General features: G+C 37.8%; 2 protein-coding genes across 2 annotated transcripts in view; both read right to left on the reverse strand.

The window, feature by feature from the left end:
* The window catches only part of LOC134530652 (spondin-2-like), a 58,899-nt gene extending 44,755 nt beyond the window's left edge, over positions 1-14,144 (reverse strand). Inside the window, exons 1-2 of the mRNA XM_063365685.1 lie at positions 14,003-14,144; positions 5,428-5,619 (exon numbers count right to left, since the gene is read on the reverse strand). Of these exons, the coding sequence (XP_063221755.1) occupies positions 5,428-5,619; positions 14,003-14,129 (319 nt within the window). The 5' untranslated portion in view covers positions 14,130-14,144. The remainder of the gene's footprint in view (positions 1-5,427; positions 5,620-14,002) is intronic.
* Positions 14,145-56,559: 42,415 nt separating this feature from the next.
* On the reverse strand, positions 56,560-113,260 carry LOC134530658 (insulin-degrading enzyme). The gene is given in 22 exon segments (XM_063365692.1): positions 56,560-57,132; positions 57,575-57,721; positions 60,831-61,040; positions 61,586-61,720; positions 64,251-64,408; positions 66,181-66,292; positions 66,386-66,477; positions 70,694-70,814; positions 72,872-72,982; positions 73,912-74,056; positions 75,188-75,297; positions 75,479-75,574; positions 75,658-75,760; positions 80,465-80,568; positions 94,910-95,047; positions 99,451-99,651; positions 103,663-103,865; positions 105,064-105,186; positions 108,283-108,452; positions 110,334-110,541; positions 111,154-111,320; positions 113,048-113,260. Coding segments are annotated over 22 exon segments (3,036 nt in total). The 5' UTR covers positions 113,122-113,260; the 3' UTR covers positions 56,560-57,024.
* Positions 113,261-121,896: the final 8,636 nt, after the last annotated feature.

Consider the following 121,896-nt stretch of genomic DNA (forward strand, 5'->3'; position numbering starts at 1 on the left):
TATTAAAATAAAAATGATTCAATTTTATTCATAAAAGTATGCAATCATTTCATCAATGTTTTGTTATGACGTTGTCACGTTAAACTAACGTCTGTAAACCGACTTTACAGACAACCCATTTTTATTTATAAAATAAGTTTTTTACCCGGCGTTTTAATCATTAGAATTGTTATGATTTTAAAAGGCTGAATAAAATTAAATACATTTTTTTGAAATAAATTTTAACTATACCATGCAGTAGCCACCAGCATTGCCTGTAACCCCAAATGTTTCAATTATTTATTACAGTTGGTTCTCCTTAACCCTACACAATAAAGTTAACAATTCCACTTTGCCAGCTAATTATGCAAAAAGTATATATATATATATAATTTAGTTGAAGTTTGGCCACTCAATAAGTCTACAAGTATATCCGTGTTAAATGTAAAAATAAAATGAGCTGCAAGGAGCCGCCGGAGACACCTGCTGCACCCTCGCGGCAGGCTACGGAACTTCCCGCAGTTCGTGGGGAGAGAGATGCCTTAATTTTCTCTCCTGCTTTTACACCACAACAATTTCCTTCTCTGTTTTTAAAATTTTTGCTTTGTTAATTTCATGGAAAGATTCAAGTTAATAGTGATTGGCTGGTTCAAATAATTTTCCCCTACGAAATCATTAGCGTATATTATTTAATTAATTTTTGGGAATGACTAAAACTGTAACAACACTTTAAATAATATATAGGCCTACAGTATGTTATGGTCTTCAAAGGAATACAAATTTTTATATATTTAACAAATATCATACCTAGGAAATGGGGATGAATAATATGTAAAATAAAATAAAAAATAAAATTTTCATTTTAATCGTTAAAAATATTGTCATGGCATAAAAATAGTCATTACACTGTTTCGATAATTCGTTATTTATACCATACTCAACTTGGTTTCTACAGATCAGCGAATCAAAATGTTCAAAACCTCTGGTTTTTTCAGAGTTACCAAGATTATGTTTCGTGCTATGTTTTTTCTGATATGTTAAAAAGAGTTTAATGATGTCCTTTAATATACTGACTCCGACTTTGATGACGCGAATTTCCTGACGATAGTTTCTTGTAGAGTGTAATTATTTCGAACGGTGTGACAAATTTGCCTTAGAAAATTTTCGGAGAAGGTTGGGTCATAGTGAAACTCACAGAACTTTATGCACACAAAATTAAAATTAAAATTTAAATCCCATTGTAAGTGTTACTGTCCTCAGAAAGTTATAGCACTTCGACGGTCGTACTCCATAACACAAGACGAGCGGCTGATGCCCCATGATCGCCCTGTCGAGGAAAATTATTGTTTGTAACCCGCCCTTAACGACGAACTCCGCCTGTTGCTGTCGTTTGCTCCGGTTGCTACTGGGTGAACACGAGGATGGTTGCGTAATTTAGGTCAATAAAATACTTATAGTAATTTAAATCGCCGATCACGTAATTTGGCTAATTAGTTTCCTAGAAAGACTGATAAAATACCCTGGGGCTGCCTTATACGCTTCAGGCCCCACGCAATGAATCCAATATTAAACAGTGCCGTGACCCTTCGAAGGCCGGACACGTCTCCTCGCCTTCGAGGCGGTATCCAGACTCCCTTGTCTCTCGTGGAGGCCTTCTGTGCCCCCGGACCTCTCCCGGTCCGCCAATAAGAGCTCTTGGCCTGACCTAGGCCCCGCCCCCGCAGCCAAATTACGTGATAGTGGGCAGAGTTTTATTAGGATCTTATTGAATTTTTACATACTTTACACTGGTGCCCTTTAACATAATCTTAGCTGGTTAAATTTTACAATTTTCAATTTATTAAAGAAATAGTTTCAAAAGTTAACAGTGAGTTGGCCTTGGGTGCTGACTCCCTATTGGCCGGAACCGAAGAAAGAGACCGGGTCAGTCAACCCCGGCCGCCGGCCAACAGAAAACCCCGTGACAATGGAGTTCCTTTACGCCCCGCACTGCACGGCTCGAATTGTTACATTTAACATTTTTCATATAACTTAAAATATAGTGTGAATCAATTTATATCTTAAACAATAATAATAAAACATAAAATTAAATTAAGGAAACGGGCGCATTACATGTTGTTAGCCGTACCATTATCATGGTGACTGTGCCAGAACTAACCCTTACGTACCATGCCCCACGATAAGGTTGCCAATGTTACGCAATGAATCACTGTTTATATGGTGACTTTTCGTGAGAAAATTGTACTGTTTTGTTGTACGCTTTTATCGTGCCTGTCGAAATTCAGTATCTTACTTTACTGGCTTTGCCCGGCGAAATACGCTTGTATGACTCTTGAAAGTATCAATGAGAACGAAGCCGTAGTGTTACTGAGCGTCCGTAGTTCACCTGATAATAACTACGTCCGGTCAATGCTTCATAGAGCACCTATCATGACTCGAAATATTTTCAAGGTAATTCAAGTGTAGTACGCAAATAACTATACTCTACAAAATAATTAATACCACTTCTACACAGTAACAAGCTAGTCCATCTTTCAAGCAATTTAAAAATTACACCGGTTTGATAATTACCGAATAATTAAAAGGCTAAAATAAGTTTCATGATTCACGTTCGCGTGCATATGAAGTACTTTTACCAAATATTTACGTTGTCATTGCAATATGAGCTATATTTATCGTACAAACCGCTGATTTTGAGACGTCCTTAAGTTTCATTACACTCCGTAGTTACGTAACTGGACGTCTAAATCCTTAACACAGGGGTGCCCACAAGGGGGGCTAACGACGCAGACTGCGTCATTAAAATTTCAGGGGGGGGGGGGGGTTAAAAGACGAGAAAAATGTATATATTATTTACATAATTATAGCTTCTAATGTGAAAATACATTTCTGGTGCTTTGATAATTGAAAGGGATCTTGTAAATCAAATTGGCAACCCCGCACTTTCCTCAACAAAAGCAGTTTGGCATCTGTCGGTTCAGGATGGAAATATTACCTGATATGACCAAAATTATTATTAGAAAATCAGTTTTAATCAATGCAATATGTGATAAAATATAATACTAAAAAAGTATAATATTATAAAATAATTGAGTAAATCATTGAGAAAATGGCATAAAAAATTTCGGGGGGGGGGGGGGGGGGGAGTCATAGTGTTTGGGGGGGGGGGGGGCACCTCTGCTTAACATGTGGCAGTATAGTTGGGACGAGGGTCTGCTGTGGTTTCCCGCGCTGTTGCAACATCTCCGCCACTCCATCAGGAACCCGGGCCTGTCACAGTGCTGTAGCGCATCTCATCCTTGGCCATTGACTTTCTCTTTCCGATGCACGATTTCCGCCATTAACGCTGTCCTTGTTTCGGCGTGCTCTGTTGCCAGATGCACGCCACAGAGCGCAAAAGTTCCAGACACAACTTTGTAATGTTATGAAAATTTGTTTTATGTGTCGGAAAAAAGTGGTATTTTGTACGGTAAAATTTGGAATGAGAGGTGAGGAAATACATTTTACTGATGTATTTAATCAAGAGCGTCATCTGATAATTTCCATTTTTTTTTATTTCTAAGGAGATGTAAATAATAGACACCATCTTGGTTTCAACCGTGTGTCTTAACATTTTGTTTATATGATTTAATTTTAAGAAGTTTGGTTCTTTACAACATTGCGCATACTTTCATGGAATGCCTTTTTATTAATAGTGACTGACTGTTACAAATAGTTTATCTTAATAAATAATAATTGATGTTTAGATATTCATGACTTTTTCTGTCATATTGACTACAGTAATAATACTGTCAGTACATACTATTTTATGGTCTTAGAAAAATCAATGAATGGAATTATAAAAAAACTATTAAAACATTTTAGGACAAACGAAGGTATACGAAATATGACTTTTAATGTGAACAAGCAGGGTATTCTCAATCTGGTCACAGTGTCCGCCGTGTCCTGTGTACTGCAGTCTAAGAGTGGAACAGACGGTCGCTCACGACGAAGGAAGTGAGTGGACTGTGTCGAGCGACGACCAGAGGATGCGGTGCGGTCTGGTCACGTGACAGCGGACACGAGGAACCGGGCAGCCACTTCGCCGCACGTCCGCGCGCTCTCGAGCTACGACCAGCAGAGTTGCACATCACGAGAGCAGTAAATCAATGCATACCACGCAGGAACGCAGTGTCATCCTAGAGGCGAAAGAATCGAGATGTGCCCCCCCCCCCCCTTTTTTTTTCCATATTGACACGGTAGAAACAGCTTTATCATTGAGAAACGAAATTCCTTACACGCTTAAATGAATAATTCCAAGCGCCTTTTAAAATCTACTTCCTGCATCTTCCGCCACGCTCGGAAATACAGTTACCTGTATGCAAGCGTCGAACAAGGTGTATTTGGCAACATTGTACCTAGAAAAAAAATTGTCAGCGAGTCTTTCAGTACCTGCTAGTGACGAGTAAACATCTAAACTCGATAACGAGCGAATTCGCGTGTTCTCATGTTGTTCATGTTGAAAATAAAATTATAATACGAAACTCGGGGGGCACGACATTTAACGTAGTTTCATTTGGCACTCCACTACGTTTGGTATGTCATATAATGTTTACGAAAGTGACTATATTCGTGTTTATGTTGCTACACGTGGGTCCGCCATCTTTGTGACACATTTCGCGTTCATCGACTTTTGTTCCCTTTTCACGCAGTATTTCGACTTCCGAGTTCTGTAGAAAAAATAAGAGCGTTTTTGTATGAGTCTTAACAAGTTTTTGACGTGAAACGTTTAATAAATCGATGAACGCCGGCTGCACGCACGAAAAAGTGTCCCGTAACGCACATTTTCCCACTACGCTGTGTCCCGTTACGCTCATTCTACGCTTGCGCCGCATCTCTCTCTCTCTTCCACTCGATTGGAACAACCATCAATTTGACTTTTTCGAGACACATTAAACTTGAAACACTCCCATTCGTTTCCTACTTTTCCTATCACCGTCCTATCCTTAATAGAATAACACAGATTGGAAGAAGTTAAATAGCAAACATGTGTAAAAGTTATGGTTAAAATTATCTCTTTGTTAAATTAATAAACATATTTGCATTAATGAGTGCAAATAAAAGTAAATTTATCAATTAAATTGTAGATTTCATTTCACTCTTTTGTATTCATACAAAATAGTGATAATTCCATAGAAATTATTCAATTTTATTCATAAAAGTATGCAATCATTTCATTAATGTTTTGTTATGACGTTGTCACTTTAAACTATCGTCCGTAAACCGACTTTACAGACAACCAATTTTTTTGTTTAATGTTTTGATAGGATACTATGATTGTTTTCGTGGATTCATGTTCAAAGTCAGTAAACTTAGTACCCGTAAATTTGCGAAGATACCTTGATAACTGGAAACAGTGTGGCGTCATATAAGTGCTGAAACAAAGGGCCGGCTGTAGAGGGCACTCACCGACCAGCTTGGACCACTGCGCGGGCGGCCTGGTCTCCGGGTACTGCTTGGGGAACAGCTCGCGGGTCCAGTGCGTGTCCAGCACGAGGCGGTACGTGACCAGGCGGTCCGCCGTGCACTTGTCCGTGCCGGGCAGCAGTCCGCGTGCCGCGCCGCACGCCAGCAGCAGCAGCAGCAGCAGCCTCATGCTACCTGCGGACCCCAGCCGTCGCCTGCTCAGCTCAGCCCTAGCGTTCGCCGCGGCATCCTTTCCACGAGATGGCGCTGCAGCGCGTTCAACCGATCGCCATGTGTAAATTCATTTTTATAACAGATAATCATAGGCCATAGAAATACAAACAGCGTCATTTCTCTATGTCCACCACATTGTTATATAGCGCTATAAATCTTGCTTTAAATCGCGGACATCATGGGTTCAGCCCGGGCATAGCCGGGTACTTCAGATAATAGATTATATATTGTGTGGCCGGCAGGGCCACATTTTTACTTGTAATTTATTTTTGTTGCTGGTCTCTAGTTTTATATGGTTTTTTATTTCACGTATTTTTACGCCTTTTTTAATTAATGTTAATTTATCTGTAAATTTTTTTCAATTATATTTGTTTCTGTTAATTAGTTATACGCCGTTTGGTAGCTATCGATTATGAGTTTAAGAATATCGATTGTGTTTCACGTAAATACCACTTGGTGAGCGCCCGGCGGTTGGCTGATGACGTCAGACATTCGGCTTGCCGGGAAGAAAAAATCAGCTGGGCCGGCGGGGGAGTTCGTGCCGAGCGACCGTCGAGGACAGAGCCATGTGACGGCGCGGACTGGTATGCCGGACGGCAACGGGCGACGAAGAGTATTGGGTTGGAGGCTCCACGATGGGTGACAGGGCAAATGGATTGCCCTGTGGTACAGAAGAAATCAAGGTAAAGAGAGGCCGCGATTTTGATTTTTACCCTCGTGGTGCTGCACTGGTTTTTGGCAAACCTAGTGAACTGTGTATTTTCCCATACTAAATTTTATTTGGACGGAACTTTTATTAGCCTGTTTGGTGAAGAGGCCCATTTGTTTCACACGTTGTTCCAGTGTGGGATTTTTTAATAAGGTCGCCCGTTTGCCTGTATTTGTAATAAAAGTATAAGTTTGGAAGAAACGAACATTTTGCAATTTGCTTTTGAGACTTTGTCTTCGGAATTTGCATACTTAAAGTTGCATTTAGCTAATATATCAGCTTGTGCAGTATTATTAAATGTATGCGATCGGTATTGGACTACATGCGCAGCCTGATGTTGGTTGGTGCGGCCATTCTACGTTTTTATAAAATCATTGGCAAGTTAATAAAGAAGTAAGACTTTGTTTGAAGTATATGATAAATACTTCTGTGGTAACATAGTTATGTTACGTGAAGAGTTTTTGCTACATTTCCCTTAAAAATAAGATAATTTTTTTTTGATCATCGTTCACGCCTTTGTGAATTCGTACCAATGGCCCGGCGTGGCATTAGACTCTGGAGTTGGTGAGGAAGGTCAGGAAGCCAGCGCACGCCTAGGATATTAACTTTGTTTTTTTTGGCAAGTCTTTAGCAACGAACATCTGAAGAAAGACTACACCGTTGATTGAGAGTTTAAGAACTTTATTTAAATAATTTGTTTGTACTTCAGTATTATTTTTGTAGATTTTTTATATATTTGTATTGATTGTCTTGTTTGATTTTTGGTATTAGGGCAGTCAGTATATTTTGATATTTTATAGTGGCCACGCCTCACGCCCTTATATATTTTTATACTTGTTGTTATCAGTATTTATATTTTTACGATTTTTTAAAGGTTATTGTTAGTATCGCAAATGGGGATAAGATGCTGCCATTATTAACGTCAGCTTTTGTAACTAAGCTTGTATGGTTATGTATAGTAAAAATTATTTTTGCAAATTTCTATTTTTTAATAACATACGTCCAAAGTCTTGCCTCTTGTTTGTTTAATGGTTACTCTACTATTATATCCTTTGAATTTTTTTGGCCTGACCCCTGGGCTGTGGTGTGGGGAATTTATATTGTTTAGCTTTTTATGCCTGGTTTTAATATTTATTTTTTCCCTTCGCGCCCAGAGTGAGTCGGGGACGCAACCCCTCTTCCAATTAAGGAGGAAGAAGGGTTACAACCTGCGCCACTCTGCTAGGCAGAGACTTTGGACTTTTGCGATTTTGCTGACTTTTTTGATTTTTTTAATAATGGCAGTTTCTTGGATTTATAAACTTCCCAAAGAACAGGTTTACGCTAATTTGCAAGCTGCGGGAGCAGGATCAGCACCAGGAATTTTAGTGGTCTTTTAGATTTCCAGTGATGGTTTTGATTTTTTTCCTGTGAGGTTATTGTTTTTATAGTTCTTTGCTTTAGTTTGCAACCTTTAGTTATTGATTATTTTGAGAGAGAAGGTTTTGTCTAATACTTTTCGGACTTGACTTTGGAGCTTGTTTGTTTGTTTTGGCATACTTAGATCCCGTTTGTTCGGTTTGTGAGTTTAGTTTGTCTTTTCCGTTACTTGTTGGAAAATCCTTCTCTTGTTTTTTTTTTTTTTTTTTTTTTTTTGAGCGTTGAAATTTTGACTGAGGCTTTGGAGGCAAGTTTTCCTTGTTGCAGGTTTGTTTGTTTGAGTTTGGGCTGGTTTGTTGGATTAGAAGTTTTTGAGAATACTTTGTCACCAAGTCCAAGGTTTTTTTTTTGACGTTTTAGTTTTTTAAGGTTGCTGTTTAAATTTTTTTTTTTGTTCAAGGCGGAGGTTGTGGCCGGCAGGGCCACATTTTTACTTGTAATTTATTTTTGTTGCTGGTCTCTAGTTTTATATGGTTTTTTATTTCACGTATTTTTACGCCTTTTTTAATTAATGTTAATTTATCTGTAAATTTTTTTCAATTATATTTGTTTCTGTTAATTAGTTATACGCCGTTTGGTAGCTATCGATTATGAGTTTAAGAATATCGATTGTGTTTCACGTAAATACCACTTGGTGAGCGCCCGGCGGTTGGCTGATGACGTCAGACATTCGGCTTGCCGGGAAGAAAAAATCAGCTGGGCCGGCGGGGGAGTTCGTGCCGAGCGACCGTCGAGGACAGAGCCATGTGACGGCGCGGACTGGTATGCCGGACGGCAACGGGCGACGAAGAGTATTGGGTTGGAGGCTCCACGATGGGTGACAGGGCAAATGGATTGCCCTGTGGTACAGAAGAAATCAAGGTAAAGAGAGGCCGCGATTTTGATTTTTACCCTCGTGGTGCTGCACTGGTTTTTGGCAAACCTAGTGAACTGTGTATTTTCCCATACTAAATTTTATTTGGACGGAACTTTTATTAGCCTGTTTGGTGAAGAGGCCCATTTGTTTCACACGTTGTTCCAGTGTGGGATTTTTTAATAAGGTCGCCCGTTTGCCTGTATTTGTAATAAAAGTATAAGTTTGGAAGAAACGAACATTTTGCAATTTGCTTTTGAGACTTTGTCTTCGGAATTTGCATACTTAAAGTTGCATTTAGCTAATATATCAGCTTGTGCAGTATTATTAAATGTATGCGATCGGTATTGGACTACATGCGCAGCCTGATGTTGGTTGGTGCGGCCATTCTACGTTTTTATAAAATCATTGGCAAGTTAATAAAGAAGTAAGACTTTGTTTGAAGTATATGATAAATACTTCTGTGGTAACATAGTTATGTTACGTGAAGAGTTTTTGCTACATTTCCCTTAAAAATAAGATAATTTTTTTTTGATCATCGTTCACGCCTTTGTGAATTCGTACCAATGGCCCGGCGTGGCATTAGACTCTGGAGTTGGTGAGGAAGGTCAGGAAGCCAGCGCACGCCTAGGATATTAACTTTGTTTTTTTTGGCAAGTCTTTAGCAACGAACATCTGAAGAAAGACTACACCGTTGATTGAGAGTTTAAGAACTTTATTTAAATAATTTGTTTGTACTTCAGTATTATTTTTGTAGATTTTTTATATATTTGTATTGATTGTCTTGTTTGATTTTTGGTATTAGGGCAGTCAGTATATTTTGATATTTTATAGTGGCCACGCCTCACGCCCTTATATATTTTTATACTTGTTGTTATCAGTATTTATATTTTTACGATTTTTTAAAGGTTATTGTTAGTATCGCAAATGGGGATAAGATGCTGCCATTATTAACGTCAGCTTTTGTAACTAAGCTTGTATGGTTATGTATAGTAAAAATTATTTTTGCAAATTTCTATTTTTTAATAACATACGTCCAAAGTCTTGCCTCTTGTTTGTTTAATGGTTACTCTACTATTATATCCTTTGAATTTTTTTGGCCTGACCCCTGGGCTGTGGTGTGGGGAATTTATATTGTTTAGCTTTTTATGCCTGGTTTTAATATTTATTTTTTCCCTTCGCGCCCAGAGTGAGTCGGGGACGCAACCCCTCTTCCAATTAAGGAGGAAGAAGGGTTACAATTGTTATAAGGACTTCTGGAAAACAGTGTGCCGCGTATATAGAAGGTCTCAGATCCTTATGCTCAAATTCTGGAAATCAATTGAGAATTTCAAAGAAACAAAAAAAAATCCATGTAGTAAATTTTCTAAAAATCTTTCGTACAGAAGATTTTGCCCATTTTGTGTATTTCCAACTTTTAACTACCCTACTGTATAAAAACCGCTTTAATTTAAGAAATGTGGCTGGTTCCTCACACTCGTCGAGATTACATCAGCGGAATTGTACTGTAAATGTTTGTCGCAAACTGCTTCACTTGAATCAGAGGATTCAAAAAGGTTTACTGCAGTGGTTCAATTTCACCGATCTTACGCGTTAAGCACAGATTTATGGTGAAAACCAATGATTTACCAGTGAGTAAAAATGAGTTCAGCGATTAAGTTTTCGAGTGTATCGTATGCCATTGCTGACTAATTCCCCTGTTTCCCATAGGACCGTGATCTTGAGAGTCTTCGTGTGAAAGAATGAATGAAAGAGGGTTTACTGTCTTGTGGTCGCCGGGTTCATTACATACGATGATGGTCCATGAGATGAGACTCGAGCATTGACGGAATGAATGCCGCGTGAAAATGTGGCTGTGGAAATATAAACGTAAAACTATTGCAACAAAGTTAGGCCAATTGGTTCGTATATAAATGTGGTTGAAGAAAGTGCGAACAGGTTGCGAGCTTTACAATCCACGTCGAGAATGAAATTTTACATTATTAATTTTATGTATTATAATAGCCTTAAATTTATAAGAAAAACGAAGTTGAAAAATTTGGGGAATTAGAGGAAAAAACACCAGCTCACGACAACGTCCGCATTAGCACAGTGTGTAGAGTGCAAGGGGTGAAGATTGAACGGGATGAAGAGTGCACGCATGTTGTAGAGTGCACGGGTATATAGTGCGCACGCGGGCTGCGTGGTGGCAAAAATTCAGTGGCCCCAACATTTAGCGGCTTTGTCTACCGACAGACGTATAAAACTATTAGGAACATCCTGGAACAACCTTGTAGCACTTCGCAATTCACAAGACCGTGTGTCAAAGCTCAGTCAGATAGTCCGTGACTAGTGTGTTAAAATATGATGTTGTTGGACTTCAAATCCACAAACAACAGTGTTACCGAAAGCCTTGGTCTGATGGAGTTTACAATGTAAACAAATGCACGTTGTTAGATGATTGAAAGTTCTAACGACCATTCTCAATCCAGTGGTGAGCATATGCGCAGAAGACTAAAATTAATTTACCTCGTGTTTAGACACTATCCGATCTATGCTCACGTAGTGAATAACTTTTATAAAAATAATCGCGTTGGGAAAGGAAAGCATAGAATAAGGTATATCACAAGATATTACTATAAAATGAGTAAATATGGACAAGAATCAGATAAAAGGAACCTGATAAAGATTGCACATGACAATATAATACAACATGAATAACGCTTTAAAATAGGACGCATGCATAAAGCAAGCTGCATAAATTAAGACAAGTATATGTACGTAGATTACCAGCTATGGTATACACAAAACTCTTATTGCTTACACACAGCACAGGCCTCTAAAAAGTGTACTGCAATGCCAATAGGTTATCGAATGAATGGCCTAGAAAAAAGAGGATGGATCGGTGCAGATAACAGTCTTTTAAAAAAGGACATGGACGAAAGGTTACGGATTAATGTTGCGTAAAGAGGGGGGAAAATACAGATAAAAGGCACAAGAAAAGATGGGACGTGTCAATAAGTCTTTAGATTAATGAAACATAAAATATGGTTTTAATTTCTTAATTTAATTGCAAAACAGTTGCCAACTACAGGGGGGGCGGTGAATGACTACGAAGATGTGTTGGGCCACATCTCATTCATTCCCTAAATAATTCTCCACGCCAACACAATGTCGGAAGTCCCAACCCACTCTCTGTGTGTGTCTGAGTCACGACAGCAACTCCCGAGCTGACACATGGACAATGCGTGTAAAAAAATCTGGCGACCGGCAGGGGTCAAGTATGCAACCACCGACTGCACGTGTGAATGTCCAGTTGCCTACCAACGCAGGAGAAGAGAACAACAGGCACTTGTCTTTGTACTAAACTAAATGGAAATGCTAAGTTTGACGTAGCCAATGCATAGATCAATGATGTAGCTCGGGGTTACAGAATAATTTGACCAAATCCTTCAACATTTAGGTGGATTCACAACCTCCAACTACCGTACATACGTAGCTCCCATTTATGCCTTCATATCAGCACGAAAATAGATAGAATTTGATTCTATAAATTAAATATTGCGTAACATTTGGTACGTTAAAATAGGCTAAATATCGAAGTTTACCAAAAATGTTTAAATATATTAAATTTGAATATTATTCGAGTATTAACTATCAAAGAAACAAACTCCACAATTTAAAAACTTTCAAATATTTCTAAACAACCTATATTTATTAAAAACTTAAAACTGAATAGTCTTTTTAAAATAAATTTAAATTAGTCGACTACTCTTTCGGTTTTATTGTGTGAAAAGGGTGATAATGTAAAATAAGATGTAGGGCACTTTATTAATCAGTATAAGTGCATGCAAGATTTCCGTGCGCACGTAGGTACGTGACAGTGAAAGTGAGATACTATCCCCCGTACGCACGCGCGTTGCGTGTGAATTTAAATGGTAACACGGAATACCGGTGTTTTATCTTTCAGACGGGCGTACGCAGACTACGTGTGGCTTGTAAGTACAAATTTATAACGAGCTCTGAATCACTTGTTACACAGTCGGTGCTCATAGATTGAGTTATTCCGTAGTTCGGATGGGAAGCCCCTCGGAAGGGATAACGTGTACCAAAGATTTTTTTTTCTAATTTCATACGCCATTCAGTAGATGGAGAATTTTAAGGAAGTATTACAAAAAAAAACAATAAAAAAATATGCGCAGAGAAAAGACAACTGCACAGTAATGTAATAGGTAAACCGTACAAGCCACCTTCTAAACCACAGCTTATTACAGTTATGTGTGTTTTAGGAACAGTTGCATGATATCAACACCCCATCAGATAGCTATACCTATATTAACAGTATATATATGTGTGTGTGTAGGTGTGTGTGTGTAGGTGTGTGTGTGTAGGTGTGTGTGTGTAGGTGTGTGTGTGTAGGTGTGTGTGTGTAGGTGTGTGTGTGTAGGTGTGTGTGTATTGGTGTGTGTGTGTTGGTGTGTGTTTGTTTGTTTGGTTCCCTAGAACATTTTTTTTCCAGTGTAGTGGCAGAAACGTTGTAATCGCAGTTACTGTGAGCGAATCTACAGGTCTAATATTCGGCAGAATTTTATATACCACACGAACATCCCTGATAAAATTCCACGCAATCGTACCATATAAACAAAAGCAAACAATGAATTAAACGTGTTATCAGCACTGCGATACTAAGAACAGTATCTTATCAAAAAGTTATCTACTTTTCTCTCTATATTACACCCAGAGAATATCCTAATTTCTTTTAGTTCAGTCAACGTAAATTCATGATTTTTTTTAACATTTAATCGTCGGATGATATCCGTATGAAGATGTTGTGATAGGCATTACTTTACTTATTGTATGACAGAGATCTGGGGATGATTTACTTACTAACTGCACTGACAGGTGCTCGGAGCAAGCCGTGATCAGATGGTACTGATGCGCATGCACTATGCCAGGGATGGCGAACCTCTATTGGTGAACGTACCATGTTTCACGAAAAAAAAAAAAAAAAGTATCTATGACATGCCATCATAGAATCTTGACTTAGTGGTAATAATAATGAATAAAAATAAAACTAGATCCTATTAACTTTAAAAAAACTATTTGCAATTCGAAATTTTTTCCATTTTAAGTTTATTTAAATAAAAGAAAAGGTTAGTGTGATTTCTGCTGTTGAAAATTAGATGCTAAATATCTTGTATTAGGCTCGAACTTTGTTACTTTTAGCAATAAAGTACACACACAGATTCTTTAATTATCGGCGTGCACGAATTATTTTGTCGCGTGCCACCGCTGGTTCGCCATCCGTGCATTATCCTGATAAGGGGGGGGGATGCTACTGTGCTCTAGCGGAGAAGCGAGGAGCGAATGAGCGAATGACGTACCTGTACGCACAGATGCAGTGTTTATCCCGGGAGAAACAGTCACTCCAGCTTGTCGTCCCGGCACTTGACTGAGCCGCTGCGCCGCCGGGGACCGCCTCTTATTGGGCCGCACTCCGCCCGTCGCCATGGCGACACGCACGCCCGGAGGTGGAGGGGGGGAAGGGGGAGCGCAACTCCAGCATTGGAGATCCCACACCCGTCCCACCTCCAACAAATAACGGTTCGCACCAGTTTCGCTCGCTCAGTCGCTTAAATCCCCCTTTTCTCCGACTAATTACAACTTCCTTTCCTCATTCTCCCGGAACTAAATCTTGGTCGTTTTGCTACCGAAGACAAACTATAAAACCGCTCGAGAAAACTTAATCGGATAGACTTGTTTGGATTTTAAATTAATTAGTTTTCCCGTGTCCAAAATATGCATTGCGTTAACTCGATCGCATCTCAGAGATAACCCTACACGATCGCTGAGTAAGTTGGCGAAAGTAGAAGATAAGTACAAAGGTGTAAACATGTCAAAACTCTAAAACAGGTTAATTTTTTGACGAGACCTCAGGAATGTTTTAACATGTATATGATTCTGCGTCAGAATACAGGCGAACGGTCGGTTAAGTTTTGTAATAAATCATTTACGACTTAGAGCGAAATATTATCTGCTAGTTAGAGAATGCCTTGGCAGATTTATTATTATTTTTAATTGAAAGTGTGTAGTCTTAACAAATTTAACACATTTAGAGATTTCATTTTTTAAAATTAATGTCATTTCAAAATTATTACAAAACTACACAATCGGAAACTACTTGGCCATCCAATATGCCAGCGCAAAATCAGTCATGTGTTAGAACAAGTGAAGTTTTCGATTGTGGTCAAAGATGAAGTCCGCGTGTATTAGTCACGCAAACAGTTTGTCGTTAGTTGACATCTAGGGACAGCGCTAAGGGGAGATGTCCTCCGCTTACAGGGAATAACAACTCTAAACCCTATGATCTGAAAGCACAACATTTGCAACTTCTGGTGCTTAGGTCACGTCTAAAATAATAAACCCGGTTTGTCTTCGTGATGGCTATGCGCACGATATTTTGTCTGCCCGCCGTTGTTCCTGTGGACGAACATCATTCTTGCGACTGGCAGCACCTTCTTCAGCTGTGACGGAACCGCCCGAGTCTCGGCCGGCTGTAGCGCGGCTTCGTGTGACGTGACGTCACAGTGACGCGCGCGCCGCTCCGTGACTTCACGCGCCCGTTTTGTGGAGGGGGGAGCGAGTGATGACGTCATGCGAGCTGATCCGTCGCGCTTCTTCCGTAGATGCCCGGCCGACGGTATCCGTGTCTCCGTTCCTCGGCCTCGCGTGTGCTGTTTGTTCCTCGGTCTCGTGTGAGCTGTTTTTAGTTGTTTCAACTCCTTGTCACTACTTTAATTTTAGGTATTTATTTCCTAGTCATTACAATTATTTAAGGTTTTCATTTTCTTGTTTATATTCATGTTAAACTTACCACGATAGCGCTCTTTCATTTTGTTGTCAACCACTCTGAAAATTATTAATAACGCTCTTTCAAATGGTTTAATTCAATATGTTGTAGCTTAAGCATTTCTTAAATTAAAGCTGTTTTTATACAGTAGGGTAGTTAAAAGTTGGAATTACACAAAATGGGAAGTATCTTCTGTACGAAGGATTTTTAGAAAATTTACTAGATGGAATTTCTTTGTTTCTTTTAAATTCTCAATTGATTTTCAGAATTTGAGCATGAGGATCTGAGACCTTCTATATACGCGGCACACTGTTTTCCAGAAGTCCTTATATCAAAATACAATCTATTATCTGAAGTACCCGGCTATGCCCGGGCTGAACCCAGGATGTCCGCGAGTTAAAGCAAAATGTATAGCGCTATATAACAATGTGGTGGACATAGAGAAATGACATACAATTACTGTTTGTATGTCTATGGCCTATGATTTTCTGTTATAAAAAAGAATTTACAAATGGCGATCGGTTGAACGCTTTAGAAGTTCATACGCTGCAGCGCCATATAGTGGTGAGTAATAAAAAATGGATAGCATAAAAACCTTCTCCATGAAAAAAAAAACACTTCGATGTGCCAACTTTCATGGCGATCGGTCAAACGGTGTCTGAGTTTATCAGTCTCATTTATACCAACATCCATTTATACATATAATATTTATATATTATATGTACTACACGCCCAAGCCAACTGTGATCCCGAGGAGGGGAGTGACGGAAGCGCTAGTGTCGCAGTGAGAGAGGGGTGGGGAATGAGGAGAGGTTGGCAGTAGGGGAATACCGTTAGCTGTGGAAGCAAGGAGTACACACATGCGTTCATAAGTGTACGCAACGATGGCCATGAAGCGCAGTCGTGCAGTAAGAAATGTTGTGATAAGGTGAAGGTACAGTTGTATGAAACAGCGAAACACAGTGTCTACGAAGATGTCACAGTGTGTACCAAAGTGTGTCACAGCATCACATCGTACCGTTTGTGTTATATAAATTTCCTTACTTAGCACCATATTTAACATACATGTCGGTATACATATGCCTATAATCAAAGAAAATATTGTTTGTGTGATTAATTAATGAAAAAAATGCAAGAAACATTTCATCACAGTTTCGTGCATAGTGCACGTAACAAACGCCCACTCAGCCATTTAGTTCTTCAATTCCTGATATGTTACCATTGGAATATGTGCTGCTGTTGTCCGAAAAGTCCCATTCACTGTCTGAGCTGGACTCGCCAAAGTTAACAACAATTTTCTCAATTTCGTGCTCTATTAGACAGTCACCTGCCCAGTACTCTGCTTTTGTATGTTTTACATGTAAAATAGCATTTTGCCATTCTTCTTTGGTGACGCTATTGATTGCTTCTGTTGTGATGTTTTCAATGGTACGTGATGATTGAGCGACATTTTTTTCAGCAACACGTGATTTCACAATGTTCCATACATAATGGCATTAAGCTCACAGTGGTATGGTGGTAATCTTATTACTTCATGCCCATGTTATTCTAACATCTCATCTATGCAAAACCTGGGAGATGGACGTCGACCACGAACGAGCTGGAGGAGTTCACATTTTGTCATATCATTGTCATGCGGAATGTTGTTGTTCTGTAACCATTGGATGATATCTTGTTTTCTTGTACCGGCTGTTGGTGGCTTATTTAACTGGACGGAATGATAAGGGGCATTATCCATTACAACCAACGAATTAGCAGGCAGATTTGGAATAAGCTTGTCTTGCACCCATCTGGAAAAGTAACCGGCTATGTAACTGGCTATGTATAGTTTTTTGTTTTGTTGTACTGCCCGATGTCATTTGTCAATACACGTTATATTGACTTGATGTAAGCTTTTGGACATACGCCATTGCTTAGCACATGTATGTCTGTAGAAGAAAACTACAAAAAACACAAATGACAAAAAACACAAATTAAGCAAAAAATTGCTGTTGTCAGGATTTAACGCCACACAATACTCCACAACAGGAATATGGTCAACAAACAAAGAAAAACAAAGAAAAATGGACTAACAGAACGGAAAAAAACCCACAAATGATGACAGCACAAAAATACCCAACCCAAAAAATTCAGCACAACAGTTGAAACGAGACAGAAACACAGCAAAATGAAAAGACGAAACAAACACAATAGTTTTCCAAAAAATAATAAACAAAAGAGAAACGAAAAAAAACCACAAATGATGACAGCACAAAATATTGAACCCAAAACAATTCAGCACAACAGTCAAAATGAGACAAAAACACGACCAAACGAAAAGATGAAACAAACACAACAGTTTTCTAAACAGAAACTAGCAACGTTTCGGGAACTGCTATCTGCTCCCGTCCTCAGGCAGAGACGCACCTGTGCTTCCTTACCATGTGCGTCTCTGCCTGAGGACGGGAGCAGATAGCAGTTCCCGAAACGTTGCTAGTTTCTGTGTAGAAAACTGTTATGTTTGTTTCATCTTTTCGTTTGGTCGTGTTTTTGTCTCATTTTGACTGTTGTGCTGAATTGTTTTGGGTTCAATATTTTGTGCTGTCATCATTTGTGTTTTTTTTTTCGTTTCTCTTTTGTTTATTATTTTTTGGAAAACTATTGTGTTTGTTTCGTCTTTTCGTTTTGCTGTGTTTCTGTCTCGTTTCAACTGTTGTGCTGAATTTTTTGGGTTCGGTATTTTTGTGCTGTCATCATTTGTGGTTTTTTTTTCGTTCTGTTAGTCCATTTTTCTTTGTTTTTCTTAGTTTGCTGACCATATTCCTGTTGTGGAGTATTGTGTGGCGTTAAATCCTGACAACAGCAATTTTTTGCTTAATTTTTGTTTTTTGTCATTTGTGTTTTTTTGTAGTTTTCTTCTACAGACATAAATGTGCTAAGCAATGGCGTATGTCCAAAAGCTTACATCAAGTCATGCACTCCCATTGCACAAATCTTTCAAAAATAACACGTTATACCTATTACAGTCACGCACGCTTCGAAACCTTGCTCCGCTTTCAAAGGATCCGTGAAATACTTGAACAGCTATACGTATCCGCGCACTGTGTCGTGACTTATGGTGACAACTCTACTTGCCGTCCCACCCGCGACATGACGCGCTTCGACCATTGAGGCGGACTAGGGAAAGGGAGGGGACAGTGTGGCGGAAGGGATGACGGCGGAGGGAGGGGTCCGTCTGACCTTGGGTAGTTCACATTTTTCCCGGGACCTCCAAGTCACTGCACTACTTGCCAGCTGCAGCCTGCCACTGCTCGCCGCGACCACCACGTCGCTCCACTACTTGCCAGCTGCAGCCTGCCACTGCTCGCCGCGACCACCACGTCGCTGCACTACTTGCCAGCTGCAGCCTGCCACTGCTCGCCGCGACCACCACGTCACTGCACTACTTGCCAGCTGCAGCCTGCCACTGCTCGCCGCGACCACCACGTCGCTCCACTACTTGCCAGCTGCAGCCTGCCACTGCTCGCCGCGACCCAACGTCGCTCCACTACTTGCCAGCTGCAGCCTGCCACTGCTCGCCGCGACCACCACGTCGCTGCACTACTTGCCAGCTGCAGCCTGCCACTGCTCGCCGCGACCACCACGTCACTGCACTACTTGCCAGCTGCAGCCTGCCACTGCTCGCCGCGACCACCACGTCGCTCCACTACTTGCCAGCTGCAGCCTGCCACTGCTCGCCGCGACCCAACGTCGCTCCACTACTTGCCAGCTGCAGCCTGCCACTGCTCGCCGCGACCACCACGTCACTGCACTACTTGCCAGCTGCAGCCTGCCACTGCTCGCCGCGACCCAACGTCGCTCCACTACTTGCCAGCTGCAGCCTGCCACTGCTCGCCGCGACCACTACGTTACTGCACTACTTGCCAGCTGCAGCCTGCCACTGCTCGCCGCGACCACCACGTCGCTGCACTACTTGCCAGCTGCAGCCTGCCACTGCTCGCCGCGACCACCACGTCACTGCACTACTTGCCAGCTGCAGCCTGCCACTGCTCGCCGCGACCCAACGTCGCTCCACTACTTGCCAGCTGCAGCCTGCCACTGCTCGCCGCGACCACTACGTTACTGCACTACTTGCCAGCTGCAGCCTGCCACTGCTCGCCGCGACCACCACGTCACTGCACTACTTGCCAGCTGCAGCCTGCCACTGCTCGCCGCGACCCAACGTCGCTCCACTACTTGCCAGCTGCAGCCTGCCACTGCTCGCCGCGACCACCACGTCACTGCACTACTTGCCAGCTGCAGCCTGCCACTGCTCGCCGCGACCCAACGTCGCTCCACTACTTGCCAGCTGCAGCCTGCCACTGCTCGCCGCGACCACTACGTTACTGCACTACTTGCCAGCTGCAGCCTGCCACTGCTCGCCGCGACCACCACGTCGCTGCACTACTTGCCAGCTGCAGCCTGCCACTGCTCGCCGCGACCACCACGTCACTGCACTACTTGCCAGCTGCAGCCTGCCACTGCTCGCCGCGACCCAACGTCGCTCCACTACTTGCCAGCTGAAGCCTGCCACTGCTCGCCGCGACCACTACGTTACTGCACTACTTGCCAGCTGCAGCCTGCCACTGCTCGCCGCGACCACCACGTCGCTGCACTACTTGCCAGCTGCAGCCTGCCACTGCTCGCCGCGACCACTACGTTACTGCACTACTTGCCAGCTGCAGCCTGCCACTGCTCGCCGCGACCACCACGTCGCTCCACTACTTTCCAGCTGCAGCCTGTCACGCGAGCGGTCATCGTTATCATGACTTACGGAAATTTTTAATGCTTTTGAGTTAGCACTAACAAATATTTGGCTAACATAAGTGTCCGCGTAACACAAAATGCGTGGGAGATATCGTGATGATTTTGCTGGAACATTCCTTAAATAGTAAAAATGACAAGAAAATAATAATAAAAAAATAGTTTGTGTACCTGAGCCTTGATTTTTTTTGTAGCTTTTTCTTCATTACATTTTGAGGATTTTTCTGAAATTTAAACTCGATATCTCCCTTGAACTTGTTGTTTGCTACACATATATTTTAAAACTATCCACTTGCGATACGCAGAATCAATACTAATATTATAAATGCGAAAGTAACTCTGTCTGTCTGTCTGTCTGTCTGTCTGTATGTCTGTTTGTTTGTTACCTTTTCCCGGCTGAACGGCTGAACGGATCGTAATGAAATTTGGCAAGGAGATAGATTATATCCTGGGGATGGACATAGGCTATCTTTTGTCTAAAAAAATAATCTTTAAACGGGTTAAAAAAATATATCTTAATTTTATGTAATGTGTGTCATAGATATACAAACTGTTAGTGTCATTCCTCTATGCCTGCCGAGCAATAGCTTTCAAGCCATTACGTTACGTTTTTCTATTGTAAGGAACTAAGTAGAGAGTAAGAAAAAAATAAAGATCTTGACAGTTTGTAGTGTCGTTATATTTGTTTCAATTTTCAATACCGTTTTTGTATATTACAATTTAAATTGCAGAAAAAAATTATGTTTTAAACACATACATAGCGAGTGTGTGTCATTTCTCTATGTCCCGAGGTCTCGCCGCGTCAATTTTCTCCTTGGGGCGAACCCGTCCGCTTAGTTAAATAAACAGCTTTTATCGTTGAATGATTTCATGATTTACTTCATGAGAATCTGCTCTCATAAAAAAGTAAGTTTTATAGACATTTAATAGGTGTCTCTCTCTCTATCTATGAATCGTTACAAATTTATTTCCTTTATTTTTTTAGTTTGATTTGATACAATATGATTTCACTAAAAATCAATTTCTACCCCTTCCTATTTTCATTTCCACATTACGAAGTTTCACTTCTTCCGCGCGGAGGGACTCCACGCAATATTTTTGCATGCAATTAAAAACTATTTTTTAATGATGCCAAAGAATTATAACTTATGCGCGCACCTAAGTACACGCACCGGTAAATATGTAGTGTACGGATTAGCGCCAAAAAAAATCGTACAAATATAAAATAACTTTCATTATATGCTCTATTACGTCCTCTTTTCATTAACCGCCTGCGGAGATAAAAAATTCCAATTACTTTTGGAGATATCGCCGTTATTTTGCAATACAAGCCCTATGTAATCATTCAACAGACGCCATTTTATATTTTGCCGTGTGTGCGTGAATGCCTAAATAACAGAAATTTTCCATTAGGTAAAGTTAGTTACATTATAAATACTTCAAAATAAACGGAAATTAAAAATAATATCAATTAATTTTACTTGTATAGTTTTAAGTATTTATAATGTAACTGACCTGACCTAACAAAACGGGACAAAGGTAGATTAGGTCAGGTCAGCTACAGTATAAATACTTTGAAACTGAACGGACATTACAAATAATAAAAATTAATTTTAATGGTTGTTTAGTTTTAAAGTATTTATAATGTAGCTGACCTTACCTAACAAACCGGGAAAAAGGATGAACAGTAGGAACTCACGCAATGTTCTTTTTACGTGATGTAGTCGTTCAACTACGTCGCGAAAAAAAAAAAAAAAAAAATCATACTTGTAAACAAGCAACAATGGTGAACGCGGGAAGCCTACGATTCACTCATCCTTCTGGACATACCCAAATACTCACGTTGGCAAGCCTTCTTTCAACAGACGAGAGGCAGACGCCCGATCGTGTTTCTTCGGGTTTATTTTTGTTTATTGTAAATAAATATGCAACTCATGAAAACTAATGGTCAATTAGGTTATGTTAGCTACATTATAAATACTTTAAAACATCGTGGATGGTTGATTTGGTTTGGATAGCTACATTAAAACTACTGTGAAATCATGTAAACGGTTTCCTAGCGCTGGATAGCTACATATTAAAAAGTTATTTGCTAAGCAACCATAAAATGATTTTACAGTTTTTTTAATGTAGCTATACTTACCTAATATAACCAACCATCCACAATGTTTTAAAGTATTTTTAATTACTTCTTGCTAATTTTAAGAAAAGAAGGCTTGCCAACGTGAGTATTCGGGTATGTCCAGAAGGATGAGTGAATGGTAGGCTTCCCGCAAATCGCCGCATCAGTGCACAGCATGAAAATTAAAAAATTCCATATCTCCTAAAGTATTTGGAATTTCTGATCTCCGCCGGGTTTAATGAAAATAGGAAGTTAAAGAGCACAGAATAAAGGTATTTTTGGAATTTTAAATTTTTTTTTAACAAATATTGCCCAAATATTAAAATTAAAAAATTCGATATCTCCTAAAGTATTTGGAATTTCTTATCTCCGCAGGCGGTTATGAAAAGAGGACGTAAAAGAGCATATAATGAAAGTTATTTCAGATTTGTACGATTTTTTTTGGCGCTAATCCGTACACTACATATTTACCCACGCACCCATTTTTTAAATTTAATTTCAATATATATTTTTTCTCCCTACCTATACCTAGGGCACTCATAATTCTTTTAAATTTCACGTGTATGTTTTCAATGTCATTTCAGTTGTACATTTTTTTTTGTCAAATTGGTCATTATTTATACTTTGTTTAATTTTGGAAACATACGTATTTTTAGGTATAATGACAAATAAAAAAAAATTAGTTACACTAACATTCTTAGGTTTTTATTGTGTGGATAGTTTCAAGTTTCATATTATGTAGGTATATAAATTCTTAAGCTTATAAATTTCTTCGAAAATTATTCATAGTTTGGTAGGGCCTACTAATTTTCTATTTGTCAATATTGTTATTTTTTTTACAGTACCTACTTATTTGCAAGGAGTTTGGTTTAGTGTTTATAATTTATCTGCTGAGCGTCAAGAGTCTTAGGGCTACTGAGACCGAAGACCAGAATTATTTATCAATTATGTAATATATTGTTGAAAAATTTGAATTTTACTATTTCAGGTAGGTTGATTTTTTTTATATTAATTAGAATAGTTACGTGTAATTGCCATCTTCCTTTATTTCATATTAAACATTATGTTTGGTTGAGTGTGAGATAATTTTATTTATTAATGTTTTAATTTCATTTATTTTCTTTTATACACACACACACACACACACACACACATATATATATATATATATATATATATATATATATATATATATATATATATATATATATATATATATATATATATATATATTTCTTACCTACCTACATCTATTAAATTTCAGGTGGATGTTAACATTGTCATTCCAGTTGAATATTTTTTTTGACAAATTTGTTGTTATTTATACTTTTTGTTTCATTTAGGACTATGCCCCCCCCCCCCCCCCCCAGGTGGTTAAAGCCCCAAAATTTCGAAAGTTTAAAATTTTGTAAAAATCTTTATCTTTCGATTTTAAGCGTTTTCGAGCCATTCAGGGTCCTCGAAACCCCCGCCCCCCTCTGGGATAAAGTCCCAAAATTTCGATAATATTAGGAATTTTAAATATCTATTCTTTCGAGATGGAGTGTTCCGAAACATTCGAGATCCTGAACCTCCACCACTCCCTCCCCCCCTTTCTCAAAAGTGAAAGCCACAAAATTTCGAAAAATTGGAGGAAATTGTATTAAAATTAAGTCATTACGAACTAAAGTGTCCGGGGCATGGTGGAACTTTTACCCAAAGTCGACTTCGCACCCAATTTTGTGGGAGAGGGAGGGGGGAGTGCAAAACCCCAAAATTACGAAAAATTTCAAAAATTTCTTAAATTTAAGTATACTTTTTTACTATTTGGAGTGTTTCCGAGCCATTCGGGGTCCTCAAACTACCTTCCCCCCACAATGAGTCAAAGACACAATAATAAAAAAAATTCCCAAACTTTCGAAAACCTATTCTCTTTCGGTTTGGAGTGTTTACGAGCCATTCGGGGTCCTCAACATCCCCCCCCCCCCCCCCCTTCTCATGGGTCAAAGCCCCAAAATTTAGAAAATTTCAAAAATCATTCTCTTTCGATTTTTAGTGTTTCCCTGCCATTCAGGGTCCTCAAAATCACCCCTCCCCCTCTGGGGACAAAGCCCCAAAATCTCAAAAATTTCAGGAATTTCGAATATCATTTCTTTCGAGATGGAGTGTTCCAAACCATTCGAGGTCCTGAACCTCCACCCCCCCCTTTTTTTTTCTCAAAAGTGAAAGCCACAAAATTTCTAAAAATTGGAGGAAATTGTATTAAAATTAAGTCATTACTAACTAAAGTGTCCGGGGGATGGCAGAACGTTTACCGAAAGACGTGTTCTCCAACAAATTTGTGGTAAGGGGATTGGGGGAATGCAAAACCCCAAAATTTCGAAAAATTTCTTAAATTTAAGTATACTTTTTTACTATTTGGAGTGTTTCCGAGCCATTCGGGGTCATCAAACTACACTCCCCCCACAAGGAGTCAAAGACCCAATAATTAAAAAAATTCCCAAAATTTCCAAAAACCTATTCTTTTTCGATATGGAGTGTTTACGAGTTATTCGGGGTCCTCAACATCATAAACCCCCCCCCCCTCAGGGGTCAAAACCCCAAAATTTAAAAAAATTTCAAATATCATTCTTTCGACAAAGCCCCAAAATTTCGAAAATTTCAGGGATTTCAAATATCATTTCTTTCGAGATGGAGTGTTCCAAACCATTCGAGGTCCTGAACATCCACTTTCCGCAAAAGTGAAAGCCCCAAAATTTCGAAATATAAGAATATATATAATTGGATTTTGGTATGTATGACGTCGATAAACTCTTACACCGTTTGAACGATCGCCATGAAAGTTGGCACATCGAAGTGTTTTTATCATGAAGAAGGTTTTTATGCTATCCATTTTTTTGTAACTCGCCGCTAGATGGCGCTGTAGCGCATCAACTTCTAAACCTTTCAACCGATCGCCATGGGTAAACAGAAAATCATAGGTCACAGATACACAAACAGTAATTATGTGTCATTTCTTAATGTCCAACACACTGGACATATCGCTATCCATTTTTCTGTAACTCGCGGACAATATATCACCCGGTGTTCAGCCCGGGCAAAGCCGGGTACTGCAGCTAGTATATATATATAAATTCTTTCCATTTGAATGTGGGAATGATAGGATTGAAGGTGGGTGGATATATGCCCATCCGTCCCTCCCCCTGGGCAAGCCCCGGCACGAGGTCGGGCGCTCACAGAATGAGGCACGATGTGACATTTGGTCTGATAGTAGCTGCATTCCGTGTGTTTACATAAGAGCAGTGCAGGCAGGTTCAGACGCGACACGACGCCGCTAAACTATCGCGGTCGGACACGTGGCGACTCCAGCGAATGACTGTTCCAAACTGTTTGCTGCAGTGTTCTTTCTGCGCATGCGCGTTTTTAAAAATAAGTTGTTAACAAAGGGATGTGTTAGTGTGTTTATAGCTCCCTATTTAAATACTGTTTTCTATTGTTAATTCAATTTAAGTAAATATTCAATTGTATTTTGTTTTGACTGAATTTTCCTCAGAATTGAGTTCGATTAGTATGTTCAGTACAGGAAAAACCTATTCTATATAATCCATCTTTGATGGAGTATCAGAACAGCAATTTAATTTCAAGAGTGTGGGAAGAAATAAATTAACTAAAATACGGCGCTAAGCTGTCGCGAGGCATCGTGTGGCATTGCGCCGTGTCGCGTCGTGTCGCATCGCGTCTTGTCTGAGCCTTACACTAAGAGAACATCTGTTGAAAAAATTTGTGGCAGATGAACAAATGCAAGGGAGCTACAGAGTTAAAATACTATAAACAGCCTCTAATTAAAATTACGGACAAAAAAAAATCAACATTATGTGAGACCGAACCTTAAGAGAAACTTTTTATTTTATTTTTTTAACTTTATTTGTCTGGTGATGTAAAGAGTTAACACTTGGCATCACCAGGCAAGGGCATGGGAAGGTGGTTTGGGCTTATATTTATTGTGTTTTAAGTAGGGTTTTATGCCTTTTCGACTTCGACCGTTCCATAGCCAGACAAACTCCGCAACAATATGAAAGTACCGTAATGTTGTAGCTATAATAAATACTAATGGAAAAGTTGACCACATAATTGTTTATAAATATATTTTAAGCCTAAAAAATCTTATTTGTTTAAAAAATTTTAATACAAAATGTACCAATGGAATTTTACAACATCCTGAGTAGGAAATAGTGCTACCATTGAAGAGTAACCTCCAAAGTTAAGACTCCAGCTACGGCAATCACAGTTCGAGACGGTGACATTCAACGACATAAATCTACAGTTTTGCTTCTTCTTTTTTAAGTGTAAGTGTAATTGCAGGTTCAGCATCGACAATAAGTAGCAGGTAAATGCGCTCCAGGGTGGGTCCCAGGACAGGGCTACCCAGGCATCTGCCCGGGTCCCGCCACTACCGGGGCCACGCGCGGTGCTTCTCAGTTTTACACGTGTGTCTAGTGTTCCGTCAAAAATAAGGACAATGATGGGAAAAAAGGAAAATTAACATTTTATCATCTTAAAACTGAATGTGCTGGTCAGAACCTGCTTCAAATAACGATTTCGTATTATATGATAATGTATATAATGACGCGATTCTACCGGAAACGTCATCGTAAGTATTTATGAAACCAACCTGGGGATAATGTTATCAGGAAATAATATCGGAATATCCTGAAATAAATTAGAAAAACCATCGTCGAAATTTAAATCAAATGTTGGGTTGATATTGTTGCTCGAAAGGGTAATTTTTTTTTTCAAATCTTTCCAGAGGAGTGTCTCCATAAAGTCTAGGGCCGGCACTACTGCGATCCTTCGCTCCAAGCGAGCCCCCCCCCCCCCCCCCCTCCCCCCCCCCCTCACCGAGCGAGACGCGCACACGGCGCGCAGGACGATGCGACGCTGCGACGCTGCACCCCAGAGCCGGGGGTCGGGCGGGAAGCCTACATACAACTCACGTAGTTTCGGTTCCCTACCACGTTCGTGCAACTTCGGAAAATTGAAATTAAAAAAAAATCGAAGGGTTAGGTTAGGTTAGGTCTGTCACAACATGCTTGTTTTCATTGGAAACTTCTGATTTAGCGGCTGAAGTGGCGTTAATACCAAAACGCAAAACTTCGGAAATCTTCGGAAATTCTTGCAGGGAACCGAAACAACGTGAGTTGTAGGCTTCCCGGGTCGGGCAGCGCCGGTGCGCATCTTTCTCTTGTTTATATACTAACAGTTGCCAAACAAGTTTCACTTGCATCACTTGTACCGAGTTAGGCGCGCCTCTTTTAGGTAGGTTTCCAAGAAAGACTACCTATTGTAGCCGTTACCGTGGCGCGACTTCCGGAAAATTCTTAATATATATAAATCCAGTGTCCTGATGTTTGTTTCCAGTGAACTCTTCACCAAGTCAACCGATTTCGATGAAAATTGGCATTTATGTGTAATTTTTTTCAACTTGAGATATAGTATAGTTTTTATTTCGATTAATGGTCTTAATTATCAATTTTGATTGGTATTTAAGCCCGGGAAACAGTGGGTACTTCGTCTCCATGACAACGTTGCGTGCTCGAGAGTCGGGAAACCATCGGTGCTATTCGTTTTTTCTTCGGTACATTACAAAGCATTGTATAAAGTTTTTGTCAAAATTAATTAATTTTCATTTTATTTCATTTATTATAACTGTAAATAAGAGATTTGATCTCATTTTTCCCCCATTAATACAACCGTGCGAACCCGGGTCGGGCAGCTAGTATTTATATATTTTTTTCTTTTCATGGTACATGGACCCCAAAACCATCGTCAACTAAAATGTTTATGTTTATTTATTTATCTATATAGGCCTATATGTATATCACATTTTTATGGACACGAAAATCTTGCACAAATCACTTCCAAACTGATACATAAAATATTTTAATGCAAAATCTCAGTTGAGTTTGTTAGTGGGAAAAATTGGCCAAATGGGTAGAAATGGAGAAGGTTTTTTTGAAAAACAGAGAAATCGCTTAAACTCCCATAATATGACGAATATTGGATCCGTTTTAAAATATTATAACTCGTAGGAGTAATACATACCAAACACTTTTGTTTAAATATATTTTTTATACGACCAACCATAATTGCAAGGGGTGGAATAAACAAGGGTTGGAGGACAAAAAAAATTCAGAACTCCCTTACTAAACATACATTTGAATCCTTTCTATTGTTTGTAAATATTATACTTTTTATCTAAAACATTTGTCTGACACAATTTTTTAAAAGACGAACCATTGCTGCATGGAATTTAAAAAAAAAACAGAGGTAAAAAATTCATTTCTGTAAGAATACACTACTAAATCCATTTTTATTTTTGTAAAAAAATTAATATTTTATCTACAACTTTCGTGTGGAATAATTGTTATACAACCAAGGGGTGGAAAAAACAAGGGATGAACGACAAATAATTCATAACTCCCTTAATATGCATACTATGAAATTCGTTCGAATTGTTTGTAAACCGCATGCATATTATATAAATTTTTGTATGAAACAATTTTAATACGATCAACCATAACTGCAAGGGGTGGTAAAAATAATGGTTGTAGAACAAAAAAATTCATAACTTTCTAAGTAAGCACACACGAAATCCATTTAAAATGTTATATTATCTGAAACATTTATCTGAAAAATATTTTTGATATAACCAACCATTTCTGCTAATAGTGAAATAACCAGGGGTTAAAGGACAAAAAAAAATCCTAACTCCCTTATAGGTATTTTCTAGAACCTATACCAAATAATTGTGAATCTTCTAATAATTATCTAAAACTTGGTCTGAACAAGATGTTGAAAAATGTAGGGGTAGATTAAAAAAATCTTAATTTCCGTACCATGTACATTATTAAGTCTGTTTTTATTTATTGTAAAACCTTAAAATATAATCTACCATCTTCGTGTGAAATAATTATGTATACAACCATTACTGTAAGTGGTAGGAATAACAAGAGATGAAAGATAAAAACAAATCATAATATTTTATTAGGAATACTATGAAATCCGTTATAATTTATTGTAAAAATCCTAAACATTATCTAACATTTAGCTTAATTTTTTATTATTAAACAAACTATTACCGTAAAAACGGATTGAAATAAAAAAATCCTTACTATCATATTCGTTCGAATATATTTTTAAAAATCTTAATGTTATCTTAAACCTTGGTCCAAAACAAATTTTTATACGTCTATGTATTATAGCAAGAGATAAAAAATAGTTTTTGAAGGTCAAGAAAAAATGCATAACTACCTTAGAAGGCATACTATGAAATTTTTTCCTAAGCTATTCAATGCATGATGCTTTGGGTTAAAAACATTCGTAACATTTTCTCTGCACTGAATAAGAGAAAATGGTTTATCGATCATTTTGAAATATTGGACAACATAGGCGTACCCAGGAATTTTTTTCGGGGGGTGTTCTTCCAGATTTTTAAGAAAAACTGCAAAAACACCAAAAATTGATTATTTCTTGAGTAAATAAATAAAATAGTCTCAAATTTCATTTTTTAACATGGGATATTGTTATGTAATTTGTACGTATTTTTTCTTTCAATTAACTTAAGTAAGTTCACATTACAATATTAAAATACCTAAAAAAAAAACCAAAAAGATATATATATATATATATAAATTATTAGTTAACGAATTTACGTACGCACTTTACAAACTTATTCCGAATAAGTTGACGGCATGACAATAGAATAATTTCTGTATAATTAGATTGTAAGGGTGTTAGCAAACTAAGGCCGGAATTACAATAGCCCGTCCATCCGTCATCCGTCATCCGTCTGTCAATTACGTGACCTGCACCCAATAAGATGGACTGAAAAATGTCATCCACTCGTCCGTCTAAAGCTTGGTAACTTTATACTTTTGACGGGTGAACGGATGAAACTATAACCTCCTAATGTCTTCTAGGTGTTTGCATATAAAATATTATGTAAAAATGTATTAAATTTTGTTTAATTGTTAGCTGATTCCAAGTTTCAAGTACTTACTTTACATAATTTTTTAAGTAATATAATTACATATGATAATTTTTTCTCCCAAATTGTTAAGTTTTCTCAACAGTTGTCAGCATTGACATGGAGAAATATTATGACGGACGAGCGGAGTGTTCTAAATCGCCAGCCGACCTCCGTAGCGTAGTCGGATGCACACCGGCTTATGGTGGGAGAGGTTCTGGGTTCGAGTCCCGGGTAAGGCATGGGAGTAAAATTGAGACTTATTCACAATATACACTTGCGATAAAAGATGATGAAAAAGAGTAATGAAATTGACATTTCTGGCTAAACGGATACCGCTCAAGGCCAAAATCCAAGCAGTGAAGTGAAGTGAAGTTGTATATCGCTTGGCGGCTGACGGACGGATGCGACGGGCTGTTGTAATTCAGGCTTTACAATTCAAGTGTAGCAAAACAGAATTAAATCTTTATATATAAAAATCTCGTGTCACGTTGTTTGTCCGGGCTAATTTCCGAAACTACTGCATTGATTTTAATGAAATTTCGCACAAATATTTGTAACTTTGTCCAACTTTATACATAGGCTACATTTTATTTCGACAGCGTTTTCCGAAAATCAGCTCCCAAGGGTGGTTAAGCACTGGCAACAGTGGGTACTCCATCTCCATGACAACGGGATTTTGCATTGTTTATGCCTTCTGCGTCTTCACGACAACGGGTATCGCTTAGATCGATTTTTTTTTTCAATTCGAGGCATATTTCTGTATAGATTTAATTATTATTTTATGTAAAATCATTTAAATTTAAAAATATTTTTGTGCGAAATACCACTGACTGACGCATTACGATTGACTTGAAATCTTTCAACCGATTGAAACTTAGCATAGTTACTCATTTTGTGATGTATGTAGACGATCACTAAGATATGATTTTCCGAAGGGAGTTTTGGGAGTTTTGGGGGTGTAAAATATAAAAATTCCAGTTCATGGTAGAAAATGACCATGGCAACGGCTGTTGCTTTGTTGATGCTTCATTCGTCTCTATGGCAACAGCTAATTCACTGTTAGTGCAGTCCTCATCACCGTTGAAATTTTACGGGGACTTTAAATATCAAAAATTGCCCTTTTTTTCAATTTTATATCCTACAGACTTGAACTTGACAGTAATGTTCCTCATGTTATTCAGGATGACGTTTTCCGAAAATCAACTCCCAAGGGTGGTTAAGCCCGGGCAACAGTGAGACATCGGGATTTTGTATTGTTTATGCCTTCTGCGTCTCCATGGCAACGGGCATTGCTTTGATTTTTTTTTTTCATTCGAGTTGCGGCAGTGGCGTACCCACAAGGAGGGGCATGTATAATGAGCGGCGCAAGTGTTCTGCCTGTAGACTGCCGAAGCGAAGTACGGGTATATCAGTTGTACGTTGCGTGCTCGAGAATCGGGAAACCATCGGTGATACTCGTTTTCTCTCCGGTACATTACAAAGCACTGTAATAATTTTTTGTCAAAATTAATTGCATTTTATTTCATTTATTATTACTGTAAATGGGATATTTAGTCTCATTTTTCCCCGTTAGTATAGCCGTGCGAAGATGGGTCGGGCAGCTAGTATAATATATATATTAAATTATATTATTCTATTACAATATTCGCTAAAAACACCTACACATTGAGTTGAGGCCATTATGCTACTGACTCAAACACAACTTCACACCACATTGCATTCAACGAGGTCCCTTTCATCTGAGGCGAGAAATGTACATTTCAGCTTTTCAATGTTTATAACAGTCGTGTAAAATTACGTACCTTGCGATAATCAAACTTTTTTCTTCGTGTTATACGTACAGATGTACAGTATTTAAATGAAAGTACCTGACTTGACAAAACGACCAAAAAAGGTCCCATCCCCCCCCCCCCCCCACGTTTTAATAGTTTTATAGAGTTTTGTATGAAATTATGTCGCAATCACTACTGTTACTCAATGCCCAATTCCAAGAAGCAAATCTAAAACATAATCAAAGTAGAGTTGAACTGATTATTCCATAGACCAATCACCGCGATTTGAGAATTTAGACTGACCTATCATGAACCAACCACTGCAATTCAATTTTGTTTACGTTTACTTACCAATTGACCTGCTTGGTGACGTTATTTCTCTCGTTGCTCTATGTTTAGAAATTGAGCTCGATATTCATAATTTTCTTGCCTTATTTCGGGGGGGGGGGGGGTTGAACCCCCAAAACACCCCCCCTGGGTACGCCTATGTTGGACAACATATGGGATGTCATGTACATTAGGTTCTTAAATTGTTCCAGAAGTTTATAGAAGTCTCCAGAACATTTCAAGAAGAAATAGGTACATGGGGAGGGGGCCCGACCTAATAATTTCCCCCGGGCCCTTAGTTCTCAACGGCGAAGACCAATGCGAGATCACGGAAACACCGAGACACCATCTTGAGAACAACTGCTTCCTAGCGGAAGGAAGGTTGTGAACTATATCTGTGCACCTAGTGTCAAAGCGCACAGCAGACATTCTTCAAGTGGTGTTACATAATAAGTACAAGACTTCGCATATTTTACGTAAAGTTCCCTCAGGATTATTTTAACACGTTTGAAACCAACAGTTGAAACTAATACCTGTCCGTAAACTGGAAATGAAATAATTTTTCACATCATTGAACACACCCAGTTTTGTTTTGGCAGCAATTAAAAAAATGAAGCAGCCCTACACTCAACATTATTTAACATATATGTTTGAAACTTCTTTATTTTTTATGTAAGCACATACAAATAATATTAAGCGTGGTACTATCTACAACTTGCGTGTGAATCTAGGCGTGGCCGGGAGGATTCTGAAAATAATTTCGTTTTAAATGTTTATAAGTTTCAACTTGAGTGAAAAAAAAAAAACAACTATATTTCTGTTTAATACAATCGCCTGAAACCTATTGCAGATATGGTGATCGTTTTTTTCTCGCGAAAGTAAAAAAATCATTCTTTTAAGTATAAATTAAAAATACCTTAGAAAGATTATTAATTATGTTTTAATGGCTAAAACCCTCAACGTTGCACGTACTTGTAATCTAACTGGAATCAGGCCATGGTTTTCTTAGCTAGAGCACTTGGTTGGTTGACAAGAAGCCTGCAGGTAGGTTTGGCGCGAGACGCCGCCCTGTGTTGATAAGAGAGAGAGTGTGTGTGTGTAAACTAGGGCAAGGGCGGTGCGAAGAAGCGCCAGCCCGCCCCCTTGACCCCGCTGCGCGGGAGGGTGCAGGGGGAGGCAGGGGCGGCTCCCCTGGCGCCGCTCACAGAGACTACCCGAGTGATGTACGTGCGGCTCGCTCTAGGGACTGCCCCCTTTCCCCCCCGCCGAGCGCCTATCGAGCCCGGCGCAGTCCTCCCTCGGGCCGTGGTCGCTAGGGGCGGCCAAGCGGTGTTCCGGCGGGTTGGTCAGGCCATTTCCCTGTTAGCGCGCATGCTCTCGTGTAGGCCACATTCCAGCACCCGTCTGGCTCTGGGTATAAAAGTTTTCATGAACGAAGTCTTAGCCAAAAAACGCAATAGAATGTGTTCTAGTTTTCTGCCTTACCCACCAGCTGAAGTCGTGTAGCAATATAAACACCTATATAGTCCCCTCTGTAAACGTTATGGAACATAACAAACGTAATTGATTGCCAAATGAAACTTCATGATGGTAAAACTACCTTGGTATATATTTGGTTCACTAAACTAGTCATAGAAAGAAGTAATTGCAAGTTTTTAAAATACGTTATGAAACTGCAGTACAGTGTTAATAACCTCTTCACCTGGAAGCGCCAAAGTCTCGGTAAAGCAGTGGGCCGACCTCCGTAGCGTAGTCGGATGCACACTGGCTTACGGTGCGAGGGACTCTGGGTTCGATACCTGGGTAAGGCATGGGTGTCAATTTGTAATCGCTTAAGTTTGTCATAGATTTGTCAAAGTCAATAACACCGTCACGCTGAAATGTCGAACTCTATGAACTAATAAGTAAATAAAGAGGGGAGGGGGGGGGATTGTTGGCTGGTTGGCTGGTTGGTGATGAAAATCGCCAACCAAACATATTTTTAAAAACAAATTTATAAATTTCGTCACTGCAAAATACTTTTTTTAAAGAACAGATTACTGGTTTATACATATTGTGATTTAAGAAAATATGTATTGATACTATTTTTTATCTAATTGATATATTATTAAATATATAGCTCAGTCAATTCGTTTTGTTATTTAATACTAGGAAGGCCCATATCCTAAATGTTTACTTAAAATATAATTAAATTATATGTTCACAAATAATTTCAACAAAATATTAATTCTCTACTTAAAGCTCTATCAATTATTAGGAAACGAATTCCAATAAATTATTAATGAATAATCTAACACGTGTCATAGAAAGCAACACCTGTTAACCTAAATTAAAGTACGAGATTGTTTTCCGTCACTTTAGATTAACTTTATTATGCAAAATATGCGTGTTTCTACGTCTCACTGGGTTACAAAAAGTGTTAGTTAAATTTTTTTTAAGTAAGTAGTAAAATAAGTTAGTAATCAAGCAACATACATAAACTATTACCTTTTACTTCAGTAAACGTCGGAACTGTTCGGATTGTGGTTGTGTGAACTGTAGGCTGTCCCACTCGAGTGACCTCAGTCCCTGGCGTGACTGGTGACTTGCCTCGGCTGCGCCCCGAAAATTTCGAGACACTTTATTCAAATATGTTTATACTATATAATAATTAATTGCATATGATTTTTTTGTTCAGCAGTGTAGTTGTCACAAGTTATTTCCGAGTAAAAAGTCAGGCAATAATTTTAGATTGCTATACTTTTTTTTGTTCAAATTACACCATTGTCACTCTCTAGAAGTTCATTTTCTGCGTTCCCAAAAATGGACAATGCATATAATTTAACGTCTATAGCCAAATTCAAACACATATATTTTTCAATAAACACCTACCAATAGCAAAACAGAAAAAATGGCAAGTGAAACTTCACAATTCAGAAATGCACATGATTTATTAAATAAAATATTTGATAGTTCGTATTGAAAGTTTTAACTAAGGAAACGATAAAGTACACAGTGGCGTATTAAATGTCACCGCGTGCCGGCAATGTGCAGCTGGGAGACGGCGTCTCAAGGGGCGTGGCCACGAGGGACCCCGCTCCTGGTTGGTGCGCTTGTAGACACGATCTGACGAGTCATCGCATCGACCCGTAAACATGTTTCACTTCTGAAGCTAACAGCAATACATGGTTCTCAAGGACTTACCCAACAGAACACCCTGCCGTATCGGACAGTATTTTACGTGTTAAACTGATTTAGGCCTCTTTCAACCACCTTTTGCATTTTTATTAAAATAAAAAAACTCACATCGTGCACTGTGAAGAAGGGAATACCCCTGCATGAAAAAAAAATACGTTAAAGTTATGTTAGGTGTGTGGTTCTAAGTTTTGAACAATTTAAAAATTTAAAAAATTTAAAACTTATAAATGCTCGAGCGTATTTGCAAATTTTACAGTTATGGCGCAATGTTTCATTATCGTTAAGGTTGGAATTATAAACTACGCAAGAAACGAAAGAACGCAAGGAATACAACACGCAAAAAGTTAAATATGAGGTCTTATAATACCTGTTTATAAAGTATGCAAGATGAAATGACACAACGCAAGCATCAGCCAACTTTAAGCCCATTGCGTTTCGTTGCATTTCCGCTGTCAGTATTTCAAGTTAAGTGTTCCGAAATTTTTTGAAGCTGCGAAGATGCAGATGTGATGTGTATAGAAGGCTATGATTTTTTTTTAACACGCATTGAATATATTATATTTAATCTTCAACACAGCAAAGCAAATGACTCTTTTAAATACAATTTTGAATATTTTCCCAAGTTATCATGATGAATAATAATTATGAAAATCCTGATGAAGAAATTTGTTCTGCAGTTTTTCATTTCCTAGTTGTAGGTTTGATGATATCTTGTTACTTGCGTGTTTTATAAACTGCCATAGTTTTCTAGGGTTCGTTTTGTTTGAGTCCTTGCTCTTTTGCGTTTCTTGGGAATTTTTCAAACCCAGCCTAAATTCCACTTGCACGGTGAGGTAAGTAAAATCCATGGAAAAAACCTTTGCTTGTTTACAAATGTGCGAGCTGGGCTTCATTTTTGAAGTTACACTACTTTAGGCGCGTTATGAAAAAAAAAAATTACGAGAGTGAAGTTTTACGATGCGCGTGCACCATGCAACGAAATGTTCACATGATTGGGGGGGGGGGGGGGGGGGGGGGGGGAAGGCTGCACGCCGGGGGTGTAGGTAAATCGCGGGGTTCGCTTCCAGCTGCCGGGGTGCAGGGTGAGAGGGCGGCTGTGGGCGAGACGTCTGCGCGCCGATGTGGGTCAGTGTCACCCCGGCTGGGGGTCACGTGGTGCCCACGCAAGCCGCCCCGGCACTTCCCATTTCCGACCATAGAGTACTGTGCAGTAAGAGTGGGCGCTCAGCGATGCTTCACATTCACATCTTTGCTCTCGGTGGGAGTGATTCTTTAAGTCGCATGGAACGGAAACGTGTCACCACGGTGCTGCCATCTGTGGCGAATGGCGCGAACCGAAGTTCACAAAGCCAAATGGAAACATTATAGTATTAACTGTTTGATGAATTTTAACAAGATGAGCAGTATATTAATTAAATTCCTTGTCGAAAATCAGGTCCAAAGCTCGGGTATTGTAATTTTTTTTCCCTAGTATTTTTCGCTTTTATCGGAGCCATTTCATTATTAGTTTTAAAATTTCATCTGCAAATCGAATGATTCGATAGTCGTAGCTGCTGTGGCAATCAAGAAGTGTAGCTTAAAACACAATTTGCGTATATATTATCACGCTCGGCATTATTTTAAAGAATTCTACGTTAAATTTCGTGTCCGAGTTTTGTATCATGAGAATACATGATTTTGCGCTCGTTACACATCTCTGGCGAATACTGAAAGACTCAATCACACGTTTCATTTGTAGTCGCTATGCAAACATGAAGCCGTTTTTGTCATGATTTTTAAAATACGGTAAACGCATTGAGAGTCAATAATGAGGTGCGTAATAATATGTATAAATTCAGCCTTCTAAGTAGGTAAGCAAAAAATAATTAAAAAATTATATGAAAATTGTAGGGAGGGGGGGAACCAGCTATGTTTTCGTTTGTAATTTCAGTAGCGGTCCTGAATTAATTGATTATTTAGAGCATTGTAAACATTTTCTTAAACTACTTAATAATACGATGAAATATTGAATAATATAATACAAATGTTTTTTGGTCTTCTGTGAACACGCCGGTCTCTATCAACACGCCATGGTTTATCAGTTTTGCCATCATATATACAACGGTTTAAAAATATATATATTTCATATTAATAACTCACAACAATTTAAGAGATTCTTTAAAATAAAGGTACCAAAAATAAAATACTTACCTTCAAAATATAGGTAAGTAACATACGGTGGCTTGGAGATTTTGTATTAATTTTCCCCAAGGATCGATTTGCCACATAGCACATAGCACATAGCAACTGGAGAAACTGGTTCACAGTTGCCTATAGTGTCCGCCCGTTTCGACGAGTACATTCACGTAAGGCAACAGAACGAACATAGTTTGTGTGTTTTAATGAATCTTTTTATTCAAAAAGGTTACAAATTTGGTACAATGTAGTTTACACATAGTGCAATAGAAACTATAATACACGATACAGCATTCCAAACATTTTTGGTTTCTTCCACCGTTAATGAATTGTGTCTTTGTCCAAACCAGCATCTTATGTATGTTTTTCGAAGCTATAGATACATACATACGGTACACGGGGAAAATTAGCATAAAAATCTCATGATGATTGGAATGAAAATTTAAAAACAATGGCAGAGAACAACTTCAAGCGGCAGGAATATGTGAACAATTAGACCCCTTTCAGACGAGGCGACTAGTTGAATGGAGCGTTGTTAAGGAGTGTGGCGTTGTAGCAGATGAAAAGGAACCGCCCGAACCCCTTCCCTCGCAGCCAACTCGTCCGCTCTGGCTGGTGGCCAATAGGCTCATGTGCTGCTCACTAGCAGACAAGAGACTACTCTGCATTCGCCCTTCACTCCAGTCGCCTAGTTGAGTCCACGAGGTCGCAATGGAGGGCGTTCCACCTGTCGGTTTCAATGTGATGCAGTTTATAGTAGTCCCGCGATATGGGATATGAGGTGTGAGGAAGACAGCGATACAACCAGGAGCAGTGAAGCGACACGAAAATGCTCTGCCGATTATAACAGCATGGAGCCTCCCATCAAGATGCAATCGGTAAGAATGTAATCATTAAAAAAATATTAGAAATATTTAACTAAGCAATTTACCTCGATTCACAAATGATGGTTATTTTATTTACGAGGGAGGTTTCTGAGAAAAATAAGTTGATTCCACAAGTTTCCTGGTATGAAACCAGCCTAAAAGAGACTTCACACGGTAGTCAACTAGCTGTGTGTCAGCCACGCAACTTTTGGATCAACCAAACCACCTCGTCTGAAAGGGGTCATACTTACTACTTCAATCACGGACGAACTTCACTTATGAATAGCGAGATTTTTATTCTAGTCGCAGAGATTAAGTGCATTTAACTGATTTGCAAGGTTTAATTTCGCTTGGAATCTCATTATATACCTACAAGTTTACGCTGGGCCATCTCCATCTCAGTAGCTATACACTTTCAATTGTATTGATAAGCTGATGCTGATCAGTGAAATAGTGAAAGTTACTATTAGCAATCAGGACCGAGAGAAACCTCAGCTCCGATTTCGTATAAACGAGTGACATTAAATTGACATTGATTCTAACATAATTAGAGACCTGTAAAATTCGCGGATTTATTTCGCGATAGGATAGAGTTCAAATACTTTTGACATTGTTTTGCTTCAGTGATTGGGCCACAGTTTATCTGAAGGACTCTGGGCCAATGAAAAATCTTTAATAGAAGAATTAGCGAATCACGATCATTCCAGTCAACAGGCGTTACGAGTCGGTAACCAATCAGCAGATGTAATTTGCACGAGTGCATAGAGGATCATGGAGTCTATCCTTTAGAGATTTGAAATCGCGAATTTTTCCGGTCTCTACTTATAATAAATGGGCAAAAAGCTGAGCGGTTTTTGTGTTGGAACAAGTGTGCTCTAGCCAGTTCGGAGCACCAACACGAACGAATCCCGCCCTTGCGCTGATGGGCGTGAACTCGACCGGGCGAGTGGACGTCGAGGACTACAAGGAAGCGCAATCCAATCACTGAGCGAGCGCCGGTAGCGGCAGTTGACCCCATTTGACTGAGGGCCGTCGCATGCATGCAGCCCGACGACTGCAGGCGGTGCATGGACCAATAATAACGAACGCACGCACGCTGATTCTTATCTTCCACGCAAGAGCTCATCACTGGCTCGCGTTCCACCAGTTGCCATGTGCGGTTGTTTACAATAGGACTTAAATTTTAAAAATATATATATATATATATATATATATATATATAAAAATAAATATATGTGTGTGTGAGTCTTTCAGTACTCGTCAGAGATGTGTAACATCTTACCTCGATAAAGAGCGAATTCGTGTGTTCTCATGTTGCAATTACACTTATAATACGAAACTAGGACACAAAATTCCAAGTAAAATTCTTTTAAAATAATACCGAGTGTGATATATAAATACCTATATATACATACCTATATATATATATATGCAAACTACATTTCTTGACGTGAATCATACGTAGTTTCCGCACTCGCCGCTAAAATTCGATGCCGGAGCAGCTACGTCAACCATTGAATCATTTGATTAGCAGACCGGAATTAAAAAAAATATATATAGGTAATGAAACTGGTCCTATAAAAGCGAAAAAAAGGTTGAAAAAAATACTAAATCCCGGCTTTTGGCCTGATTTACGACAAGGAATTTTATTAAAATACTGCCCATATTGTTAATTCACTAAACAGTTAATACTATAACGATTCCCTTTAGCTTTGTGAGCTTTGGTTCGCGCCATTCGCCACGAATGGCAGTGCGGTGGTAACACATTTCCTTTCCATTCGACTTCCGTTCCATTCACGAAATTACTTCCACCAAGATGTTACACGTGTTACTCAACAAAAATACCCATGGATGCGTTGCCACCACCCTCGTTAGAAGTGAAACTTCACAGACTGGTTGTAGTTCTACGTCAGCTCATTAACGGCGCTGCAGGTAGCGCTGCTGTTGTACAGTACAATTACAGTTTCCGAGTATGTGCAGCAACCGGAAAAATAAGCGGGTTCGTTGACCTCTGTGGTAGACTCCACAGTCCTTTACGTACTAGGGAAAATGTCACCTGTTCATTGATTTGACTCGTGAGACGTCTCAAATAGATTATCAGTAATTTGGCTCTTTCTTAGTTTAGGGTTTCCCATTGGCTCACAGTTCCCCAGATCAAATGGCGAGCCAATCGCAGAAGCGGTACGAAGGTTGTTTTATGTTATGCTATCGCGAAATGAATCAGCGAATTTTTCCGGTCTCTAGTTATGTGTTTTTAATTTTTTATAAATTTTAAAATTAAAATTCTAGTACTGTTAAGGGACTTTAAAATAATGTGTTTAATGTGCACTCGACGTATCCACAGCCACTAGGCCTCGTCACACCCAATTACTAGAAGATAACCCAATTATTAGAAGATAACCACAACAAACATGTTGCCATGTAGCAATGAAGTTACACCATACTTTCCTAATCGTTAAATGTAAAGCTGTGTTTTGATGTAGTACGTATTTTAATGTGGGCACTTCCACGGGATACCAAACACTAACTACAATGAAACGCGGGCATTACAAGTAGCCTACTTGTAATGTCTCGATGAATCGTCGGCCATTGGCCATGACATACAATTTTGAGTTAATATTGTTGGAACAATAATATTTAAACAAATAAATAATAATGACTGTCTTTTGTACTACAATCCTGGCGGCGTATACATTAACTGAATTCGACAGTTGTGTGGGCAGACCGTAAACCAGTGTTGGCCGCGCGCCCAGGAAGTGAAGGTCTACGTCCGACGCGAGCGCGTGGGTGCTGGCGACTCCTCAGCCGGTGACCTTGGAGCCCGACGGCGGGCGTCGTGACCTTGGCCGGCATATGCTGCCCGCCACAACACCCCGCCGCGCCGGCGCAGTCTGCTACCCCCCCCCCCCCCCCCCCCCCCCCGCTTCACGGCACGGTCAGCTGCGAGACCGTGGCCCAATTAGGGCGATGACTTGGCGGGCTGTCTGCCGCGACGCACGTGCGTCGCGAGGCTCTGCAGTTCCACGGTGGACCGAACACCGACACTCAGTTACTGCCAGTGGCGTAGCCAGGATTTGTGTATGGGGGGGTGTTAAGAAGCATGCCCCCCCCCCCCTCCGTATTAAAGCGGAGGGTCCGGGGGTCCTCCCCCGGGAAAATTTGGATTTTAAGGTGTAAAATAGTGCTATTTTAGCAGTTTTCGGTTCTTGAATTTAAATATTGTAATGGTAAAAATTTTATTAATCATAATATGAAATTTGTTTGAGTGATGAATATGAAATTAATTAAAGATTTGGTGCTAAGGGGGGAAGGGCTTGAACCCCTAACCCCCCCCCCCTCCCTGGCTACGCCCCTGGTTACTGCTCCCGCTCAGGCAGGGCCGGCTCCACGTATCTGTCCTTGACTTGTTCAGGGAAACTGGAGAGAGGTCTCGACCACGGCCCGTAGTGAGAAACTATTTGCCTGGCGTGATTCCCGCAAACCACGGAAAACCAAAATCAGGGCTATGTTACAAATATGAACATTAATGGCAAAATGAAAATGAAAATTTTACCAGCGTGTAAATTAAAGTACTGGTCAATAAAAATTCAAATTAATGATTTAATATTAGAAAACATTCCAAATAGTTTATTGCCACGTAAACTTAAGCGATTCCACCGAAATTTCATCGTAAGCACTTAAAAAACCGATTCGAAGATAATTATTAATCAAGGAAGAATATTAATATTTCTGGTGGTAAACTAGCAGAACCATCGTCGAAAATTAAGTTCCTATTTGGCTAAGATTTTTGTTTGAAATAGTTATTTATTTATTTTTATTTATTTTTTCAAATTTTCATGAGGAGGGCATCTATAAAAGTAAATAGCCCAGAGCCTCACAAAGTCTAGGACCACCACTGCATTTAGATATGGTATGCTTTTAATGCTACGTTCTTTAACCGCGGGGACCACTGTCTATGGTAATGTAAACCAAATCACAATATAGTTATCGTATTAAAAATAATCAAACTATTATTTCATTTTAGATTGATATTTAGTGAATAAACACAAACATTTAAAAAAAATCCACAGTACAATATTACAATAAAAAAGGGAAATGATTTTTTAAAATAAGAATTTTAAATATTTAAATTCTCCAGTTTGAAGTTAAAGTTATTTTGAAATAGCTACTATGTTAATTTTAATCCAGACTCTTGTTATTTGTGAAATGCAGATTTATTTTTCTAGCCTTATAGAGATTATGCGTTATGTAGACATTATTATAAAAATAATTTGCTTATACTTAACTTTACGTTATATTTTAAGTTAATATAGTTTCATATTTATTTGTATTTTAAAAACATTTCTGGGGAAATGGAATTTTATTCTTCGCGGAACATTATAGTTAACCAATCGTTATGAAATATGCCATTGCACACAATGTTTACTACTGTACTGTTAGGCCCGTCAGATGAAAATTAGTTGGAAGTGGGGGAAGGGAAATCGGAGGACGCCTACGAACGTCTGAAAGCAGGCTAGAAATATTTTCCTGCACCCGTGGAGAACCGAAACCGTGCCCTTCTAGTCCCTTATGGCCAGTTGTACCATTCGAGTTCAGGCGTGATCGTTGTTCGCCCACATTATCTGTTGGACCACTGAGTTTTGAGCGCCGAGCGAAGATAATCGGGAACCTCGATGTGAACCGACTCTCGGGACGGTTCATAGCAATGATCTCGGATCGACACTGCGCCAGCAGACATTTTCACGGACTTAATGCACGTTCATTTAATCAGTAGAGACCGGAAAGATTCGTGTATTCATTCCTCGATAGCCCAACGTCCAAACAAAGATACCTTCGTACCGCTTCTGCTATTGGCCCCACATTTTATCTGGGGAACTGTGAGCCAATGGGAAACCCTAAACTAAGAAAGTGCCGAATTACTGACAACCTAGTTGAGACGTCTCACGAGTCAGCAGCCAATGAATAGGTGACATTTTCCTGAGTACGTGAAGGACTGTGGAATCTATCCTAGATGTTATCGATCCCGCGAATTATTCCGGTCTGCATATTAATCAGACGTAAATATTAGAGTATTATTTACAGAATTTCATATATATAATGCATGTATCGAAAAGTTACTTATTCTCATGTTATAACCTCTTCTCAAGCGAAATACCCATAGTTTATGTGTTTGAAATTTTTTTACAGTAGATTTCAAAGAAATACTACCTGTTGTAGCTTTTATCATGGTGCGACTTCCGGAAATTTTTTATATAGTTTTTCGTTTCATGGTCCATAGACCCCACAACTATCGTCAACTCAAAATTTATATATATGTATATCTCACAATTTTACGGACAATATAACTGCCGTAGTTTTTCACAAATCACTTCCAAACTGACAAATAAAATATAGTAGTGGAAAATCTCGGGCGAGTTCGTTAATGAGTAATGGGCAATATCCGACAAAAGGGGTAGAAATGGGGAAGGTTTTTTGAAAAACAGAAAAATCGCTGTAACTCCCATAATATGGAAAATATCACATCAGTTTGAACGTCTTATAACTGCTGTGACTGCGACGACTGTGCCGCGGTGCTGAACAAGCGACTGGTTGAGCGCCCGCAGAAGGGTGGCGCTCTAACGCTGGAGTCGCAATGCCACCACACCACAGGCCAGACACGCTCAGTAGCCAATGAAACACAAGGTCACCGTGATGTTACTCCGACCAAATACGCACCCCGACGGCCCGCAAGGAATAGATTCTATCTCTAACAACAACTACTGATTGCCCCTCAACTTTGAGCACTATCTCAAAACGCATTCAAGTACCTATAAGTTTTTGCATTTGGCAAATTACTAAAAATTCTAATGATGTTGTCTGTCATACAAGGAAAAATAAAAAAGGCAGAGAAGTAAGTGATGCCATATAAAGATACACGTCTTGTACCCACCTTCTTTGCTATGAAAAAAAAAATGTGTACAATTCAGTACACGTGATAGAAGTGAAACTTCTTTGGCAATTAAAACCTCGACTCGTAAGTATATCGTAAGGGGTAAATCGGCAGAGAAGAGAGAAAGAAAGAGAGAAAAAGAGCGAGAAAGGGAGAAAGATGAAAATTATCTAAATTAATGGTTGTAACCAAATTATTACTCACTTCAAAATAACTGCTTAGGATATCAATAATTATTTTTCAATCAATAATGATTTATTAACAATAAATATTACTCACCGTTCAACGCGAGTGCGTTGGAAGCAGATATAAAATTCAAGGCACTCACAGTTGACTGTATATGCTACCTATATCCATTTTCTGAAACAAGCGCATGCGCATACTCTCTTTCTTATTCTTTCGTTCATCTATCTCTCTCGGTTCTATTTTATTTGGGCGGGGGACGAATCGTAGCACAAAGAGGAGAACGAAAACACGAGTCCAACAACGTATATAGCAAAATGCTCCCTTTATATCTCATCGCACCCAAAGAAGTTTCAATTTAATAGTTAATTGGTGAAAAAGGAGGGGAGGGGGTGAGTTTCATCCGACTTTCAGCTTTCCGAGCGCATCCGACTCCCATTAGGTAGGCCTACTATAATGACGAACTAAGGGTACGCACACAAAGGAAGCAGGTTTCCCGCTAGCGGGCTGCCGGCGCCGATCGGCGCGGACCAGCTTCAGGAAATTCGTGCGATGTCAAATGCTGCCACGCACAATGAAAGCACATTGACGCGTGTCAGCGCGGGTACGCCTGCGTCGACCTGCTAACCGGAATGAGTGACTAGTTATTGTTCGCTGGTTGCCCGCGCAGGTTGTGTACACACAAGTGCTGGACGTGTTTAAAAAAGAATGGATAACGAAGAACTTATCAGCGCTGTTTTCCAGAGACGTCCAATTTGGGATAAGTGCGATAAATTGCATGCCAATCGAAATATTCTGCAGAGACATTGGAAAGAGATCAGCCAAGAAATGAATGTGGATGGTAAGTAAATGCAACTATGTTTTAAAATTTAAGTACGTATTCAAAATATAACCGCACGTGAATAACTGGTATTGACAAACTAATTGAAAGCCTTCCATAGATTGATTTTGTTTTGTCGACGAAATATCAGGACGGTAGCCATAATTTGTAGAATTTGTTAATAAAAACATTACTAGGAGATTTGTAAATAAAGGGCTCGATACTGCATTGTTGAATTTTGGCATTGTAAGTTTAAATTAATGAAGCTATTTTTACCAATTATTTAACCCTGATGTAGTGTTAATGAGTGATCACATAAAATAAATATAATATTTAATTTGCACAATCTAAGTATTATTAATTTTTACGTTACTGTACAGTGAGTACAGTAAATAGTCCAAATGTAACTTAATGTTTGTGTGATACATTGAAATTCAGAAATACAATTCTATCTTGTTTGTCCCCCATTTTAAGGGTTCAAAATACATACAACACAACAATTAATTTTAATTATCTTTAAACATTTTCATTACTGTTTATATGAACTCATATTTTTATCAACCTAAATGATGCGGATCATGTGAGCTATTAAAACGTTGGATAATTCAATAATATTATCCTCAGACATCTTGCAAATCTGTCTCTTTGTAATTAAATCTTATAGCACTTAACCCTTTTAAACAAATTATTAACTCAAAATTGCAGAACAAGCCAAAACTAGTTATATTCACTATTTGCAGACATATTACCAATTGTTTACATATGCCCCTAGATCATTAAGCATAGGGCTATATAGTACAAACTGAAAACAACATGTTATGAATTTCCGCTATTAAAGAATTAAGTAATACAAAAATATAACATTAGAAATAAACAGTATCACATGACTTGTTTGCAGCAACATGTTAAAACATGACACGATACAGTACTATCCCATTATTTGTACGCCTAAATGTACATGCACATGTCTGCACCATTGAATCTAGTAGTTGTACACCAACGGATTGTTTGCAAAATATGTTGTAAAACAATCTCTGATCGTTTTACCGGCATTTGTGGGTCTTCCGGCACCGTACCTTGGTTGATATCTTTCAGCAGTAGCTTGGATATCAACGAGGTGTCTTGTAGAGCCTTCTTTGTCGAGAATGGTATTATGCAAAATACATATGCACTTAATGACACTATCTGCAACAGTAACATCAGTTTCGATACATTTCGATAGTATTCTCCATTTTGAATATAGTATGCCAAAAGTGCATTCAACACATTTCCTGGCCCTACTTAACCTTTTGTTAAAGCATTACTGTTGAATTGTTAAATTGTTGCCGCCATATGGTTTTAATAGGAAAGGGAGAATAGGGTATGCCTTATCTCCAATTAATACAAACGGAGCTGTCATGTTTGTTCCGGGGAGACATGCAGGTTATGGAATGTCAGGTTGGTCGTTGCTCAGTAACTTATATAAGTCCGAAGCGTGAAATGTACCCCCATCACTTTGTTTGCCATACCCTCCTATGTCTATTGTTATCAATTTGTAATTTGCGTCCGCTACACCTTGGAGGACAACGGAAAAATACTTTTTGTAATTAAAAAACATTGAACCAGAATTCTTTGGACATAACACACGAACGTGTTTGCCATCGATTGCACTAAACTTGTTGGGAAAGTTCAAAATCTTGAAATAGTCCTCGGCAATAATTTCCAACATTTGCTTTGTTGGCACTGGCATGTGTTCTGGTTGTAGAACATCCCATATAACAGTAACAGTCTCTACAACGATTTTCCCGACGGTAGATGCTCCCATTCGGAATGAAAACGAAAAAGATTTGAAAGAGGCTCCAGTTGCCAAATACCTGAAACAAATAATGAAATGTAGCAGTTTGTAAATATATGTGTCAAACAAGTACTATTATAGGATTGTTATTTCTTTTGTTACAGAAAATACCGCCAGAAAAAAATGGAAATATCTCAGGGACCAGTTTGCAGTATAACTGGGAAAAATACCCCTTTCGTGATCAGGGGATGGTGCAGGTTCTGACCATGTGTCTAATTGGCCATATTTTCGGTCACTGCTCTTCCTGAAAGACATTGTTTCCGCAAGACAGAGCTCAGAAAATCTATGCAAGATTTCATCTACAGATCCTATGTAGAGGAATATGTCACCTAAATCACCAGTGGAATCAGACGAAACTTCTGTCCTTGCCTCTGACACAGCATCCATAAGCGAGCAAGGAGACAGTGTAGATATTGTCGAGCTCCCAAAAGAAGACAGCATAGAAACAGTTTACGATGACAGTAGTGCCACACATTCTGTAATGTCACCGACGACTTCATTTACACCAGCAGGAAAAAGGATGCACGGATCTACAGAAATATTTAACGAGTCTATATTGAACCTGGAAAAACAGAAACTGCAATACCTTCAAGCAAAAGCAGCAAGGCAACATGATTATGAAGATCTTCAATTTTTTAAGAGTTTACTCCCTCATGTGAGAAAAATACCGGATTTGCATAAATTATTGTTTAGAAGTAAGGTGCAAAAACTCGTAGAACAATTTGCATACCATCAGGACCTTTCCTCACCTCAGCACTAGCAGCTATCCTGCCACTGTTCACCTCCTGCTGGCCCAGAAACCACCCTGCATATTCTACTTTCGACTACCCCGGTGCTTTATCAATCACAAGACAAAATTACATATGATACTTTGCCAACAACTACTAACACAAACTTCAATAGATATTAACATTTTACTGTGCGACATTACTTTCATTGGTATGTAGGAAAAACTGTAGGTTACTAATGCTACAGGCATATGGTTACTGGTGCAATGTATGACAATATAGGCTTGTTGATAACATGGAATATATAAAAAAACATAAAAATAGCTACTGTATATTATACACGTATCAATTATGTTTTGTTGCAGTTTAGTTCAGCACAGAGGAAACATGTACAATACATACAACTTACCTTAATGTAATAACTAGTCTCTCTTCTGGAAGAATGGGCTGCGTGTGCCAATTACACCATGTCTTTGTCAACCGCTGCTCCACTTTATTTAACATGTACTCAAATGTCCCATGCGTCATTCTTATATACTGGAAAAATCTTTCGTTATGTGTCTTCAAATCCTTAAATAAAGTATGATATTCACCATGCCTGTATCTGCCCCTGTTTATTGGGTGCACATTGGTTTTGTTTCTTTTGACATTTAGTGTTAAACTATCCATAATAATAAATTCTTCATCGAATGACGAACTGGACGACATATTTCTCCCACGAAATCTGCTGCACGACTGGCTGGTTCACCTGCTTTTGCACGCGTCTTCTGTGTGCTGCACCGGCGCCGACTTTCCGCGCCGATCGGCGCCGGCAGCCCGCTAGCGGGAAACCTGCTTCCTTTGTGTGCGTACCCTAAAGTAGCAAGTGTGAGTGTCTGCACGAGTCAGTCACGATGGCGTGGAAGTGCGAGCGAGTGCGGCAGCCCCGACAAGGCACCGCCCGGGGGTGGAGGGGGACTGGCCGGGGGGTGGGTGGGGTGGGGGCGACCTCGGGCGGCGGCGCGCCGTCTGGCAGCGCCCCGTGCGGGCCGAGGTGACGACCCTCCGCGCGCGAGGCCGCGCTCTTCGCCCCCCGTCAGCTGTCCACGCCGAGGCCACCGCAGACTGCTGGCGGCGATGTGGAAGTGGAGCACCGACCGAGTGGACGGCAGGGGGAGATCCAAGCAGACACACGGCAACGTCCGCCACGTCTCCCGCCTGATGCAGACGGGAATCGAACCCGTATCGCCTTGGCCAAGACCTTCACACGAACCAGCGAGCAAAGTTGAAGACTTCTTTCTCTCTACTCGCTTGTCATATTCCATTTGGCTTGTTTTAAGTCTCGATGAACAGTTGAAGCGAGAAACTGTTCAAAAGTTAACAATAAAGTTATTAATTTTTGCTGTAATATTAAATTAAATTTTAACTGCCGTGAATACCTCTTCAGAGCGAGTTTTACTCCCGCCAGTGATCACATACCCACGTGCGCACGAATTTAGCAGACCAGTATTAAATACATACTAGGCCTATAGAATATGCCAGTAGCTAGTGAACTATACAAACGTAATTGAGGCATGATGAATAGAACTAGAAATTTCGTAGATTAATCTGATGCTAGGCTGAATGCCAAAGATTTGCATACACACAACTCATAAAGAATTTTTTTTTCTTTCCCATTGGCTGATATCGTTGTGAGAAACTTTTTTTTAAAAGCAATTTGGACCAAGATTTAAGATAATATTAAGATGGTTTTAAATATATTTGAACGAATTTTATACTCAGGTAATTTCGAATATTTTAAAAATTTCAACTCCTGTTTTTTTGGGTAATAGTTCTTTTCATCAAAAATTGTTTCAGCCAAAGGTTTTAAATAAATTTTAGGATTTTTACAATAAATTATAATGGAATTGACATAACTTACATTTTTGTCTTTCAATTCTTGATGTTTCAACCTCTTGCAGTAATGGTTTGTTAGATTAAAATTTACTTTAGACGAGAGTTTTAGACAATATTTGAAGTGTTCACGTACGTTTGACAAAGTACCAAAATTCAAGCACGCTAACCACAAAGTTTTTTAAAAAATTCTCAAGGCTAGAGGCAGAGACTGGACGAAGGCGGACGAGAGGCCCGCCTGCCGGCGCCTGCAAATGAACACTGACCTCGCGCGAGAGTTGCAAGCTTGCAGAATGCCGCGGCAGCCAGATGTTCGCTCAAAGCCCCGCTGGGCGTTGCTTCCTGGTCCTCTCGCTATCAGTAAAAACGTCGTTGAAACAACAACCCAGCATATGTAAAGTACTTGGAATTGCTTCAAAGTAAGGAAAACGGAACGAGGGTGTAAAACGAACCTAAGAATGTAACATTTGCGCCCCGAAATATTTTGTAGTGCATTAACCAGAGTCAAACCCAGGCCATATGCCACAAAAAAGAATAATAAAAAACAACAAATCTTCATACAGGCCAAGCATCACCGAAACAAGAGGTATTTTTCGACGATACTCGACGAACATTTTAAACAGGCCATGTCCAATGTCAGGTGTTTAGACCACGCATCTCCGAACCACAGAACCAACCATGTCCTGACTTCAGTCTTGAGTACTCACATTAAATTAAACTACACACATTCTACAAAAGAAACGGGCGTGCAATGGACATGTAATGCACACACTGAACATGCATGGGATACACTGGATACGCAATGGCCATGCAATGCACACACTGGACATGCAATGGACAGACTGGACATGCAATGGACACACTGGAAAGCAATGCACATTGGACACGCAATGCAGACACTGGACACGCACTGGACACACAGTGAACATGGAACTTGTTCTCCCAAGGTCATTATCCCCTAGGGAAAATACATGCTGGTAGCTTACTAGAAAAGTATTTAGTTCTTCTATTTCGTCATCTGTGAGGTTACTTGGGCATCGCCTTAATAACTGTACTAGATTTGGGTTCAGGGGCTGCTCGGTACATCTAATAGTTGAAGAAGACTCACACTGGCCTACCCATAGACCAGTTCTCAACTAGCTACTGGGTCTCCCTGTTTCAAAACCGTTGCTCGCGAATCGATGTTGGCCACTCTGACCGGTACAACTTCCCAAACCTTTGCAAAACTTCGAGCGACAAGGAACTTCTCTGATTCCAATGTAATATGTGGCTCAATAAGGTAACTCATGTTGCCCCTAGGGTCTCCAGTTATCCTAGCTGCTATTATCTGCTCGTGGTTTGCTGAAATTTAAACAGATTCACTAACTACCACTTGCATTTTACGAACTTCCAATTGGTCCGGGATAAACAAAGCTACCTCTTCCCTTCTGATATGCAGTACCTGGTCTTACGTATCAATAACAAATCCATATTATTTCATTATATCCACTCCTATAATTATCTCATTGGTTATATTAGCAACACGAAAGATCGGTGCTAATGTCCCAGTTACAATCCTTACCTCCAAATCAGCTGTCCATGCACAGGTGAAGAGTCTCCAGTGGATATTTTGAGTCTGTATGGGATGGGTGTTCTCTAGCTTTTCCCTACTTACAATGTTTATGCCGATGCCCCAGTGTCAACAATATATAATCACTGTTTTCCACTGATCCATTCACTAAGCAACAAACTATCATGGCCTCTACGAAGTACAAATACGAGAAAACCCCTACCATTTCTTATAGAGATGGCACGTACCCCCTCATACCAACTACTGCTCGTTTCCCTGTAGTTCTTCCCGCTTCTCTTCCTGCTGCGATGTCTCCCTGCGCATCGGGCAGTCCCACTGGATGTGTCCTAATTCCTTGCAGACAAGGAATTAGATGGGCGTCTTCCTGCTCTTCTGATCTGGGTATATAGGAAGTCATTCAGTAACTTCTTCAATGTCCTGATAAAACCTCCTTCATTAGTGGTGTTTCTGGCATTTGCTCCATTGTAGGGCTCCAGTCCAGTCCAGCTGTAGCTTCCTTGATCATTCGTCAGCATTCTTCAATTACAACTGCAACACGCTGTTCAGTGGTCTTCTCTAGCTGAGCTTGTGGCTTGGTTGCCACCATTTCTTCATGTTCGGATAAATTCTGCTTTAAACCCTGCACCTTGCCTTCGAGTTGAATACTGGATTCATCCATTTTCTTCATTTCTTCTTGAGCCGCCACTAGCTCACACCACATTTCTTTTTGAGCTTTCTTCATTTCGTTAATTTCACTCTTCACTGCATTGTTCATCTCCTCTCAGGGCCGGTGCAAGGTAAATTGGCGCCCTAGGCGAAAAACCTTAATGAAACCCTCCCTCCCCTCCCCCGCCGGACAACCCAAAATTTTTTTTCCTTGCCTCAAAATACATCACGTAACCCTAAAATTTTGTCAACAATCAAATGTAAGCAGGCTTATGTTTTTTTTTTTTTTACTTTTTTACTTATTACAAATCATAAACAGGTCACCGTGAACTTTAAATGATTACTTATATCAATATAAACATTCAAAACTGTTACAAAAATCCATTTACATCTAGTTTGAATAATCGTTAAACATATTATTCCAGCTGTTGTGTGTCGTACTGCGCCGCCCCCAGCTACTTGGCGCCCTAGGCGGTTGCCTAGTTCGCCTATATGGACGCGCCGGCCTTGTCTCCTCTTCACCAGTCTTCATTTAATTATTTATTTCCTCTTGGCTACTCTTCAGTCCCCCGAATTCATCCATCATTTTGGCCAAGAAAGCCATTATGTTTTAAGTTCATCGGTGGCCATTTTCCTTGTTCACATACACTATTGATCTGTCTATCACAACTGTTCTATTTCTACACTATAATTTACGAACTAACCTAAATTCCTACTCAAAACTAACTATAATTCTTAATTCCTAATACTAATTTCAGTCTGAAAAATCTAAATTCCATTTTTTTACAATTTATTATTTTTTAATTCACTATAAGTGAATCATAAATCCTTTAATTAGGGCTATCCCACTTATGTCACCAAATGTTAAAAGTGGCGAATACAGGTTTGTAAGGATAGCCCAATTAATTTTTATACCCTTTGATTTACTACTGATATTTATATTACTAATTAAATCACCACACTTTATGTATGTTCACAAATCACTCACACTTTAAAAGGCCTGCTCATTAATCATTAAATATCTGTCAAGACCTCAGTTCACACTTCTCTCTGGAGCTAGGCTCAACAGTGGTTCGCCCCTTACCACACACCAGTTCGCAGTCTAGCGTCACTCAGTCGCAATCACACGGTCCTGTCGCTCTGCATTAAACCGCATTCGTCCTCCTCGCCGAAGTTGCACTTCACTCAACTCGCACTTTCGGAACTCCAGTGGAGGCCTGCATCGCCGCTTTTATACCCATGGCAGTCATTTTGGAACCGACTGGAGTGGTTGTGAAATGTCACGTCACCCCTGGCCGACCTGAGCTGAAGCATCCAGAATAACGACGCTTATTCTAACCACTTCACGTGGAATTTCCAGACCGCCAGGGGATATATAACAGCACCGAGGAAGGAGAGAGCAAGTGCAGGGGGGATTGGGAGGGTTGAGGGTGACGAAGCCGGGTCGCTGTAATCTCCGAAGGAATGCACAAGTGACATCAGTGGTCGTGCGGGGCTACCAGGCACCTTGCACGTGTCACACCCTTGCCTCCCACGTTCGTAACAGTATATATACCATGTGGGGGTTTTGGGAAGCCTCAACAAGCAAAGCACGTAGGCATATTGCATATACACACACAACTTTACTGAAAGGTAGCGAAGGAATGCAGGGCTAACTACTGGAGATCATGACCAACAGGAAGCGACAAGTTGCCCACCTCCTCTGCTGCCACGCCAACGCTTATGGCACTGGGACAAACGCCCAACGGGGTCAGCGGATCATATAAGAAATGGGTGTTTGCTCGCAGCCTCCCAGCAGTAACTGTGCTGGTCTAGGTCACAGTGTGTTCGCTCAGGAAGTGGCGACTAGAGCGCTGACATGAGATGGCAGACCGCGGTGAGACACCTTCAAGGCACGAAACCATTCTGAGCTAACGTATTTGCTGCTGCGCTGGCTCATTACTTTACAGTCAGTGCTACCACAATATATTTGAAAGATTCTTTCAAGGTTGAGACACGGCGTGGATTTAAGGTAAGAGCACAATTCAAGCAACTGTCCCTTCCAAATTGATTATGAAGCATTTTCACATAATCAAATTATTTATTGAATTTGAGGACACAAGGCACTTCTATTACTGATGGAATGAATTAAAATTTAAAAGTTGTTACTGAAAGATATATCACACACTAGATTTCTATTATGTAGGCACATGTTATTTTCAATACACATTTTTTTTTCCTGAAATGAATTATTTTTATTTACTCTTATTCCTTGAGATGAACATTTCTTTAAATCATCTTATTGACCATTGAAATGTATTGGTTTTTATATTAATTTTAGGTTTCCATTTCCTTACAATAAACCAAACATGGTCCAAAAACTTCATAAAACTACCTACCTTATTTTCAAGACACACACAATCAGTACGTTTCGTTGTTTAAAAAATTATTTTCAAGAAAATATTTAAAATGTCAAGAGACTAAAATCTTTGATGGAATTTGAACATCCAATCCCTAAAAGAATAAAATTGTCAGTTACACTATCTCTTTTTAGTCCTTAATCGCTGTAGGAAAAATATTATGTATAGGCTTATTGTACATTTAAATATAGAAACTTTTTTTGATACTGAATGTTAATTTTTGATGCATATGTTTTCTGCTTTCTAGGAGATTTTATAAGTCAATGATCCTGGATTTATGGAAATTCTATATTGACACTGTTTTCCTTCCTTACAACACTATGTACTTGAGAATATTAATAATTTACTTCCCTGTGACAGGCCACTAGCAACCATAGCTTCTTTTTTGCTCATCATCTGAAATTAAAACTTTGCTAAATAACTTGCTTTATATATTGATGAGTTTGTCTGTAAATGCACGATGTCCTTGACTCTAGGTTGCATCCCATTCACAGAACTCATCACATCTAAGATGCATCTTGAACTCGAATACACTCCACATTCCAGTATATGATCAATAAAGGGGAAGGCATACAAGCATGTTTTGAATTGTGCTCAGTTCATGTACAATTATTTGGTATAAACTGAAGTTTGGAACAATGGCATTGAAAAAAGCAAAAAGAGTAATTAATAAACCATCTTTATTTTTCTCTATTTAAAACTTACATAGAACCCTGAGAAAATAAATTGAAAACTCACTGAGATTAAACAAAGGTGTTCTACAATACAAACCTTACCATTGTATAACTCATAAATAGGTATACAGAAGATGCACCGAAGCAAAGAAACCAATTAAAATCCACAATCATCAAAATTTTTTGGTGTATACTGTAGTCTATGTACCATCTATGCAGAAATATCTCAAGAGAAATTACTAAGGAATTTAATTTTATGAAAGATTAACTTTTCTTAGCAGCATATACAGAGACTGTACATAGGCTTGATATTTGCAAAAGATGTTTTGTTTCTAAGCACATATAAAAAAATATATGAGAAAATGGCATCCTTTAAGGATAAAGAAAATAAGAAATAGTATGCCCACTAAGCACAACGTAATAGTAGTTCCATATCAATAGCAAGAAATCCTTAGTAAAGAAATATTTTGATGGTAGCATTGGACTGTAAAAACTAGGCTTGAAAATAGAAGACACTGGCTTTGGAAAAATTAATATTTGGCAAAAGGAAGAACAAGGAAATAAATACTGAATGCCAATACAACAAAATTTTAAAATAAACAAAAATTTATTTTTTGGTTAAAACTTTAAATAATGTCCAAAACAATAATTCAATCAAACCGTAAAGATTTAAAACAAAGTACATATCGCACTGTCAAAGTAATAGAGCCATATCTCAAAAAATGTGAAATTAAATTAAGATCGCCAATGGAAACATGTGCCAATCTTACCAATGTAATAAGGCCATACTTGAATTTTGAAAAATAACGGTCAAAACACGATGTTGCGATGGACGCAAATCTGAAATTTAACCATGTTATTGCAATAATATAGCTTCTTGTGTTAAAAGTTTCTACTTTTGACATGTGGCCATATTACTTTGACAGTACAATATGTATTAACATACAACTGGCCGATTTATAAAGCAGTAACTGTAACAGCTATTTGTAAGAACATAAAATAACGTTCTCACATTAGTGTGGACTGCGGACTACGGCATGGTCTGCAGAGGTGACAATGTTATTCGGCAGTTAGGTGAAATAGAATAAAATAAGTCATCCCAGAAAACCCCCCACACAATCTGTAGAATTTGTCAAAATCAATTTGTAAGTACACCCACCCTAAATAAAAACTTATAGTATTACCAGTGGAGTTATAGTGAATGACTAATGACAGCCAACATTCTGCATGAACCAGACCATCACAATAATATCATTAGATTATAATATCAAAACACATTTATAGAGCACAAATAAAAATGATTAAGCAAATAAGTATTCTATTATGATGCTTTTACAAGGTAGGGGAGAGAAATTTCCTTGGTCAAAGCAGAAAACACGATAGATACAAACAAATAACTAAAAAAGAAGGTATTGTCAAAATTTTGATCAAAGTCTTAAAATACAACAAATTTTATCAGATTGTGTACAAATGACCGGATTTTAATTTTATTGCAGTTGATTCAGTACCTAAAAAGATTCACTTTATAAGCGTACAATATATACATACTCATCTATTGTAAACTGTATTCTTCCCTATGAAGTATCGAAGTTTGTTCAATGCAGTATGTACACTATCCACAGTCTCTACTGCAGACGAACTGAGCCAATCGGCACTTGGTGGGCCGGGCACCGCTACAGCTTCGACACAGCTCCCTTAGGCCTGATGTTGATGAAAGGCTGCACAAGTGGGAACATTGCTTGGCTGCTCTTGAAGTCCGTGATGTTCTCAATCCTTGTGGCCTGCATTTCACAAGATACATTTTTTATACAATATTTACCATGACCGTAAAATTATATACGTAAAACACAAGTAACACCGTTTAGTTTTGAAAATAAACAAACACAAAAAAAATTATACTTTTTTAGAGAGAATTTAATACTCTTACTCCTTAGAGAATGTATTTGTGCTGCTAGATTTTATTTTTAAAAAAAAAAAATGCAAAGAGATATTACTGTAAAGCCCAACATTTTTTATATGATTCTTATGACTATAAGATGGTTTGAACATAAGAAGACTTCAAACTTTCTCCTTATTGATGCCATTTTAAATACGACCCTATGAAATAGTAACACAACAGTTGTATTGTATACAATTTTTTATAAAAATGAATGTATCGTCAACACACAGCACACCACGTCTCAACCTTCCAGAAACTACTGACGAACAAACACAAGAGCTCACCTGAGAACTGGTCGCACAAGGAAGTATGCCATCGATCACTTCTCCCATTCCATCGGCGGTCTGCAAGGTGCCTGCTCCTCCCTCGGCCATCGACAGCACGTGGACTGCTATCTTGTGGCGGCGCGGGGCCCCATGGTATACGAGGTCCTTTGCACGTACATGAAGCACAAATTAGTGGTTTCACAAGCTACAGTGAATTCTCATTTGAACGTACCTGAAAGAAACAACAGTTTTAGTACAAACTTAAAAATTAAAGTACTTCTTTATACTGAACTGTTAGTGGAGGAGCAGTGGTCTAGTGCTCAGAACACTCGCCTTCCACCAAGGCAACCGGAGTTCGATTCCTGGCGGGGTCGAACTTGGGCTTTACAGAGGTGGAAAACGTGTCAGATGTTGCCGTGGCCCGTGGGTTTTCTCAGGGTATTCTCGTTTCCTTCACCCATTCATTCTGTCGCTGCTCCGTACCCCATCTCACCTGACATCATGCATTCTTCAGGCTGGCCGGAACGACAGGTTTGTCCCTCGGGTAGGGCAGCCGGCTCCTGTGAGTGTCAGGCCCCATTCCATCCAGGTAGGCTCTGCCTCAAGTGAGATACGCTATGTCAATTTAAATGTTTTCACATACTGAACTGTTACTAAAAAGAAATCTTATACGTATCTGAAAATATATACCTTAAAACAGGCCTGCCGTTTTTACGGATTTTATCCGTTTTCACGGATATTTGAAGCTTAAAACGGACTAACGGATAAACGGCGACATTCACGGATATTTACGCCGCTTCGCCGATATTTTCATATTTGAATTTCGTTCGTGTTAATATTTACATTCAACTACCTATTTGAAGTTGTCAAACCATACAAGCATCCAACAGTAAAGCAAACACTCACATTACGTGTAGCGCCATGGAACTTCCAATCGTTTAACCACAAACCAAAAACATTTACTCCAAAATAGCATTTCATGAAGTACTATATATATGTTTTCGGGGGATATGTTTTTTGTTTGTTGAGTTAAATGCTAAGAAGTGTCATGGCGTCAGTAAACATGGGTATTTTTTGCCATTACAATGTTTTAGTTGCGGCATTTGTTTACAAACTTCTTACGTGATTTAAGTAGTAGTTTTAGTCTTAGCTGATTGTGATGGAGAAAAAACAAAAGGCTCTGCCGGACAGGTCACTTTATAAACAGCGTTATTGTAAAGAATGGGAGCAAGAATTGAAATGGTTGAGGCGTGGCAAAACGGAATTTTCCACCGTTTGTTCGACTTGCAACTCGGAACTGAACGTGACAAAGGGCGGCTTGAAGACGCAACACGCAAGTTCATGCGAAAAACCAACGAGCTGCTGATCAGAGTTGTTCTTTGACGAGTTTTGTAACCATACCAAACAAAATAATTGATGCGGAACTGTTATGGGCGAACTTCGTTTGTGAAAACAATTTATCTGTGAAACTCAGTGATAATTTCACGAAACTTGTCCCGTAAATGTTTCCAGATAGTGAAATCGCAAGAAACTTTCCTTGTTCTCGCACTAAAACTAGCCAGATAATTATTCAATCTTTGGGTACATCAGCTGCAGATCATGTTACCTATGCAATGAAAACACAATTTTTCACACTGATGATTGATGAATCAACTGGTTACAGTCACTAGGCAGGTTGTAGTGTTAGCAAGGTTCTTTCCATTGAGATTGTTGAAACTCATCTGTACAAAGTCATGGCTTTGAGTGGTGCTGCAACTGGAGAAAATCTGCTGTGGAAAGAGTTTTTTCAGCAATCTCAAGATGGTTAAAACTGTTCAAAGATCGTCAATGGAATCACCAATGTTAAATGCGCTGTTGCATTGCAGAATGAGAACATCTGCAGGTCTGGCTTTCAAGCCCACTGACGAGATCCGGAAAAGAGCACAGAACATGAAAAAGTAGCTAGTTAATGAGTGAAAAACATTTGTTTTTTTTAAACTTGTAAATAACTTCAGTTGTATGGATGTATTTATAGTTTGTAAATAAGAAAAGCACCAAAGCCTATACTGAAGAGAAATTTTTTAATTACTTTTCATTTTATTGTGATACCAACTATTAGTTTTGTAATGTAAGTGGCAAATCTTAAAAATTTTTTACATTCATTTGATTTTTTTAAAATTATGTTTTGGAATGCAATGTATATTTAAAATTACTGCGAAAAATAAATTATGTCAATTACGGCTATAAATTTTACAGGATTTTTAAATGTTGTAAAGAGGATTTAGGAACCTAATTTGGTGGCAGACCTGGCATAAAGTGTCACATATGAAATTAATGGGAAAATATGTTTTCCACTGCTTTGTCAACTTGCATAGGCAATGCTTTTTCTTCCACACAGCAATGCAGGGGTGGAAAATATATTTAGTAAGCTCAACCTTATCAAGACAGCACACAGGTCATGTCTTGAATCGCCAATGCAAAATGCTTTGTTGCATATCTCTTCTAGGAAGAATATGGCAGAATTCCAGCCAACAGAAGAAATGAGGAATAGGGCAAAACATCTGAAAAAGTGGTATTTAAATACTGCCAGTGGTGAAGTGTAGGCTACGTGTGTGTATGTGTAAATACATGTATAAAGTGTTAAAAATTGAATTGTTTTGATTGAAGTATAGTTACATACATTATGAATTTATGATCAAGTAATTTTTATAAAAATTGCATATTTTTTTGTATTTTTTAATGTACAGGATTTTACAGGATATTTTATATTCAAAACAAAGATATTACAGGATATTTCACATTTCAATCAAGGATATTGTTTTCAAAGTGGTGGCAGCCCTGCCTTAAAATAAGAATTCCTTTAAAGTGAAATACTTTATCATACAGTTCCGCTTTGAAATCAAGGATGCCACCATATATCATGATAATAAATTTTCATCTAAACTTCAAAGATGTGAGTCTTGTTATTCAAATGTCGAGCTAATGTTTTTCTAATACAGCCTTTTCGATTCCCTGAGTTTTACGAGTTTTCCAGATGTTACCTGCAAGGGCGTCGCCAGCCGATGGCCTGGGGGGGGGGCAAGTTGTGGGAAAAGTATGTATTTTTTTGCATTTGGCTACACTTTTTTGAATCTCTAGGGTTCTAGGGGGGGGGGGGGGGTCCCCCCCCCCCCCCCCCCCGGCGATGCCCATGGTTACCTGTATGAAGAAATCCAGACTAAACTACTGTTTTTATAACCAAATTGTTCGTAAAACAACCATCTGCATTTGTGTAAGTTCCTATATTCCATCTCACCTTGTAGAAGCTCAAGATGTCTTCCTTGGTAAGGGTTCGCAAGTGGGCCACTTCAATGTTGGCTCGGTCGAAGTTGTACTGCTGGGTGGTGATCTCAGACCAGAATCTTGCTGAAAGGATGGACAGCTTCTTGGGCTTCTCTAGTCGCTGGGCCGCTAAAGCCTCACGGTTCCTCTCAAACTCCTCTTCGCTCATTTTGCTGATGCATTCCTATGGTTTCATCCAGACAGAGGGAAATATTTTAGTTACTATCATTCTTACTGTCGAACACAACCAGCATCCAAAACCTGGAAGCCTGCCACAGCACAAACAGTTTAGTGAACTGACTCTCAGTTCAAAATAAGTAAAATTTTACAATTAACAACATGGCTGTTAAGATATCCATGGTACCAGGATTATATTTATGGTTCTCGGTATTGGTTAAATTGCTGAGAACTGGCCGAACTGAGAATGACACATCATTATTTACTGCAAACAAACAAAGTAAAATAACCTTTCAGAGTTTCAACACTCTGCCTGATTACGACATTTTGTCGATGGAAAAAAAAAAATTTTAAATATATTTTAAGAAACTTGTCAAGTTAAATACCAGTTCCAGCTTGGTTTTAAGTGCCGAAATAATACTGGGATGGTGGCTGAAGTGTTGCAGCCAGTGTGTGTTTGTTTCAAAGATTGCATTTCTTTGGTACATCTCTGGATTTCTACTCATCATCCTCCAATTTCACCACACAACCCACAATGTGATAAACACGCACCTCCATGTGGTCAAGGAAAGCCTCGACTCGCTGGTCGACGTAGCTCGGGTGTCGGTCCGACTGCACGATGACTCGCAGACCCTGCACGCCGTTGGAGCGCCGTATGCCACAGAACACGATGTAGCCCAGCTGCTCCTGCACAGCACGTAACTTACGTTAGACACAAGATTTTTAACTAAAAGTAACTGGCCTAAAAATAAATATTTTTAGGCCAGTTACTTTTAAGTTACTTTTAGTTATTTTTAGGCTTTAATTTTAGGCCAGTTACATTTTTAAAATAGGAGATTCAATGTTGTTTTTAAATTTTTATGAAATCTGTCCATTAAAATAGATAGTACCTATATTGCTGAACAAATACAATATATAAATGTCCCACGTTACTAATTTCTTCAAAACAGCGTCGTTTTGACTGAAACATGTTGCACTTTTTACAATATAATGATTTGTAAATAAGCATGTCGAACTTTACGGAACAAATGAAACAAATCTGCAAGGTATTTCTGTGTTTAAAAAATGTTATAAGATCATAATGTAAAAATTAGCAACTAATAACAGTTGCAAGATTTAAAAAAAGTAAACTTTCTCCGAACTCATTTATTAAGTTGTGGTACAAACATAATGCTAAATAAATTACCTTTGTTGAATTTAATATTTAAAATACTAGGTATTTGTCATTAGAGTTAAGTTTTGATTGAAAATGCTGATAACTTTCATGATTTTAATTGCATTTCAGTGCTTTGTGGTGTGAGTATTAACTTGAGTTTCAGTGTTGTATGGTGTATTGACATGCTTTTCGGTGTTATTTTGGTTTTATCGCAATTCACCATATAATTGTGTCCCTACTTTTTGTCTATATGTGAAGCATTTGACACATCTTAGGGGTAGATTGCAAATACAATCATGAATGGTACATACTTCTAGAAACTAGAACCCATATACAAGCAATTTGAAAAACACACACAAACACACGCAGTCAGACCACCTGCAGTACTAGTTAATTTTTTTAATATTAATTAACACATATAGTAAATAATGAAATAAAAATTTTCTAAAGCCAAGATTATTGTGATTTTACTGTCCATTTTCATGTTTTTTTATGACTGAAATTCTTATTCTGGTTTAGGATTATTCAATCTCAATTAACAATTATATATATATAAATATTGATAACAGCAAACCAAATTAGAGATGCTGGTGCCAGTTAGCCAACAAAATGCACACCCTGAGGGTGACATTGCTGAAACAAAGAGCATGGATACTTATCAGTTATCAATTAAGTATTTCCAACTAATGGTTTCCAATTTATTGGCTGCTATAAAGTAAAACCTCTTACATGAGGGAGAAGCATCCATGTTGCTATACAATACTAAACAATAACAAAATGAAGAACACCATTAAATAAAATATTTTTTTTAAATAATTGTTTGAGAAGACGTTACAAAAAATTTCTAACTATAACTCCTTGATCATTGTTTTAATAGTATCATGGTTTTATTAGCTTCAATTATAACTATGTAATAAAATATTGTAAGTCGATTTTAACCTACTTCTAATTGTTGAATCGATTTTAAACTTTGCAAGTATATATAATTCGGATCACAATACAATTATTTCATGACTATGAGACCTGAAGAGACAGAAAAAGGTGGGGGGGGGGGGGGGGGGGTTTACAGGGGCCAAAAACCACTACATTCGAGCTATGAGTAAAAAACCACTACTTTCGTGCTCTGGAACCATGCTTTTTGTATATCCATGAGTCCGGGGCATGGTGGGAAATTTACACGACATCACCTGCCCCCCTCAGATGGGAAGGGGTGGTGGTGAAGGTCAAAGCCACAAAATTTTGACAATTACAAAAGAGATTCTCTTTTGATTTGGTGTGTTTCTGAGCCATTCAACGTTCTCAACCTTCCCCCCCCCCCCCCCCCCCCCCCTTCATAGTTGAGAGGTCATTTGCTCTCGATATTTTGACAGCTGGGACAATTTAGATAAGTATGTTAATTCTGACGTGCTTCCGGGGCCTTCGAGCACCAGCCAACCTCCTCGATGGGTGGGGATCACTTGCCCCCATAATTTTTAGGACTTTTAAAATTGATTTTGTGGTGCATTTCAAGGAATTTATAAAAAATTTAATTCAATACGAACTAAAAAGAAAAAAATAATCTACAAATTTAAGTAATGTTTTCAACTGCAATACCAAGAACAACTACTCTGTATAATATAATAAGCTTGAAATAAGAATGAAGTAACAAATTTTAATGAAAAATAAAAATGTTAGGTGCTTAATATCAGTTGTCAAAAATTTTCTACCACTAATGGCATTCTTTTCTTTAGGGCAGAGTCAGTATAAAAATGAAAGAAGAGATCACCTCACACCTTTATTTCACTAAAATTAATTGTTTTGATTATTACCTTAGTCTTATTTTAAGCTTATTAAAAAAAAATTAAGCTGTACAGAGTTGTTCATTCTATCACTTTTAAACAAATTACTTGAATTTAAAAATTATTTATACTTTTTTTTTTTTTTTTTTTTTTTAAGTTTTTAGTTCATACAACAAAAAAAGCATTTTTCTTAGTTTTATTTTATACTTCAGAAGGGCTGGCAGAGGGCACAAATGGGCAGTGAAACGGGGCAGTACAGATGAAACAGTCCACAGCACGGTACCTTGGTACGAAGAATGTTGAAGCACGGCTCCTTGATGAGCTGCACCAGTAGCTCCAGCAGCATGTTCGAGTGAGTCGACTGCAGGTTGCACTGGTAATATATCTCAGTGCAGGAGCTACGGTGCAATTGGTTCGGGATCTCGAACATGTAGTTACAACCTGAAGCCAGGAAAAGTACAGCCAATCACACCTGACATCTTAATCAGAGCTTCCACGCTCCCTTCCTAGTATTTACCTTCGCCACCTTTCTTTACTTATGCCAGCAGTTTCTAAAAGTTAAAAAAATATATGCGGCAAACAGCATTTCCTCCATGTCTGTGAAAAGAACACTCACAGGTGGTTAATCTCTCACTGTCTCACTTACCATTTTTCATTTTCTCACTTTCTAGTATACTCAACATTGTTCGGCCACTCTCATCTGCTCAATTTACGGTACTCAAACATTCTTTTGCTTTCTGCTATCTCCCCCATGTGCTAAATATTTATGGATATAGTATAGGTATAGTACATGATTCTACTTCTTTAAAAGCCACAAAAGGCTCTTTTGCAGCAAAAAGGTACCTTACATCGCTTGGAAACACAGCAGACAACATATCTTACAGGTTCATTGTGACAAAACTAAACACACACTTAGCTCTAGTACAAAGTTAAAAAATATAATGTGTTTGCCATCAACATAAAACTCATAAAACAAACATAAATATTACCTTAAATTTCCTTCACCACAATGCTTGACAAAACAGAAAAATGAAACTTGAAACACAAGTTCAATAAATTTAAAGCACATTGTGCCATCCAAAACCAGTGATTTTTGACATTTCATACAGCAAAATAAAAATTTTACAGGGTGTCTACACATAACTGGTGAAACAATTTCTTAGCTTTTCAAGACTATTAGTAAAATATATTTTTTTTTCACAAATAATTATATCACAGGGTCATTGTTTATATATACATAACATGCAAAATTAAATAGGTACAAAATGAAATAAATATACAATTTTCACATGACATATGTCGACAGTCTTGAAACTTTTTTTATATTTAGTGGGCATAAATTGAAGTGATGCATCAAAAAAACAAAATGAAGAATAGCAAAAGGTTGCTAGCTGACTTCCAGTACTGTTACTGTTTAATTCAGGACTTTTTCCTAACCAGTCCCTTCAGTTCTGTAACTTTTTTTTGTGACTTTCAATATCTGTGGAAGCCCTGACTTGAAAAGATTTGCTTCAAGTATTTTTTTTTTCCCTCCGGCCTTCTGTTAGAAAGCAAGTACACAGACCTGCCAACATTCAAATTAAAAAAATCATGAGGTCCTCGATAAAAATTTTCAGGCCCATAAATACAGGTTAGATATAAAAAACAACAAATGAGAATCTTTAAATTTAAGTGACATACCTATACATATGTTACATGGTCTCTGTTTCAAAATTTATTTCAACAAATTATAGGTTGCAGATTTAATTTAGTTGAACATAATTTAGCGCTGTCGTGTAGTGATCATGCAGGGCCACAACTAAAAAAGATTTAAAATAACATTCTGCTCGTGTAACACTATTATCACTGTTCACAGCAAAATTAATTTTTTTTTAATGGAAGCAATACACTTCACGTGTTAGTTGTGTTTTTTTGTAGCGACATGTTTCACAAAGTCTCCTTTTTCACTATGCGAGATTGAAAAATCAGCACGGCACACGCTACAAAACGCAAAATTGCTTCCTTTACGTGACTCGAGTGTTGATGGAAACTCGTTACTGTAAGCTTTCGTAAAACTTGTTTTGTAACTTTTAAAAACAAAATCTTGGGGCCCCGAAAAATCGTGAGGAAACACTATTTTGGCTTGAGGGCGTGAGATGGACCTTAAAATCGTGAGCCTCACACCAAAATCGTGAGAGTTGGCAGGTCTGATGTACAGAATGATGCTTGCTCACCATCCACCAGCTGGATCTCTCTGTTGCGCAGCAGCTGGCGGGGCAGTAATGGTCATAAGGGCACCGAGGACTTGAGCCGCTCCTCCACCAGGGACACAAGCCGCAAGGCCCCCTGCACAACACACCACACAGCACAGAGCACAGCGCTCGACGCCCGCACGACACCACACCCCAGGCCTCACACGGCTCTCGCACCGCCACCCACCTGCTTGCGCACGTTGCCGTGGATCAGGCACTCCACGTGCATCTTCGACAGGATCTGCGGGATGAACGCCTCCACCTTCTCCAACGTCAGTTCTGCAACCACGTAACTCTACACTGAAATCTCTCGAAACAGACATATTCCACCAGCCACGCCGGATCAGCTATTTCATATATTATTGCACAAAAATACACATAATTTAAAAGAGAATAAATACCAAAGGATATTTAATACTCAGTACAATGGCATTTAAAATAAGTCGCAACACGCTGCTCTAAGAAATATGACGTATTTGTACGTAACTTTTTTTAAAAAAAAACTGATATTACTGTCAAAATAGGAAATATGCCTGAGTGCACAAAAAAAAAAATCTGAAACCGAGCAGATGGATTACAGAACGTGATCAACTGAAGAATGCTGGATTAAAGGGCACTCACTGACTGTTTTTGTTTTAACACCTCGTCAACGAGGTCGTTAAGTGATGGACACACACAACACATGTCAAGGATAATAAAGAATTGGCCAGGGCCTATAGTAGAAAACCATCCCCGCATTCACCTGGAGCGATATACACATACTTATACATAAACATACATAAATATATATATATATATATATATATATAAAAACAGAATGGCCAGACTGGGATTTAGGACCTCCCAAAAGCTGTTGCATTATTTAACCACTGAGCCAACTCAATCCACAACACCAACCAGCCTGCAGTCACAAACACAAGCTATGTAGCTGCACACACACTAATGAAATCAACCTTGAATGTCGGTAGGTAAGCTTATTTTTCCAAAAGATCACTCAGCTGTACTTGAACATTATATATAATATTAATATATGATAATTTTTGTTCTCGTGTTCTTTAAAATACAGTATCTTTAAATTTTCTGTAGTACTGAAAAATTAAATGAACAACTCAAATTGTAATTAACTATCAAATCAATTAAATAATAATTATAACATTGTGTTATATTCACAAATGCACCCCTTGAAATTTTAATTTAGAGAATGACCAAAACTTGAGGAAAAGGTTCCGTTTCATAACTGGACCATCACCACAAAAAAGACAAATTCAAAAAACCAACCACTTCCAAAATCCGTTGGCCACCCAAAGATCTCCTGACTAGGGCTGCAACAAGGGGGGGGGGACGGGGGGGGGGGGGGGGGGGCAAGCGGGGCTTACGCCCCGGGTGCAAAGCTTTGGGGGGCGCCGAAATCGCTTGCATAGTAATTCCTACTACAACTGGTAACTGGTAAAAAGTTTTTTAACTTGCATGCCAGGAATGTCTAATCTGATTTACAATATAACGTCTCAACATATTTAATGAACAAGTCTAGTGATTATACAGACTACTTTATGGACATAGTGGGTTCATGCATGGAAGTTACAGTAGCACCGAAACTGTTACATGGTATTTACTCGCATATAGGTTAACTTGATTTGTTCTTGAACTCCTCTAGCACCGATCCCTCTTGGGTGAGAGCCAGGTATCGGGTGGAGAAGGTCCAAGCTGCTGGTCTTGCCCCACGTTGGGCGCCAGCTAGATGTTCCGTCTCCTCTTCTCTCGCACCGAGCCCTCTTGACAGAGAGCCAGCAGGGGTGGAGGAGGTCGAGCTGCTGGTCTAGCCCCACGTGGGGCGCCAGCTAAATTGATGTCGTCTCCTCTCTTCTTCTCGCACCGATGTCTCTCTTGGGTGAGAGCCAGGTATCGGGTGGAGGAGAAGGTCCAAGCGGCTGGTCTTGCGGCAGGATTCGCAGTTGGCTGGTGGAGGCGAATAGCTAGTGGGGTGAGGGATGGGGGCTAAACTATTCATTGAAAATAATGTCGGTATTTTACACGGAACTTTTATTGACCTGAATTGTCCAAACAGTTTAATTTGTCGCCTGCATCGGCTTTTACAACATACACAGAATTTATACACGGTACACCCTATCGTCCAGAAAGGGAGGGGGGGGAGAGACAAATTCCCTAGGCCGAGATAGGTCCTCGGATGGCCTAACTCGCGAAGGAGGGGTGCGAGCAGCAGAAAACGGATAGCCAGTCGTTCTGCTGCTCCCTCTATGATCGTCCTATGGCCAGTGGGCGGATTCCAGCCTCACTGGCCGTCGGGCCGATCAACTAACTTTCAGGTGGATGACCTCGCCTTTATATAGGGAGAAATACGCGGGAACGAAGAAAAGGAAGGGAGGGGCGAACTAACTCCTCTTTGGAAGGGATGAGATGCGCGCGCATGAATCTCGCCAAAATTTCCCTGCCCTGGTGGTGGAAGTATAAACTAGATATTAATAATTAAAATGAAAAGATAAATTTGACATAAATAATTATATGTACATACATATATATTCAATCCTATGTATTAAAAAGTATTTAAACTTGCTTTCACAACTTAATTAGTTAATTTTATACTTTTATAAAATATAAATATAGTTGGTAGATCGCCGGTCACAAGATGGCGTCACAATGTACATGTTTAGCTGTGGCAAGAGAAAAATATACATTTGTTTACACAACTCGTCCATATTTACTATTATATTCTGAAGTGCATTAATATGTGTGGTTATAGCGAAGTAAAAAAAATAAAGGATGAAGATGTTTGGTTGCTTTAATGAATTATTCTATTGTTCGTGGCTTTGTTTATAACCGTCGACGTCGCACAGATTCGTTGCCGCATATTACGTGAGTAGGCCTACTGCCGAAATACATTTTTCCCTGAATTACTTCTGAACTTATAAAAACTCGTTTTGGGTTTAATTATGACGTAAAGTAACGTGATATTTAATATAGGAAGGGCGGGCAGGCGTCAAGGTCGCGGCAATTTAACCAGATTTGATGGGAAAAAAATGAAGTGCGACCTATATGTGAAGAAAAATTTTTTTTAAATTTTTGAGGAATTTTTTTTGCAATATTTTGCTTTAAAATGCGAAAAAGAAGTTTATATAGGTATAGGCAAATTTATTTACAATGTACACATACAGCGAAACCCCTTATTTACGTTACCGTTATTTACGTTTTCCCGTTATTTGCACTTTATTCTTCAGGTCCCGTTTAGTTCCCATTTAGTCCAATACAATACTTTCACGCAAATTATGACTCAAAAATCGAATCCATCACGCTATTTACGTCACGTAACAACCATAAACAACCAGAAAATACAGTGGGTACTTTAAGAGTAGATAAGATTAGCTAGTAGGCCTAAAAACATCGTGAAAAACGTAACGTTTATAGTCGGCAATGAACATTTTAAATCGCAAAATATACATATTTTATAACATGAAAAGTTGCTTTTATTTCTAAACATGTAATAATTCCAGCCTAGGCGTGTAAAAGTCCGAGTAATTATAGCAGGAGACAATCTAAAATGCACGAGGGAAAAACGTAAACTCACGAATGTATGAAGGTGGCTGATTGTTAATTTCTGATACTGTATTTATGTCAAAACTTAGCCGAAATACTGGTACGAGACAAACTTCACAAGATAAAATGAGCGGAGCCTTGGTAACTGTTTTATACGTATTTTATAATTTCGGAAGTATTGTACAGTTGACGCATATTTTTTAAACAAACAATTTATTTCTGGGGATCGTAATTAATTAATTATTGGTATCAAGTCATCAAGATGGACGTAAACTTGAACATGTCACGGCAGCGAGAAAACTGGTGCGTATACCAATAAACTGGTATTAGAACTGGACAAAATTGGTACACGGGAGGTGGAGCTTATATTTTTTTCCGCTAAGCTCGCATCTATTGGCTGGCTGCTGATGCAAGGTCACGAGTCTGGGCGGAGCGTTGAGTGAGTTATACTGCGCATGCGCAGCTCAGTGAACAAAGAGAGCCAGCAGGCACGCCGTAACAGCAGACAGCAGCTGATCGAGTACAATGACCTTTCTCCGCGCACGGCGAACGGCGCAGTAATGAATTCCTGGTGCGACCTATATGGGGGGAATCTTAAATACCAAATTCAAGACCTCAAATTATGGGTGCGACCTATCTGCGATGGCGACTTATATGCGAGTAAATATGGTAGGTATGGAAAATGCTTAAATTGCACCATTTTTCCGTGGGAGGGCCCCCGGACCCCCCACTTTATTGGTGTGGTATGTGCAAAAAAAGAGGGGGGGGGGGCGCTGGAATCCATTCATGCCCCGGGTGCCAGAGACTCTAGTTGCGACCCTGCTCCTGACGGTCCACCAGGAAAATAATCTTTCTTATTTGCTGGTGGGAAAAGTTTCAGGAAATAGTTCTTATAATTGAAGACTCGTAAGCGCAGAGGCAGACAGGTTGGGTTGGTGGCACTCACCGCTGGTGGTGTGAAGCAGCTCGTCCTTGGTCCAGGCCTGCTCGGCCAGCAGCACGGCCAGGTAGTACACGGCGTGCTGGTACGGCTGCTCCGCCTCGAAGTTCTTCAGGCCACGGATATACTGGACACACACGGATGTGCTGGACACAACCAGGGGCCTAACCAGGGGGGGGGGGGTTAAAACCCCCCCTTTAGCACCAAATCTTTAATTAATTTCTTATTCATCACTCAAAACAAATTTCATATTAAAAATTAATAAAAATTTTACTATTACAATATTTAAATTTAAGAACCGAAAACTGCTAAAATAGCACTATTTTACACCATAAAATCCAAATTTTCCCGGGGCAGGACCCCCGGACCCCCCGCTTTAATACAGGGGGGGGGGGGGGGGGGGGCATGCTTCTTAACACCCCCCATACACAAATCCTGGCTACACCACTGGAAACAAACACTCTACTGCAGCACAACAAACCAATTCATTTCCCCCTAACAAACAACACACGCGTAGTTACAGAAGAAACACTCTCTATTTACAAACCTAGATTGTCAACTTCATGACTTTTTCAACTAAATTTTATCTCGATATTCCATGTAATTCAATAAGCTATCATAAAAACAGTACCATTTTCCCTCCCTAATTTTTTTTTCCTCGTGGGTGGAAAATAAAAAAAAAAAACATAAAAAAAATATCTGGAGACGGCAGCACTAGCAATGCAAACTGTTTTATGGTTGACGAAAACTATAGGCTTGTTGGGTTGTTTTTGGATAAAATGATTATGAGAATTTGAGAATCAAGCAACTCAAAAATGCTAGCTTAATTAATTGAATATCCACAGTAAGTGACTTCTTCCCTGGTACAATGAAAAGCTGCAATGATCTGTCATCTCTATTTTTAAAATATTAAAACAAATCTTGCAGTAGAGCTTCCTTATTACAATTTGTCTCAAATGCCAAAGCAACTATCTTGGGACACTTGTATTCAATATTCCCTGACAAGTCTAATAAGTATGACTGCTCCTGAGAAGCATGTATTTCATTCTGGTAGTAGTACCAGGTAACAGTTGGTACCTGTTAGTAAACTACAGGCTCTAATGAGATAAAAAAAGTTTGGTGAGATTTGATTTATGCCATACCAGAAATATGGATAAAATACTCAAAATTATAATTACAGTAGAACCCTGTTATAATGTTCCTGCATATAATGTTTTCCTGCTTATAATGTCATATTTTTAAAGTCCCAATATTTCCCCCATAAGGACAATGTATTTATTTCCTGCATATAACGTTGATAAATAGTGTAATTTCCTGCTTATAATGTTTGCTTTCTAACATTCAATAAATGGGGAAAAAATGTTTTAAAACCAAATTATTCCAAAAGTTTCCTTTATGTATGTTTATGTTTACAATCACTGCCATACAATACATGAAGTTTGTTAAAATACAATTTTATGCAATACATATACTGAAGGTACACAATGTTCATAGTTACGTGTCAGTTGGCACCCTTAGTCAACGCTTCTCTTCTTTGCCATTCCAGTGGGTATTCAGATGCACGTACATAGTCCTACGATATTTAAGTTGCCAACCATTGAGCGAGGGCATAACTAAAAGTGTTTTCTATTGCTTACAAATAATTTTTTTTTTTCATTCATACGTAGGAATCCCAAAATTAAACATTTTCAGGTGGCGAAGGTGTAGATGTTCTCACTCTTAATGTTGTCATCATGAATCGTGAGACAATTTTACAAAAAATGAAAAATGTGGCAGTGTATCTTTAAAGACAAACAAAATTTAACCAGGGAACAAGACAAAGTTGAAAAATTGTTGGCTTGTTTCAGAAAATTCATGTATGAAGTATACTATCTTTGGTTTTAACATTAAAGTTGTTTACATAGCTTGGTGAGTCCATTGGTACAAAGCTCGAACATTGTTAAGTGCTAAATTGAGATTTCCTGCTTATAACGTTTTCCTGCTTATAATGTTTTTTTCTTGTGCTCCCTTGATAAACATTATAACAGGGTTCTACTGTATACGAAAACAATTGCAAAAATCCAAGCTCCAAACCTTAATTGTAATATGATAAATACTAATATAAGCATTAGTAATTAATGGAACCAAAATATTTGTAAGTACGAGATTCATCCTTGCAGGTGGATGAAAGTGTATTAAACTTACGTTTTCCTTAAGGATGTTGAATCTTTTTGGATCTATCTTAAAGCTAGTCAGTTTCTCTATGATCTTGTCCAACAGCACATGCTGCTTGCTGTTGTATCCACCAATACCAAGCTGCAACACACATGTTCTCAGTTACCACTAAGCAAAACCCACGCAAACACAACAGTAATACTTGCACAAAAGCTTAGTTATCATCCTCCTCTACCCAGTGGGCTTAGTGTCAAGGTCACTAATGTAACAATAAACAAATCTGAAGGACACTGAATAAATGACCCCAAAAATTATGATTATGAGTTTATAAAAAATACTTTATGGGGTAAAAATTATAATTCAAACACACAGAAATGAATAATTATTAAAATTAGTAAAGTTATACCATATTTACTAGCAGCATATTTGGTGCCACTTCTGTCAGTAGAGTGATTTGCACAGCCTTTTTTTCAAACAGCAAGCGGCAATTTGAAGGAGAAAAGGCAGCAATTATAAGGAAGAGAGTTTTATGGCTGTAGTTCATAAGCCATTCCTCAGAGAGCAAAGAATGCTGTGATATAATGTAGTTGCTAGAGAGAGTAAGAGGAGGAGGTGGAGGGGTGGAGGTGGGGAGGTCCTTGGCTAGGAGTGGTTATTCCAAAGTGTTATCCTGTCTCATCTGTCATGCCTGCCCCACACCCCTTCCTACTCAAAAGTTCAGAGAAAGACATAAACAAGAGGAGCCTAAGCGCTATAAGTGATGTAGTTCACAGGCAGATTGTGTAGTTTTCCCACTAAGTGGCGGTTCAGGATGAAGTAATTACTAGTGGTCTAAATTTCAACTAAGCTGTTTCCATCACAGTAAACTCACATCTTCCAGCCACCAGGCACAAGTTTACGATTATAATGCGACCATTAATTTTAGGTTTATCAGTTTTTATAAAAAGCACCACATTATATTCATGTAAATACGATAGATAAAATACCCCAACATAAAAATTTGTACTATTTCTCATTCTAGTTGTATTATGTTTGAAAGCCACACCCACGGCTTGGCTCCAGACACTCACGATCATGCCGTACTTGGTGTTGGTGAGCTCCCAGCGCAGCCCCGCCAGCTCGGCCGCGTACGCGTACTCGTTCAGGGCGTCCTTGAACAGCTGCACGAACATGTAGGTCATGTTGCAGCTGAGCGGGTCCAGGTACGCCAGTGGGCTACAAGCACAGCAACACTCTGCCCTCAGTGCACTGGTCCCTCGCCTGCCCCGTGTGAACAACTCAGCAGCACTGGTCCTGCTACTGCGCAAGTGCATCCACTCCGACACCTATGACGAATAAAAAACTACCCCATTGATGTGTTTAAAAATATATATTTTTTTTTAATTAAAAAAAAAAATATTTAAGGAAGGGAATAACTTTGTAGGGGAAAATTTTTATTTTAAATTTATTTTTATGGGCTACACATAAAATATAACAAGCAGTAAGTACATGCCACAATTTCACTTCTTATTCCATATAAGTCCAAATTCAAGTAACTATCTGAATAAAAATGTTAGGTACATTATTGAAAGGAAGGACACACCAAAAAATTAATGTGGTAAAAAAACAAACAATTTAGTAAACACCTGAGTGTCTTTACTTAATTTCACAAAAAATCATTAAAAATTAGTGATGTGAAGCAAGTTCCTCCATTCTTCTATTCTCGCAATTCTATAAGTGTTGACATTATCAAGACTCGAGGGAAGTTGATGCCAGTTTTCACATTTTTTTCCACTATTGCTGTTGTCAAGCAACATTTTTACTTATGCCAATTTTGATGATTCCTGTTAAATCTTACCCTCTGCATCAGATGTGAACAGATAATACTGCAGAGTGTCTGTTTCCTTCCTCCACCATAAATCACTGCAGACACAACACACTTTTAAAACCATGGGCATACAATGATATCAATTTTATCATTTAAAAAAATTAATTTATACTTAATATTTTAACATACTATGTAATTAGAACACTGATCCCAATTCCAAGTCAAAAATACTTAATCACTACTGGCCACTCATACAATTGAATGTTAATTATAACTGTTCTATTTTTACAAAAATTAAAAATCTTAAGATTCCTGAGAACTCCAGGACTTTCAACTACTGTAGGAATACTGGAGAAAACTTGCATGCAGGTAACACAGATGCTGCACTGTAATTATTACCTACTTAAATCTGTTCAATTCAACAAAATATTAGATTAAATAAGTGTTGTGTAATTTATTGTTTTCCAGAAGCTTACATTACTACTCTTTACTCTTTCGCTTAGCAGCTGCTGAAGTTGATGAAGTATAATGATAGTCACCTGACAAATTCAAAGCTGAGACTGGCCTTGGGCAGGAAAAACTCATCATCCTGCTTGAACCACACTCTGGAAAAAGGGTCATCCTGGATGATAACTGGGTGAGGAGACACCTGCACAACACAACACATACTTTCTCGTAGCTGCTTCTGCAATCAGAGTGACCTGTGAGAAGGTACTACTATTTTATAATGTTTTATGTGAGAAATTAATGTAGGGTCATTGCAGCTGGGTTTGATAAAGAGTACCGAGTTCAATCAAGATGATACAAGCTGAAAAACTATCGAGACTCACTTCGTCCTCCAGAGGAATTAGGTCGAAATCAGTAGGGATGAACTCATTCTTCAAAGGCAGCTGTAGATCATCACAGAAGTTGTACACCTTCCACTCCTACGACACGGGAAAGACAAGCCAACATTTCAATGGCGTTTCAACGGACAAACTACATCTGTAAACCTGACCGAACAACCCACCTCGATAGTTTCCGGGTTAATTGCCTCCAGCTTGTACCTTGTGCCATACCACTTCTCGACAGTATCGGTAAGTGACTCAAACTTCTGGCCCACCACTGCGACCCTGAAAATTAATACAAAATAACTGTTTTAAGTGTACTGTAGTTTAATTATTGTACATATTCGTGAAAGGTATAACTAAACCAACATAAATGTTACTGCATTTTAATATGACTGTGCAAAATTATAAGGTGCATGATTCTTCCAAGTTGAGTTGAACCTGACAGGAAATTATCTTCACTTTGTAAGATTACAGTAATATTAATAAAAAAAGAGCACTTGTAACTCAGTACACGTGATAGAAATGAAACTTCTTTGGCAATTAAAACACGGACTCGTACGTATATCGTAAGGGGTAAAATGGCAGAGAGAGAAAAAAAAATTCTAAAATAACACAGTGCTGGGTTTTTAACTTTAATTTATTTTTCAAGTATTTAATAATCCTAACCTTTTTTGTATCTATTAGAAATTTTATTAAAATACAAAAAAAAAAAAATATTCCCTGCACGGGATTTGTTTAAACTTTTTTAAACTAGCATATTGTTATTTGGACTTAACATACTTACACGCTTGTTGGCTCTTAATTGTAATAAGATGTTTGATTTAGTGACGAATAATTATCCTGTCAAACTAAAGCGTGAAAAGCATTATACCAGCAAAAAAAAATTGTTACACAACTAAAAGACTTATATAACACCATTTAACAATACTGATCTACACAAATAATTAAAATAATAAGGACTTGAAAGAACACTATTTTCTTGCAAATACGGCCCATGGCGTAGTGCACAACAATAAGATCAAACCCCATTGTGTTGCCCTCTGCCCAAATACTCCTTTACTGATGCCAGCAAGTTGGCAGGCGTCAGGCGCAGGCGGGTCCCTACCTCCGCGACCCGCCTATCCCTGCAGCAGGCAGGGTTCAACCTGAGCCACACGTCACCACGTGGACCCAGACAAGATCTCTGCACCGTCCAGTCAATTTTCCATCCTTTTTGCATCAGAAACATTTCACAACAATTACAATGTTTCACGAAAACGTTGCATTGAAATTCGGCCTTTGAATTTAACTCCCAACGTGGCCAAAGAAGTTTCACTACTAAATATAGAACTTTAATTTATTTTCATAGAAATACATTGAAATCAACCACTACTGAAATAATGAAAAAGTTAACCCGACTTCCAGAATGCTGACATCTTGTATAAGAAATGTTGTAAAAATAAATAACTTTACGAAAAAATTCCTGATGATGCAATACTTAGTGAAAAAAATTTATTTATTTCAAAGGAAATTATTACTAAGATTTTATATATTTATATTAATTTACATTTGAGATATTTGAGAGAAGTAATAATCATGTAGCATGAGACATAATCTTTGAAAACATTTAAATCTACTTTTAAAATGTTAAATATTAACCTCATCGAAAGGTTCGTTGTGAGTGCAAAAAAAATTGGTTGTCTGTAAAGTCGGTTTACGGACGATAGTTTAACGTGACAACGTCATAACAAAACATTTATGAAATGATTGCATACTTTTATAAATAAAATTGAATCATTTTTATTGAATTATTATCACTATTTTGTATGGATACAAAGAAGGAGTGAAATGAAATCTAAAATTTAATTGATAAATTTACTTTTATTTGCACTCATTAATTTAAATATGTTTATTACTTTAATGAAGAGATTATTTTAACTATAACTTTTATACATGTTTGCTATTTAACTTCTTCCAATCTGTGTTATAGGCCGATGATAGGAAAAGTAGGAAACAAATGGGAGTGTTTCACGTTTAATGTGCCTCGAAAAAGTCAAATCGATGGTTGTTCCAATCGAGTGGAAGAGAGATAGATGCTACGCAAGCGTACAATGAACGTAACGGGACACATCGTAATGGGACAATGTGCATTATGGGACACTTTTTCGTACGTGCAGTCGGCGTTCATCGATTTATTAGACGTCACGTCAAAAAAAAAATTAACTTTAATTTTGCATGCAAATATTTAATCAAAATAAAATAATAAATGAACTGGAGTGATAAAATAATATTATAATTGATATTTTATAAAGAAAAAAATTTGGGCTGGTTTAATTCTCGAATCTCACCGTATTTCGAGTATTTGAAAGATTCAGGAGTCAATGAAAAAGATTTAGGATTCGAGGTAAAGATTCAAAGAAAAATATTAGCGAAAAAATAGTACATTAAAAAAATCCACACTAGCAAACTCTTAAGTTTACTAGGCTTATTTAAGTTTCACTTTATACTTATTCTAATACCATTCCCCCAAATATTATTCTTTTAATTTATACTATTTATAATTTAATTTCAAATTATATAACATGTTCTCATCTGAAATTTTGGGACCCAAAAATATGGTGAAGCGCGAAATTGTGAATAACGTCAATATTCTGCTGTTTTTAAAGTTTTTTCCAAAATTTCTCAACACTTTATTTGGAAAAAAAAAGTTATGCGCAGAACACAGCTGTTATGCAAGTTGATCGATGCCATTTCTGAAAACGTCACATGGAAGGTCATAGATATTTAAAACAAGAAACAAATTTCAATAACAAAGTATTCATTATATCTCGAATGAAGTAGAATTTTTTTTACTACAGAGTCCATCGATTTTATTTCTGAATTTTACAAAAGCGATAAGATCCTATTTGTGCTGTGTTTTTACGTCTTGTATCTTCTTATCTTAGGTTATTTAGAAGGCAGAAAAAAGAAAGGTTGGCTTTGCCTACAGAAAAAGCTGCAACACATTTTATATTTATACCTGTTTTTACATGCATTTCTTTCAATACTTAACATGACCCAAAAATTTATTTTTTCAAATGGAACAATACGTGGTTTCCCCGTAAATGTTTGAACAAAACTGAAAATAATATGGTGTTTACATTTAACATTTTATAAATCTCATAAGTTACCCTCTTTTATCGCATAATCATAGCACCCACATAATCGTCGCACCTATATTTTAGGACATCAAAATTTGAATAAAAAAACCTCTCACGTAATCGTCGCATGATTTTTTGGTCCCGCTATTAGATTCCGAGCGCTTTGTGTGGGGATTTTTTCCATATAAAACTATGTAGTTTAAAGTAGAAATTTAATATTTATTCCGACATTACCTCTTACTTATTTAATTAACGGAAATTCAAAGTTGCCTGATGTATTAATTTTCTTTTAAAGACGTTTATAAACGTTATAACCTTTATCTGTTAGTTTGCGTCGCCACATTGTACCACTTACAAAAATGTAGCCAGCGCTAGTTGGCATCATTCATGTTTGGTAATGTTGCTTCCCGTATAGAACGTGCACACGTAGTCGAATATCGTTATCTCGCCGATTGCATGCAACGCGCGCTCTCTGTCGAGTGCCGAGTTAACTACATTTGATGGCCCGCACTCTTTCGTGGTAAGTGTGTACTACGATAGTTATGCATTCGTTCAGGCTCGCATTCGGATCACAGATTTTCTTTTCTATTCAAAGTTGGGTTTTTGATTTTTGTTGCATGACTTATTAATTTAAATTATTTGGCGTGCTCTTTTGTACTTCACTTTTTAAATAAATGTACTTTCAATGAATGGGTTTTGTTTTTATGAATAACTTTACCTAACAAAAATTTTTTTCCTTGCATAAATGTCACACCCCTACTTTTCAAACTTTATTTAGTATAAAATGTGCGACAATTTAGGCGATAAAACACGGTAAGTCAAGAAATAATTGTTAATGGTATGTGAAGATATGTTACAATGTGTTTAATGTACGTTTGCCCTACCCCCATGTTTTCATTTACTATAGTTGTTATTACATCTAGAAATGTACACATTATGTAGGTTCTGCCCTATTTATGCCAAAAGATAGAGTTGGTGTACTGCTTCATTTAGTACCTACCACGTGTTTTAATGATTCAATAGTATGTTATTTTAATTTTTTGGTTGAATTTAAGAAAGCTATGGAGATGATCTTATATAAATTTTTTTGAGATAGTATCTGAAACCCAAAACTGTTTTATTTTGGAAAAAAAATAACAAATCAGTAGTTCTTGTTTAATCAAGGGGAAAATATTTGTTCTTAATTTCCTGGCATGTTTTCAAATCATTGTGCAAGATGGTATTGTGATACTTCAAATAGTTTATCATTTTATCAAATGGTTAAGTTAGGTTTGAATATAATGTCATATTGTAAAATGGGTTGGTTGGTATAGGTTAGTGACATTTAAAAAACTGTAAAATCATTAGAAATTACCAATTTAAAATGTTGCTAATAATCTCAGCCACAAACAAGTACTACGAAAAAGTTAAAATTTGTAAAAAAATTTATTTATCTAATATAGTATTATTTTTTTGACCCTTGAAACCAGGATTTGGATTTGAGGTGTGGATTCAAAGCACTCTTTGAGATTCAGATTCGGATTCAAGAAACTTGGGATTCAACCCATCACTAATGTATATGTAGCCTCTTTTCATCCTGTGAAAATTTCATTGCATGGTGCACGTTCACTGTAAAATTCTCATCATTTTTTCATAATGCGCCTAAAGAAGTATACCTTCAAAAACCATTTGGAAGTCTAAAGCTCAACTGATCTATATAAACTGACATATACTCAGGTCAATACAGTAGTGCAAAATTAAGAATGAATGTCCTAGGAAAAACTTGCCCAATACACAAAAGCTTTAACTTTTTCTTTTCAATTTACCCTACTACCAAAAATATATCAATATTTTTTAAAGCCGTGATGGTCATTTTAATTAAAGATACCTTATCTTTTCAGGTACGAGGTAGCCAAGAACCATATCAATAAGGTCTGGCCGCCAATCACTGATCAGGTACGGGCCAGACAACACCTCTTCCAAGGGAAATTCCTGCAAAACCAGAGAAAAATAGTCTCTGAAATAGGTTTCACACACACTGTCTCCCAAATAAATTGTGTCTGGAAGAAATAGCTCTGAATCACAAGTGAGTTCATTGCTAGCTACTGTTAGCAGTTATACAACACATTTTCTTCAAAACTTTAAAAAACAAAACTACATTCACTCACATTAAGTTCCACCATTTCACACTGTTTTCACTTTTGCCACCTTGGTTTTAAAAACATAGTTTGGCATTTAAGCTAACCGACATTTTATGTACCTATTAACACCCTGCTTTAATGCATCACTCGGTCAGAATTCCATTTAGGCGTCCAAGCAGGAAGAGGTGGTGATTAAGGGCAGCTTGAAATTACTTTGGCTTTGAGTATTGTAATTTTTAATGAACTAAATATTTATGCTAAAAATTATTAAATATAAAATAAATACCATTAAAGAAAAATTAACATTTACTGTAATTCAAAATACACAATACTCTTTGGGGACATTCAGAGTAGCTGTACAAAAGAAGTATCGAACTTAAAACACATTCTAAGCACTATGATTAATATATCTTTATTTTTTATTACTAAACCAAATAGTAGTCAGTTATTTAAAAACAGCAACACCCTTATACTAGTCAGTGGGAGGTTTGTTTATTGTTCTACCCTTTACAAATTGCAAAATGTCAGTTATTTCCAGTAGTCGCTAGTTGGTAAAACTTACAAAATTAAAACTTCTAAAAATAATAATTTTCAAACTATGGATGATACACAGTGTGTTTTGGCCAATCCAAACTCCAGGTTTTTTCTAGGCTGCATTTTTCATGAGAAGTTTCTACATTAATAAAAATATACATGGATAAAATTTTTTGTTGCATCAGAGCTATTAAAACCAAACTCATCATTTAATAGTAAACATCAACCATTTAATATTATATAAAATAAAAAGAATACCAAAATAAATATGATTTTTGTTTGACTTCAGTGATAAGTGTTTTTCCTTAACATAATTTAGTAGCTCTTGTATGTTGTTTAAACTATGTGAGTAGTAATCAACAGCAAAACTTTAAGAAAAGACAGCATTGGTATAAAAGATACAGCACAGTTTAAACGTGACAATAATAATTATAAACATAATAAACAATTAACATCCTCATCATTGTTGCTGAGTTTGATAACTCATGTTCCTAGCTCTAAATTCTCATAAAGAGCCTTTAAATCACAGAAGTCTGTACATTATGGATTTTGAGTAGCAAATTAACTATCTGCTAATTACTCCTTCTTTTTATTATTCACAATAAGAAAATCTATTTAATACTGTACCTAGAATGTTAATAGAAAACCAGCAAACGTGGTTGCTGACCAAAGTAGGTATATCGTGGTAGGATAATTATGTTGCTGTCAATTTAACCAAATACTGAAAAAAAATATATAAATTGAAGCTGTTTATTTTAAAAATTATGGTAAATGTTTATTTTTATTTTATTTTTCTATCTTCTACATTTTGCTTGCAAAAACTATAAAAAAATTTGCTTTAGTATTTAAAAACAAAATCAGAGCAATTTTGAATTTTTTAATGGTAGGTTGGTTTCAAAATCGAAAAATATAAAATTTAAAGGATACAAGGAAAATTGGATTTGCTTTTACGTAGTTTATGATATTTTTATAATATTATATTAATCAGACAGTTCAGCTAGCTAATTCACAGTATTAAGTGTGTTAATTTACTCTTAGTAAAAGAAAATGCTACGAATTCATAAATTTTATTGATGTTATTTGATTACAAACTTACTTTACTACTTACTTTGACAAATTGAAACTAAAATTTTTTGTAACCCAGTGAGACAAAGAAACCAGGATAGTTTGCATAATGAACTTAAATATAAAGTGAAGGAAAACCTTCTCACATTTTCATTTTGGCTAACAGGTATGGGTTTATATGAAGTGTTAGTTTATTCATTAATAAATTATAGACATTCGTTTCCTAATAAAAGCTGGAGTTTTAATTAGAGAAATTTTTTGGTTTAAATAACTTGTGAACATATAAATTTATTTTATTTTAAGTAAAAAATAAATCTACCTAGTATGAAATAATAAAAGCAAAGGACTGAGCTATGTATTTAATTATATTATAGCAATAAGATAAACTAAATGTATTAATACATATTTATTGCTTTAAGCACAATATGTATAACCCAGTATTGTTTCGAACCACATCAAAATTTGCCCCCCCCCCCCCCCCCCCCCCCCCCCATCACGCACCAAAACCATGTGTTTTTCCATTACACTACTGAGACATATACTTTTAGGTGGAGACTAGGATTTATCAACATCGTAAAGCATTTTCATTACATATTTACAAAAGGAATTATAAATGGGTTTATATTGCTACACATGGGGCCACCATCTTGATGACTTCCGCTCGTGGGTATAACAGAAAAATAGAACACGTTCTACTATGGTTTTGGCTAAGGCTTCGGGTGTGAAAAACTTTTATACCCAGAGCCAGACCCCCTGAAAGGGTGTTCAAGTATTACCCACATGAGAGCAGGCACACTAACAGAAAATAAGTACAGTCAAACCTCTCTGAAACGACCCCTCACGGTTCCCAGGAATAGGATCGTAATAGAGGAGGGGTCGTAATAGATGTTTTCCGAAATTTTCAGTTGATTTTAACCCCCCCCCCCCCCTTTTTTTTCCCAAACCGCTACTCGCTAAGAAACCAGCCGTACAATGGCAGGATGCTGTCACTCAAAATGCTAGACAGCTTTGCTTTAAACCCACTTCATCCTTCATGACAAGTCATTCACCCTACAGGCCACCTCTAAAGAAAATATGTCAAAAGACAGTTTATTTTTACTGGTTAGTTTACATGTACGTTTTCTGCTTGCCGTAGTTAAATACACAGGGTCGTTCGTGACATCATTAGTTGGAACAGTTAGATTCTTTCAACAAATAACAAACTTAATTATAACAATAGGAGTTTTATAACAATTTTAACAATAATTCAATGATGTCACGAACCCCGGATTTAACGAAGCAGTGATTTTTCGAATACATTCTCGGGAACCGTAAAAAAATTGTACATTTTGACCAAAATGTGAAAATCAGAAGAAAAAAAATAAAAAAATAAAAACGAAATGAAAGATCATTAAAATCTGTTAATTTTAACACACAGCGTATTTTTGTGTCGGCTTTAATACTTCCAATAATGTTCATGTAAGAATAACCAAAAAATAATGGGACATTTCCTTTAAAAATACAGCAGCTGTAGCTAGTGCAACGTAAGTGGGAGCGCGGGAATCTCGTCTAGACAGGCTGGCGGCAGCACAGGCGGCGGATGCATGACGTCATACGGCTTAACTCTCCTTCCCTTGTCCAGACTTCAAGGTTCATCCCTCCCAGGCATACAAACCATCGTGTCTCTCTCCCCCTCCTCCCTCTACATCCTTTGGCATGTGAAACTGTCAACATCCTTCCTCCCCTTTACAAACTGCGTGCAACGAAAGAAAGGTTTGTATAGTCCATTTCTGGTAAAATGAGAAATTTTTAACCCTGGAGTGGGCGCATTCTTTTTTGTTACTTGTATGGACGCGTGGTTGAAATGTGTCACCCATATGTTTTTTGTTTTTATGGTGTCATATTTCAATAACTCGGGATGTTTCATGTGTGCCTAGTTTTATAGGTATTCTAAAAAACAGTAGTACCAATTTAAGAGGGTGAATTATATAATAACAATATATATTGAAACAAATGAAACTGCATCGCAATAAAACCATTATCCAAAAACATTGTATACATTGCTATCACAATATAATATATATCATATATTTGCTGCTTTTAATCATGCATTTATGTATATGCTCTTAAATTAAAATGTTTTCTTGGAGTTACTGGTCGAAAAATACCTACGTATTTGCAAACAATTCAAACATACATTGTGAAGGTGATCACAACCTTCCTTTCATTTATTAGCACCATCTTATTTTATGTCACCTATATTTATTTTACTTATGTGTCATGGCGTCATTTTATATTAAGTCAGCATGTTTCATAAGTACATTATTTTTATAAGTATGCTAAATCACAAAATAATACTACTTTCTTGTGAAAGTAAAAAATATAAAGCAATAAAACAATAAACTAACACAACAATAAAACCAAAAGCAGAAAATATTGTACTTATACATTAATGTCGAAACAAAACTACTTATGTGGTCCCTTTGCTGTATATTATCATGCATGTACCCTAAAATAACCATTTATTAGAGTTCCTGGTTAAAATACACTTACTTACAAACAATTGAAACATACATCGTACAAATCATCACCCCACGTCCATTCCTTGCATTTTTGGCACCATCTTCTTGTTGTGCGGTCTTTTTTTCGTCCACATTTACGACATCGTCCTCTGGAACCCTGTTTCGGATTTTCCGAAGGCTTTCTTGTTGAAGTCACACCCAGTAGAACACATGCACGTCGCCTCAATTCAATAGGCACTTGTGGCAATGCTGATCTGTACTGTATTTGAGGTTTGATCATTTGTCTGCTGATTGCTCCGACTCAGTATCATGTTCACTCTCAGTTACATGGTCTTCTTCATTAGAATCGCATTCTTCAGGGTCAACAATGTCTGAAGTATCATCATCCACTTCCTCTGCAAGCCACTTCATCCAAACATTAGGATCAGAAGAGGTTTCTACTCTTCGTTTCTTTGGTGCATCCATCATTTAAAAAAATAAAATAATAAAAAGCAAACATTGTGTCAGAAAAAAAGATAAATAGATGGTTTATTATGGTACACATTTATATTGAAGTTAAACACTACTTCTAAATGAAAAGAATGAAAAACAATACATTAAAAAAATTCAGTTACCAAATCCACTGTTGCATGCATAGGCGCGTGGGGGACCGGTGTCAACCAGCACACATTCACGTCTTGTCGGCACGTGATTATAAGCCCAACTGCCAAGCAACCTCTAGAATCCACACTTCTAGGAAGGTCCTGGGAAGGGAAAGGTCCAGAAAAAAAAATAACAGGAAGTGCATGCCAGCAAAGTTGGCTGGGTGACACCTGTCAACCACGCGCCCACTCCAGGGTTAAGGGCCCCCGCGACAGTCATTTACCGTTAATTGTTTTGATACAATTTGTTTGTTAGTTACACAACATTATTTCTGCTGGAAAATCACTGAAACTTCAAAATTTCTTTAATGGAAAAATTTAGCAGGGCCGTAAAAGTATTCATTTTTGCCGCAAATTAACTATACTCGCCCTTCCTGCCGGACAACATTCTCGGCGCGTGACGCATGGCAACTACAGTCGTGTGCCGCGCACAGCCACGAAAAACCTACGCGATTTCCAAACTACACTAGATATCCGACTGGAGTCTGTTTACGAAAAGCATTTAAGAATTTGTTAATGCCCTACTGGTTCTATTGAGATAAAATGGCTAAAAGGCATGTTTTCGAAGTTTTAGTTGTAAAAAACCCGTTACAAATTTCTTGAAAGTATCATAGGGAAATGCATTACACCTTTATCTTTATTTTTCCGCCATATAATCTTACGGTTAGGGTTGTGCGAATGTTCGGTATACCGAAACCGAAATCGAAATTTTGCTACTTTCATTGTCGATTTCGGTAAGAATTTCATCTGTCGAAGTTCGTTTTTAGCGAAATATTTCGAGCCAAACGAAAGTTCAATAGCTTACCGAAGTTCGTTTGTTCTAGTTGAAAAAGAACTCGTAATTTAATAAAATTTAGTAATAACAAATGCAAATCATGTAAAGACAATTAGAAAAAAGATTTCCGTTAAGATTAATTTACGTGGCGATGAAAAAAACTCACGTTAATGAAAATACGGTAAAATCATGTGAACAAACATGGCCGATGAAGTAAACAAAATTCAAACGTGATTACAGTAAGCCTAGGTATCAAAACAAAATCATGCAATATTTGAAAAATTACCTGATTCATTTGCTTTCAAATAGGTACAATATTCGTAAAACATACATTCCAGAACTGTTAGTACACTATTTAGTATTTACCGTATACACATAAACAAAGAATGTAGGTACCTACTTTTATTCGCGCACGGCCAAACAAAAACATTTTCGTCGGCTTTATTTAAATTTTACATACTCTGCCCGGCATATAAAATCCTCAAAATATACAGCCAATTAGACAAAAAGGTCAACAAGTCACTGCGTGTAATGACCACTCGGCAGCAACCATTTGTTATGTTTTGTTTTGACGATGTCTGCCTGGTCTACAGCTTCCTGAGCTAGCCATGTGTGACAGTGGTGCAAGATGGCGGCCGTTCCGCAGTAGTCACGTGTTTTTTCGTCAGTACCATGCACGTGATAAATATATTATCATAGACTGCGACATTGTGTACGATAGTCTGTGCGCTGAAAGATCTGGATTGATTCTTGAAATTTACGAGTGACATGGGGCTGTGTTGTGTGGTCTAGGGCGGATGTTGATTATATTTAATATTACATATCCTATTCTTGCGTGCCTGATTCAACACGTGGTGAACATGAACGAAACAACTCGCGCGACTTTTAAAAGAAAGAAGTCAAGTTTTGTGTGGAAATATTATACTCAAGATGAAAGTGGCGAAAGTGCAACATGCAATTCATGCAAGAAAAAAATTCGTACGCCAACAGGTAAGGGATTGAAATAAAAATAAATATGTTCATGATTTAATTCTTATTTTAAACCTTACATTTAATTACACTTATTTTAAAACGTGTTTATCCCTCCACGAAGGTGGTGGTAAAATTAATAGTTTTAAACTAAGCAAAGTAAAAAATTGGTTTTTACATTAGGCCTAAATTTAATTTTTAAAAAAAATTTAATCACACAAGCTTTGTGGTTATCAGCACATCTAGCACTGAAATTGTTCCTTGTAAAACTTTAAGGTGCCAAATTCCTTTTACCGTACTTTTGTTGCAGGGAGTACTTCTGGTTTGGTATCTCATATTGGACAACATAAAGATATTGAAACTGAATTCAAGAAACTTAAAGAAGAGGCAAGCAAAGTAGATGTCACACCCTCAACGAAACAAGCCACACTTTTTGATGTCTTGAAGAAGAAAGAAATATGGAAGAGTGACAGCCAGGAAACCAGTCATCTAAATTCCAAAGTGGCAGCTTTTTTAATAAAAGGCTTCCATTCATACTCTACTGTGGAGGAACCAGCATTCATCGAGCTACTGAAAACATGCCAACCATTGTATAAGTGTCCATCAAGAACCACATTTTCCAGAAAAATTATTCCTGAAATATATGATAAGACAGTGCAACGACTAAAAGAAGAAATAGCAGCAGATATAAGAGGCGGAGTCAGTGCTGTTTCCTTTACTACCGATACATGGACTTCCAAAGCTAATAATGGTTATATTTCATTAACGTTGCATTATGTCAGCAAGGACTGGGTACAAAAAAGTCGTACACTCTGTGTCCGCCATTTTCCTGGCTCACACACGGCAACAAATATCCAACAAGTTTTGAGCACAGTGATGGAAGACTGGAGAATCCCAAATGATGGCAGCATCACAGTTTTCTTTGTAACAGACAACGGGAAAAATTTTGTCTCTGCCATAACTAGTGAACACTTATGGACACATTTACAGTGCCTCGCCCACACTCTTCAGTTGGCCATAAAAGATGCCAAACAGGAAACACCAACTGTGGAGAAATTGCTCTCAAAGGTATTTGCAGAAGGTCGCATGTCCAAAAACATGAATTGTGAGAAAAACACAAAAAACTGGTTTGCATGTGGCCATATAATTCTAGCATTAAATGGAATTTTGTATACACACCATAATACTACAGAAATGATTGCACATGATAATAATTGTGTTACATCGTAAAATAACATATGTACAAATATTTAAATATGCTGGACTTATGCCCTTTTACAAATATAACCCTAAACTGTCACTGGCATCACTTCTGAAAATGAAACAAAAATGTTACTCTATGTATTTAAGAGATATAATAATTGAAAACACATGTTAGCAATGAATGATATTAGTTCTGGAAACAGTAGGTAGCACTTAGTGATTGTCCATTGTGACTGGCAAACGAAGCACATCTTCATAAAATGCTATAGCTTCTTCACTTACTGTAACGTACTGCTTACATTTCGCAATATCGAGGAGTTTTTCCTTCCTGATTGCAACATGTCCTTCTGGATATGCGTGTCTTGTTGGTAGTGTAGGGATGTCATTTTTGTATGGGAGGCTTAGGTAAAACGTATGCCGAATAAGTCCATTAATATGTTCGCTCACACTTACAGTACCTTTTGCATCTGATGTGTATGTACAGTCATAATATTTGGAAATAGTGAAGTGTTCCTTTCGATCTCTTGGTACTTCTCGTTTGGATGTTTCTAACGAGGTAGCTGTTCTTTTATAACACGAAGGCCACCATCCCTTAAAATCTAGGATATCGTACGAGTCAACCATTTTCACTTCAAAGTTGTTTTTGGCGGAAGAGCTGACAATGATTTCTACATACTCTTTAGGAGTATAAATTCTATCAATGTGTTTGATAGCTCTTTTAACAACTGCAAAATTCCTGTCGCATGGCAGGTATGAATGTCCACGCTGTGGAAAGTACTGGTGGATGTTCTGAAATCTGCCTGTATCAGTTAAAGCCATCATGAACCGTGAAACTGTATTATTTCGGTTTTGACCAGGGCAGCCGTCTGAGAATACATGTAGTTCTCTAACATTTGACTTAATGTACGTCGCAATATAATAGAGAATGAATGAACACACCTCGTTTGGTCCTTTGTGTGCTTGGCCTTCGTGATAAATATAAAACACTGACTTCCCAGTCCTCAGATCGTGAATGTTGCATACAAAAACCCACAATTGGCGCAAATAAAATATTTCTTGAACAGGAATATGTGGCAGTGGTACATTTTGCATGAAATCAATAACTATTCCTGCAATACTGTCATCTTTCGCACACATTTCTGTAACAAGTTTCATTTGATGGTGAAATTTGTTTGCTTTCCTAAGATGCACTAGTTTCTCAGTCTCCGCAACACCCTTCATACCAGCCGTCAGATGTGGATTCTTTAATTTGGCTGACAGTTGTTCACATTTCGAACACGTATCTACTTGCGGTTGGCCGAATGAAAGGGAAAAGTTGTCTCTGAAATATTTTGTGTAGTATTTGTAAGAGACTTTAGAAGTTGGATTCTGTTCTTTAAACATACCATACATTTTGGTTACATTGAGCCTAGCATCTAAATAAAATACATCTCTAGACGAGTAATGAGACTCATGTACCGGAAAGGATTCAATATGTTCGTGGATTTTTCTCAGCTCTTCACCTGCTATTTCTCTTCCATTTCTATGTTTTCCACGTTTTTCTTTTGGGATTTTACCTTGTGAAAGTAATGTACATAAACGGCGTACGCGTTTTGCCGTAATACCATGTAAGGCAATAAAAGCATTGCGGCAAACTTTGATCCTTTCAGAATCACATACTACATTATAAATGAAAGAATTTGCCTTTGTTGAGCCCTCACCACTTCGGGGTCGCCTCCGCTGAATAGGTACTGATTGGATTAATCCTTGGAGGTAAATATCTTGCTCATTCTTTGTGTCGTAGCCATTTATCCTTTGGATCACATCAATTTGCTGGTACTCAGTAAAATGTCCAAAGCACCGTTTCTTGCAGCTGTAAGAAACAACATATTTTATTAGAACAAATTAATAATCTTACAATAGCACACACAAAAATGTCGAATAAACACGATGTTTTAGGTTTATACAATAATATAATGTTAATATCTTTACACGTAGGTTATGTTGGGTATGATTGCATTTTTATGTACTGAAAGGTTCACTTACTTGCATTGGGATCCCGTTTGTCTGGCACGAATTTCTTTTCCTGCATGGTTTGTGTGAGGCAAACCCTTTATTTTTGCCTTTTTTATCATATTTCGCTTATAACTATCATCATTTCTTACACCTTTTCGTTTCTTAGTACAGTTGCTATCCATTTTCGACTGTATGTGTTCCATTCAGAAAACAAAACAATGTTAACTAAATGTAAACAAAATAATTACGATAAAATGCCACTGTTGCCAACTGTTGTTCCTACAACCATAGAGGTTTTACTATATAGAGTGAAGCTTACATAACAAGAAATCATAAACATATTTTGCTTATTTGTATATAATGCTGTTACCACTCCATAAAATATTATCTCTATGAAGGAACCTCACAAATATTTCATTTGAAAAAAAGTATCAAGTCCACGACATATACTTTTCATTTTCAAAAGGTGCCATGTCCAGGACATGAGACCTTTTGCAAATTCCCTAAAAATTCATAGTGCATTTAACTGTGCTTAATGTATTGGACTTTGGACCTTTTCCTGCTGAACAGATAGCCCTTACTTCATAGATCATTTTCATGGTTATAACTCATTTTCGCTAAAAAGTGGACTTTGTACCTTTTGCAAATTCCTGATTCTATTGTAGGCAGATACAAACGAAGCAGTATTGCTAAAGAACGGCTAGAGCAACGTCAAATACAAGATCAGAAGATTCCGCTTTCTGTGGTTCAAGATGTTGAAACAAGGTGGAACTCAGAGTTTCACATGCTCGAGCGCCTATTGGAATTGAAGGAATACATAGCTGCAGAATTGGTGTCATCCAATTCAAGTGTTGATTGTCTCAGTGCACAAGAATGGGCAACTGCAGAAGGAATGGTTAATGTCTTGAGGCCAATTGAGAAAGCCACCAACGATTTGAGTGGAAACAAATATGCAACACGATCCATGGCTATTCCATTCCTGCATTTTATTGAGTCCTCAATCGAAAAATCAATATCAAACAGTGGAAAGTGTAGTGTGTTTGCCAAAAACTTAATGAAGACTCTAAAGTCTAGATTTCCCTTCTACAAAGAAGACAAGGTAAATCTATTGTGTATGGTGTTGGACCCTCGTTTTAAAATGACTCTCCTAAATGTACCAGAGCAGAACACCACCTTGATGCATTTAAAGAGTAGCCTGGGAGACATTTCCTCTGAAGTCGAAGAAACATCCGAGACAAACGATGAAGAAAGTGCGAGTTGTGATGATTTGTCACTTTGGTCTGCAGTAACACACGTGAATAAGCTATCTGAAAACTCAACTATTGATAAAGAAATTTCCTCTTACTTGAATGAAGTACTTGTAAATAGAAAACAAGATGTGTGCTTCTGGTACAAAAGTGTTGGTTCCTTCAAATACCCTAATATTTCTAAATTGGCTGCTCAGTACCTTACTATTCCAGCTACATCTGTGCCAAGTGAGTGCTTGTTTTCGGCCGCAGGGAACACAGTCACAGCCAGGAGAACTCAACTTTTCCCTGAACATGTGAACCAGCTGTGTTTCTTACACGATAATTTCTAGTTTCCAATTTTCTAAATGTTTACATTAATTTATGTTTTGTTTGACATTGCTGATTAGTTTATGTAGGCCTACTTGTGAAGATAAGTGTTTTAGTAAGTTATGTGTTTGTTATATTAGTTGTGGTGGCTGCGAGTCCTAGAAAGGTAAGGCAGTGATGTTTGTTTGTTTTATATAAATGAATATTTTTGTTTTATTGGCATCATTTTTCATTTACTAATGCAACTTCATAAAAATAAACCTATCATCTGCTTAGCAGACTTTACTAAACAATGTAAAACTCAAGCACTGGTTTCGATCAGGGCAAAAAATTAAGAACTTTTTAATTTTCATTATGTTTGTTTATGAATTTGAGTAGTCTAAACTTGAAGGCATGATGTGCCAAAACAGAACAGATGATAGGATAATTAGAAAAGCCTAATTTTAAATCTGGAACAAGTTCATGTAGCTTTAGTGCATCTCAACCTTAAACTGGAGTAACACAAGCATTTTATTGGTTCGTCAACTGTAGAAAATTTCAAATGACATTTGAGGTTATATTGTATCCTGCTAGCATGTCATCAAACATGAGTTTATGAACTTGTCATTTTTAGATACATCAAAAGGCACCAAAATGATTTATGTAACAGAATTTATTACTGAAGAGAAAATTTGGGGGCATTTTTTTTTTGTTAATTAAAAAATTTCGCTTAACTTTCGTTAAGAATAGATTTATCTCATAGAAAAATTCATTTTCGTTTCACTTTCGCGAAACTTGATAAATTTTCTTTCACTTTCATTTCGTGTGGATAAAGTCACTTTCGCACATCCCTACTTACGGTCACCGCTCAAATTTCACAGTTATCTGACGGGAACGAGATGACTGCGCACCAGTTCAGAGCCTTGCACTAGAGGTTTTACCGCGCTAGAACTACCATTGAGCGTCGCTCTTATCATCCCGCTTCACTAACACACAAGCTGACCAGACGGTGTCCTAAAGCTGATTAGAGGAAGCATGTAGAAATGCAAGGCAGGAAATTTTTCCAGCTTATCAACCACTTGACTATCAAGCTTTTCACATTAAAATATAACATACTTGCATTGTGTAATTTCGGTGTTATTTAGCAGTTTTTCTTAAAAATCACTTTTTTCGCATTTTCCATATAAATTCGCGGAAAATTTCGCGATTTCGCGATACACAATATAATTGTGGCCCTAGTTATTGCTCGCGCGAGAGGCGAGACGTGGAATATTAGAAGAAAGATAAATGCGGGGTAGACAGACGGCAGCCAGTGTTTTTCCTGCGCGGGGAATAAGTGGCGTAGCATTTTTTTTTTATGCTGGGTGAAGCGACCTTTTTCTATCAACCCACCGGAAAAGATAATTGCTTGAGCTGTCAAAATAAACATCGCTGCGGCAGTTAAAACAAGTCGAGGCGGGCGTGCATCCAGTCGGTCGCTGTGTATTGTCAACCGATAGTAATCAAAATCAAGAGAAATCCAGCAGGTAGCTTTGTCTTAACTGCGTACCACACTAGACACTCGCAAAAAGCTAAAATGTAAACACGTTGCCACAAAAACTTTTATCTGCACCCTGCCGGCAAAGGGACGTGGAATGGGGGTTGTTAAGTGCTGACAGCGGTCGACAGGAAGCACTCAAACGCAGTAACACGCTACTCACCACAAGAAACTTATTTTCTGTCCGATTTTCGGCAATTTTTTCACGGTTCCTCGAAATTGGGTTGTAACAGAGAGGTGGTCGCAATAAATGGGGTCGCAACAAAAAGGTTTTACTGTATGTGGAAAACTGTTCAGGAAATGGGTATCATGTTGGGCTGGCTTTAATGTCTTTGCTGTACTAAATTAGCTAAACTAAACATTAATCAAAAACAATAAAAAAGGATTATGGCACCACTGCTAGTCTAGTTTCCCCCCCCCCCCCCAAAGTCTTTCACGTGTCAAATCACAGTTTTAGTTTTAAGTCGTGGCCTCTGTTTACTGCCGTCGGTAAAAATCTTCAGAAGAAAAAGTAAAAAAAAAAAAAAACCATAAGAGAAAGTAATTAAGCAACAGGCTTCCCCTCCCCCCTCATTCAAGACATTCCAACGAAACCTATAAGTAAAGTTACACATCCGTTGCAGAGATTTGCCACAACACAGTGTTCAAAAATGGTAAAATTGATGCAGTCTGTAGGCACAGCGAGTATTTTTTCATCTAAGCTGTAAACAATGTTCAAAAATAGTATTTATGACAAAGTTTGTAGGCATGGTGTGCATTTTTAACTAAGCTCTTTTCAACTTGCTTAAACAGATAATTCCATATGGCTTTCAAAAATTCACAGATTTCTCCTATATTTCTCGATACCAAAAATATTCACCCCTAATTCAAGTTTTTCTGATTTTCCCTGGTCAAGTGGCCATTCTGATACAGTACAATTAATTTTAAAAACTATAGTCTATAAATGGTAAAATATGTGAAGTGTTTAGGTGCAATAACAACAAATATGATTTAAAATTTGTAGCAGGTTCGCACTTCCTTCATGCAGATTTCCTCACAATTGTTAAATAATGCATTTAAATTAGATTTTAGTTGGACACATTTTACAACAAAGACTGAAATGAACCAAGGAATTTACAAACTAGTACAAGAAACTTGTACTTGAAAAAAAAAAAACTTAAAAATCTGAGAATGAAATCCAAAAAAGTATGCTAGATATCAACAAAATAATATTAAAATTCTACACTTATATTATTATACAAGTATGGTTAATAAAGTTTGGTGAATATCTTTGGTTAGCTAAAAGGTTATAAAATAAAATAATAACTACATGTTTAAAAAAATCATGATTTTACGTTCACAATCACCTTAAAAGTGTGGACTATGATTTGACTTTGGCCTCTATTCAGGTAAGGTGAAAAGTAGCACATGACATGAGTAATGAAGTTAAGAACCTACATGCAAGTTGTAGACAACACTAGACACGTAGCCACGCGGAGACTCCTTATCCTTGAAGCGGAAATGCATCGAGACAATGTCACGATACTCCTCGAAGATCCACTCCTTGGGGCCCTCTCTGCGCAACATGTTGATGTACTAGAACCAACCACAATTAAAACATGATCAGTTGATCACAGTCATTTTATGTACTAAAGTAATGCAAACGACTCATAAACTAAGTTTAAAACTATGTATATGAAAGATTTCTTGCCCTTTTGAAAATCATTTTAAAACCCATTATGCCTTCAACGAATTTGAACAAACTAGCTGAGATCATACCGATATTATATGCATTTAAGTAAAGATTATTTTCATGAAGGAAAACAAGTAGATTTCCACCAGGTACATACACTCTATTCCTACACCATAGCTTTCTAGTTTCGACATACTAAGACTGTGTTATACCTCTATGTAATAGGGCTGCTTTCTGACTACAGTTGCATTTATAGAAGTGAGATACATGTATCATAATAAAATACACAAGCACTTTTTGATTTGATGTTTGATAGGTTTTTTTTTATGCTGCACTGTTATTCAGAGGCTTAAGGCGACGGGACCTCCAAAGAAAATGGTCGCTCCAAACCACTTGGTGCCGACTCAGTGCTCAAATGTTTGAGTTATGCTGGAGTTAAGATCAAACCCCACATAAGAGTAAAACATTAGCATCATGACCACTGAGGAACTAAACTTCTATATTGTTTCAGCTAGTTGGTAAGGGTGAATGAAATATCTTTAAAGGCAATGCTGATTTTGCTGCTTAACTGCAACCATGGTTTTAAAAAAATAAATGTATTTGGTTTATACCAAATTGTAAAATTTTGTGAAAAATTACAGAAAGAAATTTTGATAAGTAAGATAACCTACAAGAAAATAACTTTTAAAGTGTCAAAACACAAACTCTATAAACACTAAATAAGTATTTTAAAATCCAAACTCAAACAGAGCATATAAAAATACAAAAATTTGTGAATTCAATAATTAATAATTAAAAAATAAATTTTTTTGTCAATACTTGAAAGGCTGATACAAAATTAAAAGAAAAAGGTTCTTACAGTTTTCATTGCATCAAAAACTAACTCTTGTCTGATAAATGTTTTAACAAACATACTCATCACTAGTCAAAGGCTCACCAATTCATTATTATATTTCAATAAATAAAACAACATATTTTCAAAATTTATTTTTGACACAGTGACCAGGAAACAAAGTTTTTATTGATATCAGTACTTACAAGAACATTTGTTTAGATTAACCAGGAAACTTACCTACATACATATTTAAATATAGGTCTATATATATATTTTTTTCTTTTACAAAAATATGATTTCAGAATTATAATCAACACATACCACCTACCTTGATATTTAAATGATTACAGTAACACAAACTGCTTATAATTCATGACTGGTTTTGAATATACGCTTATTACAGTAAATAAATTATGAAAATTAAATCAAACATCTTAATTTCAATTTTCTTGATTTTATTTACAACTAACTGTCAAATAATTCAACTTTCTTAATCTTCACATCAATGTATTTATTTCTTGACATTATCATAGCATTACAAATTCTATAAATCAAATGTTTGAGGTTCGAATCACTATTAACTACCATGTGTTTTCACTGCGATATTCACATTCAATTGTCACAGAAGTTACACAGAATTTAAGCACACAAGCCAAAAGTTTGGCTATAAAACAACTAGCTCTCATAGTGACTGTTACATTTCACCCTATCGCAATGTTGTTCTTCAATGCAGATATTAACATTAATTTGTTTATTTATTGATTACAGAACAAGTACAATGGATGTGGAAGGCGATGAGTTTAATGATGGTTTATAATGTACATATCACCATCAGAAAAATTAAATCTACATTCCTGACTTACAGAAGTCATTAAAAATTAGGAATAAAAACTGTGGCATGGACACTAACATGTTCACGAACTCCCTTAAAAAATAAATATAGCATCTGTATGAAGTTGTTACATCTTGTTAGAACAATACCAAATTATTTACATAATATATATTTTAATATGACCAATTATACTGCTGAGGTGAAAGGACATTATTTATAATTTTCTTCACAATTAAATCTGTTACAGTTTATTGTAAATCTTCTAAATACTATATAAAACTTTCTTCTTGAACAATTTTTGCCAAGACGAACCATTACTGCCAGGGCAAAAAAACAGGGGTTGGAATAGAAAAAAAATATATAACTTATGTATCCTGTACACTATCAAATCCATTCTTATTATTTCTAACCTTTTTAATATTATGATGAATTTTGTTGAAAATAAATTTTGATATGAGCAATTATTACTGCAAGGGGTGCAAAAGTACTCCAACACTATTAAAAAAAAATTGTCTGAACAATTTTTGATGAGACAAAATATTACTGCTGGAGGTTGAAGTAACAAAAGGGTTATAAAAAATTTCAAATTCCTTCCTACGTAACCTACACTATCAGATTCGATCAAACTTATTGCAAAACTTCTAAAAATAATTTTTTTTTTTACTTATGTTTAAATCTCTTGCTGTGTAGTTAAATATATTTTTATCCATCTAATATTTACGGTACCTTATCCTGAAGCTGAAACAGAGTGCCATTTACAAAAAAAAAAATTAAAATGAGTTGTAAAATTTTTCAAAACCTGAAGTGTTTTTTGATCATTTTGTAAAGGCACATTGCATTTAAACAAGTAGGTATTCAGTATTAATAGTTTTGGTTATGCTAGTTTAGGGTAGTTATATTTGACAAATGATAATACCAAGATAATGGTTGATTAAGTTAGGTTAGCTAGACACTGTAGTGAAAATGATTGATTAGTTTAGATTAGCAACATAAATAGTATGGTACAATAGGTTAAACTATTTCTTACGTCGTATTAGCAACAAAAAAAAAATGTAAAAATGTAGCAGAGCTATTTTAATGAACAGTTTAACCTATTTTATTGTATTATTTTGAAAATAGGATATTATTAAATTGTTAGATACATTATGTCTTAATGTTATACTTGCACAGGAAAGACAAAAGTATAGCAAGTTATTAATTTCATTCAACTCAAGTCACACAAGTTGAGATGTACTACAGTCAAACCTCATTATTACAAACCTGAAGGGACCATAATTTTAGCACTTTGTAATAACTAGAAGGTGTGCATCTTTGTGGTTGCAAAACACCTGTTTTTCCAGACGTAATTCAAAAGTATTCAAGCAATACAAAACTTCCCCAACACAACATACTAACACACCTCAAATGTAGTGATATATACTCACATCTTGATACTGTGAATAGCCTCCAATTCTGAGGTTTCAGTGCTCTGTGTGAAAAGCAGCAGAATTTTTAACAAATGAGTCCAGTCTGCAAGGTTTGTGTATACTAGTGTCTTTTCGGCTGTCTTAAGTACGTGTTACGACAAGCCATAAGTACGTCAAACAAGCTCTTGCTTAAGCACGCAGTCTTCATGAAGCTCATCTTGCTCATGGACTATGAAACATGGATATTGAAATCGCCGCCTTGAGAAACTAGACAGTTTTTGCCATGATGGTCTCGAGACATTACTCAAGACACAACTATGAATACCAGTCCTTAGTTACAGTACTGCTATACGTTTTAGATATGCCTTCATTTTAAAGTCATAACAATAGTGTATCTTAGAATCACGTAACTTGAAAAAATGGAGGGCGAGATAGAATTGTAATTATGTATCATCACATTTTCAAAACAAAAAGTTTTATATATATCAAGTCCACCATTTTGACCTCTGCCGACACAACATCACTTGTACCAATTGTGCTGCACATCTATGAGGGAGGTAGTGTCACCATTCGTCCATAGAAGGCAGGTGGATGGATAAGCAAACAATATATATTAAGCGGACTTAAAGTCTGTGTACATCTAGGGTAAATGTTAAACGTATAATGATATATGATATTTGAAGAGTCCCACAAGACCCAAAACCCTTTATTTGTACATGCAATGTAAATAATCTATGTACGTATGCATATCCATGATGTATGGTGTACGTGTGCATGTACGTATGCCTGTGCGTGTGTATGTACATACATACTCGAGGTCAACCAGTCATGTCAGAGATCCTTTCCCAGAGAAATCTGGGGAAATGAAAACCTTAAAAGTTGGACAGGGTATTTGGCTGAACTATCCTTCCTTTTCTCTCTCTCTCCCTCCTGCCTTGGAGCGACCTTCCTTTCCTAGAGTGACCTTTCGGAGACCGCCATCAATTCTCCGCCAGACTTTCTCCCCTCCCCCTTTTCCACGCTGAGCAAGAGAGCAGATCAAAAGTGGACCAGGCAACGTGGCAGCCGAGGGGCAAGGAGGAACAGCTACTGGCCTATCATTGGGGCTACTTCTCTGCCTCTCAAGCACACCAGTGCCTCTGGCCACCGCCAAGGACACAACAAGAAAGTGCATTTAAAAACGGATTAAATTTGGTATTTAGAAAAATAAATAAATAAATAAGGTGAGCTCACCTGAAAAACCAGCTTGACTATGTCATCCACCTTGTCGATGCCTTCCTCAGTCAGGTCAACCACGATGTTGAAGAAGCCAAAGCCGCGAGAGCCAACTTTGGCCCCACCCACGAGGCTGTTGCACCAACCCTTGTTTCTAAGCAGGGAGAGCAGGCTCCCAGGGCCCTCATGGCCAATCAGGTGGCTCAGGTAGTACCCCGGCTACACACCAACCAACTTACATCACCTAACTAATTTTTTTATGTCACACAAAGTAAACACTCAATGAATGTGTATCAGTAGGCTCATGTGAAAATGTTTTTTTTTTTTTTTTTTTTTTTTTCCATTCAAATTTATTAACAAATATCAAATGTTTCATTTTTGAATCAAATTTAAACATACAATGAAAGTGATTTTTTCTTTAAATTTGACAGGAGCCTAAGAAAACATTAATGCAAAATACAGTAAAATTAAAAAGACAGAAACATATTCATAATTGAGTTGTTTAAAATACAAGAAAATAAAAACGTGGCAATATTTTAAAATTAAAAATTGATTTGTTGTTCAAACTGATTATAAAAATTAAAACAGAGATTTTAAATATTTTTTAATTAAAATCTAAGATTATTTGTTGCACATAAAAGTATGACCTACCCTATTTTATCGCATAATCGTCGCACATATATTTTTGGCCGTCAAATTTGGGATAAAAAAACTTCTAGTGTAAACGTCGAATTATGTTTTTGGTCCCGCTATTAGATGCCGAGCGCTTTGTGTAGGTATCTTTTCCATATAAAATGATGTATTTTAAAGTAGAAATCTAATATTTATCCGGACATTACCACTTTTATTTAATTAACGGAAATACGAAGTTGTCTGACGTGTAAATTTTCTTTTAAAGACATTTTTAAAAGTTATTTCCTTTTTCTGATCGTCTGCGTCCCCGCGGTGTACTGCTTTGTAAACATGTTTGGTTATGTTGTTTCCCGTATAGAGTGAGCACACGTAGTCGAATATCGATATATCGCCGATTGCATGCATCGTGCGCTCTCTGTCAGGTGCCGAGTTAACTACATTTGACGGCCCGCACTCTTTCGTGGCAAGCTACATGTTAGTTCACGTCACAGTTTGGTTTTTCTATTTAAAGTAGAAGAAAGGTTTTTGTTTAATGAATTATTAATATAAATTGTTTGGCGTGCTCTTGTATACTCCATTTCTTTTTTTTAAATAAACGTACTTTCCATGAACGGGTTTTGTTTTTATGAATAACTTTACCAAACAAATTTTTTTTTTTACACATAATCGTCGCACCCCTACTTTTCAAACTTGATTTTAGAATAAAATGTGCGACGATTATGCGAGAAAACACGGTATTTACAGAAAACAAATACAAATTTCACAATGAATATTCTTGCCTTCATTAATTAATATTACACTCTGTTCATTAAAATCTTTGTGAACAAGTGTCATTTGCTGTATCAATCGGTAACAAATAATCACAAAGTGATTTGATTTAAAATGTCAAATTAATAAATTATTCACAAATATAAAATATTTTTCGATTTCTATCAGTCCCTTATTAATCTCTTCTGTGTGAAATCCATTACTAAAACTACATATAAAAAAACTTAAATATTTTGCTATAATTACCACAACCACATGGGCTACAGGAAAAAATTTAATAAATAGTATGTTTTTTTTTAAAAAATAAAAAAAAAATGCACTGAAAAGATTTCAGATTAATGAATTCTTATTTGGCTATTTTTAATTAACAATAAAACAGCTTACATGTATTGCTGGTTACTTTATAAATATAAACAATAACAAAAAAAATTATTTTTACCAAATTTACACTGCAGAAATATGTACTGTAGATTTTTAATTAAATAGCTGGACATAAAATCCACTACTGCCTAGCTGAGAACTGTGTGCATCGAGTAATGAGATAAAAATATGAAACAAGAAAGATGAAAACAGTTTATACAAAAATGTATTTTTAAAACCCATCAAGAAACTAATTGGGACAAAATGTGTGATGGCGACAATTAGAAAGAAAAACACTGTGGAGTAAAATAAAACAATAATAACTGTACTACAAATTAGTCATTTTCTCGGCACAATCTCATGTAATTATTTATTCGTACTTTTTATCAATTTCAATAAAAATGGGGGCCTTTATCAATTGAGCATTAAGCACCGCCCGCTGCTAGCACTACCGCACTACGCTGCCAGTAGCGACACATTAGCAGCGTGCTGGATTATCCCCGTCTGCCTTCACATCCGGCTTCAAGCGCCCGGCGCAGGCGCTGCAACTTTCGTTGCATCCGGGCTCCCGTTCCTGTCGCGCCAGACACACGCGGCGGCGCTGTGCATCCAGCCTGCGTAAGCATGGTTCTCAGCAACACCTAGCATTTTCTTACCCTCCCCCCTACCACGTGTAACATTGTCTCACCACTACATCAGCATATGATTTCTGTGTCATCTCCCCCCGTCCTAGTCTTGCCTGTTATTGTGTCACTGATTCTTACGGACAGGACTTAGAAACCACTACCCCCTGCTGTGAACCCTGTGCGGCACCTGTCGTATTGTTCTCGAAATAAATTAAGGCCTCTGGTAATCCTGGTTTTTGCCACCAGGGAGCACCACCACTCGGCACCTTCTCTAACTCTACTGCGACTATGATTATTTTTACAACTATACATTAAAACAATTTTATGGTGATGTTATTTCTTAATAAGTAACACCTTTTTGTTGCACAGATGTTTCTTGTTCTGCACATGTGGTTCACCAGTGTTGCTTATAAATAAAAATAAAAAAAATGCTTAGATGCTGCTCACATTTAAAAACATTGGCAATGTTGTAACATTGCATACTATTTAGTATCATTTGTGGCCCAATAGCTAATGTTCACTATTAGAAAATCTCTTGATTAAGATAAGAAGACACAAAATAACTATCGAGAGCCAGTGCTAACAAATCTAAACTGCCAAAAAAGAAACATGCTTAAGAGTCCCGCCTACTTGGACACACATATGGTATGCAGAGCTTCAGGAAACACAATGCGATTTGAAAACAACACTAGATATTAAAGTGGGGTCTGTTTACGAAAAAGATTAAAAAATTTGCTCAGGGCCGAAAAGTACTTTTAATTTCAAATTTAGTTTTTAAACTGTATTTTTTAGAAGAGTTAAAATGCCTAAAACATGTGTTTTCAAAGTAATTTTTAGGCTAAAACACAGGTAAATAAATATTCTTGAAAGCACTTAAGGGCCTTCCATTACACCTTTATCTTCATTTCTCTGCCATATATTACGGTCACCGCTAAATTTCACAATTATCCTGCAACGACGAGAAGACAGTGCACCAATTCAGAGCCTTGTGCTTAGAGGTTATACCGTGCTAGAAACACCGGCAAACGTCGTGCTTATGATCCCGCCTTACTAACACACATACACCCCACGAGGTGGGCCCCTTAAATGTCCTTCAAATACTATTTTTCAAATTCCAAAGTGCTAAATAGCAATTGAGTAATTTCAGGAAGCCATGGGAAATCCATATCAGGATGGACTGTCCAGGATATGAAACCAGGTATCACCAATGTGGTAGGCTTCTGTGAATTCTGTTTTTTATATTTTAATTCAAATTAAATTTTGAATGGAATATCAAATCATTCATGAATATAGAATATTTTTAAAATAAATTTTAAACATACAGTGAAATTTCTCTCTCCAAATTGCACAAGAGTCAAAGAAAAATTAATACAAAAAATGCAAAATCAAGTAAAATTTAAAAGACAGAAACACACAAGGTACCATAAAAGAATGGCATAAATTAAAAGGAAAAAAAATGTTGCAATACTTCTAAATCATTACAGTGTTAAGTTTAAAAACTAGCTAACTAGCTAACTGCTTGAGCTAACTGATCATATAAATAGAAATACATAGAGTATTTTTAACAATGTTTAATAACAATCACAGATTAATTGTTGCATATAAAAAGCATTTGCAGAAAATCAATACAAATCACTCAGCGAATCTCTTTGGCTTCATTAATGTACACTCTTTTCATTTGAATTTTGTTGTTGATGAGAATCGCTTACTGTATCTATTGGTAACGATTAAAAAGAAAATTTGTTTGAAATGTCGAATTGAAAGTCATGTTATTCATGGATATTGCAAATTTTTCTACTACTCGCGGTCTACACTGTGTTTGCTGACGTCACACTAGCCTCACCCCGGCCTTGTAGTAGCTCTGCAAGTCGGGAATCGGGAAGGTGATGTTGAGGCTGCGCACGTCCTTGACCGGCAAGATGTACGCCCGCTTCTGCAGCTGCTCGCGTTCGTATGGGTGATCCGGCCAGCGCGGGACCGCCACGCTCTTGTTCTTCACGGCGCAGAACAGGCCTGTTGCCAGCTCCTCCAGCTCGTCCAGACTCTCTGCAGCCACACAAACACCGTGTGTGCTGCGTACACTCCCCCAACTTCCCCTACCCCTGCACACTGGACTCTGGCCAGAATATTATTCAAGGAAAAAACAGTGAAATCTCATTACAATTGAGCCTGTGCGAAGCTTCGACCAAGCGAATAAATCAAAACTCTTTTTAGTTTTTAATATTCAATTTCCGATTTGACTTCGCCACGAAATTTGCTATTCCGTTTTATTTGAAGCTTCGGATGTGATGCAAAGCTTTGCATCTGATATGAAGCTTCGCATTTGTTGCAAAGCTTTAAATTGTTGGAGGCCTCAGATTCGGACATGAAAATATTTAATTTTTTTTTGTATAATGTTTTTGCTTGAATAAAGTTGGTTGCTTAAAAATATCAAAAGGTGGCACTCTCTATGTTCTGATGAATGCTCAAAATTAATATTACGCACTGTTATTTTATAAATTTAATTGAAAGATCTTATACATAAGGCCCAATTCAATTGGTTAATCACTTAACCAGTTCAAACATAAAATGTGAAACATTAAACAATTATTTTTATTATTTCAAGCATGTATTTTATATAATACATACATGTTATTTGGCAAGAACAATATTCACAATTCAATTTGACATCACAAATATTTTAAACATTTCATTTGATATTCCCTTCACATCAAAAAACAAGTATTCGCACAATGCACCTGAAAATCCCCACTACTCTGGTATTTAATAATTGCACTGCTTTATATTGAACTGTTAATACATGATATATTATAATAAATATATATACAAAATTTAGCATTGGCCTCTCACTATGAATGATTTTGAGAAAAAGTCTGGCAAGATTTAGCTGAATTATAAATGGGATATTGTATTATAATGATTTTCTAATCACATTTAAAAACATTAGAAACATTTAAAAACATTTAGAAACTATTCTCTTTTCCTGATATCAAATTATAGGCATCACCATAAAAATAATACAGACAAAAAAAAAAGTTGAATAATGTAATCATTATCTGGAAATTGCTGTATGAGGAAAAAAGTGACCAAATACATAAAATGTTCTTTTTGTTTAAACCATTTTATTCCAGAGGATGACCCAAGCAAAGAGGCTGGCCCTGACACCTTGTTGTTCACACTGCCAAGATGACGCAAAAGGGTGCGAGCCATGTACAACCAAACAGAAGTGTCTCCCTTAGCTCACCTTTCCCCAAGATGGCCAGTGACATGATGTTGGACGAGTACCACGTGTCGTGAAACTTGAGCAGCTCCTCACGAACGTTGATTCCCAGCTGCTTGGGTATGATGTCCAGCGTGTCCTTGTTGCCTGCTCACACCAACAATGTTAATACTCCAATACTTTACTTTATTTCTCAAGTGTATCTCTAACATCTTCAATGCTATTTCCAACTCAATATACTACACTGCTTTGATGATGTAGTGTACCAATAAACTAAGCCACATAAATGTTACAAAAATTAGAAAAGAAAGTACACCAGACCCCCGATCTTATGTATGCTCACTGTTCCTCAGATTGCATTTTGAACCTCTCTCCCCTCCCAAAACCTTACGAATAATATTGTTGCCTTACCTTAGAACTAAATAGATCTGGTATTATTTGTGTGTATTTGGTCTTAAAAATAAAATACCATTAAATATAAAAATATTAAATACTATTAATGCAACAAAAAAAAACATTCGATTTCAGCGTGTGAATATTGAATCCCTGCTGGTCACCCCCCCCCCCACCCCCCCCCAAAAAAAAAATCCTTGCCAACTCGCCGCCGCGAGGCCAGTCGGCCGCTCACTCGCCTGTCATCCCCTCCACCCACCCTCCTCTACGCTGCGGCCAGTCTTGGATGCTTGAACTTGTGTTACCGTCTCTCCCGTAGCAAACATTGAAAAATATCTACTGTACATTACAGCGTATCATGCGGTGTAATCATGCCAGCCTTTCATACACACTTGTTATTTCTAAGATCCGTGAATAGTAGTGAACAGCATGTGGAATGTTAATACATAATAACTGCTCGTATTTTTTTTACAGGCCTACACATGTTAGACATTTGTCATATAAAATAAACAAGTGAACTATGTATTCTGGCTCCTTTCCCAGCTTCTTTTTTGCCACCACCGATACTGTTTTCCTCCCCTCTTTTATTCATTCCACCCAAGGATACGCCTCTATCCAATATTAATGGGAGACATAAAGGAGGGGTGAAAAGAGCAACAGAACTACTACTGGTTAGAAAATACTTGCCCAGAGCCTGGTTGATATGTTTGAAGAATTTCCTGCATTGCATTTCTATGGCTTCCCCTTAACAACTTTATATGTTTATCTTTAACAGCTCGCCATTAAAAAATTTTTATGAACGTACAATGACTTCCACAATAGAGGAAACAAGCACAAAGTGAAGTGTACACCTATACTGTTTCATGTGTGATCACAATCATTTTTTGTGGTTATAATAAACACTGCACTGTAATGACTAACACATTCATTAAAACTCACTTTACATTTTAGTTTAAAATTTTCCATACAAAAATTTGTGAAATAATATACTTTAAACCTAAATAAACGGCGGCTCTTCAATCTTTCCATCCACCCTTTGGAGGCCTTGAGTTTAAAACCATTCACAAGGCATAACAGAGAGCCTTCTGTAAAATCATTAACCCAATAAATTGTACACCATGTGCTCTGTGCTGGGTGAACCAATCAACTACTGTAATTTCCAAATCAAAAAAATTTGAACATTTAAGCATTTAAGGTTTTTCGCCTTTACGTTATGACCCTCCACCCACACAGCATTGATGATTGAATTCTTGTTGCTCCAGAGCATAGATAGTATCGACTTTGACTTTCAACACCTTATATTCTTTAATTTTCTAAATTATTTCAAACTTTTGCTTGATCGTGAAATTTTTCTTTTTTATGAACACAGTGTATAAATCCATATTTTTTTAAAATTTAATGTCTGATGCCATAATTATATAGAATTTTTTAACAGTAAATGGCTATCGCATGGGCCTTAAAAAATTTATTTTACCGTGATTGACTATACAACATTATGAGGTCTTCTGGCTTTTGTTGCATGCGTGGTGGTAATGGGGGTTAGGTGGGTTGGAAAGGATGTTCACAGTTTCTCACGAAGAAGGTCGTAGGAGGGAAGGGAATGCTGAAATATTAAAATGGGGGAGACAAGAAGGTTTGAGTCTATGGGAGGGATGAACTTTAGTCTTGAAGAATGTAAAGCAGGAGAGGGGAGTCATTTACAATGTCATGATGTCGCTGCTGCTGTAGGCATGCGCCAGCCGAGCCGGAAAAGTTTTGCACGCACCTGCTTACGTCGCAGAAACTACTGCTGCAATACTTTTAAACATAATGTCTGATTATTTTTTGTTTCTATTATAGGAACATAATTGACAGTATTAAAGCCCAAAACAAAACTTTTTTAAAGCTTTCATTGTGATTTTTTTAATTCTTTTTATTATTAGTATAGTGGTTTAAAAATTTCCAATGTTTTGACAGTTCTCGAGAATGTATCTGTAAAATCACTACCTTTGTTAAACCAGGTTCATAAAAACGGGGATCAAGTGTATCTGAAACAAAGTGATGACCAGGGCTATTGAGAAGGAAAATGGTATGGCAAGGTGGGGAGGTGATACATAATGACAAAACAATCTGGGTTGCATCCAGAAAACCTATAACTTTAAATAAAAATTAACTGTACAAGTTGAATTGTACATAAACCTCTGTTAGTACAGAGCTCACAAAGCTACAGTGTGGATGGGCATAGTAAATTAAATTTGTATCTGATACTATATTACCTTATGTTGTTACTACCATCTGCTAAAGTGAAAAATTATAATTTAATTGTAATCACATTGATATACAATCAAAACTGTGAAATTACAAATGATCTATATTAAATTTTAAACTCATGTGAAAAATTAATAACCAACACTGAATTGTTTGTAGAGGCATCTCAGTAAACCATGTGACAAAGAGAACAAATAACCTCTGATTTTAGGGCATCACAGACCAGAGAAGGAAAATAAATTTCCATTTATGTAGCAAGAAACTGATTCAACCATCAAAACAAATTTAAAAAAAAAAAGTACAAATAATATACACATAACAAATTAGTTAAACTTACATATTTAAAATATGACTAAGACAACTCACTTATACTGTATACAGAAATTGCATCTGAAAACTACTATATGATAAAATTTGTATTAGTAGTTTACATTATTTTAAAAAATCCATTGAATCAATATAATCATAAATTAACTTTTAAAGGGCACTTATAAATAATGATAATATAAGTAATCCAGAAATGCTTCATATGATTACAAGTAGAAAAATTAAATAAATAATAACAACACTCAAATATACACAGTGTAGCTACTTCTGCTGTACCTGTCCCAAACTTGTTGAAAGGGTGGTCTGGCCTGGCAGTAGACTTATCCAGCTGGTCAAATCTCCATGAGTCGTTCGGGATGTTCTTCTCATGCTCCGAGTTGACGGCGTTCACCTCGCGCTCTGTTGCACTCTCGGTGAACAGTGGGCACAGGAAGAACTGCGCAAATCTGAACTCCCCATTCATATTTCATTAGCATTATGTCCAAATCAAGTAACCGACAAAGGTCAGTGACTTAAACGAACATTTTAAATTAGACATGTTTATCATAATAAATTATTTATTTTATATTCCTGTAATTTATTTAGACAGATAAAATGCAACTTTAATTTGATACATGGTTCAACCAGGTTATAACATTCCCTGTTAAGTGTATTTATTAAGTTAACTTTGTTTCTTACCTAAACCTTAATATCAACAGTATTTTACATTATGATTTTTTTCTCAGAGGAAGCTGGCATTATTAATAACTAACAGGATTCCACTGTAATATTCAGCCCTCTTATGGATATATTTTAACAAACCTTTCTTAAGAATGACAATAATTGTATTATTATGTTTAGTCAAGTATTCCCTGGCTATAAAGTATAAAGTGAAATGACCTAAGCTTGGGAGCTCATCACCATCAGACCTTAATTCACTGGTCATATGATCTAGTCTGCCAAATGCTCTAGCATGTTCGGAGTGTTCAGTAACATTCAGGGCCGGAGCAAGGTAAATTGGTGCCCTAGGCGAAAAACCTTAATGCCCAACCTCCCCCCCCCCCCCCCCCCTCCGGACACCCGAAAAAAAAATTTCCTTGCCTCAAAATACATCACATAAGCCTAAGATTTTGTCAACAATCAAATGTAAGCAGGCTTGTGTTTTTTTTTACTCTTTTACATATTACAAATCATAAACAGGTCACCGTGGACTTTAAATAATTACTTATATCAATATAAACATTCCAAACTGTTACAAAAATCCATTTTCATTTAGTTTCAATAATCGTTAAACATATTATATCAGCTGTTATGTGTCGTGCTGCGCCACCCCCAGCTACTTTGCGCCCTAGGTGGTTACCTAGTTCGCCTATATGGACGCACCGGCCCTGGTAACATTGTGAGCTTATCGCACTTGTGAGCACATATTTTGTGAATGATCTTTAGTGTTAAAATGACTGTCTTTTTTGTTGGTAGGATTTTAAACATTATTTGTAAAAGAATTAACCAATTAATGTGTAATTAATAAATTGAAACTAACACAAATTGTATGTAGTTTTCACTTAAAAGGGTAAAAATAGAACATGAACCATACACAAAATATCAGAAAATGATCCAGAATCAATAATAACCAATATGTAAACATCATAAAAATTAAAAAAATCATGACGAATGTGTGTTATTCTACAATGTTTGAATTTTACTACTTATGCTCTCTTTCTAATTTAAATATGAATATGTGAGGCCAACAATTTACAGGGTAAATAATATTTAAATCACATTATTTAAATTTTAACAGCTATATTTGTTAAATAGTGAAACTTTTAATGATAATTCTTAATCTTTAACAGTTATATGTTTTATTAGTTGTATCAAAACAAACTTCATGAAGCATTTCCTAGTTTTTACTGCAGTGCACACAATGCTCTGCCTCATATGCTATTTTGATTTTTTTGTAATTCTTTTTTTTAAGGGCTATGTCTAAAATTTTAACTGCACGTGTACTTATCACCACAAATAATTATAACAGATATTCACTCAATTTAATATCATGGGTGTAAAACGTTGCACAAGTTATGATTACTATGACTGTTGAAAATATTCATGGTAGAACAAATGCAAATGAGGTATTAAGCTGAAATTTTAGAAGGAGCCTTTACATAAAAGTAATGAGGAGAAAACTCAAAAATCAACATGATGTGTAAGACCGAGCCATAAGAACAAGCTCTAGAATCTATAGACTACTGAGTGCGTTTCGATTTCGACAACTGCAAACACGAGCCCTCGGTGCATTTTGCCGACCCCAAGCATGTAATCCTGCAAGACGCTGCCGGCAGTCTGCATCTCACCTGTCAAGCGCCCCTGCCAGGTGCTCCGGCACAACGTCGAAGTAGTAGTTGGTGTGGTCGGAGAAGGTGCACGCATTGGAGGCCCCCCCGTGCTCCGACAAGAACTTGCTGTACTCGTTCTCTGAGGGGTACTTCTCCGTCCCCAGGAACAACATGTGCTCCAAGAAGTGTGCCAGGCCGGGCAACTCCTTCGGGTCACTGAGGTGGCCTGCCACCAGAAAACAAACACCACTGCAATCAGATGCATGTGTTCTACACAGTGAATTTCCAGTCAATGACCAATCTGTGCACAAAAATTAAATCAGAATTGGATGCTGATGATTCAGTTAACCACATAGTAAATCAGAAAACGAAGTTATCCATATCTTATTGTTTTTTCAAAACAGTAGTTTTCAATACTTAAAGTTCTAAACATAAAACATTTTATAACATTCTACTACAAGCATACCAAATAAAGTTACAGGCACTAAACAGTAAAATATTTATCTTGGAACCACCTTTACAGTTGTATGTGGCTTTCACGACGACACAAGATATAAGTACATAGCTGCAATTCTCAGGATATAGCTCTAGTTAGAGATGACACACTTATGGAATATTTTTATTTAATTATATTTAGTTAATGTATTGTCGACAGCAAAGGTCATTAGAGACACATGGCAAGTAACTTGCGGGAGGAATCAGAACCATCCAAGCATTTGCCAGGAGTGGTTTCGGGGAACCATGTGAACCAAAATCAGGATGGCTGGCTCAAGAATTTGAGCCCTTGTTCTCCTGAATGTGCGTTGTGCTATCTTGACAACGTGCTACGAGCACTCACCCACACTGACATCCAGCGACGCTGCAGACTTGTCGGTGGTTCCATCGCTTATCAGCAGCACCTTGAGGTCGTTGGTGAGCTCCAGCGCTCGGTACAGCCTCTTGTCCTCCGCCGACTTGACGATGTTGTTCACCCGCCGCTTTACGCCTGCCATGCCAGAGCCCCGTCTGCACACGCCACAACACCACGCCTCCACACTCGCTGCCAAGGAGCTGCTGCCGTGCTGTTCAAGGCTGTCTGCTCCATCGCACAAAGCTTCACAGCTTATTTCCGACTTTTTTACTTACTTAACTGGTCCATCAGTAATTATTGTTTGCTTGTAAACTCAAAACTGAACAGCAAAAACATCAACAGTTTTTTTTTATAAAAGTAAACTTATAATTTAATTTAACAGCTAACCTCTGCCATCTTCAAGATGGAACTACTTTATTCCGTAAACATATTTTTACTGTCTTTTTTTTTTGTTTCTGAAGCATTCCAAATGTTCTTTCCTTTCAGTGTAATTTATCTCACTACATAACTAACTTTTGTGAAGAAAAATGTCTTTAAAGGAATTATTTTGTATCTCATATCAAGGTTTATTTCTTGATCCTAATGGCATGATGCTGTATATGGTCCTGTGGTACATGATGTTTTAATTTAGTATGTCGAAAGATCCTTGACATAAAAAAAAACTCGAATATTACAATACAAAAAATTGTCCGGTCTTGTATTTTCTTTGTATAAATTTTACAATCAAAAAAAAATTTTATATCACACATTTTTGTTATGTAAGTACAGGATCTCTCGACATACAAAATTAAAACAGCTAGCAACATGTACCACAGGATCATACCATCAGGATCAAGACCTCAGAATCCAGGAATAAACTTGGATACATGTAACACCAGCCATAAAGAACACAGAATATATGATGGCTGTAATCAAAGAATTCAATGGAAAGACTGCAAAATTAAATGTGTCAGAAACTTCAGTGTACAGCACATATTCCTCACAGAAAATGAACAACGTTAACAATTCAATTCAAAATTTTGCATTAGACTCGTTCCTTACAGCACGACTCAAAATATTACGTATTTTAAATGCAATGTAACAAAACAAATATATTGTAATACAATTACATACTTAACTAATTAAACAAGCATGAAATACTAGCATTAAAATTTTTTTACAAATGCAATACAGTCATTATTTAAACAAATTTCATTATTACAACACCTACATTAAACTCCAAAAGAGTTTTTAAAAAAAACCACACGGTTAAACATAAACAATGAATGTCGGCAATTGCATTAATACATAGGTATTGTATTGTAAGCTGTAAACTGTTATTTTTTCACAAACCATTAGGAATTAAGAAACAGGTTTCAGGGTTAGTTCGAAAAGTCTCTATATATGGAAAACATACATTCCTACTTATCGCGGGTTAACAATGAATGTGGTGGCAGCGTAAAAGCTAGGATTGTAATGTTAGATGTAAAATTTTAATTTTTTCACAAACTAGAAGGAATTACGAAACCATCCATTGGGAGTAAATTTAGGGACATGCGTAATGTGTGAAAACCATGTTCCCTGATTTTTTTTTTCCATTCAAAAAAGCCACGACGTCTGATAATTACCGTTATTTACTAACAAAAATGGGCCGTAAACTTTTTTTTTTAATATCACCAGCTGTTCCCATATACGAGTGTGTTAGAGGTTATTTCACAGTACCATATGTTTTAGTGTTGTATCTAAATACTCTAGTGTATGCTACCTTAATTCCTCAAAACTATGTAGCGCAGTAAACTCATTTAATTTAGATATAAGTTGGGGGTGGATTCCACATTAATTATTTCAAAAATTGTATGCCTTTTTAAAACAAAATTTCATACAAAACAGATGTGTTACTAACCTGTACACAGTCACAAAGTTACAACTAACATGATAAATTACTACCCTAAACCTAGAAAATGTTTTAAAAATCATTCATTAATAACTGTTTATCGTCTCATGAAGGTATAGATTATAGACTTGACTTATATAACGTATCTTACACTTCTTTTCACAACTTAAAGTTTACTATGTAAAAAGTAAACAAGCACATAGTTTACACCATAGAATGTTACACATAGTGGTGGGCAGTGAAATCCATACCTGTTACTTTTTCACCGATATCAAAATTTCACGGGTATACCTGCGACCAGTTTCTACAAGTATCAGTGAAATTAGGTGAAATTGATTACCTACAGTAATACGACCACTAGCTTTTAGTGTCCACATAATCGTTGAATTGAGTTTCTGACGTTTTCAGTCTTAGTACAATCATTTTTTTATGTATATATTTTGAAGTAAAACTGTATGTGGAGTATACGAATTGCATACTTGTAATAATTACAGTAAAAAAAATCACCGTTCACCGAATGAAAGCCTAGCAGAATATCACGGAAGATAATGAAATCTCATAAATGTTTTAAAATTAATATGTGTTCGTTATATTATTGAACTGAAAGGACAGGGATTTAAGTATGGAATCAATATTATTAAAAATATTTTTTTTAAAATAATAATTATGTAGTATTTTTCAATTTTAACTCGAAATAAACTCAAAACAAAATGAAAGGTTTCTGTGAAAAACATTGCATGTATTTAATTTCATCATTCACCGAGAGGCAGTGATTTCACTTATCCCCTTTATTTCACCATTTTTCGGTGCGTGGAAGCAGTTTACGATTACGAGCATTACTAGAGAAAGATTTCACCGTTCACCGTTTAATTTCACAGGAACCTAAATTTCACTGGAACCGATTTCACTGATACTCAAAAGTAACAGGTAAGCCCACCACTAGTTACACATGAGGTTAACATTAGTTTACAATATATCATTACACGTGTCAAATTTGTAAACATTAACACATGAATATTTCAATTTTATTTTAACAAAAATAAAAAAAAAAGTATTTGGAAGTAGAAAATATGTAATTAATATTGCATTGAAATTTAGAAAAAAAATATTATTATGTTTTATAAAACCTTGTCAATCAAGTTGCCGTCTCTAAATATATTTGACAACAAAGTCTGGGAGATAATATTGGATATACATGGCTTCGAATTTCGTTAACAAATATAAATAAAGAGTTACCTATCTTGAATTTGTATATTGTACCAAATTTAAAATGTATTAATTAACAGAACTTTTAATTTATAACTTATATTTTATTCTGAATTTAATATAATGCATAAAATGCCATTATACAATTTTGAACATTTTATAAGTTTGGAGTATTTCATAACTTATATAAATTGAAATCACATTTATAATCATATCGTATCCAAACGAATGTTCGGCAACCTTTCAAAGGATTAAGCCACTTTTTTTTAAATTAAATTACTTTACATATTACATTTTTACATACTTTATTTTATTTATTTTACAATTATAACCACTTTAAAATTAACAAAGACTAATCTAAGTTTGACGCCGTACCTCCTCTTTATTAAATAAAAAACCCGGGTCACAGTCCTGTCCGCGGCGCAACACTCCAGCCATGGCCCTGGTAGTGCCACCACTCGTCACCAGATGGCAGTTGTAAATATAAAGAGACAATGTATTATAGTTATTTTATATATGTTATTATTGTAAATATTTAGGTAGATTATTAAGTATAATTTGTAAGTATATTGTTTAAATGTGGAAATAATATTGTTAAATGCAAAAGATAAAAAGAGATAGAAATATGTAAAACTTTAATACAAATTATTGTAGACGAAACGTGTATAAATTGTGCGAGCTAACAAGCTTAAACATGTTGGTTGCCACTTCCATCACAACTACTGAGTCGAGAGCATCGTCGGAGTGCGGCCCTGCCTCCTCTCTGCGCATCGCTTCGATTCTTAGCTCGCGGACTCAAGAGTGACAGCTGGCCTGAGGGAGGTTATTAATCCCGAACGGCCACCTCGAGCCTAGCCCGTTTGGGTCAGCGGCGAGTCCTCTTACAGCGTAATAGATTTACAACACTTTCTTCAGACTGCCCCTAAAGAACACCGAAAACAGGACACACCCGTGGCTTCCTGCCCCTCCCACGACCGGGCCCTAGAGCCGGCCCTGAGGGGGGTTGGCGGAATGAGCGAGCAGGGACCCCCAGCCAGGTCCATGCCAGACAAAATACCACCCGGCGCAGCCTATCCTGGCGGCAGTTTTCAGTCCGTTAGGCACGGCACCATAAATCTAATCGTTTCCTCCCAGGACAACACGGACGCAACCATGGACACAGGCACATACCCCGACTCAGACTGCGAATCTGTTACCTCCAGGACTTCAGTTAATTCCATGACAGTCTCAGCGGAATTGTACGCAGCATTTTTACGAGACAGTGCAAGGATGGACAGGGAGCACCCCGAGAATACCCAAGGATGGCAACACGAAACCAAAAGACAACGGAAAATTCCGCAGGCGACCACGCCGCGGCCCCTTGCGGTCTCGAACCGTTACGAGCCGCTCGCTGACACAGCGGGCCCCCCCTCCACCCCCACGGCAGGGTCAGCTCTAGATTCAACATCTCCCGCAACTCAGACCACACACGGCGCTACTACACGTGAGCCTGCATCCGCAGTTGCGACCGCACAGAATTTTTCATCACAGAACATTGCAGGCCCCACTGGCACACAGGGCACAGCAGCACAGCCTGCCACCCCGCGCGCCAAGCGAACTAACAAGCACGCTCTGAGGCTGGTCGTACCCGATACCAGTCTTTACAACCAGCTCGTCACTCGCGTGCGAGCCTTGGCCCCTGGCGGCGCACAACTAGCCCTTGTGCGGGAGGGGCTTCAGATCGCGTGCGAGACCGAGCAGTCATACCACCTGATTAAACAGTATCTTGAATCGGCCCCTATACCATTCTACACCTTCAGCACGGCCTCAGAGCTGCCACAAAAAGTGGTAATCAAAATGCCAAAGCAGACTCCCACAGCCGCAATCAAAGAGGACCTCGAGGCGCGCGGGTATTCAGTCCTGGACGTTTACCAATTCAAGGCACGAACCACTGACCCTGTCGACCCAACCCACTCCTGGGAGGAGCCCCTTCCCCGCTTCTGCGTAACGGCTAGCAAGAACGACACCCTGCCGCCTCTCACGACACTATCTGTGATCAACATGACGAGAGTAGTCGTTACTCAGTATAAAAAACGAGTATCTGATGTCGCCCAGTGCAAAAACTGCTGGCAGTTTTCGCACACCAAAAACTTCTGCCGCCTGGCGACACGTTGTCAACACTGCGCCGGGCCCCATACTCACGCCGCCTGTCCACATCTCGATAAAAACCCTAATTGCGCAAATTGCAAAGGGAAAGGTATTCATGAGGGAAATTCAAAACTCTGCCCAATATACCTCAACCTAGTCCAGGCCAGACAGGATTCCGCAAACTTGCGAGTTGAAAAACTAAAACAGAATGTCCCTCAAGTCTCGCCAGCCAGCTTCCCATTCCTCTCGACAGCTCCACCTTCAAGACCAGTTCAGACCACATTCTCCTACGCACAGGCGGCTAAAAACAGCACAAAATCTGGCGATCCCGCAGCTCGCCTCTCCACTCCCCGCCCCACCCCCGGTACATCCTCTCGCGACGACTGTAGTGGCATCCCGTCTGCACTTTCTGACCTTCAGGACCTACTAAAATTCCTCCGCGAAACCAACTTTGCCTCCTTCATGTCACACCTCAAACCATACATGCTCCTCGCCAATACAGTCTCCGATCCTTCTATGAAAACCCTCCTGCTCGTTCAGGCCCTGACGACCTTCACGGGCTGCGAATAAGGTCGCAATTGCCATGACAACACCAAAACTACCTGTCCCCAAGCCACGGGAATCCAGCATCGCGTGTTAAACTCACAGCAAACACCGCGGCCGGCCCGCAGAACGGACTGCGCTGTGATTGGCTAGAGCCAAATACCACCAGCCAACCAGAGCGAAGCACCGACTTCGCCACTATCAGCCAGTTTTTTCACCACAATACTCGCGGTATTTTTCTCGTACCAACACATAAATAACCAAATAAATTCATACATAACCAGTTAATAAAATTAAAATTAATATTATTAAATTCCGCAAAAGTTTAATAAATAAAATCTAAGCAGAGAAAAACTGTGCAAATAATTGGCCAGAGCCAATTTCCCTACACAACGAACGAAGCACCGACCTCGTCACAGCCAAGCCATGAAATTAATTTAAAGCCAACACCAATTAATTAATTAATTATTAATTAATTCATTAATTCATTACTTGCTCATTATTTTATTTTTGGAGACCAGGACGCATTCCCCGACCACCGACTAGCTTGAAAATAACACTTTCGGCTTAATGTTTAAATTCACCCATTCTATTAAAATAAAGACCCACGATTTTTCTAAATTACCGACCGTCTTAGGGCAAATGCGCAGGGGGGGTAAACCTGCGTTCGACCTCATCCTTAGTGGGCAAAGGGGGGTAGAAAACCAAAAGGAAACCCGGGGGAAAGATGGCAACATTTTTCCTCTGTTCGAAGACCAGCTGGGAGTGTGCTCGCTTCCAGCAACCATCACAAACTTGACAAGAGGGGGAGGGGGTTCATTCCTTCTACCCCCTCACAAAAATGTATGATGACAAAAAGGGAGGACAAGAGCCCCTAAAAAGGCTTGTACCTCCCCCGCGCTGAGGGGCTTCGCCCCAGTGATGAAAAGCGGCGTAGACATGTTGGTGGTCGTCTCTCGTGGCGTGCGCATCTCTCTCGCGAGCTGTTGATTGGTAGCTCCCTGCGCCCTATTGGGTATCCGAAGGCTGGCAGTGCGTGTTGGCTTTGTGTGCGTGCTGGGGGCGGCCTAGCAGCGCCAACTGCTACCGACCGCGTCCCGGGGTGGCGGATACGGGAGCCTACCCCGAGAGTTGCAATCTCGCTGGGGTGGCTGCGAATAACCAATAGCAGTCCGCGGAGTAATTATTACGGCTGTCGGTGTGAAAGGTAGCCTGAATGCAGCTCGGCGCGTGACAGGAAGCAGCTTCGTCGGCGAAGGCCCGCAGGGGAGCTCGATGTGCTGCAAAAATGCGAAGTGTAGACGAAATGCGGGCTGGAACTTGCGGAGCTGTGAACTGCTGCGCGCGCAACGGAATTGAAAAGCATCGGAACTCTGAAGGAAGACATCAGGAACCTCCAGCTGGGGCTGCTGTAGGTGTGGCAGCAGTAGCCTCGAGCGGCGCGACCTTCAACCGTCTCGTGGATTTTGGGTGGCGAGGTTGGGTCCCTCCCCCCACCCTGGCTTGAGAAGTACTGCTGTTGACCTGAAGAAGGAAGATGAAGATGGCGCAACGTCAGGCTGCCTTTCGCTCCGAGAGCCAGCAGTTCGAGCCGGTTTACTGGCTCGTCTGCCCGCTTCTGTCTTAACTATGGCTGCCTGGGCAGCTGTGGCTGGGCTGACGTGAAGTCGCCCGCCCCTGGGGGCGCATGCGCCCCTAGCTAATAATAACCCAGGAGCTCCCAACTTTAAATGCGGGCCGCAAGGCCCAAGCACCCAACTCCACCAAGGTTGATTTTTCAGCCCCTCCAACTCTTCTTACCTGGACCCTTCTTCCTCTTGTCCAGTAGTTACCTGCTTGCTTAATGCATGTTATTTGATCCCCGCATGAACCGGCCCAGGGTTTTCCCTGTGTCTATGCAGGTTTTACCTGGGTCACACTTAGCTAGCTTTTAAGCTAGGCGACCAATGGGGCGTCAGTCATGGCGCCAATTGCAGCCATGGCTGGCCAGTAAACCCCAACACGCACTTGATTGCACGCGCCCTTGTCCTGCATGGTTAAAAACCCGCATGGTAGAGTGTATAGGCTTCGGCCTGAGACACACTTAGGTCCTCCCCTAACCTGGACCCTCCCCTACACACTTAGAATTAACTTAGGCTAGGAAAAAAAAAATTGCCTAGACAGCTCTCATCTCCCAGTCAATCTAGGAGGATAAATATTACCTCAGGTCTAAAGTGCTATCATTGGCTTGCGAGACCGCGGGCATCCCTCTTTCCAATAAAGGTGGGTTGTTACAGCAATTTTCGATATCTGTTCCAACCAGATACTGATACAGCATTGTACTAGTAATGGGCAGAACGGATCTTTTGACCGAATCGGTTCTTTTGGATCAGTTCCGTGAGATGATTCGTTCAGAACGATTCGTTCATCTCGGTCAATTCGTTCTATTCTGTGTATGGAATCTGGCTCTTTTATCAGGTGTCGTAACTCGTTCATCTTTTAGAGTATTACGTACGTGTTTTTGTATTTGAATTTGAACATTGATTTCCGTAGCCAGTGAATCACAGTTGCGTATATGAAACAAGATTATTTATATTTTATTACTTTTTAAGTTACAAATATTAATATATAGGCTATTTACACTCTAGTGACAGTAAAGTGTTTACATGTAGACCAACACATTTAGAGAAAAAAGACAAAAATTTAATACTACTGCAATTCAGTATGAAGAGAAACAAATGAAGTACATTAATTAACCCAAAAATGGTAAGTGTGAACATTTGTAGTTACTTTCCCCGTTATTTTTTAATTCATACGGTTTTTTTTTGTTTTTTTAGTTTTTTATTTCCAAATTTGTGTATGTGAATGTGAAAAAGCAATTTTAAACCACTACTTAACAGTTGACATTTTCAGGTATAGATACTTTTCATGTTACCCTATTTTATTTGATCAGTTATCGTTTGCTCTTGTGAACATGCGCACGCTGTGATTACTAATTCTTCAGACTCCTGACGTCATGAATCATTTTACGAACGAATCAGACCGGGCGCGTGACCGGTTCTCTCATCTCGTTCTCTCGTTCTCTCGTTCTCTCCGCGTTTTCGTTCTTCCGAATCTTTCAAGGTACCGGCTCTCAAAGAGCCGGTTCTTTACATCGCGAACGAATCGCAAGATTTCGTTCTCTCAAAGATTCGTTCTTTTTGAACGAATCGTTAACGAACGACCCATCACTACATTGTACCATGTTACAAGTCTCTGATACTTCTGTATCAGACGGTCCCAGGAGGCAACAAAGCTCCGCGTACGCAGACCGTGCGACCGGAAGGAGAATCTGATACATTATTTATCACGCCTGGTAATTCTCTACCTCTGATACTCTCATGCCCGCCTGATACAACCAGTATCAATCAGTTCAACATTCACTGCAGTTCGTCCTGGCCGTGTATCACCATGTTGCGGGCTGTCATGCTTTGTAGTTAGTATCTTTATAGTGAAATAAGGAATGGATAAGTGCAAGAAAAAGACTTCATTTGTGTGGAATTTTTTCACGGAAAATAATGAGTTTGCTAATTGTAATTTGTGTAAACAAAAACTGAGTTATAAATCATCGACTAATCTGAAGAAACATTTGAAACGTAAACATTGATATAGTATGCTCACTAATGTACCTATCTGTTTTTTTATTTTTTATTTTTGATAAAATCGTGAATTTTTAATGTATAAAAACACTAGTTACTAATTGTTTTCGAAAAAAGAAAGTCCATATGTTGATTACATCTGTTATTAGTGTCAACTGAGAATTTATTTGCATTTTCATAGCTGTTAGGTGCACAAATATAAATATTATATCTTGTATTAATGTACTTTTTAATATTAAAATTTCATTAGTTTTATTATTGAACGAGACAGTGCACGCACTGCGCACTGAGCGTACTTTGAAGTAGGACAATAAACAAAACGACTTGTAACCAGGGCTGCCACTCTGATATTCATGAAAAACCTAGATAACCTACAAAAAAACCCAGACACATGGGTAAAAAACCCAGATGCGTCTAAAATGCTATCGTTGAAAATGTTTGCGTACTAATTCAAAAATATAAACATAACTGGTTTTAATATAAAACAATTAATTACCTTACAAGACTGAAAACGGTTAAATACAACCAATACAAGAAAATTACACTGCAGCAAAATGGCTGAATAAGTAATTCTTGGACCAGCACATATCATAAAAAAACCTACAAATATATACATGACAAAACAAACACCATCACTGCATTCTTTAAACCGGTAATTGTTTTTATAAAACTGCATCATGTACGTTAGTCTTTATTCAGAGTCTGATTCTACAAGATTGGTTTGAAGGTTAATTGTTGCATTGGTTTTGTGTTCTGCAAGCCTCTTTGAAGAATGTGTCTAATTTAATATTCGACTTAGCTTCTTGAAAACTAGTTTTGTGTTTATATGTATTTTTGTGTGTGAAACACATAGACTTGTTTGCATTTATCAAACAGATATTGCAACAGATACAGTAGCTACTACCTTTATTATTGTTTTAGGTATAAAAATAATTAAAATTATAAAAAACCTAGAATTGTTGGAATTCATTATTTAAAAACCCATAAACCCAAACACCATTGGAAAAACCCAGATCTGGGTGGAAAAACCCATGAGTGGCAGCCCTGCTTGTAACAATATCGCTTTGCGCCTCTCCTTCAAGGCTTCAACGCCTTCCCCTGCGCTTCCTCCCCTACATTCTTTCCCTTCTTTATCCCTTACTCGTCGTTCCTGCTCCCTCCCCTTTCACAAGCTCCGCCCAAGTGACCGTCATCTGCGATTGGGTACTGCGCTCATTGGCCGTGGTGTTGTTCCAGGTGAATTCTGAACTGATACTAAAGTATCTGATACTTTTCAAGTGTACTCGTTTGCCGATCCTGATACAGGCGCGTATCAGTGACAAAGTATCAGGTTGATACTTTGCGACCCACCTCTACTTTCCAACT

Source organism: Bacillus rossius, chromosome 3 (genome assembly GCF_032445375.1).
Source record: "Bacillus rossius redtenbacheri isolate Brsri chromosome 3, Brsri_v3, whole genome shotgun sequence".
NCBI lineage: Eukaryota > Metazoa > Arthropoda > Insecta > Phasmatodea > Bacillidae > Bacillus > Bacillus rossius.